Below are 144,179 nucleotides of genomic sequence, written 5' to 3'. Positions count from 1 at the left end.
TCATCTGACATAACCCCTTCTCATTTTCAACTAAATAATAAAAACAAGTGTCTTTTACTAATTAAATAAAAATATATTGTAAAATGATGTTACAACCCCTTTAAAAATTAAAATAATATCAACCACCAAATATCCAAATATCTATTATTATATTATTTATAATAATTATGCCATATTTATTTTTTTTTATTAAAAACTAATATCCGGTCGGAGCTCCTCGGTTGTTTACGACAGCCCTAAATTAGCTGCTGGTGGTCTTCATAATGGTTTTGGCAATTCAAAAGTCTTTTTTTTATAACAACCTATACTTTTTCTATTGAATTAAAGTCTGGAGAGTTTGTTGGCAATGGTGAAACGCTAATATTACTATCTTTGAATGCTGTTCTGAACAATCAGAAAAGAGAATACGGTTCCATTCATTAGGACCCCTTTCTAATGGTTTGAGCTGACACGATCACATCCTGGGTCCTAAGAAGCTCTTGTCTTAGCTCCGAAGCTGTTATTTCGGTGTGTCTCCGAGCTGCAAAAGCAAAAAATGGACTTGTACCGGGGTAATTATCCTACTGCGGCCTGGATGTCATTATACTCATTGTAATGTCCCCACAATCTACTTATAACACTCACAGATGTGTCCATTTGGTGAGCCATTTGACGTTGTGATGATTCACCCAGTATCATCTCAATTGCTCTTAATTTTTGTTTGTCACTTAGATTATAAAATGTTCTTTAATTTAATTTAATTCGATGTTTCCTAAATATTTTGACTGTGTATATTTTAAATAAAGCTTTTATTGAAAAAATAGCGAGAACTTATTCAATATTCAAATTATAACAAACAAACAACAAAAAAAATGTGCAAAATTATTTAATTGATCGACGCAGAAAAAGGCAACAATAGAAAGTAATAAAAAAGTACAAATTAAATTTTTTGAACGACAATAACGAATCCAGCTTTATTTCATTTTTTTTTTTTGTAAAAATAACTTTATTGTTTATGATAAACAGTTTTTGTTTTATAGTTAAAATTCTGCAAATATAAGTTTTTCAAAGCACATCAAAAATTTTAGCACCCATATACATATATAGTAAATGTTATTACAATCATAAATTGATGCAAAAATATTCTTTGTTTGCTGTCGTAAAAATACGTTTCACATGGAGAATATTTTATATGCATGTTAAATTGCATTTTTTTGCAAAGAATACAACGTTTTATGTACACATATTGTTCCAAATAATAAACTATTGTTATTAAAATATCCAAACTGTGTGTATTCGGGTGTTTTGTTACATAATTGATTAATTTAGCTTTTAATTGAATTTTTAATTACATGTTAAAGCAAATATAAAATTGTTCGTTAATTATTTAACAAAACATTTTATAAATTAGCGGTATTTAGCATTAATGAAAACATAAATAAATAAATAAATAAATAAATAAATGGAATTGTTTGGATTTCCAGGGATTGTCTATTAAAGGTAATAATTATATAAAAACACGTGTTGGTATTAAAAACAATTTATTATTTACCGTAATTACAAGTTGTTAAACATAACAATATTTGAACGATATTATAAATATTATTAATATAGGCTGTAAGATTAGGTGACAACGCTTTTTGTGTTGACATCATAGGTCGAACATCGTTGTTTAAAACTAAAGTCAAAGTAAACTAATTCATATTATTATTTATTATATTTTTTGAATGATATTTGATATGTCATTAATATTATAAAATTTCACCTTTATTGAATTTACTTATTACTTTTCCTGTCGTACACCACGTAAATTGGACCAGAGCTTCAGGATGGACTTTCGGACTTTTCAGGATTTCGATTTTGGTTGATGGACAAACGTAACAGTAGATTGAATACTTTTGTCCACAACTGCGAAAGATGCTGAAAGCTTTGGTCGAATTTACGTGGAATCCGTACGTATAAAACTGTGCGCCTGTATTAAATAAGAAACAGAAAATAGTTACTATAAAGTGTTTATTAATATAGTTATAAATCGCATTTATTCAGATAGTTTAAACGTAATTTTAAATTGTTTATTTCTACAACATTTATAGAATTATAATAATAATTCAAACAGTTAGTTAAATTTGCAATAAGATATACTTAAGAATAGAAGAATGAAGATGAGACATTGAAGAGTTAGTTGTTAACTTAAATCTATCCAAGCCTATCACACTTGTCAAATATACCTAAATGTATGTCATTAGAAAAACAACACTATCTAAGTTTAACCATAAATTTGTACTCATCAATGTTTCTGGTGAAATAACTATAGAGAAAACAGCATGCAATATATAGATAATAGGATTCTTTTATCGTTGTTATTTAACAGTTTTTATAATCTAGGATATTCGACTTTATAGTAACTTGCCTTATGAATATTTGATAAGATGCTCTGAAGGAACGTTCTTTTTATTGATCCAATTGTAATATTCCACAAACATTTTCCTCGAATATCAATTTTCCGTATTTGAAAGTATAATTTACCTGAAATTGTCCATAAATTTTTCACTTAACCCCCTTGTAAAAATTTCAATTCACTTTCGCAAACATGTCAAAGGAAAGAATTGTGTCATATTGAGAACTGGATCTGAAAAAATCGTCACTTCTTTAACGTTTCAAGTATGATTGTAATACAACCCGATGCCAGCATATAAAGCTATGTATGTATAATATGTATGTATGTAAGTATAACAATAAAAAACAATATGTTCCAAGTGCACCTGCATATTAGATATGCACTTACTGGAAGTACATAGAACATAAAATATTACTTACTGAACGACCTACATGATGTAATGCAAATCTAAAATACACTTGCCAAATCAAAACTTGCATGTCATGTGATATTATTTCTATTAAAATGAAATTCGTACACTTTTTTACATTCGAAACAGCCTTTCGTTATTTTACATTTACATCAAATCAACAGTATTTTGTATTAACAAAAACTAATATCACCTCTTTGTTAACTTGATGTATGCGCAAAACAAGTTCGGTGGAGCCAATCTAAATTCTATTTTCTAAAATAGCGTTCGAATTTGAAAGGTTCCTAAAGCATTTAATATAAATACTGTAGCTGATGTATTAAAATAATATTAAGGCATTTAATATCACCGCAATATCTGCGCTATAATCGAAGGAGATGCTTTAAATTCATCACCTCCAATTGCCCCACTAGCAAATTATTTTTAACTTCGCTCCTTTCATTTTAATAGAGACAAACAATTGCAAAATAAAATATCGTAAGTATAATAATGAAATTTATTGATTCAGCCAATACAGATCATATTGACCGATTCAAAAGACAAGAAGTTAACATAGATAGAATATAGAATAGGAGAAAAATTAACTTATCATAATAAGCTATCGATAAATTAAAACCAACTGCTTGTTCCCCCTCCTAATTTTGAACCTATGCCTCCAAGACTTTTACCAAGCATATTGCCAACTCTACCGGCTACCATGGTGCCAACATTCGACACGAAATTTCCATCTTCGCCGCCCAAACTTTCCATTATTTTTGATTTGTTCCGGCTCTCCGACTCTTCTTCTAAACCATCCATACTAAACAACAACAACAAAACCATTCTCACCCACTCAAGAAATATGGAACTATTCTAAATACTCCATCCTTAATATCTCAGAAAGAGCTGTAAAGAATTCTGCCACAAATTCTTCAAATTATCTTAGCACAGAAGTTGATATGGTGTCAAAGTTAATAAATAATCAATTCAATGTTTTTATGGGGTATTCTAAAGTCAAAGGTTCAGGTCCCTAAATACAGAAAAGCAATTATGGAGAGTCCTTCGTCATACTAATTTCTGTACACATAAAAACGGTGGTTATTTTGAACAGTTGACTAAAGTGCTTTTTCCTTCTTCATTCCAGAAACATGTTGGAACAGTGTTCAAATGCTCTATATGCTGTATGTGGTGCCATCTACGTCATACATCAAATTTGTTAACAATCAGAATTTTTCAACCCCAAAAACCCTGTACACCAAGTATTATAATGTTAACACAATCCTATCAAGAAATACTGAAGAAACTTAAAAGAATAAATTATTAACTTTGACTCCCAATATCTTCGTAATTGTCAACTTTTGTATTAAGGAAAGATATTTATCTTTACCTCAAAAATTGGACGTGGAATTCTGTACAGATCTTTCAGGAACACCCTGTATGCCAATATATAAAATACTAATAATATGTTACCCTTCATTTTGTCCGACAGTAAGCGCACATGTGGCTTCTTCAGTTTGCATTCTTTGAGCTATCGTCTGATAAGCTTTTGAGTTCAGTTTGTCTTCCATAACACCTTGGAGTTCAAAATCGGAATATATTTTCTGAAAGTCATTATTTTTTAATTAACCAATCAAACACCAGTTGTACAGATCGTACCTTTACTATATGAGCAAGGCACGTACATTGGTGTGGATGCAAAGTATGATCCAGCCGTTCTGATAACCAGTTGCAAAGCATATTGATTTGACTGGTGTACCATTGTTCAAAAAAATTCAAAATCCATAATTCATCTGTCACCTTCCCCCTAATCTGGTCCATGCAGTTACGTGTGAAATTCACATAACCTTGACCCATATCCTTGCCAGAACCAGAGACGTTCTGCAAAAGGTACTGTTTTGTAAGGAGCACCTTCCGGACAAGTTATAAACTTACCGTAAAGCTTAGAATCGAACCTATTAAGCTTCCCTCATCATACCTTGACAGTTTTGATAGAGTGGCTTCTAAAACTGACATCAGTTTATTGATCATACCTTGATTCATGCTCGCTAACGTCTTATCGATTTGATCGTCGATTTTCGTATGATACTGATGCTAAAAAGAACCAAAGAAATTCGCACCTCCATCACAACTCCTATTCCCAACAACTCACCAAATCTATACCATCAACAGCGCACAATTTAAACGACTGATTCTTGGCATCCAAAATAACATTGACCATGGCGCACATTTCAGAGGGCAAAATATAATCGGTTGATATAAATGTGACAGTCTTTTTAAGCCACTGCTGGAAGGCAGTTTCGGTTCTTTGGATGCAAGACTCCATCATGTCGCAAGCCATCAGTTTCAAACGCTGCTCCAAGTGCTGTCGGAATTCCGCGTCCGGCCAATGCAGATCCCGGATGAACGACTGCAACGCATCCAGTTTCCAGAACAAGTCCTCGGATGTCGCACAGCCATTCCTAAAAATTTATCAAAGACAAGTTTCTTCTGCTTCTCCACCTCAGCAGGAGGGATAGTATGAAGAAGGTCTTACCCTTTGATCTCCCATCTTTCCTTCTCGAAACCTTTATGAATCGACTGAGCAATTGACGACTCCATTAGGTCTACATATCGAACAACCAATGGGGCAAATGTATCTCTGAGATGACGATGGAACCTGCCATTCTTCAAATTGTCTACAACAAACACCCGGTTAATTGTCTTCAATAGATTAAATTATGTGGAATACCATCAGCTCTCAAATAATCATTGAGGATCTGAAACAGTGGGAATGACTCCCAACTGTTAGGTGGTTGCTCCGCAAGCACTCTGTCCATGTCGACGCCAAACAATGACCAAAAGATCTCGGCATGTTCCACCAGTAGATCACTGAACCAAGCGAAGGCCTGTACATACAAAATCAATGTCAGTTTTCTCATAATACTTGATTATTTAAATTAATTGTGATTGGTTAGTTAATTTCTTAACACCATAAGCATGCATATCAGGCGCTGACTGAAATATGCAACATCAAAAAACCGGGAAGGTACAGATAAAGGCCAATCATCACACTGCATACCGACTGCATTTGGAAGCAATAGCAAAATTTCATCAGAGTTTCAATGTTTTCAAGAGGAAGGGCTTTCAATAAGTCAAGGGAAAGGTTATTTTTTTTATCTGTTGGGTTTACTTATTGAAGGCATGAATTTTGTTTGAGGTGTACAGTAGCAGACTGTGACTCAGTCGGCACCTGGTTACTAAATTTACCAACGGTTTTCCTTAGACTCTAGTATTAATTAATTTTCCAAACCGTTGGTATTTGGTTTATGGAATTTTCCGTAAGACAGATGTGTGAGAAGTTTTCATGTGTCGTACGCAAAATTTAAACGTATTGCAACAAACAGAAGTTTTTTAAATTTGGATCTTTAATGATGAAGTGGTCTCTCATCACCACTAAAATTCTAACAGAAGAGAAGTCTCTTCGTTCATTTTTTAATTTTTTAACTATCGGCTGATTCAATCGAGGATTTAGATTAAGCCACCTGTTTGTCATCAACACCCAAAAAATTCTAATAAAAAAATAAAACAAAAGAAGAGTAAAAGTAGAGATAATAGATGTACGTGCCGTAGGATTAGTGGCATCAGGAGTGTAAGTGGCATGCTGAGGCATGCAATAGCGAGACACAGAGTTTTGGTGCTTGGCGTCACGGACCGGAGTGCCTGGAGCGGGACTACTACTATTAGTTCCCGCTGAGGCTGCTTGAGTAGACGGTTGCCGCTCTGCCTTGCGCAGTTGCTACATGTACATACAGAATTACGATTACACATAACATTTAATACAATACATTTTACACAGTCGCAGATATGAACACTTCATAAATGGATGTTTAGGTTCATACAACATATAAATAATACAAGGTCCAAGAGCTAATCCAATTCATTACCAAATGCTCTTCTAGCCATCTACTAATGGAAGTGAAGGGTAAATTTTACAAAGAATTATTATTTGATACTACCATGATTTGATTCTGCTGCGTATAACATCAATCTATGAAGTTAACTTTGAATATATCCATAACACGGAGTTTTCACAAAAGAAACAAAGAGTGAACATTTCTGAATCATCCTATGTCAATGAATTCAACTAATTAGAAGTTACTTATGAATAGAAAATCTACTGGGGAAATGCTTACTTAAACTATAATCCTCGCTTCAACATTACTAGAACGATAAACTTCTTTTGTGAAAATGTGTACTTTCACTCAGATCGTAACAATTTTTCAATATTTTTCTAAATTAATCTGAAATATTGAAATATTGTTAAGGATCAGTTTACAATGATTTAAAGAAAACCATCTTCATCGGATGAATAATGAAAGCTTGAACATACTCAAGACAAAATGATCAAAGTATAACCAAACAGTTAACTGTTGATCATAGTATGGAAGTGAATCTATATTTGTTACACCCTTCATTAAAGCAACGTAACAGATAACTGACAACAAATATGGAAGCACTTTGATGATAACGAAATGGAAGATGCAAACAATTAAATTGAGGAAATTTGAGGATTCAAAATTATCCATTCACACAAAAAATAACATTAAGGTATATTAGTAATAATGAGTAAATTCGGTAACACTTTCAAAATGTCTGATTGTTAGTAAGGTTATTGTTGTCATAGGAGGAAGATGCACAAACCTGATTCAAAGTCCTTTGAATCAGATTTGTTCCTTTCAATATATTGATGTAAGGAAATTAGCGTTCCACATCTAATTGAGGGAGTAGTTTCTACGTTCATTGGTACAGACAGTTGGTTGGTTATGACATCTGTTAGTTTTGATTCAATTCAATATTAGGAATCTACCCACCTCGGCATAATGTTCTTCGTTTTGTTGTAACAAGTCGACGCACAATTCAGCTAGATGAATTAAATCATCTAGTTTCTTGTTGGGTGAAACCATTGTTTCGCCCCTTAGGTCTTCTGCAACAGCGGAAACAGAGACTATTTGATGATGAATAAAACGTGTAGGTGTAGACCCACCTTCAATTTTGGCTTCGGACGACAACCTGGTGTAGTTGACTAGTGCGGCAGTTTCCAAACATTTTTTGATCATTCCACGAACGTCTTCCGGCGGTACTGGGGTGACGATGTCTTTCATTAGGACCCTTTCTAACAACGAAAGGGTCGCTTTTAAAGCACCTTCAGGTCTGCCAAATGGGAAGCAGTACCTACAAGTGTCAGCAAAGCATTTAATAAAACACATTTCAAGACATTGCCGTATTGTTGTCAGTAAGTGTAGGAGTGTAACCTGTGAAACTTGTTGTTGCATGTATTTGCGTATTGTATGTCACATTTAGACACACACACATTAAATTGGTTACCTGAAATTTGTTATTTGGTTTTCTAATAAAACGCGCAATCTTTCCTTGATCTCCTGGAATTTCTCCTTTTCCTCATGCGTCACACTTCCAACTCCATCAGGTCTAAAGTTATTACTGTTGTTATCAATTAATCGGTATTTTTAAGCTCTAGGGTTATTCTACAAACCTGTTTCCGTGTACATGACTAGCACAAAACGCAAAACTATAATGGATCAGCGTTGGGTCTATCATAACGTTTTTCTCTGCTCTATCTAACAGATCGGAGAGGTAACACAAATGTCTATAACATCCTCTTACACCATATCTAGCACAATATTCATCTAATACGAAAACTTGACCAGGGCTAAACCAACCCTGAAAAAAATAGGTTTGAATCGTTCCTTAGGCGATTTATAGTACCACAGTCTTACCAAAGAACAATAAGGATCACTTAAACGATACTCTAAGGTTAGATTCTGAAGAATTTTAAACATCGAAGCATGATCAAACTGACAAGGATCAGCTGAAATGAAATCTTCCATGCCGTGTTTTCTGGCACGATCAGCATCTGAAACTAATTATTAAAACATCCGTTTTGTAACAAAAACTACCGGACTGTTTACCGCCTTGTATTTTGGAAATGGTGGAGTTTTTGTCTTGAAGGGTGACAGGTGGCGTGGGTTTGTGGGATTGGCCAGTGGCTCTGTACATGGCCATAACCCAAAGGTGACATTCATTTTCGTCGTCACTGGCGAATATAATGCTGTCACCTTCTTTGACAGCATTGAAAAAGTACCTGCCACCTTCCAAATCTGAAACAATCAGGTTTAAGTATGGCCGACAAACCCAGGATTATTATTAAGGGAGGCAACTTACGCTTACCCATTCCAACCATCAAGTTTGCTGAAACAAACATGGTTGTCAAATTGTGGCTTATCGTATAATAAGAATTCTGATCTTACCACTAGATGCTTCGATGTAATCTACAGTGTATGCGTCTAGCTGCATCATCTCTGAAGGTTCCGATTTCTTTTCTTTGTAACTACACATTGCAAAGGTATATTGAGACACTTGCACTAAGACGTAGTATCTCTTCTTCCATTTTTTCCACACGTTCTTCCCTAACGCGTACAAATAGCCACAGTGCTTCATGTTTAAAGGCTTATCCATCCGACACGCGATCTTTATCTTTAAATCTTGGTCAGGAAGATTTTTAGGTACGCTCATTTTGTGCCATTCGGGAGCCTAAATAATTTCTTATATATTGACCTGTTAACGTTACACGCACACACACAACAAAATTTGTTTCCTAAAGTCAACACACTAGAAGCACAACTTACATAATCCTAGCTTTTCGTGTGTTTAAGCCCTGATTTTATCTAATGGAAACTAACTAACAGTTATGTAAGAACCAACAACATCAAAAATTTCAAGAAGTATTTCATTTGTAGTTACCTTTGGTGACAGTGGAGTGGGTTTCAAAATAACCTTCCCCAACTCCTTGTCTTCTAAGGCGAGCATGGCTGGATTTTCGGTGTATAGCTTCACTTTGACGACGGGCAGCGAATGAGTGGTGCAGAAGTCCCCCTGAGTGTCCCACATCGGTTTCGACGCCTCCGCCTGATCTGTTTGCAGCTTCTCGCCGTTCTCCACCTCCATGGTACAATACACAATTCTGTTGGGAGCCAAAGATTTTAAACCTCTAACTTCCATAACAATAACCTGCAAAGTTTTGATTATGTAATATGATTTGAGGAGAACTCCAATGTTTTGTGAACAAAAGCGGTAGAGGATAACATGATCGGTCCCTTCCGGAAGATGCGAAAGGTGGAACATTGAAGACGTGCTTAACCACAACCATTAAGAGGATAGTTTATCCATTAGCGATTAAGGGAGATGCGATTAATTGATGAACTATCCTCATCAACATTCACAATAGATGTAAACAAGAGGATGAAGAAGAATTGTGCTGTGAATGTTTCATGAAGGTGCTAAAAACAATGTATAGAACAGAAGGCGTATTTCAGAAGCATTTGTCGAAAATCACATCCAGTACAGTGCAAGTAGTCAACCTTGAGCAAAATATTGATAATTAAGAAACAATGTTATAATGAAGGTAAGGTAAGGACAATAATGAGAAGAAAAATTAATTACATTGATTGAAGCAAAAAGATGTTATGGTTGAAGAAATATCTCGTGTATCCATTTGCAGTGGAAAAGACCACAATGAAAACCTTACGATGTTTTGGCTTGGATGTATACAAAATGGGGATTATTGGAAGAATTATTTGATCAAGCCTGTGAAGGTGGTTTAAAATGATGTGAAGAATTCCTTCCAAAAACGTGCGGTGCTGAAGCTAACGTAGTGAGAAGACATCGATGAAGTAAACAACATAGATATCATCCAAGCTTGATTCAGTGACAATGGACAGTAGATAAAACAGGTAGGCAGCCATTTCGATGTTTATCTGGAAATTAATTACCTCTAATTGAAAAGTTAAAACTACATCAAGTTTTGTTAGTTGTGTATCGCTATCGGCAGAATCTCCTTCAAGTTTTGCTAAAGATCCTTGCGATCTAAAAGAAGTAACATAATTCATCAATATGTGCTTCACATTATACGAATTATTATGGTTATGCAACCTGTGATTATAGCGTTTTAGTTTTTGTAAGCCATATTTAGAATCCATTGATCCTTTAGATACGGGCAGAGATTCTAGGTTGGCCATCAATAAGTTTATTGATGATTTCAGTTCTTCTATGTACAGAGACTCCATTTCTTTTAAAACGAATTTCGGCATTAATTTTCGATTCTGGAAACATCGATTAATTAGATTATGTTTAGTTAATTGGTTTATGTCATAATCGTATTAACCTTTTCCATTTCTGCTACTTTTTGCATTCGCCCATCTAATTCCCTTCTAATGGCTGCTGCTTGTTCATCGGCAGAGTCAAGCTGAAACTTTCATTTTACAAAATATTCTCTAGCTTCAGAAGAAGTTATTACCAGTAGCGCATTGAAAAGTAGTTGATGTTCGAATTTTTTAACACCTAATATTTGTTGAAACATGTCGTAAAGCTGTTCTTTGGTTAAAATTAGTTCGGAATTTAAGTTTTGTTGCATTCTAGAAGGCCTCTTGCTATCTTCGTCTCCCGCAACTAGAAGAAATTTCATACTAAGGTTGGCAATTTATAATTTTCTAGTGTCTACCTTTCAAAATACAGTCGAATTTCGCCATCCATGATGTGAAGACAGTTTCCTTGCTAATTCCTTCTATCTCCGGCAAAGACCTGTAAATATACTTTCAAATATATATCCAGAACCTAATAGTCACTTTACGACTGGAATTATGGAAATTTGAATAAGGAATAAAAATACATTGCCGGGAATCAAATTGGACCCGATGTCGTAAAATTATTGCCCACGGAACTGTCCCCGTTAAACATAAACCGCTGACGAGGTTCCATAATTTTTATTGCGTTTAAAACTTTTACTGCAAGCTCGAGTTTGCAAAAGTTAATTGGCTAATAAAATAACCACGCACCTGTCATTGCGGATATACGGATATAAAGTAGCATCGCTTACCTAACCCGTTTCTCGATGTTGTTTCGAAAGACCTCCCTGAAGTCGAACTGCGAACACGCCCCGGACTGCACCATCTTGATGACCCGCTCCGATTTCAGGAACACGTCGTAGTAATTCTGCACGGCGTTCTGGAAGGCTTCGTCGGCCATTATTTGTGTTTCACCCTTCAGAAAACTCTGTAATTTACTCTAATAGTAGAACAGTGGAGACGGAAGTGCTTATTGGAGTTGAACTACCTGAAACCGTGTGGTGATCGTCTCCAGCTGGTGCTTGGTGATTTTCGTTTGTCTTCGAGTCATGTCGGTCGGCTGTTTGGCGTTGAACGGATACGCGATGCATCTCGATATAAAAACGTAGAGCTGTATTCGTCGTTTCCTCTCCTCCTCCTCACGTTCCTGTTTCTCTTGTAGATCTACTTCGGTTTTCTCGGACGCTACCGATGGGGATGGGCTCGTGGGTCTTGGTAAGGAATTTGTTCTTGATCCTATACTGTGAGTCAGCGTTTCGGCTGACACGGCACTTGATGGTGATAAAGAACGCTGTGGATTTGCATTGTTTGGTACCTCCAAATTTCCACTGCCTAGTTCGGAACCGCTGTGAGGGTGGCTGTGGTACGGGGACGTTTCAGCCTGGAAATTGCATTTACTCCAATAACGTTCGATGTTATCGTATTAAGCCGTGAAATTAAATTTGGGCATTATCAAGATAACGTATCACTAAAATGTGTTCAATAAAATGTACCCAGATAAACATATGGCATGTTCATTTGTTGCATTGTACCTTTGATTGGAATTATATAATGGAACCGTCAATCACGTGGTAGATAAGTTGTATCATGTATTTTAAAATAAAAGACTATAACTTTGTTGATTGGAGTGCTTATTGATTTTATATTTACCACAAACAAGAACAGTTTGAAGCAAAGTTTAAATTTAGAAACCACTCTAACTTTTTCATTGTTACTTCATGTTTGCTACTGGAAATTAGTGTTCTCAAATGCTTTTTCTACACCAATTTTATATGTCTTTGTTAAAATAAACTAATGGTAACAACGTATTAAAAAAAGCTTTCTAAAATATCAAGTACCAAGTATATAAAAACCAAGTTTTTAATCAAAGTAACTTAATTTTAATTCAAGATGTATCAAATAAAAGTAATCGAAGTAGATAGACAACATTTGCAAATATTTCCCAGATTATCGATTGTGATCTTTGACCTTTGATTTTTGAACTTTATGTAACATAAGGGTAGCTCCATGACGAATAAATTTTTAATTTCTGCAAATAATCTTCGAAACTGCCATTCGAAACGAAATTATTGAGCTCATGTTAGCTGACATAGAAATAGATGTTCTCAATTTTATTATTGTATCAGTGCCCCTTATTTATATTTATAGTGAATCAATAAAACGCGAAAGCACATAATAAATAGAGCTGATTACTGCAGCTGTCAGTTTTATGACACGGTCATTGTCAACCACTTAAGATGGAGTAGTTAATTATGAGTAACATGGATTTTTAGTGTGAATTAAGTAGCCATAAACGAAGCAATGGCATTAAACGCTCTCACAACAGTAATTTGCATTTAACTGCATTCCTAGTTTATTGCATCTTTTGACCTTTTAACACGAGCTCATGATGAAGTTGCACTGTCAGTCATAAACATTTTAATATTCTGTCAGCAATTAATAATTTTAATACTGAAATTTATTAACATCAGTACTAGCTATTACATTGGTACAAGTTAGCTCACCGGCATTTGATGAGATGGGTGATGATGTGCATGATGATGGCCCGATGGGTGATGTCCTGCATGATGTCCAGTTCCATGCTCTTCATCACTGTCTTCTTCAGATGATGATGGATCTATCATCTTATCTCAACCAACCAATCTCGCCCAGTCGATCTAAAATAAAGTTTTAGGTGTTGTGTAAATATCAATTTTTGACTTGTACGTGCATAGGTGGCTAAATTAAAAACACATGTTGACCTAGTTTCTATCCCTGAAGTACAATTAATGTCTACATATAGCATTAGTGGTATTGTACGTGTGTGTGTGTGTGATTGTATTACTGCTATGACAATAACTGCTGTTTGTTTTATCGTTGCAGCAGATGCTGAGATGTTTATTGGTACCATTCGAATAACACACAAAGCGAATACGTGTAATATTTTGATACAGGGTGTCGATTGTGTACGTGTACAAGTGTGTTGGCAGGCACTAATGCAGAACGTTCGTACTGCAAAAGCAGGAAGGCGTTTTATTTGTTTCACTGACCTTACTCGTCGCTCTTAGCTACAGAGAATGTTTCCGATGCTATCCCATTCTGCGTGCACGAACCCAAACTCAATACTTATACGTCCACGTGAATATTTACAGTTTAACTTCGCCGTTTTGCCAATTTAAAAACAACTAACGTCTATGGTTTCTAGTATGAATGTGATGGCAATGTGGGGCATTAGGTTCATCAGAAAAGGTTTAGTATTGATTTCTGGCCTGCGTTGCAGAATAAGCATGTCCTAAACAGGGACGGACTGGTCCGTGGTACGCGCAACTCCGTTGCACGAAGCGCGTCGTGCAATCAACATCAAAAATCATGCGGGAACGTTTTGTCTTTCAAATGTTTTTAAGGTTTTTCACCAAAAAATTACGTATATTTTCATTTCTGTAGTGTTCATTTTGATGTTATAACTGCATTTGTTGTATGTTCACTTTAAAAATACATTGTTAAAAATGGTGAATGTGACATTATATATTAATTTTTAAATTTATCTTTTAAGAATCATGATAAAATCGTTTTTTTTTTTGTATTGTCTTTAAATATATGTTAAACACTAAGTATATACGTCATTTAATTTTAATAATTAAAAAAAGTTTAATAATACATAGAAATATTGACAATTTTTCTTTTAAAATTATGATAAAAATGCTTTTTTTGTATTTCTGTTTAAAAAATATAACAATATTTATTTATTCTAATAATTAAAAAAGTATAATTATCGATAATTTTTAATTTTAATTAAGACTTTTTTTGTATTTTTGTAAAATATAATAAAAAACTGGATACCTACAATATTTTTCACTTACCTATAATTTCACATAAAAAATCTTTTACAATTTATTTTAATTAAAAATATGTTTGCAAAGAAATTTAGAATTTTTATATATTCTTTAAATTATTTTTAAATTTGGTGGTATGAAAACAAAGGAAAATATTAATAATTTATATATTTTTTCATTTAAAAATTATAATTTTCGTTTAAAATAACATTATTAAAAGTAGCTACATATTATTTTTTTTATGTTTTTATATAAGAAATATTTACATCTAATAATTTAAAAAAGAACTATGATAATATGATAAAAATATTGGTAGAGGATATTCTTTTAATTTTGAATCTATTTTAAAATATTAAGATAAAATTCAAATTTCATTCATTCATATTTATATTAACCTTTTTCGTTTATATAAGAAATATCCCATTTTTTAAATTTGTATGTATATAATTAATATAATAAAAATTATAAAAAAATAGACAAATACTGTCACAATTAATATAAAAAAAAACAATGATGTTTTAGTTTTTTCTATTATGATTTGATTATTATATTTTAAATTAATTTTTAAATGATTACTTAATTTAAATTCAATTTTAATTTGAATTTTCTTATTTACTTTAGTAATATTTAAGATTAAAAAAATATGATGATAACTTTTCTTTAAAAAATTCTGATAAAAAGGGTTTTTTATATATGCATCTAAAAAACATGAAGAAAAAGTACACACTAATAATTTTCATTTATTTTTATTTTATTTCATATATATATATATATATATATATATATATATATATATATATATTTATTAATTTTAATTACTTCGTATTCTTTAAAATTAAATGAAAATGTTGAAAATATTTACAATTTTTTTAATTTATCATAAAAAAGTATTTTTTTATTATATTTTTATCTCAAAAATATAGCAAAATATAAATTATTCTCTTCCATTTTTATTCTATTTCACAATTTGCAATTATTTAATTTTATTTATATATTTAATTAAAAATACATTTTTGAAACATTAAATAACACAACTACTGACAACTTTAAAAATGTATTTATTATAGACAGTTCTTTAAATTTTGATTAATTTATTTTGGTTTGACTTTTATACAATTTCTAATTGTTATTCAGTGTTAATTAGATTTTTTTTATTTATGAAAATTGCTAAATTTCTTTAGTAATTATTTTTTGATTTTATTTTAGTTATATATTTTTTTGAATAAATAATCATAAATAAATTTTTGGTCACAGTGATCTTTTATATTTTTTATTTCAAATAATTACAAAAAATTATGATAATGTAATAAAAACTTGGACAATCCAACTATGTAATTTTTTTTCAATTCTAAATTTACTTCATATAAAAAATATGAAAATTTTATTTTTGTATATTTAATTGATTAAAGGCTTTTTTAATAATATGTTCTTTTTTCAATTACCAATATTTCTTAATAATATTTTTATTTTTAACAATTTGTTTGTAAAAAATAAATAACTTTATTTTGATTTGTATTTTTTTTTATTTCAAATAATTTAAAAAATTGATAATATCATAAAAAATTGATTTTGATTATTTTTTTTAATTTATTTGTTTTTAAGTTCAGTTTCATTATTTACTTTTGGATTATCTGAAATTAAAAAAATGTGAAATAAGAAATAAAAAATGGTATCTTTTTATTGTAATTTATTTTTTTTTTAAATAAAAGTATTCTAAAAAAGGCAGAGAAACTTTTAATAATAAATATAAATTAATAATAAATTAATAATCAAATTTTATAAATATAATGTTGATTATTTTTTTAAAAATTATATGCCTATATTATTTTAATTTGAGATTATTAATAATAATTTTTAATTTAATATTTACGTAAAAATATTTATATTTTGGTACAAAAATACAAAAAATAGAATAAAAATAAGTATTGTTTTTTTTTAAATATTAATTTTAATTTCACGTTCAAAAGTTTTCTTATTTATAGAATTGGGAGAAAATAATAATAATATGTTTTTATATGTTTATATTATTTTAATTATTTTGCGTTGATTAAATTTTATTAAAATATGTAATTTATTATATTATTGCCTTAGAGGTGGTAATTATTGTTATTTTGTTTTGTTACTCTCAATGTTTATAAAGAATAAAATAAAAAAATTGGGTTCGAATAAAAGTTAAATACATTAACCAATTTTTCAACACCTTTCCTGATTGTTTAGGAGAAATTAAAGAGATTTGGATCGCTTTTTGCCCCGTTCAATGGAAAATTAGTAAATCGCTTTTAAATTGGTGCGTGGGCGCGAAAAGCGCGAAAAAAGTGCGAACAGTCCTGGCCTGTCGTTCGGACGACGACGGCGTAGGGAAAATCCGGCTATGCGCAACACCGTAAGTGCGCAGTGCCGCACGAGGCTCATTTCAACAATTTCGGGGAATGAAAAGCGTCAATACGTAAATGTTAGCAGGAGCTTTCGCTAGCGTGCCACCGATTACACACGCTTTTCCCCCTCTCGCTGGATCACGCTCGGCTTCTTCCTAGCACTCTCCCCGTCGCACGAACCATTTCGAACCATCACGTTCCGCAACATTCGAATCCCATTGTTGACGGTATCAGCCCGCGTACTGTTCGTTTGTTACAACTTATTCCTGACTTTAACCCAAACTCTAATTAAGCTTTTATAAAGTTAATGCTCTAACTGAAATCAGATTTGAACGAGAACAATGGAAATATAAAGGTCCAGCTATGGATTTATTAAAGTAGATACATTTGCAGGATTGTTCTGATGTTTTCGCTAAAATGTTTTCTTCCTTTTTGATGGCTTAAAAGCTTCCCTGAAAACATATTATATTTGCTAGACTAATAGTAAAACGTTTTTAAACTTTAGACAAGTTTCCTAATAATTTAATACATTTACATCACTACTATTAAAATTCTCTTTATATTAATGTTCATAAGAACTTTGTCAGTAAAGTTTTGCCCAGTTCATTTCATATTGTTGATCTTTGATGAAGTAAAGATTTAAAACGTACAGTAACAGTCTGCGCAGCACAAAATTGTAAAACACTACTGCTTATGCGCAGGTACATGAATAATCTCTTCTTAATACTCTGCTAGAAAGTAGAATACAAAACATTATTTGATTTTCAATGTTGATCCTCGAAGAGATTTTTTGTAGAATTAAGTTGAATAGAGGACAAATTAATGGCTTAAAAATCAATACTTTTACTGTCTGAAGAAGATCATGGATGGTGTGTGAGGATTTCAGGAAGATGGGGCTTTAAACAAACATCAAGACAAAAAAAGTAAGACACATATGATGTGAGTACTGTAGAAGAATTGAATTGATTAGAACCTGGACTTTCATTTGAGGAAATTGATAATGAGATGAACTGAAGTTTCAGAAGCTTTTAAAGCTAGGGCAGTGTTTACTGAAGAAGGAAAGCTTACTAAATGATGAGTGTACCTAAGAAGAATTAAGTTTAATAGAGAATTAATAGATTAACTAGGATATTCATTTGTGAAAATTGGCTATCAGGTGAACCGGAGTCTAAGTACTTTCTGGCAATGTTGGAGACCGTGGTATAAAGAAGGTCATTAACATCGTAGGAGAGGTTCAGGCAGATGAAGCTAGAAGCAAACGTCAAGACAAGAGCTTTAGTTTATAGAATAAGGAAGTCTTCTTACCATAGGACTTGTAGAGATCTGTACATCCAACAACTGTAGTTATAGTTTGTCAATTTTAATTTTAATTTTCATTACAGGTGATTTGATTACTTAGTGATACATCCCAGAATTGGTGGAACCTCATTTGATGCCTCACGATTAAACAAGTGTGGAAGAAGACTTCCAAATTCACTCCTTCCTGTACAGATTTAGGAGGTTTTTCAGCCTCAGTAGGGGTGGTATGGAATGAAATAAATTTGTCTATTTTAATTTTTATTACAGGTAATTTGAATGCTTAGTGATACTATCCAGAATTGGTGGAACCTCATATTAAGACTCATACTGCTGAAGTAACTTTGGAATATACCCAATATTCTGATAAGGTCAGCAAGATCTCCTGTCTTATCACTATCGAACAAGTGTGGTATATCATGGGAAGAAGACTTCGAAATTCAGTCCTCCCTGTACAGATTTAGGAAGCCTCTCAGCTTCAAGTAGAGGTGGTATGGAATGAAATACCTCAGGATTAAATTGATGCCCTAATTAGTTCAATACCAAGGCAAGTTAATGAGTGTCTGGATCATCCTCCTGTCCAACTCACTAATAGTTAAAAAGTGATACTGATCAATATATTCAATATATTTGATTGAAATTTTAATCACATACTGTTTTCCATTATTTCAAATTGTACCCTAAAAATCAATGAAATCTGGACACTGGTTTTATTTATGTTTTTTTATTTTCTACGTATTCGAGAATTGTTAAAATTAGTTTGGCTATTAAAAACGTATTACTTTAATTTTAGTGTCACTGTTTTATTGTACTTTTATATTTTATTATCTAAGTAATTTTATCAAAGTTGACCTTTACACTGTCAATTAAAATGTATTTATAGTTATAATCAATTAAATTTAGTTTACTATAACAATCCCTTATTTATTTATATAATTAGCAAACAGGAAACAAATTTACCTGTACAAATAATAGCGTAAAATTTAATTAATGCTAAACAATCATGTTTTTAACTGTTTGCCTACTAGTTTAAATAAAAAATGTACATTCCCGTAATTACACGATTTGAAGTATTGAAGCTGTACGCCAAAAAATTTATTCCAAATACAGAAGCTCGTATTATCCGTTGTTTTTTACACGAAACACTTAATGGGGGTAGTTCTTTATTCCATCTCGGTTACGTTCTTTGTTGATTTTCCTCCGGCTTTACGAGCTTCGGGGAAAGCTGCATAGATGGCGCCTGAGTCTACACAATTACCAATAAACTAAATATTTTCATTGAATATTCATAACCGGGCTATTCCGTGCTGGAATATTTTTTTTTAACAAAACGTAAGTAATTATATGTTACGGGTAAATTTACCTGTAATAATTGTGGAATATGTCACACGTGAAAATGATGTTTCCAGGTGAACAAAGACATTTTCAGCAATTAACCAAAAACATGATATGAAATAATAATCAAGTTTTCCGTTTGTAAACAAATAAAAACGCACATGAAACATTTATGAAAAAGCGTATTTGAAATGTTTAATCACTTTTAGGGAAGAAATTGTAATTTGATCGGTTGAAAATTCCGCGATTTCCTCTCAATTCTGACGTATTATTTTTCGAATATCGGCTTGATTAAAACTAGTGCTCTTGTTTACGCTTCAATAAAAACGAAAATTGATTTGGGATTATTTTCTAAACAGCATCCATCGGCAATTCGGACTCGTAATTTTAACTGAATCAATTATTTTAATATTTATAAATGTCGCGGAATACATAAATAAAACGATCATGTGAAATATTGTAATTTTATTCATAATGCAGGTTTAATTTTGTGCGAAATCGGCGAGTTGTGTTTTGTGTCATGACTTTCGATCGTATACTTTTTTTGTTCTTGTCTAACATTGCGTCAAAATTAACTTTCGTAATTATTAAATGTTAATATAATTTGCAAAATTGTTTAGCTGGAATTTTGCTTTTTTAACACACACTTAGATCTTATCGTATTATTTTGTAATGGTTGACCTTTCCGGCATATTTATAACTTGTATTAAACTTAATTTACTACACATTTTTGCGATAAGCGGAAATATTTCATATAATAACAAAATTCAATTCATTTTTACATTCAAGATTTGCGAATGACTAACTAGGTTTATCTAATAATGCGTAATAACCTAAGTATTTATTTAGTTCTTTAAATAAAATAGATTTGAATGAAATTCCTGGTATTGATGTGACTTCCTGAAAACGTATCTTTGTGTTTAGCCAAATAGTAGGAGTGGGAGTATAAGCAACAATCAGCTTTACGTTTCCTTTGAAAGTTATTTTTATTATAAATACTAGTTCCTTAAATAAAACAGATTTGAATGAAATGTCTGGTATTGATGTAACTTTCTGAAAATCTATCTTTATGTCTACTTAGTAGGGGAATAAGTAACAATCAGCTTTACGTTTCCTTTGAAAGTTGTTTTTATTAGTTTCAAACGATTTCAGTTAAAGTCAGACTTAAAGTAACTAAGTTTTTATCTAATAATGCGTAATTATTATTAATATTTATTTAGTTCTTTAAATTAGATTTAAATGAAATTCCTGTTATTGACGTGATTTCCTGAAAATTTATCTGTAAATTTGCCCACATAGTAGGAGTTTAAGTAACAATCAGTTTTACGTTTATCTTAAACATTGTTTTTATTAATATTAAATGATTTTAGTTACAGACAGACTTATTATTTATTCAGTTCTTTAAATTAGATTTAAATGAAATTTCTGATATTGATGTGATTTCCTTAAAATCTATCTTTATGTTAGTCTACATAACAGGAGAATAAGTGACAATCAACTTTATGTTTCCTTTGAACACTGTTTTTATTAACTTTAAATAATGTTTTTACTTATCTATAATGCGTAATTATTATTAATATTTAATTAGTTCTTTAAATAAAATATATTTAAATGAAAATATCTGGTATTGATGTGACTTCCTGAAAATTTATTTCTGAATTTGTCCACATAGAAGGTGTTTCAGTAAAAATTAATATCAGGTCTCCTTTAAAAATTATTTTTCTTAATTTTAATTAATGTTTTTAATTTATTTAGTGCGTATTAACTATTAATGTTGATTTAGTTCTTTAATTAAAACAGATTTGAAAGAAATTCTTGGTATTGATGTGAGTTCCTGAAAGTCTATATATTTTTTTACCCACATCGTACGAGTATAAGTAACAATCAGCTGAAGTTACCTTTAAAAATTGTTTTTATTATTATTAGATAATGTTTTTACTTAAAGGGAGACTTAACTAATTAAATTTACGTAATAATATGTAAAAACAATCAGTATTTATTTAAATTTTTAATAAAACTGATTTGAATAAAATTCCTGAAATTGATGTGACTTCCTGAATATTTACTTTAATATTTACCCACATAGCAGGAGTATAAGCAACAATCAGCTTTGGAAGCTTTAAATAATAATGTTTAGCAACTATTAGTGCTACCAAACAGTTTGGTTGGCAATGACGTGACTGAAAATTTATTTTTTTATTTTCCTACATATTAGGCCTATAATCAACAATCACTTTTTTTGAAACTTATTAATATGAAATGTTTTTAACTAATGGCATAGTTAAATTAGGTTTATCTGGGGATGCATAATAACTGTTAGTATTTATTTAGTTCTTTAAATAAAACAGATCTGAATGAAATTCCTGGTAGTGATGTGACTTCCTGAAACTCTATCAGTATATTTGCCTACACACTAGGAGTACAAATAAAATCAGCGTTACGTTTCCTTTGAAAATCGTTTTTATTAATTTTAAATAATGTATTTAATTAAAGGCAGACTGAAAACCTAATAAACCCGTTTTCAACCCGATTTATTGGTGTTTTCCCTGTCCCTCTGTGTGTGTGTGTGTGTGTGTGTGAGTATGTGTGATCTGCATAAATGACGAAGGTAAAACGTGACGTTTATGTATAACACTTAACGAACGTAAATAAGAATGTTTGTGCGGAATTTAAAAAATATATTTGAATTCGTTCATACTATTTAATTAATCCAGAAAATTGCCCTTTTGATGTTACGTTGCAGGTCTTCTTTAAGGTTTTAGCGTAAATGCAGTTTGTGTGAATTTACTGCAGGGAAATGGGATTTATTTGTCCCGAGTACGAACGTGTACGCTTCAGAATTGGAACTGGAAATTTGTACTATGGCGTAAATTCAATAAACAATGTATGTCAACTATTACAGAGATCTAAGGAGCGAATCCAATAATAAAGGCTAAAAATATTCATATATGTATCTCATATTTTGTGTGAACGTAAATTCGCCTTTGTGCCGTAAAGTGTTTTATTATTTCGTTTTTAGGTTAAAAGGCTCGACCTTTACTTGTGTCTTATTTACAAATTTTCGAAAATTTTTCTATTGTCAATTGTCAATTGTCTTAATTTTATTCGTAAATATTTAATCTATTTATGTTTTACATTTTAAGGTTGACACCGCACGTTTTTTAGATATTTTTTAATGTTTTTGAAATTTTTTATATAAAAAAATGTTTTTAAAATGTAAAATAATAATGTATGATAATAAAAAAATAAAAATTAGTAACGATAATACTGTTTAAATATTTTAATTATTAAGAATTCATTTCTCTTACAATATTCATAAATTTTAATTTTTTAAATATTGAATTTAAATTATAAAAATTTAATTATTATTATAAAGAATACAGTTATAGTTATAATATTATATATATATATATATATATATATATATATATATAAATTTATAATTAATAAATTTGTTAATTATTCAATATTAAAGTTAAATTAGAAAAAAAAAAAATAAAATAATTATCTATTTAAATATTTTAATTATTATTGTAAGAATAGTGTATTTCAATAAAAATTTGTCTTAAAATTATACAAAAATTAAAATTAATTGTGTCAATTTATTTAAATATTTAAATTTTTATTATAAAATATACTTTATATTTAAATATTATCATATAATATTTTTATTATACTTTTTTCTATAAATTTATTTTTTATTATTATTCAATATTAAAATTAAATCAAAATTGCCTCAATTTTATTTAAAATTTTCATATAATTAAGATAAAATTAACATATAAATTGCTGACTTATTCTGTTACAATAAGCATTTGAAAACAAAATTCATATAAACAAAAATATTTTCCGAAATAACTGTTATCAAAAAATCTAATCTAATCTCTATTTTATTTAAATATTTTAATTATTAATTTAAAAACTCATTTACATTTGAAAATTCTTGCATAATATTGTTATTTTAATATTTCAGTATTAAAATCAATTAAAATTTTAAAAAAGAATTTTAGGTAAATATTTTACATTATTCTTTTTGTCTATTCTAGTCTATTTTTTAATATTCAAATTAAAAAAAAAAATAAATAAATTAATTGTCTCTATTTTACATAAAAAAGACATTTTAAAATATATAACTAGTATTTAAAATTATTACGTAATATTTTTCAGTTTTTTTATAAATTTATAATTATTATATTAAGTTTATAAATAAAATAAATTTTTATAATCCACATACACATCTATTATAATAATAAAATGTTTCTTTTACATTTTTTACTTTAATATTTTTTAAATTTTTCTCATTAAATAAAAAAAAATTAATTAAATTAAATTTTTAAATAAAAGTAATGTTAATGTTAATTTTTATACTAAATTAAAATTAAAATTTCCAACAATTAATTAAGGTAAAATTGGAACAATAAAATAGAGGTACATATGTTGTGAAGTTGTTGCTGACTTATACCTGTGTCAATGAACATTCGAAAACAAGATTAATGCATTCAAAATAATATCCAAAACACCTATTGTCAATTTTATTAATAGTAAGTAAAAACCCATAATTTGAAATCACATTTAACCTTCGACCCATAGAGTCCTTATCATTTTTGGCCCCGTATAACCTCTGTGACTATGAACGTTAATCGTCAGTTAACATCTATTCAACAGAGGCTGCAGTAACACATATCTAGATTTAAGTTCCATCCGGTACCACGTTTAAAGTAGTGCCGAAGTGTCCGTTTGCCAACATGAAAAATGTTATAAGACGATATACAATATGTGTGTGTGTTTTTGTGATTGTGAATATCGGATATACCGTTCAAAGTAAGTACGAATGTGAACTGACGTTCAGACCGTTGTTCGGAACTTTTAAAGTTTATTCATTTCTCTGTCAGAAAATGTAAAAAAAACATTAAAACGAGTATTTGAGGATGTTTAATTGAAATAAAATATCATAGATTTTGCGCTTTGGTGTTTGACAATATCAGTATTTGATAATCGATTGATTGGCTCAACATATGTACACTCTGGTTTATTATCTTTCACATTCAAGTTCAATGTACAAATAAACATAAACTTCACTTTCATATATTAATTACATATAATTATTATTTACACAATGAAATGTAGGTACATAAAATTTAAATTATTAATTTGCATAATTAATTTAAATACGGGAGAATTTACAAATTATATTTATGTTTATTAAATATTTTAGACAAAACATATTGAACTTTTAATTCGGGTACGTTTTAATATTAAGTTCACTAATAATAATTAAGCCAAACCTTTATGTTAATTTAAAGCTAAAAACAAATATTTTAATTAATTTTAAACTTAACAATTTTCATTTCATTCAATGCTAAATTAGCATAATTATTTCAGTTTTGATATTCATTAAAATTGTAATTGAACATCCCCGAATATCTCTAAGTTTAATTAGAGTTAAAATTGTTACGAATAAAAAAGCATTTAAGATATTTGTTGTTGACTATAAATGCTTGTTGATGGGATAAAATTATGAAACTATTTCATTTATAAGTACATTGTGTGTATTACAGAACAATTTAAATGCAATTAGAGTAAACAATAAGATTTATAATAAGTATATTGAATTATCGTTTGTGGTTGGAACAAAAGGGTTTTAAATGAAGTTGATGAGATAAAAATAAGTGGGAACGACAAACATTTAATTGTTTAATAAGCCCAATACAATTATGGATCCTGTTTTGACAGTGGCGTAGTAAACATTGATTACGCATAATTCAAATTTCCATTCAACAGAACATTATCAGCGTGATAAATTACTTAATTTTCAATATGCGCAATAATAAATTTTTTAATACTAAATTAGATAAGGACCAAAGTTATTTTTGGGCAATAAATCGTAGAGCTTAAGTGTGTGTAACAAATGTTTGAGGGATGAGATAGGTGTAGTAATAAATTAGAGAGAGTGGAAGTTATTGAGGACGATAAAATACTGCTTTACAATCTCTTCTAGGTAAATAAATAAGATTTTCGTATTAAACGTGAACAGAAATGTATGGATGTATAATATTTTTTTGTCATGAATAATTAGCAAACTAAAAATTGCTTTTACGGCTTGTAAAATCTTTAATGCTATAGTGAATTATGTACATGTTACGTAAACAATACCTCTTGCGTTTAAATACCTCATCTACATGCATATTCCAGCCAGTCTCTATTCAATATGCATAAATTTGAAAAAAATTAAGTGCTCGAAACAAACGACGCTTTGCCATTTTTAATACAATTAAGCTTTTGCCAGGCGAAAGAATGTATTCCAACATTCAAAGCGTTTGTTGATTGCCTCTATTTTGTGCTTTTTTTTTTTTGCTATAGCCAATTGGGTAAAATTGCAATAAGAATAGAAGGGATGAAAATGTGTTGGATGCAAACACAGCCGGCCAATCAATAATGAGATAACAACGCGAAACTTGCTTACGTAGTATTTGTTCAACCAAAACAATAAACGTCATTTTATTGAACTGCGATGCCTAATCCATGTCAATGGATGAAATGATATTTGTCCCTGTAATGAGTTGTTCAGCTTCTGCAGCTGTTAATTAGCTGGTTTCGATTCTTACCTTATTTTTTTCGTTGTTGTTTTGTTGTCATCTGGAAAAACTGGATGTTCACAACACCGAGTAGCTTATAGGTTTTACGATTTATCCAATTTGTCGGTCTGATGCGTGAATTAATAAAAATCGAGGCGGTTTCTAATTAATTAACCGCGCCAATGTTCGTAAATATAACGCATTAACTTATAAATTTTATAACACATAAATTAATAAACTGCATTTTAATATGGCTTATTAAAAGTCACGATCAGAAATTACATAAATTAAATTTATCAATATTCAAGCTAATTATGTTATCATTATATTTATAAAAGAATTAATTAATCTTTTGATAATTTATAAAAACAATTTGCATATCAATAAACATAATTACGTATTATAATGTTTGAATTTTTTTTAAGTCCATGAAAGTAAAATATTCAATTCATTTAAAAAATAAAATGCACCATTGCCATTCATAAAAAGAATATTTATGGAACAATATCATCAAACACAATAAAATATATAGCAATATGTTATATTGCATATTTATACTTTTTCATAAATGAAAAATATTTTAATTAACAAAACACAGACACGTTACTACTAATGTTGTTTATTTGAAAACAGTTTTTTAAATATAATATTAAATTAACAATTATTTACTCGTGAATCAGATTTTATGTGTCGATTTGATAAAATATTTATTTAAATTAATCGCTTTTATATTTTGGATTAAATTTAAAAAGTTGTTTATATACAGTTATTGGTGTTACAATAATAATTACTTGATTATAATGTAGGAAGTATCACATACATAAAAATACATAGTTTTTAATATGAGCACATAAATTACAATAATCTCATTACGAAATGTAGTTTACGATACTGTTAATGGAAAGTTACTCTTAAAAGATTCAATAATAGTAACGATAATATAAATGGATCATATTCCATTAATTATTATTTACATATACGAGGAAATTTATGTGATGAAATATTTATTTAAATTGGAGGTTAAATTTGTTTTTATCATACACTTAATTTAATGCTATAATGATAATTGTAATGCAATTAAATGTGTACATTACTTATTATTTTTATATAACATTCTATTTATTACTTTTTTATAAAATCTATTTTTACATTTTTTAATTAAAAAAAAAAATGAATCTCAATATTATTTGAATTCTTAAATTTTTGTTATTTTACTTTATTTTTATTATAAAAAATATTAAAATTATATTACAAAAATATTTAAATTCATTTTTATAAATATGGACACATAAATTACAATAATTTAATTATGTAGTATATATTGTTGTTAATGGAAAGCTACCTTCTTAAAAAATAAATAAAGTAAGTAAGTAGTAATATAAATAATAATTTAATTTACACTTGAGATCAATTATGTGTCATTAGTTTTTTAATAAATATAGTTTATGTTTTCTTTTTTAAATATGTAATAATAACATAAATGCGATTAATAATCATTTACACATATAATGATGTATTATATGATTGATTCAGTTTGATGAATTAATTATTTAAATTCAATAATTTATAATCTTTGGTTAAATTTAAAGTAAATTTTAGTAAATGTAACGTAAAATGTTGATTATAAAGTTATAACAAAAATTATTTAATTGAAATGGATAAAATTTATAGTTTCAATATACCAAATTAAGTTACGTTCATACAAAATTACGTGTTATTTTTATTAATGGTTTTATTAATAAATATAATTTACAGAGTTGTTAATTGAAAACTGACTTTTTAAACTATGTAATAATAATATTATAAATAACAATAATAATCATTTATACGTAAGAGAACATTTATGTACCAATTATTTAAATAGAATTCTTTATATTCAACTTTAAAGTATTCTTTTTATTAATGTTAACATACAGAGTTATAATAACTATTATTTAATTGTAATGTAGGACTTGTGTGTCACGTAGCAAAAATTCATAGTTTCAAATGTGCACACATAAATTATAATTAAACATTCTGTAAAATGAGATTATGTGTTATTTTTTGCAACAAATTCATTTATATAATGTACCTTATGAAATTACTAATAGAAAATATATTTTTTAAAATACATAATAATATAAATGTATCATATTGAATTAATATAATTAATAATAATTTACGATTAAGAGATAATTTATGTCAGCATGATGAAATATTTATTTTAATTGAACACTATATTCTTGGTTAAATTTAAATTATTTTTATATAAAATTAATGTAAAATGTGTTAGATATTAAGCTGTAATAACAATTATTTAATTGAAATATAGCACTTGTGTCATATAAACAAAATTTATAGTTTCAGATATGCACACATAAATTACAGTTAAATGTTCCTGTAATATGACATTAGGCAATATTTTTTGTAATTGTTTTATTAATACATGTATTTTATGCCGTTATTAAGGAAACTATTTTCTTTTAAATATGCAATAAAAATAATATTAGAAATGCATCAAATCCGTGTTAACGTAAAACATAATTTATGAGTTAGTTTTATATTCTCAGTTAAATTTAAAATAGTTTTTTAAATATTAATAATAAAATTGTTAAATAAAGTTATAATTTTAATGTGTGTCATATAGATACAATATAAAATTTCAAATATGCGCACATAAATTAAAATAAAATGTTCTTGTAATGTTATATTGTGTGCTTTTGCAATTGCTTTATTAATATATGTAGCTTATGGGTTTATAATTTAATCCATTTTATTATACATGAAGCATTAATAGAACTCAGTCTATTTTAAATATGAAATATAATAATAGAAATGTATAAAACACGATTCATAATCAGATCAGATAATTTATGTGTCACTTTGATAAAATATTTATTTAAACTGAACGTTTTATTTTTATATAATTTAAAGTATTTATTAATAAAATTAATAAAAACTCTTAGATAAAGTTATAATAACAATTCTTTAATTTGTGTGCGTTGCTGTGTTAATTTTTAGAATAGTTTTATTAATGAATGAAGTTTATAGAGTTATTAATAGTATGTTAAGTATATTATTAGGTTAATATTTGTTTACACGTAACATATAATTTATGTGCCAATTTAACGAAATATTTATAATCTATTTTTTGGTTACATTTATTATTTTATTATAAAATTAAAAAAAGGTGTCAACAACAATTACTTGTGTATCACACAGAGAAAATTTATAGTTTCAGATATGTACACATAAATTACGATATAATGTTCTTGTGGTATCACATTGCGTGTTATTTTCTGAAATAGCTTTATTTATAAATATAGCTTATGGAATTAATAACAGTCTCTTTTTAAATATGTTATTAAAATAAATAAATCACATCAGATTAAAATTTATTTACACATTATGTGTCAGTTTTATGAAATATTTATTTAAATTCAATATATTATATTATTTACTTAATTTTACTATTTTTATAGTGATGATTATAAATCTATAACAACATAATATAATAATTTAATTGAAATGCAAGATTTGTGTATCATACTCGTATAGATAAAATTTATAGTTTCAGATACGTGCACATAAATTGTAATAAAATGTTCGTGTAATGTAATGTTATAATTGCAGCTTATGGAATTATTAAATCCGTTTTTATGTCATTAAAATAAATAAACTACATTATATTAAAATATTCATAAAAGATAAATTATGTGTCAATTTTATTAAATATTTATCTAAATTCAATATATTATATTATTTGACTAATTCTACTATGTTTAAAGTGTTGATTATAAATCTATAATAATATAATATAATAATTTAATTATAATAGAATGTTCATATTATGTCACATTGCATGCATTTTTTACAATAGTTTCGTTTATAAATATAGTTTATTTAGTTTTTAATGGTATTTTTAAATATGTAAAATTAATATAATAATATTAATATAAATGTATAATATCAGATTAATAATTATTTATACGTAGGAGATAACTTATGTGTCAATTTCTCAAGATTTATTTAAACTCAATGTTTTATATTCTTTTTTAAATATATAATAATAATAATAATAATAATAATAATAATAATAATAATAATAATAATATTGTGTGTAATTGAGACACAATTTATAGTTTCAGATATGCGCACATAAATTACAATAAAATGTTCTTGTAGTGTCACTTTGCGTGCTGCAATATTTTTTTTATAAATTGAGTTATTTGGTCTTTTTTTGAATATGTAATAGTAAAAATATTAATACAAATCTATGATACATTAATAATTATTTACACTAATATAGATAATTTATTTCATAAAATATTTATTTAAATTCAATATTTTATTGGCAATATTTTTATAAAATGTAGATAAAGACTTGACTATAAAGTTATAATAACAATTATTTAATTGAAAGGCATGATTTGTGTGTCAGTTGGATAAAATGTATAATTTCAGGTACGCACACAGTTATTATTAAAATGTTCTTATAGTATGACGTTTCGTGTAATTTTTACCAATTCTGTCATTTATTTTTATTTTTTAATATCCGATTAGTAATTATGTTTCCGTAACATATAATTTATGTGGAATTCTGATAAAAGATTTATTTAAATTGAAACCTTTTATATCCTTGATTTCAATGAAAAAGTTGTTGTAATTGAATTTAGAGTTTTAAATAGTGTATGTGTACATTGAATAGTTTGCTTTTACGTAAATTTCCACCAATGCAATTATGTTGAGTTTTGAAATTATCAAACAAAATAACTAAATTATATTTGGTATCCAATATTATATTAAATGCAGTTTTCCAGGAATGGAATTAAATATTAAAATTCACATTTACATACGCAGCTAAAGTATAACGAATCCCTCATTAATTTAAAACGCACTATATAACGAATATAATTATCAATAATCAATTAATGAGAGTTGAAAACAGTATAATAAAAGTCATATCAGTCGTTTGTTTGGCACGTGATTCGTTGCTTTCTCACATTCGGCCTAACAATTTTAGCTCGACCGAGCGGAAAATTATCAAAATTCCTTGCCCTTAATTCATCGATTGGGGCGGTGCTTTTAAGAAGCGGTTATTTGTAAACCGTTTAATTATTAAACACCTATCGCATTTGATCGTGTCTCTCTGTCCCGCCACCTTTAACAACTCGAGGCGTTCGTCGCCTTTCGCCATATTTTAATGCTCTCTTAAATATTTTGCGCCTCATTTTATTTTATTTTTTATTCCGCGACACTTCCAACCGACCGACTGTTGGTCGCAAGTTTCACGCCGAATTTAACTTAATTCCCACTTTTCAGTTTTAACTTTGCTAATGTTTAATTTGCTTTTAAATATCTTCAACTGCTCCGAATTTTATCTTAACACTCAATCCACTTTTAAGTCAAAGGAGATTAAAAATATTTACGGCTGAAAGCTTTACAATGTTTTTTCTGTATTTATCCTCACCTTGTTTTTCATTAAAAATATTTTTGTTTTACGAATCGGTAATTTCCTTTGTGCCCTTAAAAAAGTATTAAGGAAGCCGCTTAGGATTTATTAAAAATCCATATTTAATAAAGTAAAATTTAAGAGAGAGAACTTTATTCGTCTGTGCAACGCGTATGTAGATTTTTAAAGTGCCCTCGTTAAGTTAAAGCACATGTCAAAAAATTTCGTACATATTTCGTTACACATCAGCCGCAATTATTCTGGCAAATTAATTCGTGTTGCACCGACAAAAGCGCCTCCATCATCCTTTGCAATTTATATTTTTTTTTTATCAATTAAAGAGTGTAATTGTTTGAAAACCTCACGAGCTCAATTGACTTTTTTATTTAAAAGCCGTGTCACTGCGAATCAACATTATCTACATAAACTTGTTAAACGCATAATCGCATAACTTTATTCCTGTTGACATTATTTCGAATAAAAAGTATTGTTAATTGACGGTGGCTCAATAAAAATTAAATGCTTGGTAAATTATTACTTTTTTTTTTAACATAAATAAACCAAAGCGTTCCCTCCATGTTTTTATATTACAGATAACAATATTAACAAATTGAGTTTTATAAATCAATATTCGTAGTAAGGGATGATAAGGGCATTATCTCATACACTGCTTCTTACATTTTGAAGCTATTATGTAGCACGACCTTCTTTTTAAGTTCCCCCTTCGTGTTACCCCTGTTAAAATGAGCTTGTCGTGTACTATTCAAAAGTATCCTATCACACATTGTCATTTTAAATAACAATTTAAAGACGCTGAAGTGTGCAATACTAATTTCTTTGACAAAAGAAACAAAATTAATAGTGATTACTATATTTTTTGGTTTGTAGCTTCAGCTTTGGACAAAACTTTATTATATTAATTAAAAATATTATTAAAATTTTGAAAATAACTAAGATTGTTACAATTTTTCAAAATTCATTCATTTTAAATTAAGGTTTAACCTTATTTTTAAATTTAGAAAAAAATCCCTTATTTAAACATCATAAAAATTAAATTATCTGTGAGAAAATAAAATTTTATGATTTTCTTTTACTCAAAATATTTCAGAAAGTAAATAAAATATATATATTTTTTTTCAAAATTATTGGACGCTTAAAAATTTTCAAAAACGAATGTTTTTAAAATTAATTAGATTATCTCTAAAAATTTGAAAATCTGTAAGAAAATTGTAATAATTAAAAAATACAATTTATGAAATACACAAAATTTAATATTATTTTTAAATTTAGAAAATTTCATTAATTTAAAGATCCAGAAGTGTTCAATACAACGTCCTTGGACAAAAGAAATAAAATTAACAGTGATTAAAATCTTTTTTTGATATCTAGCTTCAGTTCCTGCTGAACTCCTGCCATCTGGATAATCCTGACTTTTATATTATTTTGACGTTTCCAGAAAAACTGATTGTATGTATACGAATATGTTTTTTCGGCACATGTGTTCTACAAGTGTATACCGGAGGCATAATAATAATGCTCTGTGGAGTTCGCGTCCTTCGAGGGTCGCTTCTCCTCCGAACATAATAACTATAATATATTTTCTGACATGTGAAATGTATTACTTTATCATGTTGACATGAATTTACAATTTTTCTATTCCTAAAATATTTGACTTGCTCTATATTGACCTTTATTGTCTGAAACCGAACCTCTTTTGCAGATCCCCTAAAAGATCCACGAATATGTGGCCGGCCCACGTGTAACGGTAAGTTTAATTAAGTCGTTTCAGAAGTTCGAAAGCTCTTTTCAATGAAATTAATTAACTATTATTAGCCAACTGAATACCTTAAAGTTCGGATCCTAGCGCACTCTCAATCGACGTAAAAATTGATTTTTTCACTAAAAGAATACTAGAAATTTTACATGAGTTACACTTTTCACTGTGTAAGCTTCGAAAGCTAAAATAATTTACCAAGTTAAAATTTGGATTCAGTAAGGCTAAAAAAATAAAATTTAATTTGAAGAACTTTTAACAATTTAACTGGAATAGCTTTTATCTGTAGAAAATATTTGAGACTAATATTTAATTAATTCAAGGTAAAAATCAAAAAAATTTGGAGAAGGTTGAGGAATTTTGTTTTTAATTCATTAAAAATATTAATAAAAATTTGAAATTTATTTAGGAAATCTTACAATTTTTTGAAAAATTTCTTTTAAAATATTTTTACATTACATTCACATTTAGAAAATTCACGAATTCTAATTCAAAAATTACAAAAAATCAAAATTTTCCAAAAGTTTTGAAAACTTGACATTTCTAAAAATTTTTTAAAATTACTTAAAAATATCGCATATCACAAATTTTACGATAGAAATAATTGAGATTTATTCCAAAGAGAAAATATGAATTTTTTTCCATTTTTTTTTTCAAAAATATTGAAAAATTATAAAAATTTTGCTGAAAAAATACTGAAAATTTAAATATTCAAAAATCTTTGAAAATTTATTTGGAATATTTCATAATATTTAAAATTTTACAAATTTTTAAAAAATTGTGAATTTAAATCATCCAAATGAAAAATTTTTCAAAAATATTGAAACATTTCTATAAGTTTTTTAATATAAATCAAAAATATTAAATATTTTAATTTCTGTAAATCATTCAAAATTTTCAAATTAAAAAAAAATATATTAAAAACATTATATTAATTTTAATTTCGAAAAATTCACTAATTCATGAAAATTTCAAAATATTAAAAATTAATGTTATTAAATTAATTAAAAATTTCAAATATTTTTTTATCTTTGAAACTTTTTTTCAAAATATTTCACAAATTATTAAATATTTTAGATTATTTTTAAATTTCGAAAATTTCATTTCAGTTCTAAGTAAAAATCACGAAAATTAAATAAAACATAACTTTTTGATTTTTTTTAAATACACAAATTTTTAAATAGAAATAATTAAGATTTATTATTACTTTTAAATCTCGAAATTCTGAAAATTTTCAAAATTATAAATTTTTAAATTTGACATTACCAAAAAAAAAATTAGTTATTCAAAAATCTTTTTTTTTAATATTCTGAAAATAAATCGTATAAAAACTATTTAAGTAATTTAAAGAGAAAATTTAAAAAATGAAAAATAAATTCAAATATTCAAAAATTCTACAATTTTTTTTTGTTTTCAAATATTTCACAAATTTTTAAATAGAAATAATTAAGATTTATCATTACTTTTAAATTTCGAAATTCTGAAAATTTTCAAAATTATAAAATTTTAAATTTTACATTATCAAAGAAAAATGTTTAAAAATAATCAAAATAATAATCACTTAAAAATTCTGTAAGAAAAATGGGATATTCAGAAATCTTTTTTTTTTTTAATATTCTGAAAATAAGTCGTATAAAAACTATTTCAGTAATTTAAATAACAAATTTGTTGTCACAAATGCGTTTTGATTTGTGTAATTAAATATTATTTCATTTGCAACTATATTTCATATAAAAAAGCATAGTTACAAAGTTCAATTTAGTTTAAAAATAAGTTCTTCAGAAGAAATTATTGTAAATATTGATTTGTTAGTAGCATTAGTAATTATCAAAGGAAAGGATTATGTAATTAGAGAAGTTGGCAAATGATGGTTAGAGTAACAACAATAATGATGGTAATACTGTTTATTTGTAGATAATGAAAAGTTCAAATACGGTCCAGGAAGCCAGCAAGATTATAAGTACAGGGTGGAAGCGAGATCGCTGTTCAACGGAACAAGCAAGAATGAATCTACTTTGTACGTGGAGGGGATGGTAAAGTTGGCTTTCCTAACACCTTGTGACGGGATTCTGACCCTGTCGGATATTAAATTAAGTGAATACATCCCCCGAGATGACTACGAAAGTTCAGACCATGCTAATAGTGAACAGTTCTCTAAAGAGATTACCGAAAATTCTTTGAGATTCGCCTTTAATGATGGGATTATTTCTGAATTATGTCCATCTGATGATGAAAAGAGCTGGGTTTTAAATTTTAAACGGGGGATTTTATCTATGCTACATAACAGCATGAGACGATTCGATCTCGATCATTGGGTCGACGAGGACGATATTAGGGGAAAGTGCCCCACCAACTACACCGTTATTGGAGCTAAAGAAACTAGCCTGGTTATAGAAAAAAGGAAAGATTTAAACTCCTGTCAGACACGTGGTAAATTACATTCAGCTGTACAATCTGTTCCCTATAGCTCTCAGCCGGTTAGTAATTTATTACCGTTCCTACATAATATATATTTTTCTTAACTGCCCTTTTATCTTCTAATTAAATAACAAATATTCTTACTTTTCATTCATTTTCCTTCTAAATTACTTTTACTATTATACTTCTTGTTGTTGATTCTTCCTTCGTTCCTTCATCTTATTAAAATCTTACGATATCTGACTAATTTAAATTAAGTCAATAGTATAAAGCTGTTGTTCGATCAATCGGTTCCTAAGCTCAAATTACCTACCATTCGAAATAAAACGCTTTCTTGATTTTAACGTAATAATTGGCACGATTATGTCGTAAGAGCTCCATTACAAACAAGAGCTCTCCAAAGTTAATTCTTTTTTTTTTTTTTTTAATTTTAATGCATGTATTATTTACCTATAAAGGTATAAAGTAGGTTGTAGCAGCAATTATACTAATGGATTTGTAAATGAGGATGAAAACGAGTGCTAAATAATTAATTATAAACAAAATGGATTCACAGATGCAGCATTTTATTTCCATTTGATAATGAAATGATGAACAAATAAAAGCTTTTCCTACGGTGCTCAAACTGAAATATGTTTTGGCTGATTTTTAAGAAGGCCTTCGGAAGTTTTCGATAAAACTGACCCCATTCATCACTCACCTTGTATGTAGATCTAAGTGATATTAAAAGCCGTTCATGTAAAGATCGTGTGCGGTGTGTCAGGAAGTGTTTAAAACTTTACGCCGCCATCGGGCAACAACAACGAATGTCTTGGAATTTTTCTGCGTTTCCGATTAAAACGAAGTTTCAGGAAGTGGAGGGCCGCACATTAGACAAAAATCAATTTTTCAAGTTTGCGATTCAGCCAATCCATTCAATAGCCCGGAGCACATAGCATCCGCGGATCGATACACTTTGTTTTACATTGTTTACGTCTGAAAATGTTGGCCAAGAGGCACGAAAAAATAAAATAAAATAAAGCAAAAAAAAAAAAAAAAGATGCGGCCTCCTCTGACGTGAATATCAATGCGCCGGATTTCCATACTTTTTGCTTCTGGTTCAGATCTGGAGTGAAAAATTATTGCTCGTCCAAATGATGTACAGCGGTTTGCATAGCTTTTGTGTTTTCGGTTTCCGGTTTCGGAAGTTTATCGGGGATTATTTCGTACACGCAAGACACGCAAATTTTGATTTATGGGGATTTTAAGTTTTAAGCGGTCGCGTAAAATTTATGTTCTATAAAATTTTACTAAATATTCAATATTTAACTTAATAAATTTAATATTACAAGTATTTTATTGATTGATTTTAATGTCTCATTTCATCTACAAAATTATAAATTAATATTAATTTATCTCACATAACAAAATAATTTATTACAAAATTTTTAAATATAAATCGATACTATAAAATTTATGTTTTTAATATTAAATTTAATGTGTAATTTATACATAATATAAAATTAAACTTGAATTCCTAAAATCAAATACCATGATGAAAAATATAGAATCTATCTATCAATTATTACATTTACTAAATAAAAATATTTGGATATTTTAATTAAAATGAAATTATCGTTTATAAATTAATGGTGCCCAAATTAATTTAGAAATGTTTGTCTTAAATATGTACATTTATATGTTTTTTATATTCATTATTTTAAAATATAGTCATATCTAAATTTAAATAATCTAAAACTTTAAATTTGTAAAATATTTATAAATTGTTTAATAACAATATTCTTAGTAGTGTTTAATAACAATATTATTAGTAGTCTACATTTAAGTGTTAAATTACGCATTTTCCTTAAAATTTAAATATCCAGTCAAATTTTTAAGTTTATAATAATTTATTAAATTTACCAATTTTTTTATTTTATTTGTAAAAATTCAGAAAATTTTATAAATTTACTAATAATTTATTAATTTTTGTTTGTTTTATTTAAAAAAAAAAATACAGTTTTAAAATTATTTATATTTTATTAATAATAAAATTTTATTTTACAATTAATAAAATATATATTTACCTCAAAATTTAAATAAATTAAAACTGGTATATTAATAAATATTTACAAAATATCTAAAAACAAATTTTTAAATTTAATTAATCAATTAGTTTACATTTTACTTATAATTAAATATATAATTACTTCAAAATTTAAATAAATTTAGATTCTAAAATTGTTACAATTTAAAAACAAATTTTTAAGTTCAATTTATCAATTTTTGAAATTTAAGGTCAGGTTAATTTTAAAAATTTTTATTTTTACATTTAAATAACCAATTAAATATTAAATTTAAACTGATTTAAATTAAAAATAATTGTTATAATTGATTTAAAATAAAAAAACAATTAAATATTAAATATAAATTGATTTAAATTAAAAATAATGTTTCATTTGGTTTAAAATACCAATTAAATTAACTAAAAATTTAAATAAATAAAGTTGTAATATACAAGTATTTCAGAATAAATTAAAAATTCAATTTACAAATCTTAAAAATGTTAATATGTTAATAATAACTTTTTAAAATTTGAATAAAATTAATTTTAAAATTGGAGAACGTTTATAAATTATTTAACAACTTTTAAAATTTAATTTACAAACTTTAACTATTTGAAAAGTTTTATCACGTTTAACATTATGAAGCTTATACACACGTAAATTTATTTCAATGTTAATAAATAAATTTAATCAATATTTATGTACATTAAATTCTTCACACAACATAAAATAATGACAAGTAAGTTAATATAAACAAAATAAAAATGTGATATAAATTAAACTCATTTATATAGGCTAATAAAGTTGGTTGGGAATATAAAACTTATTGTTAGTCATAAATTATTGCAGTTACTAAATACAAATTTTAAATATTCTAGTGAAATAATACACATGGACGGTTTAAAACTGAATTATATATTACATGTAAATATAATATTTTAAATGACGTAAAACACTCACATTACTAAATTTTTAAAATCAACGATTACGTTCACATGTCTATCTATTATAATTTATTAAAAAAATATTGGATTTATGGGTCTATTAATAAAAAAAATTAAGAAGTTTATTTACTGTCGAATTAATAAATAATGTTGTTGTGTAAAAATTCGAACAGAGGCAATTGTTCCTAGTATCTATATTTCTTAAAGCACGGAACAATTCTTCGGAATATACGATAACTTTTAATAATACATGAGCTTTGTGATTTATGAAAACAAACTTGCATAGGATATTTTATTGTTCCCCGTTTATATATACGATGTTATTGTCTGGTTGGTGAGCATTTTTCGGACACAATAATGTACAGGGTGTCCCAAATTGGCCCTTACGAGCGATTCCGGAGGAAAAATAACTTATGGGTCCAGAGACGTTTTGGCACATTTCGAAAAAGTTTTCTGACTTTAATGACTTGCTGACAAATGGCAAAAAACTTTCAATAGGCACTAAAATTTTGAGAGTTTAAAGATTTATGTCCTCTTTGTTTTGTAGACACCAATATTAAATATATTGAAAATAACTAGAAAATTGTTGTTTAAAAACATAACTAAAATAAATTATCTTAGATACAATTTAATTTAATCAGAAATTAATAATTTTTGGAAAACTAAATTTTTAACGATATTTTTAAGATGATAATTTGTTTAAAAATTATTAATTATGACAAAATTTTGCGAGAGTGAATATAAATATAAAATTTTGTTTTTAAAATCATAAATTAAATTAATTAATAGTTCGACATTTGCTTCATAGACAATAATAAAGGCAAATCTATTATGGTTTCCATACCACAAATTGACTCGAATTTGTTGGGAAACATATTTAAGTAAATCTGTTAAAAATAGATATTTCAAGAGCAGTCAATAATGTCAAAGTGTAGTTTGCATCAACAAGTTTAAAGAAAAAAGTTGAGTTCGGAACATGTAAGTTAGATTTTCCCTAACCAGTCCGGAATTACTGGTAACAGCTCAAAACAACCAATTTGGGACATAGTTTACATGATATAAGATATTGGTTATTTGATTAGATGAAGGAAGTTAGGTTTTAAGGCAGTTAAGGAAAGTTCGTATCGATTTTAATTATCGGTAACAACGTGTTATGCATTTTTAGGGGAAACTTGAGTATAATATACTGAAGTCAAACAGCGAATGCTCGTTGATAATTGACCACAATATCTACAGCAGCATCGTGTGCAGGGAAAACCACATTCTTCGTCCGTTGTCAAACAATCATTCCGGCGCGACCACAACAATCGTACAAAATTTAACATTAATCAGCGAACAAGCTGAAGATGTCGATTACGAACTGCCTGACATAACTAGACGAACCACTTTGCATTATGATCATTTGTTAACTGATAAGGCGCGATCGAATGCGAAACTGAAAGAGTCCAGGGACTTAATAAAGAAGCTGTGTCAACAGGATCCGGATGATATTCAATTCCAGATGTCTGATCTTTTTAGTAAATTTATTCGTACATCAAGAGTTCTATCTTTTCCCGCTCTAAAATCGCTCTATGGACACACCAACCGTATATGTAAAGCAGCACGGTAAGTAAACTCTTTAAGTGTTTTATTAAAATTTTAACATTGTCACCTTCGGCACTTCGTCTACTTCACTTTGCTCTACATTAATCAAATTTATTTTCGGATTATGACTGAGAGTGCATCTCACGTAATTATCCACCCTCCTACTTTTTATTATTATTAATTTTTTCGCCTGCCCCTTTTTAATACTTTAATACCTTAACGAAACACAAACTTTCCTAAATAATTTAACATTTCAGTTTCTTTAATACGCAAATTCGCTCCTAAATCAAATTGCAGTTGTTTTTAAGGAAAACTGTCACCGTTTTGGCGTCTCCTCTTTCTCTTTCTCAACCGTATATTCCGGGATTACCCATACACGCCGTTTTATTAAGTGAAAAGCGTTTAAAACATTTTTATTTTATTCGAGAACTGGGTGCACGAGGTGTAGTCACTTCTCCCTCGTTATTGGTTTCGAAACAGGGAAAATTAAATGGCACCAAACTTACACCACACCAATCTTATTAAATTACTAAAAAAATATTTTGGTGGCCGTTAATGTGGTTGTCGGCGTAATTAAAATGAAACACTCTAAAACAAATTGTGGAGTCAAGTTTGAAAGAACAGACTTTTCACATTATATTAATGATGGAGCCGCATTAAATTTTTAAAATGGGGGCTTTTAAATAAATTGAAGTGTAAATAATTAACAATTCACGTTTAATAACCTAATAACGTGATGTGGTTGAATCCGCATTATATTGTAGTAGGCGTTCGTAGTTTCCAGTGATTGCAAATACGCCCCGTCCCGGCCGGTTGATGGATATTTAAGGGACGTAATAATTTCAAGTACGCTACTTTTTATAATTAAAATTTTAATAAAAACTGCAACTGAATGCAGAAGTTGTTTATACAAAGACGCCAGGTTGGTTCAAATTAAAAGTGCTTTTTCAAATTTATTCGGCTTTAAGATGAAACCAACTTAATTATCTCACTCGTATTGGAGAATTTATTTTTTAACGTTTGATGGAGAATGTGCAATTAAATATTGCATTGCATTTACTGCATTCGTTTATTGATAAATGAAAACGGACACGTACGGTAATTAATTCGTTTATATAAAAATTTATTTTTCAACCTTTTATTTTATCTGTGAGACTAAATTTGAATGAAAATAAACATTTAAAAGTTTCAAATGAATTAATATGGTATAGATCCAAAATAAAATTATTTTTTATAAATTTTATTCATATACATCCATTTATTAATAAAGATAGAGTTGCCTCCATTTTATTTTGTTGTGATTTGCAGAGAGGAAGTAAAATCCAAATGATTAATTGAGTTTTGGAATGAACTGGTTAATACATTTTCAAAGCGCTGGCTTTTTTTTTAATTTCGCCTTAAACCCATCAGATTAACTACATACAAAATATCACTGTCAATGGATATCCACTTATGACTTTAGTTACAGGAAGTTGCCAAAAGTAAATTTACAAAAATTGAAATATGATTACAATACATGATCATTGTCTTAAATTATGATTTTAAATATAGAAAGTTGCAGGAAATAGTTTTTGAAAATACTAGATTGTTAGATTATTTTATCTTTTTGAATCAATTTGTCAATTAATTTTCTTGCAAATTATCGTTGTTCATTTGTTAGTTTAATTATAGAAAGTTGCAGGAAGTAAATTCCTAAAATTTAAATATTAATTATATTTCTGGACTGATTTGTTTATTTATTATTCAATTTGTTATTTTACGAAATACATTAAAAAAATCCAAAATACTAATTTATTTATTTTTTTTAATTAATTTTTTAATTAATTTTCTAGCAGCAACATTATTTTCTTAATTTTGTATTAACCACGTAATATTTATAATTATGTACACAAAAACATTGTTATTAGATGTTCATTTGTCATTTTAAATATAGAAAGTTGCAGGGAGAAAATTTGGAATATTTTTTAGAATTGATGCTCATTTTTTAATTTCACATTAATCACATTAAGATTTTTAACTACTTACAAAATATAACTGTCACTGAATGTTCATTTATGATTTTAAATACAGAAAGTTGCAGAAAATTCATTCCCAAAATCTGAAAGATTACTTTATTTATCTTTTTAATTAATAAATTAATTAATTTTTAGCAGCACTATTAGTTTTCTTAATTTTCCATTAACGATATAATATTTCTAATTACTTACAAAATAACATTGTTATCGAATGTTCATTTGTGAGTTCAAATACAGAAAGTTACAAGAAGTAAATTCCTAAAATTTAAATATTAATTGTGTTTCTGGATTAATTAGTTCATTCATTATTCATCTACTCACAAAATGTAACTATCACTGTATAATAATTTGTGATTTTAGAAACAGTAACTTGCAGAAAATACATTCAATCTGAAATTTATTGTATTTATTTTTTAATTAGTTGGTTAATTAATTTTATAGCAGCAACATTATTTTCTTAGTTTTATTAATTAACCATATAATATTTATAACTACTTACAAAATATCATTGCAGGAAGTAAATTTGGAATATTTGAAATATCAATTATCTTTCTGAATTAATTGATTTATTGATTTTCTGCCACAGGATGTTCATTTATGACTTTAAATACAGGAAGTTGCAGGAAATTTATTCTCATAATCTGAAACATTATTTTATTTATTAACATTTTGAATTAATCAGTTAATTAATCTTAGCAACACTATTATTTTTCTTAATTTCTAACTACTTATAGAATATCATTGTCATTGAATGTTATTTGTAAGTTTAAATACAGAAAGTTGCAGGAAGTAAATTTACAAAATCTGAAAGATTAATTATGTTTTTAAATTAATTTATTTATTTTCAATTTTTTTCCAATTTGGCATTAACTGCGTAAATATTTTAACTATATACAAAACACCACTGTCACTGAAGTTTATTTATCATTTTAAATACAGAGAACTACAGGAAATATAATTTTAAAATTTTGAATTAATTGGCTAATTAATTTGGTAGCAATGACGCTTTTCTAATTTCGCATATACCACGTAATATTTGCGAAATGTCACTATCACTGGTTGTTCATGTGTGACTTTAAATACACAAAGTTGCAAGAACTACATTATTTACAAGGTGAAAATATAGTAAATTTTCAATAGTTGTTTTACTCGACAGAAACCCAATTTAATAAAGTGGTTTCCTGTGTTTAAATTATAATACAATTGTAAAGTACTGTAGTTGGGTTTAAAACATCTTTTTACATCGGTGTATTATGATTGTTTTCCCTGGACATTATCAGAGCTAATAAACCGAACAACACTAAATAGAGACAATAAGACGTTGCCGAGAAAATCGATGTTGGCGAAGCATCATGAAAAATGGATAGCCGAACATAAATAATATTTTAAGGCGAGCTTCCACCGTTTACCAATCGAAATTATAAGAAAGAATTCGACTATTACTGGAACAATACCTCTTACATTTCGATCAACGAAATTACATTTAAAGGGGGCATAAAAATAAAAGAGAATTTATCCCACCCTCAACTTTACTTCACTTTTCTTGTCCTGATGCCATAAAAATATGTCTTTAATTTTGAAGACGGATGCAAATAAAACGTCGTGTTTCGTGTGTGTTTTTTTTAGGAAAATATTCCTGGACGGGCTGCCGTATATTGGGACGTCGTCATCGGTTCGATTAATGAAAGAAATAATTTCGAATGGCGAAGTTCCCGAGAGCACGGTGAATGAATGGGTTATATCAATAGCGTTCACATCTAGGCCGGATGATGACACGATGGAAGTTTCTGCTAGACTTTTAGAAGAACAAACATTTAGTCCAAATATTGCACTTAGCGTGGCCTCTCTCTCCCACACCTATTGTCGACTTTATCCAGATTGTCGGAATAATCAGGCGGTCTCGACTATCGTCCAATATTTAGAGAGCAAGATCCGCCACTTTTATCACGACTATCACGATTCGAAGCGGGATGTTAAGGAAAATGTGAGTATGTTGTTTCATTTCAAATATTGCCTGGATATAACTTTACAAACTGTTCTGGCTGTACGGGGTTAAGTATGCATATGCTTCCCTAATTCCTTATCATGGTCTCGATTTTACCAGATACAATAACTAATAACAATTTTAATTAACCTTAATTCCTCCGCGTTCATTTATTGCAGCTAATTGTTGCCTTAAAATCACTCTCAAACATTGGAATCATGTCGGAGGACTTCGAAGACGAAATCTTCCAAATAATAGAAAACCAAAACATAAATCCGGAAGTGCGACTAGCTGCCATAGAGACATTCCGAAGACTGCCATGCGAAGACTACAGAACCTACTTTCAAACTCTGTACTCCGACAGAGATGAGAACGTGGAGGTTCGAATCAGTTCCTATTTACAGTTCATGAAGTGTCCGAATTACTTAACAATACGCACCCTCCGCAACAGCTTGTTAAACGAAGACGTGAATCAAGGTACAAAGTTGCTGACGGTTCTCTTTGTGTTATTTACCATATTATTGGTTATTTGTAGTGGGTTCTTTCGTCTGGACGCACCTGAACAATCTGTTGAAGAGTGCCATTCCGTCCAGGGTTGAAATACAAAGTATTTTGTCCGAGAATGACCTGAGCAAGAAATTTGACACGGACGCCCGCAAGTTTTCTCACAACCGAGAAGGGTCTATATTTTTTGAAAATTGGAGGGCTGGAGCCAGCTACGACAACGACATCATCTTCTCACCTGACTCTTACGTACCTAGGTCGGCCAGGTTGAACCTAACCGTCGATGTGTTTGGCGAATCCATTAACTTTTTTGAGGTAACAACAAGGACAAGGACAAGAAAATGAAAAACTTTTTTAATGTATTTAATCTGTTTAGATGAACGCCCGTGCTGAAGGCTTCGAACAATTTGTGGAGTCGCTGTTTGGGCCGAAAGGTACGTTCCGAAACTTCACCGATAATATTCCAATTTTGTCGAGATTTATTCGGGACACCAACAGCGACAAAGCTTTGATGAGCAAACTGAACACAGTTCCGAACCCGAGGAAGGACCACTCCGAAAACCCACAGGTAATCTTGGATCTTAAAAGTTTAATTAAAAAACCCCAGTTTAAATTTGATAATTTAATCATAATTGCTTCTCTCAACAGGTGTCGTTGGGCTTTAAAATATTTGGCAATGAATTAAACTACACCACCCTAAACGGCCTGGGCGAAATTAAAGATGCGCTGGGGAAACTTAATCCAGTCAATTACATTAAAGATATCCTCTCGGGGAAGGTGAGTATTAAAAATATTTTGGGTTGCGCAAGCGGTGCATACACATCGGGGATTATACTCAACCGAACGCTCTTCGGCCATTTTGCTGAAAATAAGGGAAAAAAGTCGTTCACCTTCCACAATAAATAGATATTGTGCACACATGCGAAATCCTTTTTTTTTTCTTGTTTAGACTTGTATGTGTGTAGCGTGGCGTCAAGCCTAGCAATATGTATGAATATGAATAGGAAAAACAAGTTGACACAAAGCGTATGGCTTCGCCCCGCGGCAAGGTTGAACGGCAACTGATCCGTTTGTAAAAAGAAGCCGCGACTCGCAAATATATTTCCGCTCAATGTTCTTACGGAGGGGTGCATTTCCGGTTTTTCTTTTTGCAGGAAATTTCATTTAATAAGGCGGTTATGTTCCTCGACAGCAGTTATGTAGTTGCGTCCGGTGCAGGCTTGCCAATCGAGCTGAATGCAATCGGAACGGCATCGGTGGACATTAAATTGCACGGATCCATCAGAGGGAACTTTATGAAAAATCCTGAACTTGACGTGACTGTTAATGTGAAGCCCAGCGTTTCTTTGGATATATCTGGCGAGATGTCAGTTAATGCTTTCTACGCAGCAACTGGAATTAAGCTGAAAACAAATGTGTATACAGCAAGCGCTGTCGAGACATACGTGAAAATTAGAGGATCACAATTAGTCAGCATTAAATGTACTCTCCCTCGGCAAAACACTGAAATAATTGGTGCAAGGTAGGAACTCCCGCTTATATAGACATGAAATGGAGCCGGTGAGCCAGTTCACCCTGTTTGTTTATCTAACGTCCATCATTATTTACCATTATTGTTATTATTATCGTCACTATTATTAATACTGGATATTAAACTCTGCCATGCCATTACTTATTCACAATCTTAACAATAGAACAAAATTGGAAATTTTAAATGGTGGATAATTTATAAGATTAATTTTCATAAAAGCTTACACAATTATCATTAATAGAAACTATTAATTATATTTTTATAACTTTTAATTAATTAGGTAGGTAAATTCAAAAAATTACATTACAGTTACATTTTTAGCATTTAACTACTTTTATTCAATCAATTATCATTATAATAATTAATAATTTTATGCCAATATTTTACAAGAAAATTCATTAGATGAGAAAGAAATAACTTGAATGAAGAATAACAAAAATGAATAATAGTCACATATCTGGTGTATGTGGAGGATGAGGTGAGACTTAATCACTTAACTCTTTGAGTAAGTTTTTCATGAATATTTGCATTGGTCATTTGACTTCTTAATCGGCTATGAATAATGATCAAAATTTTGCACGGGTTAAGGCTCTTTCACCAGGTTTTCTAACTTTAATTCATTGTCTAGACAGATGAAAATTCTTGAAATCAATCTATTTTTCGTCGCATGTAACAATACGATTTGCGTTGCGTGCAAGAAGAGGATTGACAATTGTCAAATGCCTAATTTACTTATATTCACTTAATAGAATCAATTTGTCCAATTTTCTTATGAATTTCATTGTATGAAGCCTTTTTCTTTTTAAGCACATGTCCACATTTGTTGCAGAAGAATTTTGTATGACATATTGCTTAATTTCTTGGTGGATACAGGATTCAATATATCCTTGATGTTGTTCATCATCAATGTTTTCATTCATCACTTTCCAATCGACCAAATCAAAGTAGTACTTCAACATTTACGACTTCTTGAGAAATGAAATGTCTCTTCTTCTGCTTTTTGAAAATATTTACGAATTATAACACTTCAATACAGTATTTTTTAACCCTAAAAAGGAAATAAAATAAACTGGGTGCTAAAATTTTCAAAAATATCTTTTTCGTAATATTTATGATTCCACTCTTAATGTGTCTTTTCTTATGCTTTTTTAACTCATAAAGTTAAAATTCACGAATTATAACACTTCAATACAGTATTTTTAACCCTAAAGGGTTTTTTTTACAAGAAAACTGTAAATCTAGGGAAAAAATCAAGAAAGTAAATTTGCTTAGAAGTGAATAAGAATTATAAAAATAATTTTTGTTACGTGAAAAAGCAATAGCATACCATGTTTTCATCTAAAAATATTTAATACAAACCCTGCACGAACACCACTGGAAGAAAGAAAATAAATTTTACATCTGGAAAGGCTTCTTGATACATAATAGCTGAGTACCAAATTTTATTAACATATCTATAGTCGTATCATATTATAAAAAAATAATTTTTTGAAAGCTTGACCACCCAATATCTCAAAATTTTTAAATGTTTAGAATATATACATTCATATGAAGTTTAAAATAAATGTCAGTAATATTTGATCTCACTTTTGAAACACCTTGTATAAAGTTAAGAAATTATTTAAATATATTATAAAACAAAAACATAAAATACATAAAAAAGGGAAGGAAACCAGCAACATAGTTGCACTTTTCGTCTGCATTAATAAAAAACAACAAAAAGCTACCGAAACTATAAAAAATCGAAATTAGTTTCCAGTTGATCTCGAAGATATAAAGTTCCTAAACAAAAGGCAGGATAAAGTTAAATCAATCATACTCAATTCCGTCAAATTCTTTTTTCATTTGCTCTTGCGAATAAAACTCTAAATTATGGCCATTATTTTCCAAGAAGAATTTAAAATTTGTCAGCTATATTGTATGGTTTTTTTTTATCAATAAAGTTTTAATAACTTCTATTCGGTAGTTTGGAAAGATTCCAGTTATATAAATAAATAAAAGTTTATGAGAGAAGTTCAACCTGAATTTTATTTGCTGCTCGATTACGGTTAAAGTGTAAATAAATTAATTGATACAACAAAAACGTAATATCGAATAGTTCGGTGATAAAATGCTCGCGTAATTGTTATGGAAAACGTATAAATACAACGCGAAAGGGAATAGAAATTTCTCTCATAATATTTAAAATACGGAAATAAAGTTTTTGGACGTCATCCCCCAGGAGAAATTATAACGATACAAACTTGAGATTTGATGAAAATATTCCGTATGTATAAAGGAAACTTACAGGAAGCCTAAACTTAACTGATTAAAGTATCAGGAAATTTACTACATGAAATTGAAATCTAAAAACTAATTTTCCGATCGTGATAAGGTGCATTTAAATGAAGATTTTTATTGAGGGGGAGCAAATGGAGGACTAATCAAAACAGCAAATGATAGGGTTAAACAAACAGCCACAACGAATAATTGTTTTATTGGAAACGCAAATGTTTCGATACGTACCCCGGTATTAACAAAGTTTCAAATTACCTTTCCTAATTGTAAACAACATTGCTTTATCCGTTTTTATTTTCTGCCATCAGTATTTATGTTTCAAAGATATCGTTTCCTTTATAAAGTGCTTTAATGAGAGACTTTCATGCGTAATTTAAATACACCGTACAAAGACAATGAGTTATTTAAAGCTGCACTTAAAATCATTAAAACTTCGTAATGCTTTTATTACTTACTTATTATTTACATACTTCTCGTGTCCTCCGACGGTCTAATTAAATTACTCGATATAGGAAACCTCAAGTTTATTTTTGCCGTCTGTTTAAAATGCCGACGAAATTTAAACACCGCCCCAGTTCAAACATGTTTGATTAAAAAGTTTGCTTATTTAATTTAATAACTGTAAAAACTTGAACTTGGAACTTTGATGCATTAAAATCTTCGCAATCGAATTTTATTTTTAATTTATAGTTTTATGGGGCGAGTTCTTTTTAATATTTATTTTCAGGTCGGTGTCATTTTTTTGACACTTGTGATTGTCCCGGACTGTTGAAAGACTAGATTTCTAGATTCTTAAATTAAAACTTTTCGACTCTTAGGATGTTCCTGAAAGTTTTCACTCTTTACTTCCTTTTTTCCTTTTTCAATCTAATTAATTCTTATCACTTAGTCCTTTGTTTACTTAAGCAACGTTGTCTTTGTTTGGCAATGACATTTTTTGTGTGTGTAAATAAGTTTTCGTTCAAATGTTGGGATTATTGAAAAAAGTCAGTAAATTATATAAACTTTTTGTTAAATATTTTAGTCATAACTCCTTTATTAGGGAACACAAAAACATCGATGATTTGGTCTTTTGATCAATACGTCACAATTATGGATTTGTGTTTGAGATTTCTTTCATGTTGTTCCTCCATAAAATGTTGATATTCCCCTTACTTTTAATGTAGTATGTCTTCCTCTACTTCTTCGAAGTCAGTGAAAACTACTGATGTCCATGCTTCCATCCAATGAACATGAGACCTTACACATGGTCGTGGGTCAAATACAAGCATGGCAGTGGACTTCGTCAACGAAAACTTGTATTTACCAAACGCCACAGTACCGTAACTGGAGTGATGCGAGCTGCTGTGGCTTTTCTAATTGACCAGCCGGTTGCGAAGAGGACGCTGGCTCCCAATCGCAAATATCGCCCTTCAATTGCGGTAGTTTTCCATGGTCCACCACTTCTTGGTCCCTTTGAAGTAGAGCCAGTTTGATAAAATCGAACACACGAGCGAGAAATAACACTTTGTGCAACACTGAATCCACCTGTGATTTCGAACTGATTGACTCCAGATTCCAACATTCTAAATGCTCTCATTTTCATTATTATTATTATAAATTAAATTGCACATTGTTTAAAAACGTATAAAGTCACAAATTTCTACATTTTTAAATTACCTACTTAAATTGGTAGACGTAAAACTCCTAGTAATTCTCCTCTCTGTTTGGATTACTATTTTAGCTCAGTTTACTTAATTAACTTTGCCGTTTACTTAAACAGTGCCATTTGTTGTTTGTAAATATGTTTGATTTTTCAGATACTTGACTCGAGTAACTCGAGATTGTTGAAACTCTTCTACATTTCTATTGTAGCAGTGTATATATTTAAATTATATATCAAAACTCTTAGACTTCTATTATTTAAACTGGCCAATTATTTAACCTTCAGTTTACTTAAGTAACATTAATTGATTTTATGTGATACAAATACGTTTTAATACTAGTGCTTCATACAAATTAATATAATTAAAATACATTACATAAATTTAATTATTCTAAAGAATAAATAGGTAATGGATGTGTAAATATCGAATGGTGTTAATTAATAATAGATAGGTAAAACATATTAATTAAAATGAAACAATGTTTACGATTATACATTTACGAGCCTATAAACAATATTATAATATAATTAATAATAGTTTCTGTCACTTTATAGATTAAAATTTGTGTGTGTGTAGTAAAAACATAAGTAAAATATTGAACTCAACGAACAGGGAGAACATGAAGGGGAAATTGCCCTCGTTCAGGCTTATTTCCATTCAAACATTTTAATTTAAATTTTAATACGGCATGCAGAGATTGTTATTGAATTTGTATGGTTTTCAGATCGGAATTATTAATAAAACAAAACGACATGGAGCAATCACAAAGTGGCCTGTCCAGGAACCGTGTATCCCAATCAATATGTTATTGGCCAGTTGTAGACAAGGCACTGGGTCTTAAGCCTTGTGGAGACTATCATTTTACGAACGTGACAAGAATGAGCAACGCGCCTTATTTTCTTTTAGCTGGCCCAGCTGGCTTCAGATGGTATCTCAACAAATCTGATCCAACCGCTAAAATTTACTTGTTCGAGTATAAAAAAACACAAGCCAACAACGGCACTGTTTACTCGATGGTTATGGACACGCCCGGCTCCTCGTTAAAAAGGCTGGTGTCTGCGAATTTGATTCTGGCCAAACGGAACATCACCATGCTGATTAAATCATCGGACGGCGCCTTAATGGCCAGGGCCAAATATAAGAACACCGAAGACGAAACGTTGCTCGAGCTCACGCTCGATATTAACAATCAGAAGCATTTTGATGCTAGTTTTTCAATCAACAGGGAGCCGAGCCCCAATGGGTTTAAGTACTTGCCCAGGGTTTATTTGGGGGTCAACAATGAACGGGTCGTAGACTTACAAGGTAAGTTCGAAGATCACCTGACTCCCTCGGTTCGAGTCAATGTTGCTGTTGGTAAATTGGGTAGATAATATTGTTACCAGTAATTTTTGGTTTTTCTGGTTGCTACACGTTTTCCTTTTGTTCTAAAGGATGTGACCTTTTTAGTCCCTTATAATTTAATAAAAAAATCAATTGAATGCTAGGGTCCCCCGATTTTTCATGTTCTTGAGTCCTTTGAAATTTATCAGGCTTTCTGAATTTTTAAGTCCAAAAGTTTTATTTTGTTTTTTATATTATTTAATATTAAAATCTTTCATATTTACTTAATTCTTCTGTCTTTCATATGGTAATTTTGGTAACCTTCTGTAATACTTTACTCTAATACTATTCAAAGAATTTACATCATTTTTAATTTTCGTTCCAGACAAAAAAAAAAAAAAACAAAATTTATATCATATTCTCCTTCATACTCCCTGACTTCATTAAATTGTAATAGGCTATTTGAGAAAAGTTTAGGTACATGAGTATAAAAAAGGTTTATAATAAATATTAGAGTTAATTAATTTAAAACATAAATCAATCAGTGGATATTATACAATATTGTTAGTGGAAATTTGTTTTTTTCTAATAGAAGCATTAAATTTTATAAATTTTACAAGCTACAAATACGCTTTTAATATTTTCGTTTCTTAATTCTTTCGTCCCAGACATTTTTCTTTTGTTCTAAAGTCTTTTAAAATTTAATAGTCAGTTACATGTTAGAAACTCCTGATATTTTATGTTCTTGAGTTCATTGGAACTTTTGAGGCCTTTTAAATTTATAAAAATCTAAAAGTTTTGTTGTCATTTTTGTATTATTTAATATAAAGTAATATTCATATTTTTTTTAATAAATCTATACATTTTTTAATTAAATGTAATGTTTTTTAAAAGTATACTGATTATTATACATTTTACAAAAAGTCTAATCAAATATTTATATTACTTTTCAACAATATTTCCATCATATTCTCCTGTTCCTAGATTTTTTCTTTTATATTAAACAATGTAGTCCTTTTAATTTTTTATGATTTTATAAGTTTGTTGAAAATTTTCAGGCCTTCTATATTTATAAAAATTCAAAAGTTATGTAAATATTTATTTTATACAATTCATTCTTCCTTAATAAATTAACACATGTTTTAGTTAAATGAGATGTTTTATATACAGATTCGTGTGCCTTTTATGTAAAAATCTTGACTGTTATTTTTTATCTTATAAACCGTTTACATTGCTTACAATTTTCATTCTAGACATAAAAATAAACTAATAAAATTTTATTCTTTCTTATATTTTTTGAATTATTTAAATCATAGGCTATTTGAAAAATGTTTTGGCAAATCTTGGAGTAACAAGACAAATTTAAAGATAGACAATTATTGGATGTGATACAATTTGTTGCTGACAATTTCTGGTTCTTCTGATATTTGAAAATTCTAAATATTCTAAATCTTCTAAGATTCTAGAATGTTGTTTTTACTGACTTTCTTCTCAGAAGCTTTTATTATTTATAATAGTTTTTTTTTCTGATCATTTATTACATGATTTTTACAGATTTTTTGATTTATTTTTTATATTATTATACTTAATTGTATAATCAATTTAATTATCGTTATTTAATAAATTTATGAATTCTTTTATTAAATGAAATGTTTCTTAAAATTAACAGATTCTTATTTTGTTTACATACAAATCTCGGCACCCTCCTGTGTTATTTTTAATGTTATTTAGACATTTTCCATCGCTTTCAATTTACATTCTAGACAAGAACATAAAGACAAAAACATAAACATAGCAAATTTGTGTCACATTCTCCCCTACGTTCTTTGACTTCATTAAATCATAATAGCCTGTTTGAAAAAAGTTGAGACACAGAAACATCAAAAAGGTTAGTAGCAAATCTTGAAGATATAAAGTAACTTTACAGATAAGGTGAATTAATTATTAGACACCATACAATTTGTACCGAAAATTTTTGGTTCTTCTGATATTTGAAAATTTCTCACATCTTTTTCATCTTTTATTGACTTTCTTCTCAGATGTTTTTATTATCTATTTTTTTATTCTCCTGTTCATTTATATTTTTGATTTGCTGAAATTTTTTTAGTTACTTTTTATATTATTATAAATAATATATATATATATATATATATATATATATATATATATATATATATATATATATATATATATATATATATATTCAGAAGAAACAATGTAATTTTTAACATTTAACATCTTGCTCCTCAGATATTACCTAAAAAGATAAAGTTTTCTTTATTCTTTTAATCTATATTTTATATTATATAATATAAAGAATTATAATTTACTTAATAAATATCTTAATATATATCTTTCAATTAAATGATATTTCTTAAAATTATATAGATTCCTCAGATTTTTTGTACAAAAACCTCGGCAATTTTTTGTGTAATTTTTTATACAATTCAGACCTTTGACAAGGCCCTCAATTTTCCTTCCGTACAAAAAAAAAAAAAAAAAAAAAAAAAATGAAATGAGAAAATTTTTATCGTATCCTCGTTCACATCGCTTGACCTCATTAAATCATAATAGCCAATTCGGAAAAAGTTCAGGTGTATGAACATAAAAAAGGTTTGTAGTAAAATAAAACAATTTCTTGACAGTTTCTTAGAAGGTTCTCTTTTTTGACGATAAACATGTCGGAAATATGTTACCACTTTTCCATATATCAATATATTGTCGCGTTCCAACGGGCCTAGCTATGTCATTGGAATACGTAAGGATTCTGAATATTGATACATGAAATATGCTCGTATTTCTCTGAATTTCTGACAAATATGACTGAATGATTTAAAATAATTCAAATTGTTGATTTTATGTGTAAAGGACTGTATTATTTCTGTCTGTTGAGTGAACACCGCGTTCCGCCGGGGATGGCGGCACTAAAAAACTGATTTACATAAACAAATTTTTAATTAAATCATATTCTAAAAAGTCACGGGGTTATATTGACCACGCTATTATTTGTGAAAAAAAACAACCTAATCTATAAATGAATTTCGCAATTTCGTGCGGTCAATTCATTTAAACCAGTTATAAAATTTTAATGAAAAGCCAAACAATATTGGACTCGATGTATTGTGATTGCAATAACATTTGACAATGTTTTTCTATTGGGAAATCTGCATTGTTAATGTCTCATAAAAATCGGTAATACCATTTTGGATTTATGTTTCAGGCCACGTGACTTTAACGAGTAAAAATGGCATAGCTCAATACTATGTTAATTTGAAGTTCCAAACTAAACGGCTAAGATCGAAACTAATTGGTTACATTACGAGGAAAGAGTCCTCGTTAGCCATACAAATGCATCTGGATTATAAATTTCAGAACTCCAAGGAGCATCGGCTTGTTTTGTATTATTATCTGGCCAACAACTCCAAGAATAATATGGTCGTGTTAAGGGGTAGTTGCAACTTAAACAGCACCGCATATCCGGAGTTCAACTTCGACACAAACGTCACATTCTTCGTAAGTAGGAAAAAATCGAACATGCAAAGGACGTCCTGACACGCGGACTTTTACGGTTTCAGAGGACGGACGCCAGGATGGACCTGAACGTGACCTTGAACCAGAACCCACTAACCATAGGACACCCGGACGCCGATAGGCAAACTTTAACATTTTTATTCACGCTCTCCCACAAATTCCTGGACAATAGGAACATGATAAGCTCGCAAGTTGCCGTGGCCAGACCCTCGAACAACCTAAACATCAACGGCATGCTGAATTATGAACACATCAGGGACGATATTAACTGTAAACTGTCTGTTACATCGAACGGAAAAGAAGTCGGGTTTAATGTGTTCTGGTCGCACCCGCGCACAACATTGGAAAAGATCAAGCTGCACACGAACGTAACGATCCCCTCGTTCCGGCCGATGATTCTGATATTGGAAATCGAGGAGAAACAAGCGAAGAATTATATGTTCGACATCAAAGGCACGTGGTTTAGCGGCGACACAGTCACCGTTAATGGCATATACCAAGACAGGAGCACAATTGAGGAAGATCACCATTTGAAGCTGACCATTAAGTCGCCGCAAATTAACGAGCTGGACGTTCACTTGAATTACTTCAAAAACACCACGTTGTGGCTGTTCGACCTCAAGGGCAACAAAAGCGAGTACATTCTGTACTTGGAGAGGAACACGGCACGGGAATCGATAACCAACGCGATCGTAAAGTACAAGAAGAAACTGTACACGTTGAACAGCTCGGTGGAGAACCGGAACGATTACCGAAAGGCGGAGGTGTCTTTGAAAATTGACCAGTGGGTATTTTAATGTTTTGACAGGACCATGTCGAATAATAAAGTTTCGTGCAATAATGGAGAGGAAATTCATAATTATGAATTACCCCCTATATTAAACGCTTAATCTGAAAGATATACATGGCAGATCCATCCGTTTAACAATGTGCTTTTGTTTTATTTTCAGATTACGAGATATTCACTTTTTGCTTTCCGTCTATAACCGCCAGACTTACAAAGCGTTTGAATTTGATTTGAAATGGGACGCAAACAGAGATCCGACGCAAAAACTGTTATTTACATCTAATTTTTCACAAATCGCCAAATTTAATCAGAACGCCAACTTTTATATCAGCTATCCTGGACGAACGGTCGTTGGAAAATACGAGTTCCTGCTTGAAAGTGAGTAACACACTAATAATTCTAATTGGAAAATATTCCAATCGGTTGAAGTTCTTTAAAATATTTTAATATTAACAGACGTTTTTCATTAGAAGTATATTAATTTAATCGAAACGTTTCAAGGTAAACTAAAAAGTTCTTGCCTAAATAAATTGTGTAAATAATAAAATGAACATAATATAAATAGAACTTATAATCTCTTTTAAATGGTATAACTGGACACCATTTAAAAGAGATTATAAGTTCTTTTTATATTATTAAAAAATTAATTATGCAACAAACTAAAATACTTTTATTGATTAATATCAACTGAATTTTCCATCAATCAATTACTAGTATAAATAAATAATTATTAGTTACATCAGTAACATTAAAAGTTTAAAAATATTTATAATTTTTTATTTTTATTATTTAAAAATTAATTTTATACATTTATATTTATGTAAAATAAAATTATATTTACATACATAAATTAATTTGTAAATACTAAACATGCTGGAATTATGAATATGTTGTTTATTCGATTTTGTATTATAATTTAAATTTCTTTTCATTTCATTTTATATCACAAATTAAAATTAATAAGATACATAAATTTTAAAATTTTGAAAATATGCGGTTTCTTAATTTATTAATTTACTTTCAACAAATTGCTGTTTAAAAGATTAAAATCGATTAAAAATGGAAAAAAGTTATATAGTATAAAAGATATTTTGAATTTTTTACATGTTAAAATTAATTTATATACATAATTTATATAGAAAAGAATTATATAATTTTTAAATTCTAAAAATATTTAATATATATAATAAAACATATTTAAAATAACATCTTTGTAAATTTTTTGCTGCAATTTTGAACATTACAACATTTTAGAGTATTTTATCAAAATTCATTTTTCAAATAAAATTTTTGGACATAATATTATAATATATTCATTTATATACATCATTTACATTCAAATTTTCTATTACATTTTGAGATATTAATTAAAATTCTTAAAAATGAAATGTCTTTTTGAATTTTTTGGTGTAAATATATTATTATAATATTTATTAATAGACGTACAAAATATGATAAATTAATTTTTAAAAATGAAAAATAAATAGTAAAATACTTTTTATTATTATTAATTATTATGATTGATTGTTTTTTTTATAAAATACATTCACAATATAATATACAAATAATTTTTTTTTTTTAAATTACCAAATTTCGAATGAAAAGATTATATATAATTATTAAAATCGAAAAAAAAAGTAAAATGGTAAAAAAAAATTAAAATAAGACTTTTTTAATTTTTTTACATTTTACATTCTTTTTAAAGATGCACAATATAACATTAAAGTAACTTTGTAAATTATCAAATTTCATTAAACTCTTTAATAACCAATAAGATAATAATAGTACATCCCGTTTTTTTATAAATATATTCTACACAATATAATATAAAAATAATTTTGTTAATTATCATATATTTTAAATTAAACGATTAAACTTTTTAAAATGGAAAAGAATAAGGCCAAATGTCAATGTAATTACCTATTAAATATATAGGGACAAAAAATATGGAAAGTGTCATAAAATATATTTGAAACAAGAATAACCTTTACTTAATATTACAGGAAACAAAATTGACACGTTGGCGAGTATATCGTGGGACGACGACAGGACTTTAGGGTTGGATTTCTTAGCGACGGTGGAGACCAAGAACCGTCTGGCTTTGGATCTGAACATGCAAATCAATACGCCATTCGAATCGTGGCGGGTGATGAAGATAACTGGCAGGTACATGAGTATTCCGTTACAAATTAAAGATAAATTGCAACAACAAATCAGGTGTAAACGTCCCACCTTGGGACATTGTACGTTGGGGGAGTATCAGATTTAGGTCGCGATGCTGTGTATGGAAGTCAACTCGAAACGGGGAAATATTTCATAGTGGGTAATTTGAGACAATCACCGAACTATCCACGCAACAAACCATAAGCTTATTTGGCACGGTATTTCGGATAGTAATTGGTTGTTGGGGGCGACTGGATGACGGAATGTGTAATATATCGTCAACTTGTAATTAGATCGATGGTGTTTGTTTTTCAGGTTCGACCACTTGAAGGATATGTACGCGTTGCGGGGTGGAGTGACGTGGGACCACAGGCAAAGGATCCTGCTGGACTTTTACGGTGATAGATTAATCACCACCAAAGACGCGAATTACGATTATAAATTTAACCTGAACAGCACTCTCCACAATATACCGAGCATTGCTGCTAAGGTCATACATTACCAAAATTCTTCATCATTTAACTCCAATTTGCATTTTATGGTAACTAAATTAGACTACTTTTTTGACGTATCGCTCATGTATGCAAATTGAAATTATTTTACTCTGCTGTTTACATAATGTTCCTTATATTTAATTGTAGTTATTAAAATCATGTTAATTTTAAAGAACACAGTGGCGCACCGAGTCACCACATTCAACATCAATAAGTCTTCCAGTTAATTGTAGCTGTAGCAAATGCATAATCATAACTGCTTTATTAGATTAGAAATTCGTACGTAATATAGATATAATTGTGTTCTGTATGGTACAATACGGAAATTCTGATCACTGACGCTCGTATACGTAATAATCTTATGCATTCCAAAGTTCAATACAATTTAACTTGATTATTAGCGACATGATACCTTTTTCTTAAAGACTGTAAGTGCCACCACAGACTTACTTGAGGCTTCAAACATATTTCAGGCATTCGTCTTAATCCAGAAATATTTCTACCACATCTTCCTTATCTCATTATTCCTTTTCTGACATCAAGCCTGTTTTATTTTTCTTACTCCCGCATTCATTCCATTTTTATTCGTACTTATTGAATTTTACGAATTTCCAAGGATTATAAAGGTAATAAAGGATTTAAATACTAACTTTTTCCTATTTAAATTTTCATCTTTCTCTATGTCGTTTCATTACTCCATCGTTAATAAATCTCCAGTTTTATTCAATCTGAAGATTCCTCATTTTAAGTATTTATTCCTCCTTTTGTTAATTCTCCGAGTTCTTAGTTCCTATTTAAAATTACGCCTCCTTTAAAGTGTACAAAAGTGTTACCTACGATACATAATTGTGCTTAATTTCTTGCTGGAAACTAATTATTAAATTAACTTCAAACCGTTACTTATAATTATGCTGTTGTTGGAAAAAAAGATAACTAAATTCTTTATTTTAATGAAATCTAATTTAGTGCAATGAAACAACTGACAGATTTATTTGAAATTTAAGGTTGAGGTTTTTCTATATATAAGTGTTTATGGATAATTTATTGATTTAAGCAGTTTATGTAGAATTATTTACGGGAATTAGTTTCACAGGGTGCCCTAAAATGTTTTACATTAAAACAGGACTAAAGATCATCACCCTCACGTCAATCAATCAAAAGTCAATAGCATCAGCTACATTAAGGCTCAGGACAAATTACTTCGAGATACGTTAATATTTGATCAAAAATTTATGAAATGCAACTTGTGTTGTTCATTTTCCTGCAAACAAATTAAGTTTTTTATACGTGTTGATATTATATAAGTTTTTCAATATAGAAAGAAACATCTCCAAATACAAACTAGTCAGAATACATATATCGAAATGAACAATAATAATAAATTTTATAGAATTTAGTCTATATTAAATAAATATATTCAAATATAGATTTCATTAAATTCTATTTCTAAAAATATTATATTATGATAAAATCAATGTTTAAACAAAACAACAAGAAATCGCAATGAATTAATGATGAAAGTTTATGTTACTTTTGTTAACACTGAAATAATTTTACTATCACAAACGTTTACAATTGAATTTTGTGGTCTAAATAACTGGAGATTCAACACTGGTAGAAACTAAAATTCTTAAAACAATGAACAAAACAAAAACTCCACTCAAGCATTCAGAAATTTTATTGAAAATCTCTTTGGAATAATTCTGAAAGTATGCTATTTTTCATTAATATTGAAACAATTTTACCACATAGTCTGTAAAAACATTTAAAATTGAATTGTGCCTTCAAATAAAAATAAGTAAATTATAACCCATATTTCAATTTAGACCGTTTTAAATTTATCATCTTATAACATTTTGGAAATAAGATAATATAATCTACATTTGAATATCTTTATAATGGCAAAAGGTTTCTCACATTCGTTTGGAATATTGAATTCCAAAATTATTCTGATATATATCCGGAGATGTTTCTTTTTACGGATATTGAAAAGCTTAACAAAAGACCTGTATAATACCAATACGTATAAAAAATTGAATTTACTTGAGGGAACACCACAGTTTACATTTACTGTATCCATTCATTTTTCATCAATTATGCGCACAAATATGAATGTATCTCAAAATAATTGGTCCTGAACGTTAAAGTAGCTGAAGTCATTCACTTTTGATTGATTGACGTGGGTGGTGGTGATCTTTAGTCCCATTTTAACATAAAACAGCTCAGGACACCCTGTGAAATTAATTCCTATAAATAATTCTACAAAACAATAAAAATTAACAACGACATGTAGACAAACCTTAATTGATTGACTGGAGATCCAATGGAAGTTCTAAACAAAAACACTACAACTGATATTTTTAGTAAAAAATATTCCTAAAATAACTCTAAATAAAATATATATTTGACATTTGAACAATTTTACCATTTGACCTGTAAAAACGTTTAAAATTGAATTTTACTAAAATCTATATTTGAATATTTTTATAATGGCAAAAGGTTTCTCACATCCGTTTGTTAATATAAAATTCCGAAATTATTCCGATGTATATCTGGAGATGTTTCTTTTAACGTGTATTGAAAAGCTTAACAAAAAAACTTTATAATGGCAACACGTATAAAAAACCCGAATTTGCTTGAAGTAAAATGAACACCACAAGTTACGTTTGCTGTTTCCATTCATTTTTGATCAATTATGTGTACAAATATGAATGTATCTCAAAATAATGTGTCCTGAACGTTGGCTGAAGTTATTGACTTTTGATTGACTGACGTGAGTGGTGGTGATCTTTAAATCTGTTTCAACGTAAAACAGCTTAGGGCACCCTGTGAAACTAATTCCCGTAAATAATTTTACATTAACTTATTAAATCAATTTATAACTATATAACTATATATATTATAACATATTGGTCCAATGAACTAACATTTAATATGCACAATAATCGATTAAGCACGTATGTTACAATTCACATACCCCATTATTCCTAATAATAATGCAAGAAGCGCCACTGGTGTGATATGTTATTTCCCTTTTGCGATAGAATTTTCATAAACATCCTTTTCATGCTCCGGCTGTTTCGTTTTGGGATGTTGAATTACATAGTCGGATATCTTTATATGTATGTGTAACAACCCATTTGAATAATTAAAGTTAACATGGTTTTTAATTATATTAAATTTATTTGTCTAGCTATTTTAATAGTCAACTGGATTAATTAAGTTTTGTTTTTAGTACAATCCGGAGAACAAAATCGACGTCGACAGCAAATGGAAAATTATTAAAGAAGGTACCCACACAAATCTAACCGGATATGTGTTTTTAAAAACACCCTTCAAGGGACTGAATCGGGGTGTTTTGATCAGCAAAATTTTCCTAAACGGCCAGAAATACATAAGGGGCGTTGCGGAGTTGGATTTGGACAATAAACGGATTTTTGGTAATTTAGAGGGTGAGTAATTCCGATTCGACAATACAAAAGCCATATTTGTCTGCAACGAAATTCATTATGACTAACAAAAATAAAAATAATTAACATTCAACATAAAACGAAGAGGTATCTTTGTTAAATAAAATTGGCAGTATAGATTCTATTATTCGTCGAAACACGGCACGTAATAATGGAGCTGAACAAAACAAAATTATTTCAAATTGATTAAAATTTTTAATATATGTGCAGCAGTATAAATTATATTCTAAACCTTTATGAATAATTTCAGTCTCGCACAATAGTGTGGAGAGAATATGGTGGTGTGTTTGCCTCACAGATTGAAATGTTTCTGTATATAATCCCAAACCCTTTTAATTTACGTTTGAATAGAACTTAAATTAAAATTATAAAACATCCCTAGACATTTACATGCCGTGTATTAAGGTGATTCTTGTTTTATTACGCTCCCGGCGCAGGTTTTTACTTTTGCGGCTCAGAGTTTCGCCCCCATCGATTCTTTATAATTTAATATAAAATAACATCGTGGAAAATCGCAAAATGTGCATTTCCGTTTTATTTTAATTATTTAAACCGATACGGGGATAAGATTTTCAGGAATGGGTTTTTTAATTAATTTAATGTACATATTATTTATGGCACGCAACACTTTAAATTCGCTTTAAACTTTAATGGACATATAGATTTCGATTTTCTCTCGTGATGGAGTAAATTATAAAATTAATGAACTTCGTCGGTGCTTTTTAAAAAACGCCGCCATTAAATTTAAGATCTGGTTATTAATTAAATTTTATATGCTGTGTGATGTTGAAATTTTTAATTCCTTCACGAAATACTTCAATACAATTTACATTAATTTCCATAACGTCGCAAATTACATTTTTTTTACATATTTTTCGTTAAATAATTGCTATAGAAATTAAAATTAAATAGAACAATCTTTTTAGATAATTTTCAAAGCTACATTTTTATTAGAAGTTTACTGAAAAATACGCTTACCAAAAGGAACTAAATTAAAATTAGAATAAACCAAAAGACAGCTTATTGAGTTTTATCAAAATATGAACGTTTAAAAAAAATTAAAATTTTCTCATATATTTAATATTTATAATATTATAATTTTATTTTTCATTATAACTGTAAACATTAATTAAATTAATTATTTTAGGTAACTGTCTAACTATACTTTTATTTTAATTTTATTTAAGAAATCACTGAATAAAATAAGAATAAAAAAAAGATTGACTATTTATACAGAAGACAGGTAGATTAAAAACTATATCAAGGTTCTCCATGAAGTTTAAAAAATACAGAAGAATATATTTCTTCAATATTTCAAAACTAAGAAACTGATACAAAATAATCTACTTTGACATATTTGTATTTATTATTTTTATGTAAAAATAATTATTTTACTATACTTTTATTCGAAATTTAATAAAAATAAAATTAACAAAATGAATTGAATTAAAAATGGAGTAAACTCAAAAATAGATGGATTACTTCTTATAGAAAATGAACAAGGTTAAACATTTTTTAGAGGTTGCTCACGAATTTTAGAAAAACGTAAAAAATACAGAAAAATATTTTATTGTATGTTACATATCAATCGACAAATTTAAAAGTAAGAAACTGACAAAAAATACGTTTTTCTTTGAAATATTAAGAGGTTTATTTATTAAATTAAAAATAGTGTAAACTCAAAAACAGATTGATTATTTCTCATAGAAGATGCACAAGATTAAACATTTTTAGGGGTTACTCACGAATTTTATAAAAACTTAAAAAAATACAGAAAAATGTTATGTTATGTTACATATCAATCGACAAGTTCAAAAGTAAGGAACAGACTAAACATTAATCTCTTCTTTGAAATATTAAGTTTATTAGTTTTTTAATATAAAAATAATTATTTTAATAAAAAAAAATGAAAATTATACTTTTATAAAAAATTTAATAAGGAATCAAAAGAAATTGAATTAAAAATAGAGCAAACGGAAAAAGAGATTGATTATTAAAAACGTATGTTTTGAGAATGGGAAAAAAATTGTTGGGTTTTCTGCGCCATCAATTAAATAAATGTAATTTTATAAATTTTTATCACATGAACATATCGAACAATGTGCCCAACATTATCGACACAGGAAACTACTTTAATTTAAACGTACGTAAAAATAAAAAAAACAAAAATTTCTGCACATTTTACAAACGTAGATTTTAAAAAAAATTATTAAAATTGTGTTCTCAAAAATCGGAAATCCGCCGCTTTTAACCTGAAACCGTAACTAAACAATCCTGTTTGAATAATCCATAAAATCCATTTTTTTTTGTGTGCGATAAAAAAAAAATACCTGCTCAATATTTTTGGCACAGGAATCCGTTTTAATTTGGCCGTTTTTATACGGACTAAACGATTTTTCTGTGGCAAAACCTTCATTAAAACGGAAAATAAATAAGGGCGGGTCTGTAATTTACGAAATCGAAATATGGTCAAATAGCACCGCTATTATTAGCTGAATTTTGAATGTCAAAGGTATTTGTATGCCTAAAACGTTGCAAATACTGATTTATTGCGTGCAGTTATTTCAAATATCCTCGTCGTTTTCAGGCCAATTCAAAAAATTAACCAACAGCATGCTCATCATCAACGTGACTTCGGACGAGGAGGTCTACCAGGGGAGGTTCATCTTGTCCGAAGAAAGAAGGCATGTGGCGGCTCAACTGATATACCCCAACGGCAGTTTGGGAACCGAAATATTATTTTCGATGCAAACTTTCAGCGATTTTGATATCAAGTTCATTCTGGACACTCCCATCAGTTTTCTCACGCACGTTGTTGCTGTTGCCAGATTAAAACCGGGGGATGTAAGTACAATATTTTGTGGCGTTTTCGTTTGGGAGGAACGTAACATGCAAGGCAAGTTTTTTACTAATGAAATTACTCACAATTGGAGCACGTGTTTGCTGGTCTCCTCTAATGAAGTGGATATTAGTAAAATCAATAGAGTTAATGAAGCCATTATTTACGATGTGGATCAGGATATCAAGCCAGGTATTGATGGTAATTAATGAAGGTCAATAAATCTTCGAGTAAATGAAGATGTTGCGTTTACATGCATGTAATCTTACAACAGTAAATGCCGGACTGCATTACTGTATGACGACTGCTATAAATTTTACGGTCGTGCCGAACAAGCTGTTAAAAGTAAAAACACACAGCCCGACCAATAAAACTTATTATGCGAAATTTATTAGACGATTTAACGATTCATAAATTGGAAAGTTAAAGCTTCGTGGATGTGAGTCAGTCGGTGTTGGCCCTGTATTAATGCTGACCTTGCATGTGCATTCTCTTTTGTAAATTATAATGAAATAAATGTGATTTTAGGCAGATTTTCGTCTCGGCTGGAACTTTCTATTGGTAGGATTCTCAGGAGTTTGGCATTATGCTAATGTAACTGACTTCGAATACGCATATAAGATTTACACTCCTATAGAAGATTTCGAAGAAAACGGTGTAGTTGGTAAACTTATATTCAAAGAAGGTTTAGACTTTGAAGTTTCTATTAAGTTATCTAAGTACAAGGTTTGTATACTGTACAGATTGTGAATTTCATTCAATCCATTCAACACAACATTATTATCATTATTATCGTTATTATTACTGGTAGCATTACAATTTATTAGATGTACAGAAAAATTACATACATAGGTGTATTCCAATTTTAATGGCCGGCCAAAAATTTGAATATAAATTGATGAACAATCCTCGTATCTCATATTTGATTATAACCCCCAGGCAAATATTCCCAATTCAACACTTTTTTCCCTGCGTTTTTTTTTTTTTTTTTCAAGTTATACAAATATTCAAATCAAACAAACGCCAGTATTTTTTTTAACTGTATTCAAATCAGTATAGTTTTTTATCATTAATGCTTTATTATGCAATAATACAAATGGCTTTTGAATATTATAGCGTACTGGTTGAAAAAATTGACATGGATATAATTAACGATTCACACAAAACATATAAATCCAGTAGTATCGATAATGTATATGCCGCAGGTTACATTCGATTAGATTTATACAGTTTCAACGATAGCCAAATTAATGTTGTAAAACTATTCGCAAAAAATATAATATTTAAAGTGCCCTCAATATTTCATGGAGATCTGTAAAAACAATATTTATATAAATGTCAAAATCATTCGACTTATATTAATTTATTTATATATTTATGCTACGGAACATTACTAGGACTTATTCAAACTATAATAATTCAATAATTTGATGTGACAAACTGACACATTTATCTACAAAATTAAAATATTCAAACTAATTTAATAATTTAATATGATAAAATGACAATTTTTCCCTATTTATTTTATATTTTCAATATACAGGGTGATTTGGAATGGATGCAGAAAAGGTTTTATTTTATTATTTCATACTTTGAATTTGTACTTTAAGATTTATTATTAATAATATATAATAAATATATAAATTTTTGATTTATGCTTCAGAATATTACTCGAATATATTTAAACTACTTTAATAATTAATATGATGAAATGAAAAATTTTACCCATTTATTTTATATTTTCAATATATAAAATGATTTGGATTTGATGCAGAATAAGTTTTATGAGTGATATTTAATTATTTTCATACTCTTTATAATTTAATTATTTAAAAATATTAAAACACTATGTTTTATATATGTAGTAAGTACATATTTTAAAAAATATTTTTATACTCATTTATTAATAATATATAATTATTAAAGTTGAAAATCACTCTATATATTTATTTTTTTTTTTAATATTTTCATATATATTTATAAAAAAAAATTATATATTTCCAATAATTTTCATTGTCATATTTTTTGAACTCGTCTATAGATTGTTTACTTTAAATTAATTAGAAAATTTAATATACTAAAATAGCACATTTCATCTAGTTATTTTATATTTTATGTATATTTCATTATTTTTACACACTGTATCTATCATACTCTCACAATTTAGAAAATTGGCAAAGTACATTTAATTATTTTTTTATATTATCATTAGGGTTGAATATTCAAAATTTAACAGAGACTTTATATTATTTTTTTTAATATAAACGACAGAGTAAAACATGTTTGAATGAATCACCATATATTTATTTTTTTTTATTTTTAATGATATAATGACGCATTAATGTTGGAAATCATCTTATTAATATAAATATTTACTATTTTTTATATTCTATGTAAATAATAATATCAAAATAATATTTTTAATTATTCTTAAGATATAATGTGCAATTAACGTTGAGAATCACCCTGTGTATGTTATTTATTTTCCTGTATATCTTCAATATTTAAAAAAATATATACAAATATTTTTATATATATATATATATATATATATAAAAATTTTGTATATGAATATTTTATTTTTAATGCGAGCTATTGTTTTACATAAAAATACATTAGTTATTGATACGACATCAATAAAAATGTGTCAGTTTGAACCTTATTTAAATATATTCATTCGTTTAAAATTTAAATGATTGTGAAGATGAATCGATGTATTTTTAAAGATTTAGTATGTTATATCTGGCGAACGCAATCGAGGGGAATATCAAAGAGAAGGAATCTTAAAAATGTCAATAAATCGTAAAACTATTAAAATACGTCATCGAAATTTGAATAAGAGGGATGGCAAAAGTTAAGCCATTTGTTATTTATAATATTTCATTTGAATGGATAAATCTGGTATCTTCTCTGGCTTAGACAATAAAATCCTGCTTGAAAATTGGATTTGTAGTATAAACCTAACATGCTGAACTGAATGATGTAAATTTTTTAAAGCCTCAGAAACAATCCGAGTCTCGATCCGTTTTCCATTCAACGAACTAATGTTTGAACAATTTCTTTTTGTTCTTGTACATCTTGTCGTGCATGTAATTCGAAATAGTTTAAATACAATAAATAGTGCACGCATCCCTTTCTTGTAATAGAACACGTACTTGTTACTCCTGATTATGTTATTATACTATCCCAAGGTAGTGCGGGTGTTTGTTTTTAATCCACTAAGTTCCTAGATAGTTTACGCCCTTTGCATCTAATAAGTACATATCAAGGGTGATAATATATCTGCAGTTCGGGACTAGAAGTAGAGATATAATGTACTGATTCCGCTATTCACGTAGGCTAATGAAGTATATAGTTGGTTAGATCTCTTTGACAAATTGTTCAGCAACTGAATGCTATAAATCAAAGAGATACGAAATTCTATCCCGGATATGTGAGCTAGATTATCTGATAAATACCGAAAACTTTATTCAATCATTCCACCTTCCTTGCCTTAAGAAATATCAACATCTTGTATAACTATCTCGCCTCCGAATCAATCGATTTCTAAATCACTTTTACTTAACAATCATCGCCGTTGTTCCGATTTCTAAGCCAGAAATGCTTTTGACACGCATAGTTTATCCAACAGCGACAAGTAATAATTGGGGGTGGAATTTTCAATAACCAAACTATTATTCTGATCTATAATTCAGCTATTTCCCAATAATAAGCCAAGTTTGACAATTACGTGACTTCCAAATTATTATTACACTAATTAGAATATACAAAATTTTAAGAGAAATCCTGTATAAACATGATAACATCGTTTTTGTTGACTTTTCCGAGTTGATTTTATAAAACCAACACACACATCACGTCTTCGTGTAAGTTAATCGGAACTCATTGGTTTGGTAATGTTTAAGTTGTAACTTTGGTTAATGATTCAGACCTTTAAAACTTCCAGGGGATTAAAATTAGACTGATCTAAAGACATTAGGAGAACCTTTCAAGATAAATTGGAATACATTTATAATTACAACTCATAAAGCTTTTTCACGATTTCGAGATTCGTAAATTCCGACTGGTCGTTTCGTTTGAATGATGATGAAATGTTTAATCAAAATCAGATTTTTCAGACGGTTTTTCCTTTCATAAATTAAACATTATTTCAGAAAATTTCGCTTTTGTTTCGTTCAGCACAAACATATACGTTTAATAAGGTATAATTAGATAAATATAAAATGTAAAAAACTTGATTTAATTTACAATAACATACTTTTTTATGGACTTTTCTGTGTTTATTTGGAAAAGTCTTTGATGTTAGATCGTCAAAAAACATGTTCCCTGTTTTAATTAATATTCAAGTTTTTTATATAAATCTCATGACGTTAAATCTAAAGCCTATAATTGTTTTTGACCATTTCTTGTTATCCCTGCCGTTTTGTTCATATTTTAGTGTAACTTTTATACTGGTTGTTTATACAGGTACTTTTCTATGTGATTAAGCTATTTAGGTCAAAAACATCTCCCTAAAGTTTCGAGATAATATGCTTTTTTATTTCAAAAAGAAGCCATGATTTAATTTATCCTTAAATTGTAAGAAAGTTCTCCAAAACTATATAAAAAAATTACCTTTAACTAAGATACATCGATGAATTTCAAGATATATATTATTGCCGTCTATTAAACGTCTTTCAGGGAGTCCTTGTTTAAGCTACCAAATGTGATATTTGACGAACTTATAATTGAAGTATCTTAATCACAATTTTTACGTGAGTATGTAAACATAAAAATAAATTAAATAATTGTTTTTTTATTTAAACTAAATATTTTAATATTTTTTTTAATTTTAAGTAAAATATTTTAATGTTTTTTATATAATTTCGTAATATTTCGTCTGAAAAACATAAGGAAAACATTATTTTGCATAAATATACGAGTCTTAACTATTGCTAATTTGATGAAAAATAGTAATTATGATATAATTTTTTAATTAAATTTTTGTTTGATTTTTAAAATTATAAGTTAACTAAATTATCAGTTAATTCATATTTTAGAGGCAAATTTAATTATGTTTTACATTTGAAATAAAAAATTGTACATATCTCAAAATTTTAAGAAAATTTATTTTCTTAAAAATAAATAAGTATATAGAAAAGTTATCCATCAAAAGTCAGATTTCGTAAATATATCAAAAACTGTGAGATTATCAATATGAGGTTTAAAAAATTTTGAGATTTGGCCAGTCTGCGCAGCATGAAATCATAAAATTATCGACTCTTGCGCATCATTTAGTACAAAACTGATTTTGGCTACAAATCAGTGTTTTTTCCGTCGTTTGCAAATAATACATTTTGTGTATTTAATTTAAACTAGTAATTGCATAAAATATCCTAGCTTGTAATTTAACTAATTATAATTAAATTTATTTCATAATAAAATATTCCACCTCTTGTAATTAGCCTAGTAGTGGAAGTTTTAATTTTTATTGCGTTCTCGTTTAAAATTCCGAGATTATTTAAAGAAACTAATTTAAAGTTAAAGTTAAAAATCTTCACGAAGCCATCCCGTTCCAAACTGACTGGCCAAACTTTTATATATCATTAATATTCAATTTATTTTAAATTGAAAAACCACTTGTGTGTGTAGTTTTATATATTTTTTTTTTCATAATTGTCCATCAAGTGGAGTTACAGTTGATCCTTGGGTCGGAAGTAAATCTTAATTTTGCAATTTAATAACGTCACATTTGCATAAAAATGCTGCGTCGTGTATTAAATAATTTTAATAGGAATAGGAAGGTAAATATAAAAGCCGGCTTACGGATGTAAAATTGTTCACACTCCCGTATTTTGTAATATTTTATGTATTCACGTTTTAAAAATTGCAAGCCCAGGTGTCGTAAAAGAAACATTACGTTAATTGAGAAAACCTATCGGTATGGTGGCGGCGGCGGTTTCTTTGTATTGAAAGGTAGAACCGGGAATTGATGTATGGATATAAGAAGGGAAAAATACGTCTATCTTTCTTTTATAGTTTTCTTTAAAAGTGAAATAAACGAAAGTCTTGTTCTTATCCCCTTTTGCTGAGTCGACCTTAAAGGCATTTTACGGGATATCCTGCCTGCCATTATACCGAAACATCCCACGAGATTATTTTTACTTTACGTTTAGCATCTATTAGTTTCGTTCGCAATATTGTGCGGATTTACTTTTATACTGTTATGAATGTATTAAACTTTCAAATTTATGGCGCACCGTTCAGGATTAAAGTTCTTGAGAAAATATTAAGCACATTTTAACGATTATTAGGGGGAACTTAGAAGAGAAAAAAACTAAGAAGACCATAAATGAATTGAAGTGGTGCGTGTTCAGAGGACTTAACGAAACAAAAGCTCGATCGTTAGCTTTCTTTATTATTTTTAGCCAGCTACACTTTCAGATTATGTTTTTTCTCCTTTCCACAAGCTGAATTAGCTATAATTACTCCACAGTATAAAGCAATAACTGACACCAGGAATACATTATACTCAACCATACAAGATAAATGATTAAAAGTGTTGTGTTGTGTGTCGAAATATCGATAATACAGTTCACGGGCACAATCTAATTAATTACTGTTTCCAGTTGGGACTGAAACTGGTGGGCAAACCGAAGCCGAAGCTGCTGGAAGACATGAACATCAAAAAACAAGAAATTTACGGACTGCCAGACAATGAAACGATCAATTGGGAGGGCCTAATTGAAATAGACGTCATTACATATCCAACTATGACCGGCAAGTTGGAAATTGATCAAAACGGCCACGATTACACACTACAAGCCAAACTAATTCTACCTGCAGGAGCAGCCAGATTAATCGACGTCTTTACATTTTATGTGAGTTAATCGATACTTATTGGGTTTGTAATGCTTCACTACCAACTTTGCTTAACTTCCTGCTCTTCAAATTGAACAGCTCTTTAGACGATAGAAAAACTATCAAACATAAATCGAGATACATTTATTATTTAATTAATTATTTACTATTAACCGATACTCAATACATTTCGTTAATTATTAACGTGTCTGAAAGTAAAGACTTTAGAAAAGCTTTTACGATAAATTAAAGTACATGCATTTATAATTGCAATTCATGACTTCGTTTCACTCTATTGATTTTATTTTAATTTTTTATATGAAAATTTAATTTATTTTTTTATTAATCACTCAAATTAAAAAAGTTATTAGTATAAATTAATATAATAAAAAAATATTACAATTATTCTTATAAAATAAAAAAATGAGTAATTTCATGTATTTAATAATTATTTATAGAAATATGCACATTTTAAAAATTTTAAATTTTAACATTGTTTTTTATATTTTTCGCTTTAATAAAATAAATTTTTCTCTTTATCGTCCTACACGAAATTAATATTATTAAACTTGCTGATTTTAATTTAAGATTAATGAATTGATTTCAGTGTATTGATGGAATTTTAATGAAAAATTAATTTATTTTTAAATTAATTTTATTTTATGTCAAAAGATGGTATTATTTTTCTAATCATTCCAAGGGCCTTACATATCTTTAGATATTTATTATTTTGTAGTTTCGAAGTACAAAAGTTAAAGAACATTTTTTCATAAGTAGTTTCATAATTCTAAATTTATAAATGTTGAATGAGTTTAAAACTAATTTTTTCAAATTCAAAATGATTTAAAAAAATATAGAAATCGTTTACACTTTTTTACAAACTATTCTACAGTTTTAAGATTATTATCTTATAAAAGAAATTAGAAACTTCATTTTCTAAAATTTATGTTATATTTTTTATAATACTAAATAAAAATATCTTTATTTATAATTACAATTCAATGTTATTGTTAAATTATTTACATTTAAAATATCTGTTTAAAATATTAATTTTAAATTCTGTTTTAAGATTTATACTTAAATACTTTTTTAATAAATCGTTTTGTAATTCTAAATTTATAAATGTCGAATGAGTTAATAATTAAAATTTTAAAGAAATTTCGTCTATTGAAAATTTTTAGAAAATTTTAAGTATTTACTAATTATTTATAGAATTTTATTAATTTATTATTTTTGTTTTGTTGCGACACAAAGTTTCACAAATTAAAGGGATTCAATCTAACACAATTTAAAATATTTTAAATATTTTTAAATAAATAAATTATCATAAAATATGCATTTTTCTACAGTTTTGAGATTCTCATTGTTTTGTTTATAAATTGAAAGAAATTAGTGTCTTTTCTTAAATTTATATTATTTAAGTTTACTAAATTTAATATATTTATTATTTGTTGAATTTTATAATGTTTTATTTATATCCAACAAATAAAGTACTTATAGACATAAATTGAAATTACTAAATTTTAAGTTTTTATTTCTCTACAGTTTTGACAGAAATTTGAATATAAATTTGTCATTTTTATACCACCTTAAGTATATATGATTTATTTTCTGTTGTGGTTCAAATTATTACAAATTAAATATTAAACTTATTGATTTAATTTAAATCTAGACTAATTTTTGACCTGAAATTACAAAATAAACAAAAATACCTTTATAAATATTTTATCAATATTGTAATTTATAAAAATAAAAGTATTTTAATTTATATATCCATAAAAATATTAAATTGATCTTTTTAAACCCATAATATCAGCAAATTGAAAATATTTACTAATTTTTTAGTAACTTTATAATGATGCAATTATTTCCGGTTAATGATTTCAATCGTTAAAAGTTCCTGGTTTTAAAACTAGACTGATCTAAAGACGTTAGAAAACATTTCAAGATAAATTGCTATACATTTATAATTACAATTCATAAAGCTTTTTCACAGCTTCAAGAAGAGTCGTTTCATTTTAATTTAGATGAAGTGCTTAATCAAAATGAGATTTTTCATAAATTTTTATTTCCGGAAGTAGTTTGATTTGTCAAAGTTATTACTTGTATTCATCTTTGATGGGAATTAATAAAGCCAATCTAATTTATTTAAGAGCTTCTCAAGTAACTCAATTTTATTTGTTGGAGCTTGAATTTAATTATTAACAACAACTTAATGGTTAATTGTTTTTCATTACAGGATATTATGCGACTGCATAACAAGTTACAAATAGAAACTCCGTACGAGACATTCCGTACAATTTCCTCGGACTTGGAACTTCACATTGTACCAAACTACATCTACTTACTGGACGCCAACTTCAATTACCAAAACAAAAGCAAATTAATCGAGGTAAGAAATCCGTATAGGTACAGTGACGTTTAATGCCGTTATTAATTTTATTGCGTTCATATTTCAGACGGCCGTTTTTGCCAAATACAAGTCAGACAACAAGGAGCAACAGGACAGCAAATACAACGCGACATTGAGCGTCGTGACGCCGTTCGAAGCTTTGCCGAAGCTGCGCGTCTCCGCCAACTACGAGACCGAATTGAACTTTTACAGGGGCCGAATTTCGGCGACCACCAACAAGAACGCTTTCGATTTGAATGTGTCCTACGAGGTAAATATTTATGTTTACAGCTACGTTGTTCAATTCAATTAATTTGGTTCTGTTCCGTGAGGGAGTTTATAATACTCTATTAATAATTGATTCGATACGTTGAAAGGAAAATATATTTTTTCCATTAGTATAATTGAGCGAATGGTTCTGTTTATTGCGGACGTCCCGTTACCTACATCAACTGCCACTTTATTGGCCACCTTTTATACGATTCATAAAAAGTACATTAATTAACTGGATGCAATAATGAAAATATTTCAGCTATTCCTGGCGACATAATTGTTATTTTCCGGTTGTTCCGGCCGTTTAAAACTAAAGTTTACAGCTGCCTAACAGAATTGCACCACTTATTTTAAAGTATTCAGTGTTGTGGACTGCTCTTAAGCAGGACTGTATTTCATGTTAAATCACAATTTCATTTTACAAAGTTTATTCAATTTTATTTGCAAATGTTCAGGTAAAGGCCTTTTAAACTGACAAATGAAACCAAATAATAGTATTTAAATTTCATTAAATATATTTATAATAAATAAAAAAGATTTGTAAACATTTTAAATGTATTTTTTAAATAAATCCATTTTGAAAATTAGTACAGAAATGTTAAAAGATTTTAAAATAATGGATCAACTATTTCATTCAAAAATTAATTCATATTTTATTTGAAATAATACTTTTATTAAAACAAGTGAAGTGTATTTTTTTAGTTTAAAATAAAAATATAATGTGACATTGAAAAAATTAATATCTCATAAAAAAATAAACAAAAATAAAATTTTAAACTATGATTGGAAGTAACTAATTAAAATATTAAGTACTAATAAACAATAATATGAAAAGTAAAAAAAAAATCAAATTTATTCAATATAATATAAAATGTATATAAAGTAACTTATTATGTTACAATTTAATAAATGTTAATAATTTTCAAGATTAATAAGCAACACTTAAATCAATTTTATTCAATAAAATAATTAAAAAATATATAAAAAATTATTTCAACAAATTAATTGATTTAAATTAAAACAAATAATTATTTAAATTAAGATTTAAATTTCATACATATTTAATATATTATAAATAATATTTTATTTGAAACACAAATGTAAATAATGTTTTAATAAGTAAAGATGAATGATTAAGTTAAAAATAAAACAAAATGTTCAGAGAATAAAGAAATAATTTAAATTAACAAAAAATTCTATGCTGTTCAGCGATAATTAAAGCAACGCTGATACTCATTAAACAATTAAAATGAAAACCAGTTTAAGTAATTAGACCTAAGTCACAAAAAATTAAAAGAGGTACTTTATCATTAAATAATTAGTATTTATTTAGTATATATGAATTAAGGATATTTATTAATGTTTGTTAATATTAATTAAATAATAATTTCGGTAAAATAATTGAAATCACAAATAAACAAATAAAAATTTAATTAGATAAATCCATATCAAATATAATTTATTTTGTTTATTTATGTACAGCACATCAAATAAATATAATAGTTGTTTTAATTAATGTTTAAATATTTAATTTTATTTTAAATTTCATTTTGATACACACATGTGATGATTAACCAAAATTAAATTAAAAAATAACTAAGTTATTTAGGTTCAATAATTAGTAAAATTTAAAACATTTAATTTTAATTCAAAATATAAAAATAAAATGTTTGTGGTACGTTTAAGTTTAGTGGCGATTAATAATATTTGTCATTATTAATTAAAATAAAGCTTAATAAATTTCAGAATTAATAAAAAATTTAATTCATATAAACAAGATGTAAAAGAAATATAAATTAACATAAAATACATAGGTTACAATATATTAAAATTGTTAATAATTAATTAAAATTACTAAGTATTAAAAATCATTAAATCAATAAATTAAAATGTTTACTGATAATTGTAAAAATGATTCAATTAAGAATGTTTATTAATTGTTATTAGTTGGAAACAATAATTTTTAGTAAAATATAAATTTATAATATAAATTTATGAATAAATAATAGTTAAAAATTAATTAAAATATTTTTACTAAAATAATAATGATATAAATTAAAATAAAACACATTTTTAAATTTCCAAATCAATAAAAGTTTAGAAAGTCAAAATAATAATTAATATAATTTATTAAATCACAAAATTCCAAAAATAATAGAAATATTTAATTAAAATAAACATATATGTGACAATTTTTGTTAAAATCATAAAATAAATATAAGGATTAAATATCGAATAAATTTATTATAAATTATTATATTAATTTAATAAAATTTTAAAATTAAATGTATTTTTAACTAAAATAATTTAAAAAATTTTAAATTAGAACAAAAACTAATATAATTATAACGTTATGAACATGTTTAGTGATGAAGGAAACAATCGGTGCATATGGAATTTAAATTAACAAAAATTTCGATGCTGATTGGCAACAATTAAAACAACGATGATACTCATTAAACAATTAAAACGGAAACAATTTTGAGCAATTAGACCTGAACGAAATAACAACAAAACACAAAAAGGGGGAAACTTCATCATTAAACAATTAGCATTTATTTAATAGAGTGTGCGTAAAAATTGGGAATCGATAAATTGAATTAAAAAAAAAAAAAATAGAAGAAAAAAGAGGAGAGAGATTTGGATAACGCATAAGGCATAAGGCATAAGGCATAAGGCCGGCTCTGTATCCGTGATCTGCAATATTTTATTAGATTGGACCATAGCTAGTTATCATTCTAGACGCCCGAACGACTGTTATATGTCCCATAGGGTCACTTGGACCGCAGTTCTACTTAGATTCTGCATTCAGTAAGCCCTCGAAGCCTCCGTTTTCCACTTTCGACTGGAACAATTCATTCTCGAAATCCAAAGCAGAAATCGGACACGGATCGCACAACATTTTTACGTTGCTTTACTTTAACATTATCTATGAAACTTGTAAAGTTCTTATTTATTTTCGGGCGCGATACGGCGCTTTCGCCGTTACGGACCGCCGCTCCGGGTACCAACAATCGAAAAATAAAAACCGACCGGTTAATTTCGACAAATTGTCCACTAACAGATATATTTTTTTTATGTTGTACAACATTTTAACGATGATCGGTATTTTCCTGTGATGCGGCATAAATTAATTTTTACATTTTTCGAATTTGTGCAGTCGATTTAATGAAGAGTTCGTTTGAAATTTTGACAATAAAATAAAAATAAAATGATCGTAGTAATTGTAAATTAATGGTATTTGCTAATATTTATTAGTATTAATTAAAACATTAGATTTTTAAATTAATTAATTTTTTTAAAAAATAAACAAATTTATTGATATTACAAATAAATAAATAACAGTTGATTCATTATACAAATTATATAAAATGAATATATATTGGTGGCCGGAAAAAGAGTACACAATACTATTTAATGTTAATTAGTAAATGGACACCACTAATTAAATGCATTCAAATTATTTTATGTTAGTCAAAAACTATACACAATATTCTTTCTACAGTTATTCACATGTACCTAATTCAAAATTCTAATTAAATTTTGAACCAAATAATTTGACTGTTCGCAGAAATAACATACATTTAAAATATACAGTACTGGATATAATTATAACAATTATTTAAAATATATATACTACTAGTAATATTTATTTTGTTGTTGTTGTGTCCACTATGCAACTGGTTAATCAAATTATTGTTGGCAAATGGCTATATATTACATCTCTCAAGATACCTCAACACATAAATCGGTTCATATTACTAATAATTTTCAGTAATGGTACTATACAATGCCAAAAAAGGGAACCCCAAACCCTAATGCTTCCTCCACGGTGTTTCCAATTTTTTGTAGTGAGTCTAGGCACTGTACTTTCATTTGCGAACGACAAACGTATTGTTTACCATCTAATACATCCTATTTAAGTTGGATTGATCACTCCAAAATACTCTTCGACAAAACTTGGGGGATGATTAATATATTTTTGTGCAAACTTTAGTCTTGTTCAAATATTGTTTTTTGATATTAATGGTTTCTTTATTGAAGTACATCCTTGGTAGTTTTGTTCATTCAGTGAACTTTGGATTGCTCTATTAGACTCACTGATATTGTATTTCCTAATTAATTCATTTTTTATTTATTTAGAGGACAAGAAAGGATTTTGTTGTCTGTTTATAAAAGTTTATTTTTTGTTAGGACATTTTTCATTTATTTTCAATTGCTTCATATTTGTCAATAACATTCTAAATCATATTTCAAGTTTCATCTTAAGCTTTTGGCAACGTCAACAACTGTTGACTTTGATTTTTCATGTTAATTACTATTTTCCTCTTCTCTGGAGTGCAATGTTCAATCCTATTGAGGGTATATTGTTAATCTGTTGTAAATTGGACTCATATGTGCTTTTAAGATGTGTGACAAATCCCAAAAAAAAAAAAAAAAAATACAGAATTTTGAATATTTTTTTTATGTACTTTCTAGGCAAATTTTAAATTAAACCATTTTAAAAAAATATCTTACAATATGTTTATTTTAATTATACTCATTTGAAATAAATAATATTTTATATGATCTGAATCAAAATTATTTTAAGAATCTCTTCTTTAAAAAACTTAAATTTTAAATGGAAACGATTAATACATAGAATAATGTAATAAATTAGTATATACTACGTCTAAAATAAATTATTAGTAAAATTTTATTTAGTCACAGTACGTTTTCCTGTCTCCAAATGGTCAAAAAAAAAAAAAAAAATTAAAACAAAAATCAATGGAATAATTTCCCCAAATTGGCCACAAACAAATAAAATATATTTTTTAAATTGTAGAAAAACATTCTAACGATGATCGGCATTTCCCCGTGATTCGGCATAAATTAATTTTTACATTTTCCGAATCTGTCCAGTTGATTAATGAATAGTTCGTTTGAAATTGCGGCAATTAATTAAAACCTGTTGTTCGTGGTAACACTACGCGTTTTTCTGCATCAAGTTATAAATGGCGGTCGCGATTGTGAATTCATTTCGTCTGGGCACGTGCACGTGTATGTATTAACGATGACGATTGAAAATTGAGTGGCGAAAGGTGTGAAAAACATTATTTACCCGTTGCGGGGGTATTTCGTTTCGATATTGTATAACACTTTGATCCGGCCCGGTTTTATTATTTTATTAAACAGAACGAGTAAAAAATCTACTTAGGAACAAAAGGACGTAATGCCCTGAGGAAAGAATATATTTGGTCGGTTTGTTTTTTCGTAAAATTTATGACGCCCGAGCCTGTACGATATGCAAGGGTATTTTAATATTCCCATTCACCTTTTCTTTGCGAGATTATATTTATCCCCGTAGCCAGACTGTATTTTTATTTTTACAAACGACATACGGTTTTATTTCCTATTTGTTAAGCTTAAAATGAAATGTACTCGCTATTGGTCAATGTGATTTATTTCTATTTGTTTTATTTTACAGATTAAGGGACAAGTAAACGAATTCAACGGGGATATTACCGTTCAAACACCCTCCATCTCTGTGCCTCCCTATTATGTTACAGTTGTCACTCATTTCACGGACAAAGGCAACACCCTCATGTCCAAAATTAATTGTCCTGATCAAAACCTAGATGTAAGTATAAGTTTTATATATTTTTTCACATCATATTTTATTGTTTTAAACAATCCAAAATACTCTATAAACAAAGAAATATGAATTTTTTAGCTTTTAAACATATATTTTTTAATCTCTAGTTTAAAACAAATGTAATTAGAAATATAATTTCAACTTTTATTCAATAAAATAGTCACCATTACAACGTTTTATAAGCAAATTCAACTATTGTTTTAACATTTCCTTCAGGCTTAATCTGCCATTTACTATTTGGAGTATATAACGGATTCAATATAATTTCTCATTTAAAATTTTGAAACTTTTATTGAATTTCTAACGAGACATGTGGTCTTTCGTTGCCATAGAGAAGCATACAGTGTTTCCTAATGACTAACTATATAATGAATAAATTCTTACTATGACAGAAAAATGCTGGATTTTTGGAACTGAAGAAACAATCAACCTCAGTTTTGATCTCAATTTCAGAATTAATCTTTTAATACGTAAATAAACTGAACAATGACAACATATGTAATAATCACATGGAGAAACATCTGGACTTCTGAATTCTGAAGTTTGTGACTTCTATTGAGTTTCTAATTTGACATGGACTTGCGTCATCATGAAGAAGTAGAAAGCCTCTTCTATTGAGTAGAGAAACTCAATTTCTAGTTTTTCATAAATATGATCAACTTATGAGTAGTAGACAGTTGCTTTCATCGTTTGATGATGACTTTTTAAGTTCTATTCCATTAGACTTACTAGCTTCAACCAATTATCTATTGCATATTGTTGTGAGAACTGTTGTAATCAATAAAAGGGTCATTTGTGTTGCGTGCAGAGAGAGAATTGGCAATTGTCAAACACCTAACTTTGTTATCCTCACTTAATTTATGTGCAATCCAATTGTACGACTTTTTGCTGAAATTCAATGCATAAAACTTCTTTCTAATGGTTGATTTATCACGGTTAATGACTGCCCTATTTCCAAGTTGTACGAAAATTTTACTCAGAATGTTGTAATAATTTCTTTAATGATCTGAGTTTCAGGATAATCTTGTGGTCGTTCATCTTCAACGCATTTATTGCCTGTTTTAAATCGACTCTACCATTTCTGTTGCGTTCAGCTGATTTTTAATCTTATAAAGCACCAAGTACAGCACTTGAATATACCATTTTAACCCAGTAAATATTTTAAATATAAAGAAGAAAACAAAGAAATATGAATTTTACTACAATTATATGTTAAGTTTGTAGATATTCTATAAATTTCTTAATCTTATAATTATTACATTCAAAATGTTTTTAATTAAATTTATTTTATTTATTATTATTTGGAAAAACCATTAAAATATGTAGATATATTTTTTTATTAAAATGAAACTTTGTACCAATTTTTAATTGCGAAAGAATCGCTTGAAAATTACCTTTTATTAATGAATATAAATCTTGAAATTTAATTTGATAAAATGAAAAAGCGAACTCTGGATATTTCGTAAGATAATTAAAAAATATCAGCTATAATTAATTATTTGATCCAATTATTTGCATCTTAAAAATGTACCCTAAATTTCTAAAGTTATTTAATCCTCAAAAGAATATTAACATAAATCAAGTTTTTTACGAATAAAAATCTGGTGTTTATATTTAATTCATAAAAACATATTTCTTGCGTAAAAATTCAAATATCACTAAAGAGCCTAGAGTAAATTTAGTCTGGTGATTTATTTATACATGCTACTATTTATCTTTTGCCCGTGGCAAAAAATATGAAACTGGACGAGATTAAAACTGATAAATAATGCTGATGACAGCATCCCGAAACTAGACGTTCACATACGTTTAGTTAGATTATTTCGTGTATGACGTGGGATTCACAAAAAAAAAAACGGATTAGCTAATGTCAGCCTGAAAGTGGAACATGGCTTTGATATCATAAGAACAAGTTGAGTAGTTTAGAAGATTACTGTACCCAATTTAACGGGAAGTTGCGGAAAACTAGTGATATTCTGGGATTCACACCGACAATTTCAGATTATAATCTCTTTATTAAGTTTCGTTTAAAAGAAACACAATTAATTGAATCAATAAGATAAGATTACTGTTTATTAGAATTATATTCTGGGACCTTCAACTTATTTAAAATTAATTAAAAATTGTTTGAATTGGAAATCTAAGTTGGATGGAAGAGTTAATAATTAATAAAACAAATCCAACTCCAGGCATAAACTTCGTGAAATTTGTAATATATCTAAGTGGAAAGTTTCCCTGAAAAATCTAATTCCAATAAAATTCTTTATTTCTAATAAATGAAAACTTTATCGTAGAATTTAGTCAAAGTTAAAATGAATATATTATAACCCTTAATTCATTTTAAACACGCTCACTTTTGAGTGTGACACTTTTTATTAATTTATTTAAAAAACGGTATATATTAGCGCCCTGGAAAATGACGTTAAAATATTACAAAGGAACATGTTAAACCCATTGACAAACCGAGTCAACAGTTCCAACATTCCTTGGGGTGGGAAATAACTATGTACTAAGCTTTTGGTGACTTAATTGAACTATAGACAAATTTCTAAACATGACAGGAACTTAACTTGAAAACGTTTCTCTCCTCGTTTCACTTGCCGAGGCCCGTCTACTATTTGGAGGTATTCCAAATTTAATTTCACCTCTTAATATTCTATATACTATTAAGGGAATTTAACGCCTCAATACACGAAAATCTCACACTCTATTGGCTTGATTACGAATACGTTCGATACGCCGACAATTTTTAAAACATCGAAAATCTTATTTCAACACATTTTTATCCGATATGGATTTCGAAACTTTTCCATAACCGCAACGAAGTTTTAAACTTTTTACATGAAATTTACATATTGATACAATCTCCTTTTGTCATACTTAAAATGCGTTAACAAACGAACAATTTTAAAACATTTAACCTCCTTACTAAATGTGCTCAATGACATAGGAAATAGAACACATAAATCCGGAGGTAAAATATTAACAAAATTTCATGTGCATAACACAGCACAGCAGACATTAGTTGTGTTTAGAGGATTCTTTTATTCATTTCGTATGTTAAGTACGAAGGCGTGCAAATTGTAGTCATCTAGAGTTTGATAGTGTGTGGAAATTGCTAATCGGATGAACCGGAGTCGAAGCTCCGTTGTTGGAGAGCGTGGTCTGAGGAAGGTTGTGAACGATATGCCAGAGGTTCAGGAAGTCGTCGAGAGACAAATGATTGTCAACTTCAATTCTACGAGACTGCTTTGCGACTACTCGAGCAATTGCCAACCAACGATTGAGAGAAGAAGGAAGGCTTTTTACCGTGCACAGTGTGTACTGTGAAATCCAGTTTTTTGGACTCTTCGTCCCCAATTTACGCTTCCTCTTACTCTGCAACACATTGGTCAGAAGTCGTCTACAGTGATTAGTCAAGATTTTGTTAGGCAGTGTTTTTAATTTTTTTAGACTGCCTAGCAAAACATTCAGGAAATTGTGGAATTGGAATTGTTGTCTTACCTTAGGACCCTTCAAAATCCAATTTTTCAACAGTATAACGCCCGACCTAATATTATGGGGATTACTTTGAAGTGTTTCCAATATTTCTATGTGAATTAGTTGCCATGGTCAACAAACTCTCCGGATTTATCACCGATTGAACACGTGTGAGATATCACATACAGGTGACTTCGAAATTCAGGTCTCCATTCACAGATTGACGAAGTTTCAGCTTAAAGTACAGATGAGGCATAGAATGAGGTACCTCAATATGACCTCAGTGAAATCTAACCTTTGGATTTATGTGTTTTAAATTATTTTTACTTAAACCAAATCTTTGTCTAGTATCTAGTAGAATATCCATCATTTTCAGTAACTTGTGAACATCTCTTTTTGATTGATTTCAATAACCCCAAACCGTAACGGCTCCTCCACCATAATTCATAATAGATCTAGTGTACTTGGGATTCACCCTTCTCTCCTATGAAATGCCATCAGATTTGAATAATTGGAACAGACTTTCATCGGAAAACAAAATTGTTTTCTATTGCCCAAATGCCCAGTTAACATATTCTCTTGCAAAAACTAGTCTGGCTGCTGTATTTTGTGCTGAATTGAAGGAGTTGTTTTCTGATTTTCTACCGTAGAGACCAGCTTCTTTTAATCTTGGTTTTCTGGTATTCATCGACACACTGACTTCGATTATTTCTTGATTTATGCGGGACGAAAAAATAATTTCGTTTTCTAATTCATCCAAATTGTATGTGTATAAAGAGAGTTGTTTTCTTGTTAGGGCATTTTCTTATTGTATTTTGTTTGTTAAGAACATTGTAATTCATTTTTCGGAAATATCTTAAGCTTTTAGTGACGTCAGCAATATTTTTAGACCTCGATTAATTAATTTTCCCTTTTCTCTGGAGTGCAATGTTTCTTTCTTCCCACTGAAAGTGAAAGCTGTTCAATAAAATAATATAAATCCAACTAAGAATAAATTTTTACTATTAATATATTTGAATGTGATATGATTTCTTTTGCTAACCAAATCAGATTTATATGATTATTTAAAGAGATATCGAAAAAGTGTATATTTTATACACTGACTGGAAAAATTATGAATTAAATCCTTTTAGGAAATATGTTACAGACTGTTTAATTTTAAATTTACTGATATATCTCTGACCACAACTGCTGAATAAATATAATATCTTGATAGTTTCCGGAAAAGTGATTTTGGATTGTTTATGGCATGTAACGAATGGCGTGGATTTGTTAAATGTAGTGTTTAACATTCATTGTAATTGATGGACAATTATTTCAGATTTATGTGAAGTCCTGGTGGGAGATAATATCGAAGAATGTGTTCGGCTGGTCGGTGGAGATCGAGTCGTCACTCTCCGGCCTGGAAAAAATGGATGCCAACCTCCACGTTGACATAGGACGTAAGAAGAGCCACGTACTGGCGGGATTGAGTTTGAATCCGTTCGTCGTTGACATTTCCTCCCACATAATCGAAAACACTCTTAATTTCAATTCGACGCTGGAGATCAACAAAAAAAGGTGCGTTCACTGGATTTATTTTGTGTTCAGAGAAATAACGTGTAACGTTTCAGGATTCCCATTGTGGCTAATTGTCAGTTGACACCGCGGGACGAAGACACGTCGATTATAAACGGAGATTTACAATTAAAAGACAAAACGTTCAAAATAAATGGCATCGTCCACTTTCAATCCCAAATTCCTGTTAATGTATCGATTCAATTTGACCCGTTGGATAAAACAGACAGTACGCGAGATTCTGACAAGTTGACTGAATTTAATTTATTTGCAACAGGGAACAACACATTCAATTGGGAATTTCAGCTAAAGGTAATAAACCAAAATGCGTCTAAGGCATTGTTACATGTGCACGGCGCTTTATTAATTATTCATTAAGTTAACTAATCGCATTACGAATATTTACAAAGGCGAATCAATATGCTGACGTAGATTTTCTAATTAACGAAATAAATGTGTTTCCGATAGTTATTAAACACGATTATTTGTAGTTAATTATAAAACAAGTTTAATTATTTTTTTTGTCTATGTATTTGTGTGATTTAGATAATGAGCGATCAATAATATATTTTTAGTCTGTAAGCTAAAATGTTTCATCACCTTTTACAACGGTTAAAACAAATTTTAGTTAGTAATCATCATTATTAAATGGTTGCTGACTAAAGAGATTCATATTAGAAATTAAGATCAAAGAATAAAAACTAAATGTAAAAATTTACTTTGTTACCTTTATTAACCAAATACAAATATTTACGTCGGCAAAAAATGCTGGGAATTTCATTCATTAAATTTAAAAGGGTTTTTCTACTTTAATCTCCATCCGTTTTGATGCCAGTTATGAATTGATTTAAGGACATTAGTCTTCATAACTATTATATATTCCATTTTTCTAAATATCAGCTTCAATAATATTAAAACATTGTTCTCTTTTTTTAATGTTTAATAAGTGCAAAAAATGATTTCATGTCTTAGACATGCTGGATTTTTCTTTATTTTAAATGTATTTATATTTAATTTATATTTTCATGTTTTTTTTATGAATTGATTTAAGTTTTTATATATTATTGATAATTTTAGTTCAATATTTCAGTCATTTAAAATCTTGTGAATTGACTTAATATCAATTCTAACAAATTTTTAGTAATTTTTGGGGTAATTTTTTAATTTTAAATGTTTATCAATTTTTAAATAAATTCTTTGAACATATCACATCATTTAGAAGTTAACGAATTGATTTAGTTTTTTAAGGTTTTAATACATCTTTAATAATTTTCTTTTAAAATTCTTTTTTTGTTTAATTTTAAATGTTTTTTCATTTTTTATTTATATTGATCTTCTTTAAAGATTGTAAAAAAGTCTTGAAGGAATTGATTTAACGATATCATTTTTAATATGTTGTTAATAATTTTGCTTTTAATACTTTCGGTTGTTTTAATTTAAAACTGTTTTGAATTTCCTGTTAAAAAATAGAAATATCCTCCAATTCCAGTTGGACTGCAAAAATATGATTAACTGGTAAAGTTAATATTGTCAGGCAAATAAACTGTGTAATTTGGTATTATTAAAGTTTTGGCCTAAATTTTAGTAGTCAATCATTTAAATCGTTGCCGGTTGGAAATATCGACATTGTTCATCGAGATTGAAATCTAATTGCAAAATTTACTTTGTTACCTTTATTAACCAAATACAAATATTTATGGCCTCAATAAATACTGGCAATTTCTATTTACCAACAGTCATTTTACCGATACTAAATCATTTTCCTGATTTTCTTATGTTCTTCATCCTATTAAGTTGCCACCTGTTTTTGTGGAAGGAAATCTTTAATTGGAAGCTATTTAGTTTCGTCTAGACGGAAAATAGTTCTTAGAAACTTTGCAAATAATTGGATTCTTATTTGTTACTGTTTATATTCGATGATACTAAACGGAAGCATTAAATCTGCAGCTACGTAACACTTTTATAGTCAGGCAACTTCTTTTTGTTTTTTTATTGTAGCAAATTTTTACCTTTAAATTATCACATTATTCTGTAGATAAAAGATCATTTAACACAGTGATGTGTACAAAAGCCGGTTTATACTTTTATGGTTTTAATTAATAGCAAAAGCAACTTTTAAATTAATATTTCGATTCATTAATCCGGATAATCTTTTTGATCTCCGTTGCGGAGAAGTGAACAATGATAGATCCACAACATAAATTATAAAATCCTGCGATCATTTAGAAAATGGGCATATCCGGTTTTGATGTGTGACCGCTGAAAGGACGAAATTAAACGATACATTCAATAATTTAATCGTTGTCGGTTAGGAAGATCGACATTGTGCATATGAAAGCATGTGTCAATCGCTTAATAATGTTCATCCCGATTGAAATCCAATTGGAAAATTCAGTGTGTCAAGATTAATAAGTAAATATAGGAAAACAGGACATGCAAAGGATATTACAAAATCGTACTGAATACAAATCCTGATAATTCAATAAATCTAATGCTTTGTGTGTAATCTATGGATTTCTCTACCCGGTCTAATTTGAATTGTATTATATGGTACAGTTTTATTCAGGGCTTTGCTGATTTACAAATAAACCGGTGACAAAAATTAAAGGATTTTACAGTTTAATGGAACTCTCCATTCCATTTTAAAACATCCAGATATAAATATTATTTCGTTATTTTCAAAATGAATTAAACACAATACATTCAATTATTTTTGCATCAATCAAAAAAAGTTAAATAGAGAAAATCTTTAAATCCGTGATTTTAAATATTTATAACCGTAGAATTACCGAATGTTATTTTTATTTAATTTACAATACAATTAATTGATCAATTATAGGAATTCTACTAAATCACATGAATATCATATTTCGAAATTGAATTTAATTATTTATTTGCCAACATATTTCATGGTTATCTATAAAAGTTACATTTATATTGGACAAAATGCTACAAAATATTTTCGTGTTATTAATAGCGTTAATATAATAATACATTTTATAAATGCGCCCAAAAACTAATTGAGGGAAACCTTTTTTTTTTATTCAGATGAAAATCCCCAAAAAGCGTGAGATCACCATGTATTCGAAGGCGTACGGGACGGAGAACAATAAACGCCTAGAAGTTAATGTAACAACTCCCATCCCGAATCTGGAGAACCCGAGATTCGGATTGTCACTTATGTAAGTCAATGTTTTTATCTAAGGCCCTCGGACATAATTATGTGGGTCGCTCCTGTATAAACATGTCGAATTTTCAGAACTAACGGCTTGAAAAAGACGGTTAATGGCTTCTTCGAATTAGAGAAATCAAAGGGGGACATGCATATTAATGTTATTTGGGTGTTTTTGGAGAACATGATGATCAAAGCGGCCGGACACTTCGAAAATAAACAAATTAAAACCGACTCCTACATAGAGGCTTTCTACAATAATCCGAGGAAGGAGTACAAGTACTTAGAAATTGGCACCGATGTTAATATTGATCAATTGTGGGAGTAAGTATCCGTTTTAGTTTATAAATATTTAAACAGGGGGTTGTTTGTATTATTTTTCCGCTCTCGATAAACTCTATTTGTTTTGTTTGTTTAAGGGGTGGATCAAATATAACATTAACCTTACCTACCGGCAAAAGTATGGCACTCGAGGCTCACGTCAAACTGCCAAACAATAAGAAGGACATTCATAGCATATCCGGTAACTTGAGCTATGGAAGAAAATTAAAAACTATTTATTATCAGGCGAGATATAGTACGTCCGAGACCCAAAAGAGATATGGATCATCAGGACAAGTATGTAAAATTTAACAAATTACTTAATAATTATATATTTAATAATTAATTCCTCGTCTTTTGAAGTAGATAATTTAAGTAAAAATATTTTCAATATGTTTTATTTTTATTATTAATATTAGTAGTCTTAATTTTTCTGTTGCTTGTCACCGTAAATTGCCTCAAAAAAGAATTTTTTCCTGCCATTTTGCCACCTTTTATTTTGTAAAAAAAGCAAGAACATATTCAAGGTCTTAGTATTAGTTTTTTACTGGTTTAAAAGTTCTGTTGTTGGTACAATTTTGATTAATTTATGGATGAGATTACATCTATATATTTTGATAATATATGTGTGACAATAAAATACAAATAATCCATTTCAAAGGACGCCCCGCATAGAATACAAATAAACAGCCAAAATATTTAATGTTCTTGGTTTAATCAGGTAAATGTGGCAAACGATGAAGACATGAAGGGCGACATTGAAATAGAGTGGAACGGCAAAACGTTCAAAAACTTCGCTAATTTAAAACGACCGAAAGACGTTGTGGATTTAATTTACAAATTAAAAACACCAAAATACCCCGATCAACATCTCTTTGTTGCCCTTATCAATTTCAAGAAGCTAACTGATCGCTATAATATAAGGTAAGTGCTTTTGGTGTTTTACGTTTCCAGATATGATTAAATTTATTATTCCAGTGGAGAAGCGTATTATCCTGAAAAAACATCGGTCGCTTACGGAACGGTAAATTACAAAGAATTAGGGAATATGAACGGTATGTTTAATATAACAGTGCCGTACAAACGTATTAACTTCACGGGTGCCTATTTTAATACTTTAACTAACGAGTAAGTATTTTTCTTAAGGTTTTCAATCCTAAATATTAATTATAATTATTGGTATTGGAAGAAATTTGTACATAATACTGTAGAAAGTTTAATTTAATTGCCTTAATTGATAACAAATTTACTTAAAAAGTTCCATAACTGTTTTAATTTTATACAGAACTGTACAGGAAGTTTTAATTTATATTATTTTATACAGAACAAACTGTTTCAATGTTATGCAAAATAACATACAGAAATTTGAAATTTTCTTGTTTTAACTCTATACAAAACTACTACTTAAGAAGTTTTATAACTGTTAATTTTATAGAGAACGGATTAGGAAGTTTAAAACTATCTCAATTTTATTGTGTACTATAAAAGTATTTAAATCTTAATTCTAAACAAAATGGCTCATGAAAATTTAAAATTGGCTTAAATTTTATATAGAACTGCTTAATATTTAAGTTTAAAACCTATTAATTTTTATAGAATGTCTTAAGCAAATTGAAAATTGTATTATTTTAATACAGAATTATTAAAAATAGTTAAAAATTGTCTCAAGTTTATACAAAATGGATTTAAAAGATTTTAAATTTTAGATTTTAAGAAGTTTGAAATTTTACAGAGAATGATTAAAAATGTTTAAAACTATTCAAAATTTATCCTGAACAATTAAAGATCTTTAAAACTATATATAATTTTTTATAAAATAATTTATCAAATCTGAAAATTATTTGAATTTTATAGTGAATTGTTTAATTCTTAATTATATATAAAATTTCTTTAATAACTACCAAGTTTAGAAAGAAGTGCTAAGGCGATTTAAAATTGTTTTGATTTTACACAAAACTATTAAAGACATTTAACATTTTACTCAAAATAGATTTAAAATAATTTAAATTTTACGTAAAATATAAAATATAAAAATATCATTAATTTTGTTCACAATGTTCATTTTATAATTCTATACAAAATTGCTTAAGAAGTTTTGAAGCTATTAATTTCATAGACCTTTTATACATTACTACTAAAGATAATTAAAAATTGTCTCAATTTAATACAAAATCAATAAAAATAAATTAATTGTATATAGAATTGTTTAAGAAAACTAAAACTAAAAGCTTTCTAAAGTTTAAAACTATGTGAATTTTATACTAAATTATTTTTCTGTCAATTTAATGTAAAATAGACTAAAATTTAAAATTTACACAGTTGTTTAAGAAGTTTTAATTTTATAAAAAAATCGTTTTTTATAAAACCTTAAAATTAATGAACTTAAATTAATAAGATATTTTTATACATTCTAATTACTTAGAAAGTTTTATAAACCTCTCTTATACATTGTTTAAATTGATTTAAAACTCTGTTAATTTTACACAGACTGGAACTTTTTAATTGTTTAAAATGTTTAAAAATTTACAGTTTTATAGCACAAAATGTTTTCCAATTTGCTCCTGTAGCTTCACGTTTCGATTGCCGTATTTGCGTAATAAAAATCTCAATATCAATGGATATAAATTCATTAACTTTGATTTTTGTCATGCGCCTTCAGCGTACAAAAAATCACAGCGATATAAAATTTAATCAGCTGAAAAACTGTCAGTTTTTGGGACACTATAATTTTTCATTTTTCAATGTAGCGTAATTATTAAACAAAAAAAAAAAAAAAAAAAAGCAAAAACAGAAAAATTACGTTTACAACCTAATCATATATTTCACCATATCGGTTAATTGTATGCAAATATGTCACAGTATTTGTTTTGTTTTTCCCCCGTAAATGTCCATGTGTCGCCCATTTAATTGGATGCCAGCATAAAATTGGAAAAGTTGCACGCATGATAAATGCATTTTGATTTCAGTAATGCGTATAATCGATATGTAAAAGTATTTTGGAATAATGAGTCAGCAACTTTGGACGGCATCTGTAACATCATGAGAGGACGGGAGGCATCGGAAAGTATTACCGAAGGGAAACTGAATGTAACTTTGCCTTTGGCCACAACGCACAGGGTCGACGTGGATTTCAAATACGACGTAAGGGAAATTTCCTCCTCCTACTTACAATTATCGCGAATGCTTTTACCTTTTCTTCATTTGGCATTTTATTTTTGTGTTGCTTGTATTTCGTTCTGACCCCTTTTTGTGAACTATCATACAATAATTAAAAAAGTTCAAGCCCTGCACAGCGATAATTGTAGAACGTTGCGTAGGAAGGTGTAAAGGGGCAATAAATAAATAAATAAATAAATATGTTGGCGTTTGTTTCAGAAAAAGGAAAAATTAAGAGTCGGCGTGGCGAACATAAATTACAACAAAGAGAAAGTGTTGCTGGCGAAATATAAGTGTCTTGTGGAGAGACGTGAAAATTTTAATAAGAAAACAATCCACGTAGAATTAGAAAACGACATGGTCCCAGTTGGAGCTGACTACGTTCACGGAACGGAATATAGCGCGGGAAGAGAGGCAGGAGTGGCAAGAAAGGCAACGAGGGATCGCTTCAATGCTCCTACTGTGGTGGATGTAGGTGCATCAAATAAATCAGCGGATCCCATAAATTCCATTGTAATCTATAGTCTGACCTGCGCCACCATTCTTCCAATTCCTTACTCATTCCTTGTGTGCCGGTCTCGCAACCCCGCAACTCCGCCAACTTTATCCACTTCTCAAAAATTAAAATGTTCACCCCCTAATTCACTTTTAATTGTCGCACTAATTTATATCGACTACACCGCCTACAATTTATACGTGGCTCACATTACAAACCGACTTTAATTTAAACAAACATTCTCTGTAATTTATATAATTACATAAACTTTTAATATCAATATTAAATGATATTAATTATATATGGTATTGAAACATTGGTACCTATTTTGATTCATGTACCTACAAACAGATTCCAGAGGTTTTGCTGAATAACGACAAATAAAATTAATAGGAATGGGGTCGTATATTAGTAATTAACGAGGAATTTATTTTTAAACAACTAGTTTATTGATATGCAATAAATTTAATTTGAATTATTATTCTATGTATGATAAAATACACACAACATGGCTCATTTGAGATGAAAACATTCCTTAACATTTTTCTATATTTCAGATCAGACCATATAATAAAATGTTAAAAGTGTCTGATAATAAATTTCTTTATGTCATTACGTGATATTATCAGACATTTTTAACATTTTATTACGTGTTCATAAACACTAAATTAGTAAAAAGAAATCATTCTGAGCCAGGATTATAAATCATATTCTTCTGATATATATTTCTGATCAAAATATGTAATAAAATGTTAAGTGTCTGATAATAAATTTCTTTAAGTCGTTTCTTGATATTATCAGATATTTTTGACATTTTATTACATGCTCGGGAACAATAAATTCGTAGAAAGAAATAATTCTGAGCCGGGATTATAAATCACATTCTTCTATTATATATATATATATATATATATATATATATATATATATATATATTTCTGATCAGAATATGTAACAAAATGTTAAAAATGTCCTATAATAAATTTCATTATCAGACATTTTTGACATTTTATTACATGTTCAGAAATAATAAATTCGTAATAAAATGTTAAATGTATCTGATAATAAATTTCTTTAAGCCATTACCTGATATTATCAAACATTTTTGATATTTTATTATATTGTCTGTCGTTATAAATAGACAATAAGAAGAAAGTGGTGGAGTTTTAAGATATTATTCTTCAAAATTAAGTTATAATTGAAAAAGTTATAGATAAGTTTCCATCTTTAATAAGCCACACCGAATATTCTGGTATTTTTCAAATAAGTTTAAACGTCGCTGTGGATTTAAGGTCCAATTTTGGCGTAGAAAGTCAAACAAACAGTTGTAATAAAAATGTGTGTTCGTAGGATAATGTACACCTCGAATAGTCTAAACATGTTTAATCTTTGAACTTTAATTAGATTAAACTCGAACTCTGGTGTATTAAGGTATAAACATAATTACTGTGCAAATAATGAGAGACAACATGCATTTTCTTAAACCCCGTCGCGACCTTGATCTTAATCTCATTAATATTTCGGAAGGATTCCCCCCTCCTTAAAACTTATATTATACAGCACAGAAGTTTTTTCTTTGAAAAGACAATATTTATATTCGTTATGAATGAACAAATTATACAGAGGAATGTTTCGGAAAACAAATAAACCCTAAAATGAATTTCCATGTTCGCAATTACAATATCCTATAAACAAATGCCGAAACGGCGTTTGTTTATTTCGCGTTTGAATTCTATGGGCCTGAAAATCAACAGAGAAAATTCGGAAAGTATTCTCGTTCAGTCAACCTGTCTATTTTCATTAAAATACCTCGGCGTTTTTCGTGGGGAAAAATTTTAGCTTCTTTATTTTTTGTCCAGTTTAAGGTGAATTTGATTGTTGTCAGTTTGATAGTTGGCCTTTGGAGGGAGAACTTTGATGAAGTTAGGGTAATTTATGAAGAAGTTAAAGTGGAATCCGAGTAAAGTGGTATAAATTAATAATTAAGATACAAACAAGATTAGTGTGTAAGTTGTAGTTGATCATAGGCAGGCTCCTTAACCCCATCAATCCCCCCCTGTAGGATTAAGCTTAAAATGATTGAGTATAATTGACAGAATGATAAATGATTGTTGAAACTGATGAATGATTAATTTTGTAGGACAGCAAATATTTGCATTTGTACCATTTGAAGAACGCATCGAAATTTAATGTGACCGGAGCATTGGACGTATCGACAAGTCCCACCGGTCAAAAGTACATTGGCTCGGCGACTCATTTAAACCGTACGGTTAAATTATGGATGGATTACGATGTATTAAGCAAACAATACAAACAGCATTCGCGTCTTGAATTAAGTCCCACTATTTGGATAGAGTACGATTTAGACCTTCGTAACGGAACTGTGGTAATAAAATGTGGTGCCGGGGTAATCTTTTATTCAAATGCACTATTAAATCGAAATATCTTTTTTAGGATGAAACGTTCGACGCTCAACAAATACAGATCAACGTCTCCTATCCTCGTAGAAATTTCACGGCGCAGAGCTTTTATAACATAAGTGATTCGATTGTATCTACTGACGTATCTCTTGTGTGGGACAAAGACAACAAAAGAGTACAGGCAGGGTTGGACTGGATGAGACTCTCGCCCTACAGGGACCAAATTGAGCTCTTATTAAAACATCCTTCTTTCCAAAGGGTATGTACAATAATATCCACTAACCAAATTAACATTCCTCTTAATAGTCTCCTCCTCATCTTCCTCATTCTCTTCTTACTCCTACCCATGCTCTCACGTAATTATGAATAAATAACATGAGGTAAAACTTGGAAAACTTTACGGTTAATGTTGGAAATCATCAATCATTTAAATTATCAAAATTTTTCTAACAATCTGGAGTTTGTCTCCCCTCGTGTCTAATCAGACCCTTTGTAAGTGAACGAGGGCCCGAAATCACATTAAAAAGATTTCTTAAAAGTTGCGATACTGCATCACTTTAAAATTCTCCCAAAAAAAAAAAAAAAAAAGTTTTCAATTACAGTCAATTATGTTTATGCATTAAATTGTTGCAATTTTTCGAATGGAGTTAATTAGAGAGAGAAAAAGTTTAATTAACTGCGGCCGTTCTTGATGCGAGAGAGAATTTAATAAAAGTGAGCATATGCAACCGTGGTTGAATTCCCGTTTCAATTGAGGTGTATTGTACAAAGTTGCATATCGCCTACAGTAAATTATTTTGTTGTTAACGTTGAAATTTTAGCGTCAATTAAACGGAACGTTTTTTGTTTTTCAGGACGTGTCATTTTTCAGCGAGTACGGCTACAACGACACATCAATAGATGTTGCTTTAACTGTGAACTACTCGGAAAACCCTGACCAAACAGTTACGATGAAAGGAACTTTGAGCGATCATTCAAATAGTTTTACATCCAATTATACGTATCTATTAGAGGCTGAACATAATGCAACTTCGTTGTCTCTAAGAAGCTTTGGCGATTTGTATTGGAACAACGATGGATATGGCACCGAACACATAACACACTATAAAAGGTCTTATTTACCTTTGAGCACAGCTGAAACTTTCGCCAGAGTTAACTTAACTGAAAACACTATCGAGCTAAAGGTTTGTATATCGATAGAATGAAATTAAACTGGATCAAATAATACTTCAGTACAACCCCCTCATTCAACTTAGATTCATTGTATGTTGTCCCACTTGTCCTACACAACTTTTCAAACTGTTTAATTAAAAACCAATCCAGATTTGACCATATATTTTTTAACCCTCCCTCGCTCTGCACTTTTAAACTAACAACTTCACCTCCCCCACCAATGGTGTAAAACACACACACATTCATACAAGTTCTCGTACATTTTATTTGCAATTGGGCCATAAAAAAATATTAATAAAACGCGAATTGTATTTAATAAAAAGTTAAACTCCTTTGAATCAGTTTTTCGGAGCGAATTTCGCCGCTCCTTCCTCCAAAATGGCGGAATAAAGTTTTGTAACAACAGAACCGAGTCTCTCGTGATTTCATTCGAATATTTATTTAAATTCGCTTCTTTACCTCATACTCTTTGCCATTATTTAAACTAGTTAAACTAGATACAAGTATTTTCTCCATGCATCCGTTTATACATATTTGTTTCTATAAGATGAACAGTCGAAAATAGGAATGTATTTTTCACGTGAAATAAAAGTTTAAAATTGTTTCAGAACCAGAACATCGTAGCTGGATTGTCTTATTTATGGGGTAGATATGGCGGAAACTTTCCTGTTTATACTGCGAACATATCTGCCACACACGGGATTAACGACACTTCCGGAGAGTTTCACCTCAATTTAAGAAAAAAGTTACTTTATCTAGATCTTAATATGACTAAAGGTGGGTATATATGATTAAACTGTTCCGTTCTAAAATTTACACCTCCCGAAAGTGGAAGTTATGCCGCGAATCAATAACTGGATGGGGCTAACAAATGTGATATTTTGCGAATGACGATTAGGACAAATAACCTTTAAAATTGACGAAAAACTTCAATCGATATTAGAATCAGTATTAAGAAATGTCACGGTTAAAAGTACAAATAGACATGGCATTTTTTTTTTTTTTTTTTTTCTTAAGTTGAACACGCAGCGAAGGAAACATAAACAAAGACTCTGATAAAGCCAATAAAGAGTTCGAGTATAAGAAACCATAAAAATAATAAAAGCCATGTACAAAAATATTTAATAAATCGTGTTCTTTGAATGTCAACATGTTGTATTCAATATAGTGATAAAATAACGAGGGGAATTAAGATAAATATAGGGTTTTATAAGGTCATCTTTTAAAATGTACATCAATGGATGCTCCCTTACAGCGATTCAGTAAACTAAATAAGATTTTCGTGCGATTAGACACGTCGTTTTTAGTTTTTATTAAAGTTTCAATGGCTAAATGATACGAAAGGGAGCTCAAGAAATTGCTTTTCACCTCAATATCTGTTTATACAGTGTGGCCCATTTAAAATGGAAATATTTCGCTAACTTTTTTATTTATAACTCAGATTCAATGAATAATAGTTCAAAACATAGACAATAAAAAACTTTATGTATAAAATAAACATATTTTCTTATATCTTATATACCATCAAGATGTAATATTATATAAAGTAAAAAATTGGTACACACTAAATTGTGTTCTAATGGATTTATTTCTTGTGACAAACTAAACTATGGAATAAAATGTTAACATATCATAAAATTGCAAATTTTCTGATATTTTTGACATTTTATTAAATGACTTATTTGACCAGAGTATCCAGTTTGATCGACACTACATTTAATGATTAACTCTCATTTTTGAAAATTTATTTTTAAATATTTATTAAATCGATTACAGATTTATTTCTTCTGAATAAAATTTCATCATCTGATATTTTAAGATATTTTTGACATTTTATTATATGACTTATTTTACCAGAATACCCAATTTGAAAGATATTGAACTACCAATTTTTAAAATATTCTTCGTTAAAATCGGTTACAGATTTATCCCTTCTGATCAATTAAATTATTGAATAAAATGTCAACATATTATAAAATATCAGAGAATTATGCCATTATCTGATATTTTTATATATTTTTGACATTTTGTAATATGTTAATTTGTAATTCAATGGCAAATTTTATATTGTTCATTTTTAAAATATTATCCATTAAAATTAATTTATAAATAAAAGAACTCATCTCATCTTAAATGAGTTACAATGCAAAAATAAGTTTTGGTAATTTTAGAAGTGTCGTACTTTTATTATTATATATCACGTTAAGCCACACTTAACTAATTATAAATACACTTGTATAAAGCACTGTCAGTTACAATAAATCATAACAATTTAGAATTATAATAATTAATTAGTTAAAAATGAAATGTAATTAAAGTTATTATAATATTTTCGCATGATTAATACCTCAATTAATTTTTTCATTAGAAAAAACAAATTAGATTTAAGGAGTGTTATCTGCGTGGATTAATCCAGTAAATTTTTTTGTCCGTCCTGTATATTTATATCTGTCAGCGAGGCAGTCATAAAACAAGATCCATCAAAAATAATAAGGGCCTCCGTGACGTTCCCCCATTGGATTTATTCGGCGAGGGGATATAAAAAATAATTTTAATTAGTGATATTTATGTGGCCACCAGTGCAATTGAATGAGATAGGGCATAACTTCCTATTAGGCAGCTGTTATAATTTGTCGTCAAATATTATTTCAATCAATAGCCGAAAAGTTTCTTCGAGCAGTTTGCGAACGCAAACAGAAAGGGAGTGCGTATTTTTTTTTTCTGCATGGAATTAGAAAGGGGGAGAATGCGCTTCCGTTCGTCGAATACTTGTGAAATTATTTTTACCACAATCATTTTGCTTGCATTGTGTCCGATTAAAACTCATTACGTCAGTGGGCCCCGGGCGGCGTTAAAATAGAAAATGCATTTAATAAAATTTCAATAATTTAATTGAATAAATCAAGTTCAAGGATAGAGAAGTGAGTAACTAAGATTAACGTCGCCATATTGAATTGCAGTTTCCCCCTTCTCTAATTCGACGATTTTTTGTGATTAAAATGAGTTAAATTAATAAGGGGGAGTGTAGACGGGATTGTAACCGGGGTGATTTTTTCTTTCCGCAGACGGTACACAAAGCCTTCATGTACATGGTTTAATTCCGGACGCCAGAAGCGCAGCATTTGACATTTGGCGTGATTACGAGGACATTAGGGTGTCAGATATATCTTATTACCTACGACTGAATCATTCCAGATTAATCACGTCCAGTTTGTTATGGAGAAGGGATGTTGTCTCCGACGTTCAGGTATTATCGCTTCATCAGATTGATTACTTCACAACCCGAAGGGCAAAAATTATCCTAATTCTGACTTGAAGTGCTACGAGACTTTGCACCTTATTTACAGGGTGTTTCAAAAATAAATACTACAGATTTATTTAATCCTTATTTAAAAAAATATTTTTTTATCTGTTTCGTAATTTTTTCAATTTTTATTTTTAAATTTTTATTAATATTTTATTCAGACTTTTTATTAATTTTTATGAATATTGTAGTTTTTAGCGAAAATCATCTGAATATTACCTTCCTATTCCTTAAAATCAAATTTATGAATCAAATTTTGAACATATGTCATACAAAAACTTCATTAAATAGGAAAATACAATTCCTCTATTCGAAACAACACACACACACACATACACACATATGTATATATATATATATATATATATATATATATTATGAAATCTACAGAAAGTCAAATAACTGAAAATTACCTTTCTTTTAAATATAAATTTGTCACATTTTGACCTTCTGTTATAAAGAAAATTAGACAAGATTGAAAAATACATTTTCTTCATTCGATTCAATTATTTTTAGTAATTTCAAATTTATTACTAATTTAATGAATAATTGTAAATTTTACAAGAAATTAAATGAAAATTAACTTGCTGTTAAAAATAAATTTAATTATTAGATTTTGATCACAGAAAAACTAAACGAGATAAAATAATGCAATATTCTCCAATCGATTCAACAGCATTTTGTTTAGGTTTTAGAGAAAATCTACCAAAACTGCCTTTCTTTTAAATATAAATTTAAGTGTCACATTTTGACCAACTGTTACATAAGAACTGTACCAGATTGAAAAATACATTTTCTCCATTAGATTCAATATAATTCTATTTCTATCATAGTTTGAACATTTGCTACAAAAAAAAAAAAAAAAAATTAGAAAATATAGAACAATGTATTTTTATCCATTTGGATCATCATTTTTTTGTCTAATAATTCCCAAAGTTATAATAATTTGTACGAATAATAGTAGTTTTTAGAAAAAAATTAAAAAACTGACTTTCACTTAAAATTGAATATAAGTATCAAATTTTGAATTAGGAAAATGCATTTTTTCCATTCGATTCAACATTATTTTATTTAATATTTTCTATATTTTTACTGATTTTTATGAATAAATGTAGATTTTATTGAATATCAACTGATAACTGTCTTTCTTTTAAATATATAAATTTAAGTGTCACATTTTGACCATCTGTTACAAAAGAACTAGACCAAATTGAAAAGTACATTTTCTTCATTAGATCATCATTATTTTGTTTAATAATTTCCAAGTTTTTATTAATTTTTACGAGAAATAAAAGTTTTTAGAAAAAATCAACTGAAAACTTACGTCCATTTAAAATTGAATTTATGTATTTTGAACATATTTTATAGAAAAACTAGAAGAGATAGGAAAATGCATTTTCTCTATTTTCTAGATTTTTACTGATTTTTATGAATAATCATAGATTTTACAGAAAATTGTCCTCTTAAATATGAATTTTTGTTCTGTTTAGTAAATTCTTTAAAAAATAAATTTAGGTATCATATATAGAAAAATTAAATGAGATGAAATAATAATAATTTTCTCTATTCGATTCAACATCAAAATGTTACAAAAAATAAAAAAATGAGTTGGTTTTTACAATTCTTTTTTTAATTTTTATTATGTTTACAAATAATTTTAGGTTTTACTCTTTTTTTTCTTAATAATTTTTAATTGAAAACGAAAAATAAATGTAGATTTCCTCGTTGGATTTGTCATGATTTTTACTCGTTATCCGAAAATCTACAAACATTTTACAAATATGGGCGCACCCCGTATAACATGACACAGTGTCATTGTCTATTTTTTTCTATTATATTAATTGAATGTTTTGTTTTGCGGTTCAGCACTGTTTTGACATTGTCACTTAAAATCTATCTATCTACTACTATCACACGCAATTTGGTAAAAATATTTATATCAATTACATTCTGTTGGCTGAATGAAATTCAAAACCGTGACGTGAAATAATTACGCTGATAAAACTAAAAACACCTCACAGCAATATAAATCATCCGTCAACTCACTTTGTGGTATTGGACAAAAATCGTTTTTTATTAAAAACTTGCCCGACACAAATAATATAATTTCCACACGACCGACGCGCATAAATGTTCAATGCGCAAATTACAGTCAAAACTGTTTGTTGACGCAAAGCAAACATTAAAGAAAACTACGTGTTTGATTTTAAATGTGGAACTGATGGTGCAAATTTACAAAACATGCGCCCGGCCCGTTTTTCGGCGATTTGACACCGCTCCCGATGTCCATTCAAACCGCCGCCCGTCGTTCTATTATTTAAAAGAATCGGCTAATTGAAACGCGAACAAAAATTGACTTTTGCATATTAAATTCATATTTATTTTAACTCGCAGTCAGCGGGTCGCAGGTCGCAGGTCGCAGGTCGCAGGTCACAGGTCGGCCATAACAATATTACGAAACCGTAACCACCTGATGGACATGCCTCACCTCATTATCCACCCTAATCGAAAATCGATTATAATTTTATTTACACTTTTCGATTTCGTTATTTGTTGGCCGTTGTTACTGGAACGTCAATTATCAATTACTCCTAGTTTTGGTTAATTTATTAAATTACTAACAACAAAAATTGAGGTAATCTAATCAAAATATTGCCTTCGAGATTAATTCAATTGGTCGGATGTGAAGGCAATTTGATAAAACAGTGGTAAATGTTGAAATCAGTTTCTTTTATCGTTGAAACAAGAATCAAATGTCACACAATTTTGCGTGTGAAGATAGCCGGGGATATAACTTTCAGTTTCCGTAGATAAAACGATCGGGTCTAATGGAGGAAATTAAGTCACAGTTTATTGTTGATAAAAATACACACGAACGATTTTCACATTGGATTTTCCAAGTTGGCCCGACTATTAATAATCGTAAAATAATTTTAGGTAATTTTATATGTCAATTCTGGTAATTAGCATTGATATACTGGTTCGATTAATGCTTTGTAAATGCAGCGTATAATTAATTTAATCAATAAGCGATTTACTGTTAAAATACTTGTAAGTCCTCCCCCGATAAAATTCCTGTATATAATTAAATTTGTTATCAAACGGCTTTCGTCTTTGTCCTTTAATTGAGCAATTTATATTTTTACATTATCCACCGTTTCCAAATTTATCTCGTTGCATTAAAAAGATAATGAATTAATAAATGTTTAGGTCCTATGATTCTCTTTAATTTACATAAGCAATTTTTAAGATAGGAATATTTAAGGTATTTAAGGAATTTAATGAGGAAAATATCTTCTGGTTAATTTAACCGAAGATCTCATAAACTGCGTGTTGTACTAATGATAACTTCCCCTCGGTTACTTTAACAGGGTTTAATCCGTTCTAGTCTGAAGGGTAAGGGGAAATTCATATGAGTGTTTCACGCCAGATTTCAAATTAAATATTTCATCAAATTTATAAAAAAGCCATTTTCCACCATTCCACGGTCTTTAGTCAGATTTATATGTAAAATGCACCGAAAAAGGAATAAATGGAATTTATGTTTAACTTTGTTTTTCACCAGTCATATTGATCAACGGCCTTTGTGTTTTGTATTAGACTTTTATGAAGTATTCTTTTCACCGCCGACATAAAGATTCGACATTTATTTAACTTATCATTATTTCAATACAAATGGATGTTAAATTGAAAAATTTCGGTTTATCATCATAATTTTACTTTATTTCAATTTATTTTTCTACTAATTGAAGATTATAGTGCAAGTCAATTGAAAATTGATTTTTTTAATTAATTATTTTTTTTTTTTTTATTTTGTAATATTAATTTTTACAAACTTTTAGTATAGTTTACCATTATTATTATTATGTATCCACAGAGAGTTTCATCAAACTTTTTCAAATTTTATTTTGAATTAACTGATATATTTAACTGAGAAAATTGTAAATTAAATATCAAATCATAACAGAAAAAAAATCGATTTTCTTAATTTTGTTTAATTTATTTCTAAAATTGTAGATTTTATAACATAGAATATGAATATACTTAAGTGTCAAATTCTGACAATTTGTTATCAAGAGACCAGAAAAATAATAATATCTCGATTCTATTCGTCTCTATTTATTTAGTTTAGTTATTTCAAAATTTTTATTAATTTTTATCAAAATTTGTAGATTTTATTCTAAATTAAGTGAAAATTATCCTCTACACTAAAAAACAGATAAGAAAAAAAAACATTACATTTGAATTTCTACATTCACCTATATTTTGTTTCATATATTTTACAAATTTTTAAACAATTTTATCCAAAATTATACATTTTATAATGAATTAATTTTCCACTTAAAAATACAAGCACCAAATTTTTTGCCATTAAATAAACAGACAAAAGAAAAATAAGGTTTTCTATATTCTCCTCCCTTATATTTTTTTAATAAATAAATATTTACAAATTTTTAAAAAAAGTTCTACATTTTTGTGTGAATTGACTGAACATTGCTCTCCTCTTAAAAACAAACTTCGGAATAATGCTAAATGAAAATTAAACGTAGAATAATAAATTAAAAAAATCAAAAAGCCATTATAGTCAAAACAATTATAACGCAATTAAGAAATGTTGAAATATTTTGCGAAGCACCTCGTAGCACAGTAGCGCAGCAGACGGAGAAATGGTTAAAATTAATTAAACCCTTTAATTTCAGAGTGTTATTAGAAACGGCGTGGGATCATTCTACAATGATTCATTGAAAGCAATTAACGAAACTCAACAATACGTGATTGCCGAAAGTATGGAAGCTATGCATGACATTTGGAACGACGCTAAGCCTCTTGTAGATGAGTTCCTTAATGATCTAAGGTAACTATTATTGCCGTTAAATCATCGATTCTGCGGATCAACCATGTCGACAGATGCTGTAAATATTTTGACGGGTGAACGCTCACAAAATTTATTGGCTACCGGAAAAAGCAATTTAATTCAACAAAATAATCATTCTATTCTATAATCAATAGTTTTTTTTCCAATGTCTAACAAGTAAATTCATGCATCAAGAAAGAAATTCTGGGTTTTCGGAACTGAAGAGAAGGTCAACCTCACTTTTGACCTCACGTTCAGGATTAATCCATTTAATAGGTAACACATGGATAAATATTTGGATTATATGGTGGATGAGGTACAACTTTTCATTTAAATTTTGAAACTTTTATTGAGTCATCATGAAAAAGTATAAAGGCTTTTCTACTAAGTAAATAAACTCATATTTGAGAGGTAGTTTTTCATGAATTTGATCAACTTTTGAGTAGTAGACAGTTGCTTTCATCGTTTGACCTCTTGATGACACATTTTAAGTTCCATTCCATTAGGTTAACCAACTTGAACCAATTATCTATTGCACTGCATTGTTGTGAGAATTGTCGTAATCAATAAAAGGGTCATTTGTGTTGCGTGCAGAGGGAGAATTGGCAATTGTCAAACACCTAACTTTGTTATCCTCACTTAATTTATGTGGAATCCATTTGTACGACTTTTTGATGAAATTCAATGCATAAAGCTTCTTTCTAATGGTTGATTTATCACGGTAAATGACTGCCCTATTTCCAAGTTGTACGAAAATTTTACTCAGGATGTTGTGTACTTTCTTTAATGACCTGAGTTTCAGGACTATCTTGTGGTCGTTCATCTTCAATGTATTTAATACCTCTTTTAATAGACTCAATTTTTTTTTGTAATTAGCTGATTTTTGAACTCTGAAAGTACGAATTACAGTACTTTAATGAACCATTTTAATTCAATAAAATATTTTAAATATAATGAAGAAAAAATAAACAGCATGGAAACAATTTAAAATAGAAGTGTCATTTACTACTTCCAATATCTAATATTTGTTATATAACTAGATGTTAGTTAATGAAAATAATGAGGTAGTTTTTGAAGCTTCTTTGAGTCTCTATTACGACACCTTTTATATTTATTAAGGAAGGTCCTCTTTAAAAAAGCACGTTGACATACATATATACTTTTAATTGATTTTTGAACACAAATTTACATCAATGAATTCATCAATCAAGTCAAAAAATAGTACAGTTTAATACATTTTAAAATATAATAAAAAAAAATCATGAATGAAAAACGTAAATTGCTTTTTCCAGTACGAGTTTTATTATAATATAATATTCATTCATTGAAATGATGTATAAAAAGACACATTTAGTGTGTCGCTACAATAAACGGGATGTAAATCGGGGCGTGTAAACGTATAAATATGAAAGTCGTGGGTCGTCGTTTTTAATAAGAGCCATACAAGTGTATTTTGGTATTGATAAAGTCGTCATTGGTGTTAAATCGGCATGAAAAAAGGGGCCGGTTTTGGAACTATGGCTTTGGGCTAGGTTTAATGAAAAAAGTCGAACGTGTCGCAAAACAGGGTGTCGTTATCCTAAAGTCCCCGAAATGATTTATCGATTTACGGCGATGTTTATTTTAAAATAAAATCCGTCCCTGAAACTGGGAACGTTGCAGGGAGGCTGTTTAGTTTGTTATGAATTATTGTTTGCGTTATTTAACGTTTCGATTCGTTTAGGCATTTGAGCGTGATTGAGGAGGACATCGAGGTGTTCAGGCGGTTCTTGAACGTGTCCTACGAAGCGAACGCGTTTTACATGAAAGACATTGCCGGAATAATTAACACGCTTTTTGACGAATCATCGCTGAAAGCCCATTTATCATCTCTGCCGAAAATCGTCCAGGAAATATGGCAAGTAATGGGATCATCCGCTGAAAAAATTAATAAAGCCATAAGGTGGGCTATGGAAATGGTAATTTCAGTTTAACGTTAGCCCTAAGGAAAGCTAATGATCTCAATTTCAGCTTAACAGTTATTACAAGAATACCCACGAATTTATACACAAGCTTATGTATGGGGATCCGATTAAGCATTTAACTGATCTTTTGAAGGAAATCGTCGAGAAATACGATGAGTACATCAAGAGTGTGCACGTGGCGGTGCTCCAGTACATGGAAAAGCTGTGGATTCAAACTTATTCGTTAATTGTCGATAACTGGCACAAAACGCTCGCTGCACTCGAGCCTACGTTCATTAAATTTTTGCATTATTTAGAGACAATTGTGTGGAACACGAGCAAGGAATTTTTGGGTAAGTACCATTATTAATGTGTCATTAATAAATCCATGTTTAAACTACCACCGCACCAAAACCAGAACAAATATTGTACCAACAAAAAATTACTAATGCTTATTAAGAGTAAATATGGTAATTAAGCTCCAGGGAAATTTCCACTATACACACATTATATTATATAATAAACCCCATACAATGTCATAATTGTTCTGTATTAATCAATAACAGGAGTTTGATTAGAATATGCAAAGCTTATTTTGCAATTTACTACTCAAAATTTGCCTGTGTCATTTAAAATTCATGCTGTTTACTAAATTTAAATGATATTAATTTACATGTTTTATAACAGTTTTATTATCAATTAAGCCACAATGTAATTTTACTATTTTTTGGTGAAACAAAATTTTACATTATTAAACGTAATTAATGTAATTGTTAATATAAACACTTTGGAAAAGTTTTGTGTTATACATATTTAAGTTAATATTTTATAAACAATTACTAGATTAAATATTAAACATGTATAATTAATATGTAATATAATATTTTATTTAAATTTGATGTTAAATATTTACGTTGGTTTTAATAAACAATTTCATTTAAATCAGTCATTTGCAAATATCCAAAGTACATTATTTCATGTTAAAAATTTAAACGAGGGATTAAACTACAAGTACATTTTATACAAAACCTAAAAACATTCTACAACAAATTATTTACAGCTTAAATTTTTATAATTTTTAAAATAATTATATTCCAAACATGAAAAATACATTTCTATTTTACTTATTTTTTAATAAAATTATTATTAGTTAAATAATAATTAATAATTAAGTTAAACAGAACTTGTAAAACTGTACAGTTTTTTATATATTACATTAAAAATCAACAGCTTATTTGAAGCATTAAAATTTTCTAAAAAAATATATTTTAATGAAAAAAGAATATCTTTAATAGTAATAAAATTTGCTTTGAATATATTTTAATATATGTGTATATAGAAAAAAAATATTTCTAAAAGATTAATTTAATTGTATTTTATATAATAAAATTCTGATGTATGAAAATTCAAAAATGTTGAGTCTACAGTGAAGCAAAAAATTTAAATATTAAAAATATTTATTTACCAATAAGGATTAAATGAAATGAATTATTTTAATGGAAATAAAGGAATTATAAGAAAATCAAAATAAGTTTTCATTATATATCCTTATAAAATTTTAATTCTCAGAACAAAATATTAAAATTAATTTACGAAAAATTCTAATTCAAATCAATATAAATATTTATTAGTTTTCAGAAATAAATAATTAAATTTGTACAGAATATGAAACAAGAAAAATAAATAATAAATATATAAATTTATAAATCAATTAAATAAAATTTAAATTTAAATTAAATTTAAGTTATGCTCTGTTTTACAATAATGTTATAATTTCAAAATTCAAAAATCAAAAATTTAACTTTATCAATTTAAAAACAGCGATAATAAAATAGTTTACATTGTAAAAATTAATAAATGATACATCTAATAAAAGTATAAATTATTTATTTACATATAAGGATTTCATTGAAAGATTTATATCAATAATAAATAAGAATTTTATGAAAAAATGAAATGTTCATTTTAATCCTTGATAAAAAAATATTCTATTGATTCTTAAGAAATAAATAAAATTATTAATTAATAAAATCATTTTTTAATAAAATTAAAAAATGCTGAGTTAATATAGAAACAAAAGTTTTAAACATTCAAAATAAGAATTTTATGAAGAAAAAAAGTGCTCATTTTAATTCTTGATAAAGTCAACTAAATATTTTATTATTTTTTTGAAATAAATAATATTAAATTACGAAAAAAATTGCTTGTCAAGTATGTTTATATGGGCTTAATTAGAAAAATTAAATAAATAATTATTAAAATTTAACTTTGTCATTTATAATTTATTATTATACATTGATCTTATAAAAAACAGTAAAAATTAATAATATTTATGTGATGGAGAAACTTAATTTATATATTATGATTAATAAGACAAAGTATCAAAAATAAAAAAATTAATTAATTGAATATTATTTAAATTTAAAATTAAACAAAACTTGTGAAATTCTCTATAGTATTTAATAATTAAAAAAAATGTCAAAATGTTTTTGTGTAAAATAAATTTCCGGTTTATTTGAAGTATTTAAATTGTCTAATTGTGAGAGCTGTTAATTAGCTCGGTTAATTTTTGCATGTGTAAACTAGTATTTTATTCAGTCATTTTAATTAGTGCTGGTCAAATGAGTTTTGAGTATTTATGTTTTTAATTATAAAGTATTAATGCCTGTTTCAGATTTCCTCTACATCCGTAAAAACGAAATAATAGTGAACCCTTACTTCGCCAAGTTCTCTAATTTTACACACGACCTTGATAAATTTTACAAGGATATTACCGGAAACAACACAATTTCGAGTGTTTATAAATACAGCAAGATCGCCTGGAACTTTCTGAAAGAAAAATATTTAAACAACGTGCCATTCGCCAAAGAAGTGGAATCAATAATTAACGAAATAATCTCGGAAATCTCCGAACTACAAAATATACCGACAATAAAGTACTTCATGAACAAATGCAATGAATCATACGAATTCATTAAATTCTACTATGAATACTTTATAGTCGAAACAAACTTCCAGTACGTTTTAACCACTGTTTATGCCAAGCTCACAGATAAAACACCGACGGCTTTAGAAACTGACAACAGGTACGTACGTAGCATAGTATCAATGTATTAAATTTTATTCGCACAACTTTCATTACACGATGCTCCTAATTTTGCCAAAGGTATTTAATTAGTTGAAACAAACGTCACCCACCATCACCCAACATATTTTAGTAATCGATACATTTGAATAGACGAGCAAAGGGAAACAAGTAAAAATGGTAGTGCATAATAAAATGTAACCAATATTGTAGGTTTAAAGATATCCAGTCCGTATTCGAAAGTGTTCGATTCTATTGTTAGATATACTTTATGGAAATTTAAACAGCGTTTAAAAATGAAAAACCGTCCTGTTTTCAATATTTTGCACATTTAAATTTCCATAAGGGATCCGGCATACGGTTCAAGTACACGAAAGCTCAATATTTACAGAAAGAATAATGAATATTTAATTAATTATTGTAAATTTCAGGCTGCGAGCAGCTAAAACTAAGTTTATATTTGACCCAAACGAAGGTATAATGCTGTTAGAACAAAAATTACCCATGTCTTGGCATGCTTTTAATGAAACTCCACGTTATCAGGTAGGTAATTCTACTAATAAGGGTTCCGTACGTATTTCGCCATTTTTTTTTTTCCTTCGACTGGATTCATCAGATTAAAAATTAAACGTTTCTTTCGCAGGAAATACCGGAAATAAAGGCCATTTACGGATTAAAGGACTATTTCGCCACATCGCAAATATCATTTTGGAATTTGTATAATAAATTCCAGCAACTCTCCAACCCCGCTGATTGGCTTCCTCCGTTTAAAGGTAAATAGAGTAACTAGTTTTGCCAAGACACACTATGTTATGTCACTTTCCTGTCAAGTGCCTTTGTCTCTGAGGCACGAAATAACTGGCTTTACAATTTTATAGCTTGTTCGTTATTAAAGAATAATAATAAGAAAGGATTCAATCTCCAAGGAAATCAAATTTATAATTAAAACCTCTGGCTCAGACACGATGATAAATTTAAATTGGTAGATAAATTGTTTTGGAAATATCCACGTAAATGTTTGAAATGTCGTAATTTTGTTCCCAGGTTTTTCAAACTAAAGGGGATGTATGAAATTCGATATGGCCTATTTATACACCCTATATTTTTTAAACGTCACTCAATACAGACACAATGTAAATGTTTGTAAACGTTTAAGTCTGTTTTTATACAACCATTATATTTATTTTATTCACTCAATAACGCGGGCAATTATTTAAATTAGTCCCAGATTATAATTAATGTTTTGGATTCCTTTAATTTACAGAAGGTGAAATTAATTCGTTTGTATTTTTTACCTTGTATTCACAACCTGAAGGTCGAGTTAAATTTTGTGTAACTTGAAAAGACAGCGACCATTCCAGAAGATTTAATTTTTATGACGGAAATCGTAGTAACACTTTCGATTTAAACGGTCAATTCGTGATTAAAATATTTGAAAAACAATCGATGTTTCAGAAAAGTACAAAAGCTCTTTTACACTGATTTAACTCAAATCCGAAAGGTGAGAAATAAAAGAAATATTGGTTTAATTAATGTGTAACGTTACCGTTGTTGTATCAGAAAACAGAAAACATTTTGCAATTAATAAGTTAACTAAAAAATTAAAACATTTTGGAAGAAAAGTATATTTTAATAAAAAATTAAATAAAAAGTTAAATTAAGCAAAAAAAAAAAAATGTTTTATATGGAGTAAAGTTCTGTAAAATTAATTTATATTTTATAGGTTAGGTTAGAAAAAGAATAAGATATTGTTTAATTTAAATAGTACATATATAAAATTATTATTAATTAATTCAACAAAATATATGAAAGTTAATTTGTATTTTATAGTTAATTTTAAAATAATCAAATAAAAACGTACAAAAATTAATATTTATCTAGATTTTGATCAAATATGAATAGTGAAAATTACAAAATATTTATTATATTAAATTTTTTCATTTTTTAAGTTTAATAGTAATGTTTTAATAGTAACTGGTGGTACTGGAAACTAAAATATTTCAAAATAAAAGATTAAATACGAATATTTTAATAAATAAATATTTAAGAATACAAAATATTTCTTATAAAACAAAAATGTGTATACAGGAATTTAATTAAAATTAATTAATTAAAATATGTTTTTGCTGAAAAGAAAGTTTTAAATATTTAAAATATTTATTATCAGAAAATAATTAAATTAAAAGATCAAGTTTAATCAAGGAGAAAACAAAAAATTTATTATAACAAAGTACTCATTTTATTTTTTTAATACAAAATAAATTATTAAAATTAATTCTCTGAAAAAAATTGTATATATAGTCAAAATTTGAGCAACATTTGTTTTGAAATTTTATTAATGTATTAAGAAAAATGACAAAATTAAGGATTAATATATAATTCAAATAGTAAAGATTTAAATTGTATAAAATTTATGAAACTGTAAAAATGTCCACATAAATAAATTAAGGGTTTGTTTGAAGCATTCAAATTGTTCAATTGATTAAAATGTGATTAAAAATTTTTTTTTTTTATGTTAAAAACTATTATATTAAATATATTACAGCTTCTCATTTCAATAATTAAATTTTTTTCACATATTAATGTTTAAAGCAATTACTAAAAAATAAAAGATTTAAATATATAAAATATTAATTTACAATAAGGATTAAATTAAAAGACTTATTTTAATGAGGAAAAAAGAGAAATTTCTGATAAAAGTAACTTCTTATGTTAGAATTTTATTCTCTGAAATAAAATATGTATAGGGAAACATTGTTTCAGAAAATTTATATTTGTCTGACTTATTAATAAAGAATAGCAAAAATAAAACAGAAATTTAAATAACAAATAATATAAATAAAGCATGTGAAGATAAAATATTATATTTTAAAAAAATGTAGAATTGGTTACATATTTAGTAAATAAATTATCCATTTATTTAAATTGATTAAACGTAGGCGATCAATTAGTGATTAAAATGTTCTGACGTTCCAGAAAAATACAAAAACGCAAATACCAGAGATGAAAAACAAAAGAAATATTTGTTTAATGAAGTAAAATATTTAATTTTACAGCAAAAAATTAAATGTTTAAAGTGCAAAGTTCTCTAAGTTTATATTTTATAGGTTAAGTAATAGTAGTAGGTAAGTAATCTTATGGAAACGAACAAAAGCCAATATTTGTGTTGATTTTACTCAAATACTGGTAGTGAAAAATAAAATAAATATTTTTACGTTACAGCTATTTTTTCCATAACTTTTTAATACTAATTGATAAACTAAACTAAAATGTTTTAAAACTCAAATTTAAATGCGAATATTTTAATAAAAAAATTAAAATTTAAAAATACAAATATTTATTATAAAATAAAAATTTATATGCAGGTATTAAATTAAAATATACATTTTTACTCGAATTCTATATTCAATAATATTTTGTATTGTTAATATCAATCCAAAATTGACAATTTTTATTTAACAAATCGCGGCAATATGTTGGACTACAATTAACAATTCGTATGGTAAAATGTTTAAAAAACAATGTGACATTTTAGAAAAGAACATGTGTTGATACGTTTGTATTGATTTTGCTCAAATACGAATGGTGAAAGAGAAATATTTGTCACAATGTTACAGTTTTACTCACTGTTTTTCATAAAAAATGTTTTAATACCATCGATACACGAAGTAACAAATTTAAATATTTTAAAACAAGTACAAGTATGAGTGGTTGTGACACATATATAATAAAGTATCAGTTTATAGGAAAGACATTTTTTAAAAGTCAGTAGTAAACAATAATGGATTAAATAAATACATATATAAATTAATATTAATAATTAATAATTATGAATTGTCAACGTAATATCCAAAGAATACAAAGAACATTATTATCAAAGTGAGTAAATAAACAAAAAAACACAAAACAGTATTAATATTAAACTGATTAAAGCTTGAATATTAATTAAAATGTGAAAAAACAAAGGCCAAACAAAAGTGCAAGAATCAAACAGACAACAAGCAGACAGCACATGGTTTTTCATTGCACTAATCAATATTTGTACGTGTAAATTAATAATAGAACTAGGTCCACGTAATCGCGGCTTAACATGTCAAAAGCAGCCGCAATTTCCACGAAATTAGAAAATAAACTCGTGCACGTACAAAGTCCGGCAAATTAAACAAAAATTTCCACATTAAATATCACAATTAGATCAATTAGCTGATAACTGAACCGTCGGAATTAGTTAATATACTATCTGGCGACAAACTATCACTCTGTAATACAGACAGAACTGATTTACGGTCTTGTAGCTCGAGGCGGCGGAAAGAGCATTCTCGTTACAACGGGCTCGGACCGAAATTGCCTTACTCCACTGAACACTTTTAAAAATAAGTCCAAGTTGAAAAAAATAAAAGAGGAGAACCCGACCCCGGCTGCACCCACACATTTTATTTACGAAATTAATCCCCCCTATCTGATGTTCTTGCGACGTGTATATTCATTTTTTTTTTTTTTTCTATTTTAACGTTTCCAGGACAGGCGATGCTTATTGGAAGCAAATATTACGTTACGTTTGACAGGAAATATTACGATTTCCAGGGTGGCTGCACCTATCTTCTAGCGACAGATTTCCGAGATCGGAATTTCACTTTGCTCGCCTCTTACGATGTCACCGGTCAATCCAATGAACTCGTACTTATCGTTAATAACACTGTTGTCCACATTGATGTCTTCAAGAACGTAAGTAGCCAACTTTTTTATTTACAGCTAATTGAGTTAACTAACACAAAATTTAGGTAAATTAAGTAAAAAAATAACTGTTTGAAATATGCTATTTTGAAAAAAATATTTTAAATTGGAATATATATTTTCGTTTATTTTTTATTTAGTAACAATATATAATGTTTGCATTTTAAAAATAATTTCAAATAAATTTTCTAAAACTTAAAGCATGTATCAAAATCTGACGTTTCAATAATGGCTTTTTTATATCGGTTTTGTTAATATACATGGTACAAAATATGAACTGCAACATTTAAAAATTTTTGTAATACAATATTAATGTTAAATGGAAAACAATTCAACAACAAAACTAATAAAAAAAATATATATATTTAAACAAAAAAATTGTGAACAAAATTTTAATGGATTGAAAAAAGTTTTATTTTATATGAAATAACAATTTATGTTTATAGTTTAAAAATAATTTTAAATTAATTTTGTAAAATTCATCATATATGAAAATATTTTTAAAATATTTGTTGGTTTGACGAAAGTACCAAAATTTAATTTTTTATTCATCACAAGAGATATAAAATTAACAACTAACAAAAATTTTAAACTATTTTATATACATATAATTACATAAATTTTATTATTTTTATAAAAAAAAAATAAATTAAACAAAATGATTAAAGCAAAAATTTATTATATATTTTTTTTATATTTATGAATCAGTTTTGTATAAATTAAGTCTTCTTTCAAAATATTTTAAAAATATTCTGACGCTTGAGAAATGCACAAAATATTGATATTTTTATATATTTTGTTCAAATACAAGAAAGAATGTTTTATATTTTTATATATTTTTTATATATTTATATATCAAATACATGGGATAAAATATGAGAAATATTAAATAATAAATAAATAATTTTACAACTTTTATAACATATTTTCAACAATTAAATACATTTTTACATATAAATTAACTATATTTTAATAGGAAAATTTGTGAAACTATAAACTATTTTCAAATAAAAGTATAAATTCAAATATAATATAGAATATGGAAATTTAATTAAATTTAATTCTTTTATATGGAGTTATTTTAAATTAGAAACATTTTAATAGGGAAATATATAAACTATTTTAAAATAAATGTATAAATCCAAATATTTTAATGAGGACAAAATTAAATTAAATATAATAAAGTTATGATTTTAGAGAATTGAATTGTGTAAAAATTTTCAAAATATTTTAATATTAACTAAATGTTGAATTTTTTGTATTGATTTTGTTCAAATATGAGGTATAAAATTTGAGTAATATTTGTTAAATAATTTTATAGAGTTTTATACATAAAACATTGACATTAAATTAAAAAATATTTTAATAGGAAAATTTATAAAACTATTTTAAAATAAAAGTAATAATTTAAATATTTTAATAAATAACATATAGTTATTTATGATTCCAATATTTTAGAGAAATTGTTTTATTATTTTATGTACGGTTATTTATGGTGTTAATAATCTAAAAATAATTTCAAATCAATTTTGTGAAACTCAAAGCTTGTATCATAAAAATTAATTAAATTAAATAAATATTTGAGTTTAAATATTTAATTTAAGAGAAAATTTTAAATGAATTTTCTAAAAATTTTAATATTAAATAAATGTTTAATTTTTTGTATTGATTTTGTTCACAAAACATATATGATATATGAGTAATATTGTTAAATAATTCTACAGTTTTCAACAACAAACTATCTAAAGTAAAAGTTTCACTATAGAAATTAAATTGAAATTTAGTCTTATTTTATATAGAATTATTTATATTAGTAGTTTAAAATCAATTTTGTAAAACTATGCTGAAAGTTCCATTTATGTTAATTTTCATATTATTTGAACTGAAATAACCAATCTGTGTTGTTACCTGACATGAAAGGACAAAAATTCATTACTATATTTAATTCAATCAAATATGAAGGATGAAAAATTAGAGAAATATTTTTTTATCAATGTTAGTTTTTCATTTCAAAAATTAAAGTTAAACAAATACGAATATACAAAAACATAAACAAGGTAAATATTTTAAAATATTTTAAAATTAAATATTAAATGGCTTCAATGAAGAAAAAATTAAATTAAACCATAAAAACCATAAAAGTGTTTTATAAATATTTGATTTTAAAGCAAAAAATTATGTGGGAAGCAAATTAAAAGTTGCATTATTCTCGAGGTTTATTTTATTCCGTTGATATTATTCTACAAATATCAATTTTTATTAAACAAGTTGTACTCAAATTCACATGCTAGAAAGTTTAAAAAATAACATGTGATTTTAGAATTACCTTTCATAAAGCCGTTGTCTAGGTCGATGTCAACATTCATGTTTTTGAATAAATATTAATAAAAATGCAGGAGAATTTGTTCATGTTTTTAACGCAGATAATATTGTTTCAAATATGTTGGAAAATATTTTCCGTATATACATTCACATTTTCTTTTAAAATTTCTATTGAAGCGTTATTTTATTCAGAGGTAAATATTTTTCTTTCTCAAACACTTCAATAACATTTTTGAAAAGTGTGCCCACACAAATTATTATGTGCCGGTTTATTTGAAAGTTCGTTAGTATTTCATTTCTTGATTGACGTAACATTTATGCACCTGAAATTTCACTGAATTACTAACTAACCGTAATTTAATCTAGAATAATTTTATAATTAATAAAGTTTACTTATGCAAATTAAACAAAATATTTCGCCGTGCAAATACAGAAAATACGAAGGAGCACTCGCGGACAGGATAAAGATAAAAACATGCGGCAATGCCAGTTAATTACAACGTCCTGTGAATTTGCCAGTGGATTCGGAATGTGCAATTTTTTATGCCCATCCAACTGGATACATTTTAAATCGATAAATCGTCCAATACAATGAGTTTGAGTGATTAATAAACTGGCAAATTTACTAGTTTGTAATTGATAAATACTGGTTTTTACGAAGTTACTGAATTAAAATCCTTTTTCCCCATTACACAAAAATCTACTTACTATACATGGAAATTTAATCCAATTTTAATCCTGGAAAGGAGAGTACTAGTATAGTAGTATTTCAGCGAAAAATCGATGGTTTTCATAAACGGTAGTTTTTCTTGTGAATTTTATGTGACGGGAGTTCGTTCAATAAGCAATTAAAACAACACAAAACGGTGGAATGCTTTACAGTAAAGCGAAATTTGAATAAAGGTGTTTTAATCTGGAGATTAGTTTTGCCTTCATTACTGAGAAAACGGTAATCTTCATTGTAATTACAAAGTGTGTAAAACAAAATTGTTATTATTTAAATTAAGTTTGTTGTTTGGGAGTTTTTGTAACTGTTGAACAATTATGATCAGTTACGTTGTGAAATCTGTGGCTAATAAACCGGTAAATTTACTAGTTTACAATTATGCTGGAATCGATAAATAATCCAGCGTTTTAACAATTTTCTGGATGAACGATAAATTATTAGCCGGTTAATGTTGCAAAAAGCAGATAATCATGGGGAGATTGAAAGAATTGCAGAATCGCATTTGATTCAATAACGCACATTCCCTTTAAAATGGAACGTCACACACAATAGAATGGAGAGAATACTGTGAAAATGTTATATAATCACCACAAACGCCCCCAATTATAACGGATTACGATAATCATCAAAATATAGGTAAATTGATTTCAGTTTTGGTATTTATGCGATGAAATGTATAGATGTTAATCGGTGTCGTCGATAAATAACGTGCGAAAACCGGTGTAGGATTTATCGTGCAGGTTTCTTACACGTATTGAAACTGTTAAGTCATTCGTACAAGTTGAATATTGCGAGCTGCAGGAGCACAAAACAATTGAAATATAGATGGTATGAAATGTTTCCTTTATATTACTGAATCTGCAAGTTCTGTTCTGTTCTGTTCTGTTCTGTTCAGCAGCGGCCCGAGGCAAACAAGTGAAACAGAAGGGGGAAAATAGAGTGGAATTGAATTAGTTCATACTACATGAAATCATCTAGCCGTACAAGAAATAATTGAAGAGCACTCATCTCGTATACCTTTTGTCCATTTTGTCTTCGAACATTTTACGTCGAATCGAATGTCACAGTCTAACCAATGTAAATATCAACGGGGTACAAAAGATATTACAATTTTTATAAATAAATATATATTTAATAAAAAAATATATTAATCACTAATTTAATAGTTTTTACGAAATCATAGTACAGCAACATAATTCTATTATTATCAACGTTCTACAAGTGAGTTCATGCCACGAGATCAACCTCAGTTCCGACTTGAGAATTAGTTCAGAATTAAACCGTTTATTAAATAAATAATAGTCAAATAGTCAAATATTTGAACTATTTGGTGATCGAGGTAAACTTCCATTTAATATTTAGAAGGTCCCTTTGAATTTCTAACAAGACGGTGGTCTCGTGTTATCATGAAGAAGCAGAGTGTCTCCTCTGTGGACTAATGAAGCTCACCTTAGAGTAAGTTTATCACTTGGACCCTTGGTAGGAAGTTATTATGTAAAATTCCCAGCTACTATAGTCATCAAAATCTTTCTGGGGTTAAGACTTTTTGTAAATACCGTTCCATCAAGTTTACCAACTTGAAACCCATTGTCCAGACTAGCGAGAATTGTCGTAATCAACCGATCAATAAAAGGCTCATTTGAGTTGACTGGAACGAGAGAACTGGCAATTGTTAAACGCCTAATTTTGTTATCCTCACTTAATTTATGTGGAATCCATTTATCTAACCTTTTGATGAGACTCATGGCATGAAGCCTCTTTCTAATGGCTGATTCATCACAGTTTAATGACGGACGTATTTCCAAATATGTTGTATCAGGATTTTCAACGAGATTTTGATTAATTTCTTCGTCGCTACAGGTTTCAGGACGATCTGGATGTTGTTCATCTTCACTCTATTCTTCGTCACTTTTAAACCAAAGTTACTTACAGCATTATAAATATAAAATTAAAAAATTCACTTTAAACTATTATGAAACATAATCTTATAACTATAGTTTTTAGCTTTTTAAATTAGTTTAGTTTTATAAAAGGGTATTTATTTAAATTTAAGTATGTAATTAGATAAAATTAATTATATTATATTATATTATCAACATATCGAAAATATTATTTTCTATTTAAATTTTACTATTAAAATAAAAAAAAATCCTTTAATATGAGATTTTCCATTGCATTTATCAAATTATTGATACATATTTACAAAAGAGTAAATAAAAAATAAACACCTAAATTATTTTATTTTTGTTTTTGAAGAGACAGTTAATAATTCCATTTTTATTCGAATTATTGATGTTTATACGGAAAATGCAATTTATTTTTTTTACAAATATTTTAATACACAAAACATACATTTAAATTTGTATTTGATGATTTCAAAAAAAAGCATATTTCAAAAATTTAAATAATTTAACAATTTAAAATTTAACGCTACAATTTTTTTTGTGTTAATAAATTTATTAAACTGTTGATAAAAATATCTTTTACATTTCTAGTATATACAAGCTTATTATAATTAAATAATATGTTAAAAATAATCAAAAACATAATTAGAGTAAACATTTTATTTAAATATTTTTTATTCATGTCAATTTTTGATAATTTTAAATTACATAAAATGTATGAAACCGCTTATAATAAAGAAAAATTTGAAAATAATTAATAACCTAATTTATTTAGATTTTTCTCGTAATTAGGAAATCCATTTTTAATTAAATATTTTATTTATTCATTTTATGATAATCTGGATTTAATTAATTAAATTATTTTTCAAATTCAATTTAAAATTCCATTTGATACACAATTTTTTGTGAACTACTGAAAAAATTAAAGTAATTTTTTGCTTATATATTTATTTTATTTTATCTTATTTTAATTTTAAATTTTATTTATTATTTTATTTATTTTATTTAATTTATTTATTTTATTTATTTTATTTATTTTATTTATTTTATTTATTTTATTTAAATTTATTTTTTTTATTTTATTTATTGAATTTATTTTACATTTTTATCTCGTTTTCTGTTGAACTTTTATTAATTTTTTTTAAAGAAATTTACTTATTATTTAGAAATGGTTAAAAAATTTCGGTTTACTTATGAAACACCCTGTATATAAGATATGATTAGTATTAATTATTATTTCTTTTATAGTAATAAAAATATAATTTTAAATCTTTACAAAAGCTATATAAATATTCTTTACATTTTCGTATTAAATTTGTTAATTAAAATGAGGAGTAAAAATATTGAAAATCCTAATTTTAAAATTATCATTTAAAAAATAATTCATCATTAAATAAGAGATATAATAAATTATGTATGTATATGTATGTAAGTTGGCAAATTTTAATAGATTCAACCTGAATAATCGTTTGTTTTCACAAAGCTTTAGAAGTTGGAACACTTAACGCTAAAATACTGTTTATCTTTTCCCGAACTCCAATATAAAGTGATGCGGTAACAAAATAAATATGTGCACAAGTAACATTAATCCAGAATTTTTCGCAAATGTTATTAACGTACCCAATTTTGTTTCAGATCGTGAAAGTAGGCAATTCGGAGTATCTGCCGGTAGAGATCGGAAATACCTACGTATATAGGGATGCTGACATGGTAACTGTCGATAGTCCATTAGGGTTCTTACTAAAATGCAATATGAAATTTCATATTTGCAATTTAGAATTATCGGGTAAGTTTACGCATACAGAGATCGACGGAATTTCTGTTCAGTATCAGTATCTGTTACTGCCGCTTATTAAACAATGTATTTGTTGAATAAAGTGGTCTGTAATTAATACGCCAAATCGAACAATCACTGTTTCAATTAAAATTAATTTTTTATGAATCCATTAATAATTAATTTGCGTGGAATATTTAAATGTAGGTTGTACCAAGTAAAATTGGATTCTGTTAAATAAACGGAAATTAGTCATGCAATAAAACTAACAGGTCTTGCGATTAATTAATTTAGTTAAATCTATTTCAAGTTTACAACGAACATTTAATCATGACGCTTTGTTTAAACGTACATAAAATTGCTGCGGTTTTACTAATATGTGCATAGCACAATTTATCTCACCTTGTACGTTTAGCAAAATAAAATAAAATAAAATAAAAATAAACGAAGTGCATTGAAAATAAAAAGTAATAAGTGGAAATAATTCTTTCACAGGATGGTATTTCGGAAAGACAGGAGGATTAATGGGAACATTAAACAACGAGCCTTCCGACGATTTCCTGCAATCGACTAAAATAAAAGCAAACCAGACTAATATCGAAAGTTTTGCTAATAGTTGGTCCATAAAACACAATTGTCCGACGAAAAAACCAACCAGGAAACGTAAAACGCAAGTGAAGCCCGCGATCAAAAAACTCTGCGACGAATTCTACACGAGTGACATGTCAGATTTGGCGGATTGTTTTTCGAAAGTGCCCAAGGCGCCATTTATGCAGATGTGTTTGAACGGTGCAACGGAAGAGGAAGCCTGCACCTCTGCAGTCGCCTACATTGAATTATGTTTGTATCAGGATACACCGTTGCGAATTCCGGACGTTTGTGTCAAGTAAGTTAACCAACCTATTAACTTCAAATATACATGCACAAACACACTCTCTCTTCAGTGCTGTTCTGTTTTGAACCTAACATATTTGTATCATTTTCACATGGTAACTGATTAAATTCGCTTCCTTTGCCATAATGTTTGTTCTGGTCGATAAAGGAAACCCACAAATTAAGATTTTATTAATTATTGCGTATGGTCTAAATTATTTAGGATTATCTGTGTGTAGGGTGGATTTAACATATTTAAAAAAAAAGTCAAACAACATCTGTTAAAATTAACTTCTTGTGCTTGTTTGGTCGCCTGATGGGGGAAACCCACAGTTTCTAATAAGTAATGGCAAATTATTTTTCCTAAACTATTTAACTATTTTAAATCTGTAATTTCTTAATGTGATTTCTGATTTAATATTTTCATATAATTTTGAAATAATCTTTGTTTAACTTCAGTTTCATTATGTTTGTTCTACAGATTGATGGGGGAAACCCACAAGTTAATTTTTAATGTGTTAATGTGCAAATGGTTGTTTTAATTATATAAAAATAAACTTTAATGAATTTTTTCAATAATTGATAAACATAACATATTTAAATAATATTTACAGAATGACTTGTTAAACTCATTTTTACGAAATGCTTCTTCTATTGCTTCATGAGAAATCCCACAATTTCTAATACGTAATATCAATTTTTTCTAAATTATTTAATGATTATCTGTAATTTCTGAATGTGTAGTGGATTTAATATTTTTATATAATTTCGAAATAATCTCTGTTTTGGGGGAAAACCATAAGTTACAGTAAAGTTGCATTTATTTTTAATTTACTTTAAGAATTGCCTGATGAATTTTTCCCTTACTTGACAAATATATTATAATTAAATAATTTTTACAGAATGGCTATTTAAATTCATTTTTACGAAATGTTTGTTCTGTCACTCGATGGGGGAAACCCACAATTTCTTAATAAGTAATACCAACTGTTTTTTCTAAGTTATTTAATAATTATCTTTAATTTCTGAATATGTGGTGGATTTAATATTTTTATATAATTTTGAAATAATCTCTATTTAAGTTAATTTTTAATATATTTATTCTATGGATTAATGGAAGAAACCCACAAGTTTATTTGTAAAGTGTTATTGTGAATAGTTTTTTTAATTAACTTATTTAAAAATAAAGTTGATTGATTGCAATTTACATTAAGAAGTGCCTAATGCATTTTTTCCTTACTTCATAAATATAACATAATTAAATAATTTTTACAGAATGACTATTTAAATTCATTTTTACATTTATTCTGTCGCTATATATTTATTCTGTGGATTAATGGGAAAAATCGATTTGTGAGATTTGTTGATGAATTGCTTTCTTACTTGATAAATATAACATAATTAAACAAATTTTACAGAATGTCTATTTAAATTCATTTTTAAGAAATGTTTGTTCTGTCACTTGATGGGGGAAACCCACAATTTCTTAAGTTTCTTAAGTAATACCAAATGCTTTTTTCTAAATTAATTAATGATTAATGTAATTTCTGTGTGGTGAATTTAATATTTTTATATAATTTTGAAATAATATTTGTTTAAGTTAACGTCCTGTCTAATATGCATGTTCTGTGGATTTATGGGGAATCCCCCACTATCTATTAAGTCATGGTAAATGTTTTTTTCTGAATTATTTAAAGATTATCTGTAGTTTACGCATGAGTGATCAATTTAATATATTTATATAATTTCCAAATAATTTCTATATAAATTAAGTTCCTTTTTGTATTTGCTTTCGCTTTATGGGGGAATCCCATATAAATACGTTGTTTTTTCTAATTTATTTAAAAATAATTGTGTTTGTTTGTAATTTTCCGTGGGGATTATCAAATGTAGCACGTGCACGTACGGCGAATTTAACATATTTATATAATTTCCAAACAATAACTGTATAAATATATAGGGGAAAGCCACAAGTTAATTGCCGTGTCAAATAGTCTTTCTAAATAATTTAAAAATAGCTTTGCGGCTGTTTGCAGTTTCCCTTAAGGATTATGTAATGTAGTTTGTGCATGTGAATTAGGACAAGAAATTTGTATTAAAACAGTCGGTAACATTGAATTATGGTGGTCTAAAACACACATCTGAGAATACCGGACACTTGTGCTACTTATTATCATTCCTCTATGTTCTTGGTGCCGTGTAATAACATCATCATTTTATATAAATTAGGTCTTGCCTTTGTTTAGTCAGATTATCTCCCTTCAGTCTGCACGGGCTCCGGTTTTTGCTTAACTAAAATAATTGCTTCTCGACAGTGCCATTAAATATATTTATATGTAATAAGAAGTTACGCCGGTATAAGATTTTCTAATGTAAAATGGAACGAAAGTAACCACTTAGAATATACTTCCTTTCAAAGCACTTAAACCGCTGGAGGCCGTACGCCACTATCTTTAAATTTAACAAATTGTATGCCCTAAAACTCAACTATTACGTTTAACCCGCACGGAAATAAATGAATTTTTCTGCTCGTATAATTCAGATGCAAGCTCCTAAACGGCACGGAAATTGAGGAGGGCAAAAGCATCCGACTGTCGCAAAGCCAGCTACCGGAGACGGCGGACGTGGTGTTCATAGTGGAGGCCAAGCCCTGCAACACCAACGTGAGGAGGACGAAAAACATGGACATCGTGCTGGACTCCATAAACAAGGAGCTGATCGGTCGGAACTTCACCGACAACAAATTCGGCGTCGTGGTCTTTGGAGGCAGTGGTGTGTACCGGGAACCTCGCAGCGTGGTCGTTAACGGCAACATCTTTTCGCCGGCCAAGGATGCCGGCAGGCACTTCGACAGGATTCCCATCAGTAGGACGACACGAATTGTTTTATAAAGTTGGTGTTTATAATTTTGTTGTTGTAGGTGGCGGAAACGTGGACGTTTTCGAGGCTGTGATGTTCGCCCAACAATTAGTATTCCGTCCCGGAGCCGCGAAGATTTTCATACTTATGCCGTGCAGCAAATGCGACGAGAACAAAATGGAGGTGGGATTACGTTTTTATCGTGAGATGTGAATAATAACGACACGTTCGCATTTCAGTATGATTATTCGACTGTCCAGTCGCAGTTGTTCGAGAGCTCCATCGCTTTGCATATTTTGATGCACGCCGAATTTTCCCAGCACAGGGACAGGGATAATAAAGTATACGGTGAGTTTGGTCGCTTAAAAATATGTTGTTATTTTCATGGTGTTTACCCTTTCAATTTGGTTAATGAATCATTTGTGTATAGAGTTTGACCAATTAATTAGTAAAGTTGTTTTAATTTAAAGTAGTGTCTAATGTAATTGACAACGAAAACCGCATTTCACGAACAAATCGCAGCGATGAAATGCATCAAAACCGTGCTCACGTATAATTTGCAAATGTTCCCAGGTTTGGACAGCGAAGCGGTCTACACGAAGAAAGATTTGGAGGGTAACCGCAATTTGAAAAAGTACGTGGACCCGCCGAAATCCATTTTGGGGGTTTGCGTGGCTCTGGCAAACGAGATGAAAGGTAAAATTTGTTTTATTAATCGAATTATTGGGTTACAATTGTATCGAATTATTCAAAAGGCAATTTATTAGTGTTGCTCAAAATATAAGCTATGAATCTACCATTGAAATATTTGTGAGTTTCGTTGTCGGGTAAAGTACAGTTTGTTTTATTCAAAGTGTATATGGCTCGCCTTTTGACACGTAGTACACGTTACAGCATTCTAAAAATTGAATGTCAATACTTCATTGTGGAACATCATGTTGATAAATTTAAAACTCTGAACTTTTGTTTTTATTTTCGAGTTTACAATTGCTAAGCGTGACTGCAATTGGACGTTTTCATGTCATTGTCAAGCCATTCACTGTGGAAAAACTTGAACGAACTTATATAAAACTGTAATGATAAATAAAATTGGTTTATTCCTTTTTTTTCCTTAAAGAATAATGGATTTTACAAAGTTTAAGTCAAATGTCGAATAAGTGAAAATGGAAATAAATAAGGTTAATGATTGTTTTAACATTAATGGATTAAATCCATTTACAATAGGTTTAGTTTAGTAAATTGTTTTTTTATATTTTATGTGCCACATCCGTTAATAATAATGGAAAATTGTATTATTCATTTAATATATTTTAATTTAAAATTTTATATAAACAGTATGTATAGTTCAGATAAATTGGTTGGCAACAAGATGTAGGGGGTGAAAAATACATGTAATTTGATGTCTATGTTCAGGCCTTACATTTAAGTGACAGTTTACAATAGTTTATATTTTTTTGAAAAAATCTTTAATAGGACTTTGAAAGACAACGACAAAATTAACATCATAAAATTGGTCAATTTTATAGAGTGGTCATATTAGTCTTTCTAACAGCTGGTATAAAATATAAATGATAGATCACAGAAAGTGTCTTAAATTCACCTTTTCTTAGTAAAGTATAGAGAAAATTTGATTTTTCTGATAATTAAATAGTGGTTTAGAAACTTCCACATTTTTAGCAAAGTCAGTTTTACTAATGCTTAGTCGATTAGTAACATAGTTTCTCATATAACTAAAAATCTCCATTATTCGTTCACCCTGTACAATTTAATAAACCGAAATATTGGAACTTAATTTCCAAAAAATAATTTACAATTTAACTGATGATAAACGTCCATTACAGTAGTTCAGTTATTTATAATAAATGAAGCCAAAAATAAATTTAACAATTTTTCATTCAATTAAAACGTACAGTTTATTTTTTTCCAAATATAACCACACGAATAAATATATTTAAATAGCACACCAAAGTATCAAATATTATATGTATTTCAAAACTCAGAAATAAATTATCTAAACGACAAATTAATGAAGACTATAGGTCTAATCAATATTAAACGAATCACAAACTAAATTTCCATATTATGAAATCATTTTTTGTACATTTGATTACCTTCTTCTCTCAAATGGAATCACATAAATATTTTTTTTGAACAGATATCAATATGTTATGCATTATTAAGCACTAAAATTAAATTGTCCTTTGGCAAAATGAAAAAAAAATATGGTTATAATCTGTTAAAAAGTAATTAACGTTTAATAAAAACTGTAAAACCTAAAAATGAAATAAAAAATCCTGTTAATAATAAATGAAAAATCATTTCATTTCACTATAAAAATCGGAGTCAATTTAAACGAGCCAAGAACACAATTTAATTATTTTTAATTTTCATGCTAAAACAGCAATTAATTTTTTACAATTTGTCAGATTTTGAAATGCTTATACACGCCATACATTTATTGAATAAATGCTTGTTAAAAAATAATAATAGTTTATAAGCAAAAAAGTAATTATTTTATTTTAAAATATTTACCTAAAATCAAAAACTAAATTAAATGTTGTTTATTTAATAAAAATGAAAAAAAATTGTGTTCTATACTTTAGAGCTATTGTTACATGTAGGTTTTATTTAATATAAAAAAAACTGTTGTTGATATATAATCTGCCAAAATATAATAAAATATAGATTTGATTTAATTTTGCGTGTGTTCATCAAAATAAAATAAAAAATAAGTTTAATTCTTCCAATTAAAAATACTGTTTATTATACTAGTTATTTGTTTTAATAAGGTGTTCCATACTTTTCACGACTGTTTGTTTTCAGACATTAAATTTTAGTGAGAGGCTTAATTAAACTTTTAAGAGAATTTTGAAAGACAAAAGAAAATTACATTACAAAAAATGTTCCCAAGATAAATACTAAGAGGTTTTAATACATTCTTAATTAGCAAATTGGACAAGAAAATTGATTGAATCAAAAAACAAATAGAATTATTTCATACTATGAAGTATTTTTTTTTTGTACAAGTTAATTGATTTCTTTCAAATGGCACCAAATATATATTTTTTGTTGTATAAATATCAATGCCTTACTAAGCACCAAATTTAAATTGTCCATCAGTAAAATAAAAAAAAAAAATAGTTATAAATTGTTAAAAAATAATTAACGTTGACGTTATAACGAACCAGATTTGCCAAAAAAGAGGATTTATCATTTATTTATTCTATATTTTGCAGCTTTTGTTACACGTTGATAAATTTTTTTTTAGAATTTATAATAAAATTTAAATCGGTTAAAAAATATTTTGAATGTCTTTAATAATAATTCATAAGTAAAAACTATAAAAAAGTAATTATTTTCTATTAAAATGTTTAATTGGGTCCATTTTAACGAATCAAAATCTAAATAAAATATTTTTCATAAACTAAAAATGAGATTTTTTTTTATAGATTTTATATATTAATTGAATCGAGTAAATTAAATTATTTCATATTATAAAACGTTTTTTAATACATGTTAACTTCTATAAAATGACACATTTTTAGATATCAATTTCTTATAAATTACTAACCAACAAAATTAAATTGTACATCGTCAAAATAAAAAAATACAATAATATTGATCTGTTAAAAATAAATGTTATAACGTACCAAAATCTAAATTAAAAGTTGTATATTCACTAAAATTGAAAAATTATCATGTTTTTCTATATTTTACAGCTTTTGTTACACGTTAATCAACTCTTTTATTATAAACTTGTCTATAGGAAAAATAAAAAATGGGCACATTGATGTTAAAAAAAAATATGATCAGGTTTTATAAAATGCCATTGAATTTAAATCGCTTAAAAGTTAACTAAACGCTTCCTCATCATAATATAAAAAAACAAAATATTCTTTCAATTAAAAAATGTAGTTATAAAGTTATAAGTATTATACTTCTTGTTAAGATGAATAAATTTCAATAAAAAAAATAATCTAATTTATTTTTATCATTACCGGTAATAAAGTTTCAATTGGATTCGGTTTATTCAAAAGTAATTTTTAATAAGATCATTGACTGGTCAGTTCAAACGGGCTCCTGAATGGTATTCAAGCGCACTTGAATAGTTATCAGAGCTTTAAGTTGTGTACGTCTTTATTAATTTTGTAAAGTTCATGAATGTCTGTCTAACAATCAAAGTCTCTATACTTTTAATTAAATTTCATTTTTTTGTTATTACTGCATTTGGCAGTAATCTCGGCGGAATCTGTAAAATAAGCCAAGTTATATAAAGATGAAAACCAATGGGTGAATAATTTAATGCGAATTGTAAATTATTATTTATATATTTAAAATAATATTAATTTTATTTTAAATTAAATAAATAAAATCTTCGGTTTTGTCCATGCTTATCGATTATAATTACACACGAAATGGCCTTTTAATAGAACTAATTTTAATAAATTATATGAATTATAATTACTTAAAATTCTTCTTTCAAATGACACATTTTTAGATATCAATTTGTTATGCATTACCATTGGCAAAATGACAAAAACAATAACATAGTTATGAAAATAGACGTTCATTTTTTTCCACATTTTACAGGTTTTGTTACACGTTAATCTAATATTTTGTATTAGAAACTTCTCTATAGGCAAAAAAAAAAAATGTGATCAAGTTCAGGTTTTATAAAAAAATTAGTTCTTTCAATTAAAAAATATATCTATTATTTATTAAACATCTTGTTAGAATCTACAGTTATCAGATATTTAAATTGTGTATGTCTTTATTAATTTTGAATAGTTCATAGAAATTTGAAGAATCAATTTTTTGTATTTTTCAATAAAGTTCTTATTAAATTGGTATTAATCCTGAGGGTGTCCGTAAAATAAGCCGAATAATATAAAGTTGAAAACCATTGGGTGAATAATTTAATGCGAATTGTCAACGTTCTATATTCATATCAATATTTTCCGCCTGGATAAATTTCGAGCAAATCACAAAACAACCAGTGAAAATTTTTGGGTCCTAGGCGGTGCGGCGTTTTGAGGTGAGAAACCCGTTGTGTATTGCGGCGTCACAGCCTTCCCCCAATAATTTATAATCCTTTTAGTGCAGCGGCGGCATCGGGAACGGTGTATCGGCTTGGCGAAAGGAGTGCTCATTGAATCGTGTTTGTTTTATTTTATTTTATTTTATTTTGTATATGTTTTTGTTTATTTATTTTTTTTTTTTTTTTTGTTCCAGGTGCGATATTCTCGACGAAACCGCTGGTTTCCGGTGAAAAACAAGCGAGAAAATTGTCCGGCGTTTTTGCAAAGCGCGTAGCTCAATCGGCCACGCCGAAAAGCTGTTTGGACTGCGAATGTACCGCGTCCAACTCAGGTGTTTCATACATGGAGTGCAATTCGTGCAGGGGATATATATAGGACACGTGAGTATTTAAAGAGTTTACCGGTCAAACTATTGCCGGAGCTTTCGTTTTTATTGCCCCTCTCCACCGGCCATTTCCCTTTATTTCTTTGCCGTTCCATCTTTTCCGGTTTTCGACCGTTCTGATTGCGACCGCTTATTTTTCCGGATTTCGTATCGGTTTACGTAACACACAATGTATTATTTCGCAATTTGTTATTCATTCATCGAAAGTGTGCGCACGGTCAAATAATATAATAACATTATACAATTAAAGTTTCGGTTTATTTATAAAATAAACATAGCTTCGGGCGCATCACTTTGTATTTTGCACATGGCAATTTCATTAAATTAAAGTTTTATTATACAACACAAACTTCAATTTCGATCAACACGTTGTGGTAAGGTAAGTTTGTTGGATGTGCAAACTTATTTAGGAAAACTTTCGCGAAATGTTACTTACCTACAATTTTCGTTTTAATTCATTCTAATATTAAGTAAAACAATAACACACTTAAGGATCTTAATTAAATTTATTATTATATTAAGCGATGATTAAAACTTTGAAATTTAAATTAAATAAAACTGTAATTGACTGTTTTGAATTTAAAATTAGCATATTTTGTTTTGTCAAGTTTCAAATTGCCAAAACTTAGTTTACGCATCGCTTATTATAAAAAAACAAGTGCTTTAAATCATTTATATTAAATATAATTAAACTACTTTGCCTCTGTTTTGCCAAAAACACAAAATTATATAATTAGTAAGTAAGTTTAAACATGCTGAAAATATTTAAAACTTGTACTCAATAATTAATTTAATTGTAGGTATTCAGACAGAGAATGTTTAAACATACAAATGAATTAACTTCTCAAATTAAGATAAAAAATAGTTTTATTACAAAAAACATCAAATTAATTTATATAATTTTTTAATCAACTATCTATACTAATAAAAACAATTCTAATAAGTTATTTGAATTAGAATTAATTGAAATTAACGTAAATTTTATTTCAACACACATTTATATAAACAATTTATTCCTAAAAATGACTAATTTACAGTTGTGTAAATATAATTAAATAAATATAATAATAAATATAATTCAATAAAATTTTGCTCATATTTTAGAATCATAATTAAAAAAAAAATTATATATATATTTTTTTCTAGTAGAAATATTAATAAATTAATTAAAATGGACACAAATTTTGATTGTAATTATTTACAAGAATACAAATTAATTTATTGAATTTTGCATATTTGCATATAAAATAATTTATGGTATAAATAAAATGTTATATTAATAAACTAATGCTAATAAATTATTTGAGGTAGAGCTGATTAAAATGACGTGCTTATTTTGTTTATATGTGCCTGGTACTGAAGGAATTAACAAAACTAATTTCATAATGTTATTTGAATTAAAATTAATTAACATAATTATTTTACTTATGTTATTAATTTTGAACAACAAAACAACAAAATCCTAATAAATTTATTTACATTTAATTACTGCCAAACACATAATTAAATTACTTTAATAATTATTATTTAAATTTTTTAAGACTTATATAAACTAAAATGATTTCAAATTTCCGGAAACAATTAATTTGAAATTAAAACTTGCAAAACAGTAATAATAATAAAAATAATTCTTGTGAAATTCGTGCCATAATAAAATTATTTACTGCTGTTAATGAATATTCCACTTCATTATGAATGTAAATATGAAAAACGATTGAATTTGCCATAAATTAAGGCATTATTTGCGGTAGAAATTAAAGTGTGTGTCTGTCCTGCAAGTTTAATCACGGGATTGATTTTTTTCCCTTATTCCCCCATCAAATATCCATTCACTTTTCTAACGAAGCGTTTCATTTCTTTTCAGGCATGATGAACCAGGACCGTGCGCCAGGATTTCAAAAAGGATGTAAATAAATAGATTGCGACGTTCTAAACACTTATATTTGAGTTCAGAGTTTATAATGTATGTATTTTAATATTTCATAAATTATAAAGTGATTAAAATTGATTTTATGTTTTTATGTACTTCATGTGGATGGGTTATTTATTTATTATTTACTTGGTCATGCCAGTTAGATTTGTAAGTTGAAAGTTAATTATAAGTAAAGTTTGTTTTGAAACAATAGAGGCCCCGTCAATCCGGGTTAAAACATAATTTGCCAGCAATGTAAATCAAAATATGTACCGGAAATTTTCGAGTAACATATAAATAAACGTGGCAAGGCTAATGTAGTAGGTACAACAAATATAGGGGGTGGCTAGTGTTTGTTGTTCATGTATAAAGTACAGTTGGTTTATGTAATAATGTACGTACGCGTATGAACAGTCAACCGAGTTCAACCCTTTTTACATGTTTCATTACGCTCAACTCTCAAAAGATTTATGCTAAAATATTAATACGATTTTCCAGCTTGTTTTGTAGTTCATCACACACTTTTATCCGTTAACATACGTCTCTATTAAATAATCCTAATTTATTCTATGTATAATTATGTTAAATAAATATTTTTTAATATACTACCATATTTTTTTATTTATCAAATTATGCTACTTCATAATTTTTACCATATTTAAAACAGGCTCGTTATGTTTTTAAATCGTGCATTTGCATTTTAATTAGACTTGTTGTAAATCAACTTTTTTATCAGTATTTTGAACTGTTTTAAAATAAATACACACAAATTAAAACCAAACAAATATATTCTAAGCACTCATTAATAATGTTTATTTTTATAAACATTAAAATAAATTTATTTACTTTTTTACGTTAACCCACGTGTAATTACTTTTATTTACTAAATTCAGAGTAGATTGGGTAGCAGTATAACAAAAACAAATTATATATTATTTTATTTTCAATTATATTTTTTTTAATTTTTTTAGACTTGAAAACAAATTATTTATTAGTAGCTTGATCATATTTTTTATTTATTTACATATTTTATATTTATATAAATTAAAATCAAACAAGTATATTCTAAGGACTAATCTTTACTTAATTTTTTATTACACTAAAAATTAGTGTAATTCTTTAAAGTAAATCATTAATTGCAAATTGTTCACAAATTTTTATCAGTAATTTAGAACAGTTTTTTACTTATTTACATATTTTACATTTACATAAATTAAAACCTTTTATAAAAATTAAAATAATTTTGTTTATATTCAATATATTTTACTTTATTTTTTACTTCATCTAACTTTTAAAAACGTATTAAATTTTTGCTTTTCCAAATTGTTATTTAGTTTCTAGAGTTTCTAGTCTAATATATAAATTTCATTCACAATTTCACATTTTTTTATTAAAATTTTCGAGCAGTATTCATTAATAAAATTAAAATTTATTTATTTATTTTTGTTATATTTATAAAATAAATGAATTAAAATAAAATCGTAGTAGAAATTACGTAAAAATAAAAACTGAACTGAAAAACTATATTAATTTAATAAATTTAATTTAATTTCCATTTAATTTAATTAATTAATTAATTTAAGAAGTATCAAAATGTTATAAAATTTTTACTCAGAGATTATTCATTTTTTTTTGTTTCTTTCTCCCACAAAAATAAATATTTAAATTGAAAATACACAATTTTTTATCATAATTTATAACAAATATATCAGTATTTTGGAAAATAAGTACAATTTTTTCAGTTTTCATTAGTAATGTTTATTTTTATAAAAATTTTATTTTCGATGCATTATATTTATAAAATTTCATTTAAAATTTTGAATTAATCAAAATTCCCGTAAATCTTGTCCAGATTATTCATTTTGCTTGCAAAGCTGTTTAGTCCTACGCATCAATTTATTTTTATTTTCACACAACATTCATTTATTCACAATTTAGTAACTTGAAACAGTTTTAAAATAAACACTAATTGAGACCAAACAAATATATTTTAAGAATTCATTGATTATTTTTATTGTACCTAATTACTTTTACTTAAAAAACTCAACATATAAAAATAAACGCACAACAAAAATTACAATTCAACTTTAAATTAAATCAATTTTTATATGATTATTTATTTTCAGATTGTTTATTTGATTTTCCATGTCCCACTTGTTATATTAAATCAATTTTTAATCAACATATTAGAAACTAAATTAAAAAGAGTAAAACATTAAAATAAATTTATTTATTTAAGCCTACTACATGCAGTTGCTTTTATTTACAAAATTTATCGTAATTGAATGTTAAATCGAATTAAGGACTAATATTTGACGTAAAAGTAGAAGTAAAAATCTTTATTAATTCAGTATTTCTCCAAGTTAGTTTTGAATTTCTCCTAAAGAAGCCAAATTTTCAAATTAATTGTTAATATAATAATAATAGTAATTTATTTTTCATTAGATTTAACTAATATAAATGCTTATCAAAATTGTATTTTACATTTTTAATTTGAGATCATTAACAACAACTAAGTTTCCTTAGTTGTCTCGTCCCACGTATTTTTATTTATTTTCAGGTTACAAAATAAATCAGCAGTTTGAAAGTTATTCACCTTCTCGCTTTGACCAAATTAGTTAAAAGTGCTTTGATGTTAAAAAATAATAGAGTTGAACGTTTAAAATGCATTCTAACTCAATTACATCGTTTTGTACTTGTAGTAGCCGTTTAATGAATACCAAAAGGAAGGAATATAATACGCAGTAAATTTTATATATCTTCCACACAAATTAATTTGCGAAAATACTTAAAACTGAAACCAGCAGTTATTAATTTGTTTCTTTGTTAAGTGCAAAAACGGAGTTGCAATTAAATGTTGGTAAGGAAATACTTTGATAAAGATAACGAAATCGTTGATGGTACAATAATACAATTGTTTGTTGTCAGTTAAACGTAGGTTCCAATGTAGCAATTTAGCTATGTAGCGATGTACTAATGTAAGTACATTATGTATGTACAAGTGTGTATGGTGGATGTGAAGGTGTAAATGTAGCACGATATCCGTAATATCGCACACAGGTACTACATAATTCCTTATTGTTGTGTATTTGGAAGTGAATGAATGGGCTTTGTTAGAGCGCTAAGAGAGCAATCAGTATCGTGGCATAAGTGAAATGAATCTTATTGATATACCTAGCACTAAAACGTTAGTTAATCTGCATGCGTTCCATTCTGTTCCGTTCGGTCGTTCACAGTTGAATTATTTTGGAACACGTTATAGATTTTCCAGACAAATGATTCTGGTCGAATTAACAAAGTGAAAACATTATTCTGGTCATTTTTCAGTAGGCAATAAATTAAGTTTTTAACAATATTTATGCCTCTTCGCCAACACTAGAATATGTCATCTTGAACTGCCTAATATATTAGCAACACGCCACCACGAGCTGCCACACCACCAACTCTAATCCTTTTAGCTACAGCCGCTTTAGCTCATATCGGGCCATTCCACCCTCTTTTATAACACACCTATTGTATTCTCTAGGTAAATGCGACCAAATTTCAAACCATTTGTCTCTTTGTATTCCTTTAACAATTATTTAAGGACGACGCGTCGTGACGCCTCCAAACAACAACTCCAGTTCAGCAGTTGCGACTGAAAAATTATGCCCATTTCATACACAACTACTCGCACAAATTATATTTCCCATTCATGCACATGCGGATTTTATTCCTCATTATTTTCCTTACTTATTGTGCTAAAAACTCAACGATTTTAGAGACGGCAAAAAGTGCGATTATAATAAATTCATAGGCGAGGATGAGCGACAATAAAATAAAAATGCTTGTTGGAGGAGGAGGAGGCAAGATAAATAATTGAAAGGCCGGAAGTGTGTTAAGCTGGAATATCCCGAATACTCTCACCTACTGACAAGCCCGACTAGGAACAAACTCTCTAGCCCTCTCGCTCCCTCTTTCTTTTGCCCTCACTATTTTTTCTCTGAAAAATTACTCGCTCTGACGTTTCATTTCCATTTATTAATTGTTCGCCATAAACAAACCCCAATATTTTCACCACCGGAGCTCCATAATATTTACAGGCAGTAAAAGTATTCATGCACCCATTTTATTAAATTTTCAACGAGTCTGCTCCCACTTACTTATGTACCGGAGGAGTTCCGGACGGATAAATATTTGACGCATGTGTATGCGATACTCGAACACAAACTTTTAATGGTAATGTGTTGGATGTCCTTCACCAATTCTCGATTCCGTGTAATGCATTATTAGAATTGCACTCTCGGCATTTACAGATTTATTTTGGGCCCGCCGTGATTTGTTGCTCTTTATGTTTAGTATTTCAATAGTCTTTTGACGATCCGGTCGGTATGTTTTAACGCGTACTATTAAACCCGAATATACATATATTATAATTACTAAATACAACACGTCCAAACAAAACTTTAACTAAACTCCCGGAACAATTGTCTCCGTGACATAATTTCCACGTGCTCACTTATCGCATATTATGGATAGTTTCACTCTAATTTGATTGAGAACGGGGGGAAATTTCACGTCGCAATAATTTCAAAATACAAACCGGTTGCCCGAGATACAGTTTTGATGACTGGATGCGAAATGGGAAATTTAAACTATTAACGTCGCAACATTAAAAAACTTTTGTAATTGCTTCAAGTATATTGTTTTATGTTTATAACCCTATTATAAGAAAAAAAAAAATTTCAATTCGAAATCTCATTACAAAAAATTTCATAGATTTCCTTAATTTACTAGCAATATTGAAAATGTTTTTCATTTGTTGAGAAATGGTTTATAACTACTCTCATGTAACAGTTACAAGTTTTTCAATATCCACTTATATTTATAATATTTTATTTAATATCTATGAACAATATACGTCTGTATTAAAACTTATAATGTGAATTACATACCGCAAAATAAATTTTAATACATATTGTTCTTGTTTATAACTAAGTTTATGAAATAGATATAAGTATTTTTTTTAATTTTCTATTAACAATATATTAAAACTTTATTATAAATAAAAAATAAATTTTAATAGATTTCCTTAAATTATTATCATCACAATATTGAAAATGTGTTTCATTTGTTGGGAAAAGGTTTATTACTACTCTCATGTAACAAGAACAAGTTTTTCCTTATATTAATAGTGTTTTACATATTTTAACAATATAGGTCTATATTAAAACTTTATCTTAAATAAAATGTGATTAAATACATTGAGATAAATTTTAATAACTTTTCTTAATTCGTTACCACCACAACATTGAGAATGTTTTTCATTTGTTGGGAAAATATTCAATACTACTCTCATGTAAAAGGTACAAGTTAATATTATATGTATTATATATTTTCCATGAACAATATTTGGCTCTATTGACGTAAATAAAATTTGAATTACATATTTCGAGATAAATTTTAATATACTTTCTTAATTTATAACTATCAATCATAATATAGAAAGCGGCTTTTATTTGTTTTTAAAATTTTATTTATTTATAAAATACTACTCTCATGTAACAAGTAAACAATTTTTATTTTTTCCTTACATTAATAATATTTTTTTATTTGCTATATGTCTATATTGGAAATTTATTCTAAATTAAATAGTAGTTTCAAAATAAATTTTAATTTTTTATTATAATTATTATTATGAAACAGGTATAACTTTCTAATACTCTTTTATATTAATACTATTTTTTCTATTTTCCATAAACGTTCCATATGTTTTGGATGAAATTTTATCCAATATAATATAAAAATTACAAGACTTATTGTAATTAATTTTTTTAATATATTTATTACTATTCTCATTAAACAAGTAAGAATTTTTTAATTTTCCCTTATGTTACAATATTTTTTTTATTTTAAATGCACTTGTACAATGCATATTATATCTAAAAATTTTTCTCGTAATGAAAATGTTAATTACATATTTCTAGAAAAATTTTAATAGATTTTCTTAGTTTATTATTTATCTCAATATTGAAAACAATTTTCATTTGTTTATTATTATTCCCACGAAACAAATATTAATTTTTTAAATTTTTCTTAATATTAATAATATATTTTTTATTAACATATGTTTATATTAAAACTTTATTGTAATTTTACATTAAATTGAAATATTTTCTACTATTTATTAGATAATCCTAGTCTTAAAATGAAAAATTTGCAGAATTTCATTCGAAAATTTGATAATTTTTCTCTTATTCTAAAACAAAGGTGCAGAGTGCATATATTTAATATATTTTTGTAATTCACTAAGAACCTAGATTTTTTTTTCTCCTACTTTTATAATATTATGTAATTGTCAATTTAAAATATTCCCGTATTTTTACAGAAAATTCATGGAATTAAAAGCACCAATTTAATACCCTGTGTTTTCATACTGTATAAAACAACTTCAAAGTTTGTAATTTAAAACAACAAAACTTATATTTAAAAGGGTACCACGTTCCATGGGGATTAATTTATGTAAATAAGGAATAATTGCTACTTACTTTATTGACAATACAGCAAAGTAGGTAAGTATAAAGACATTATAATTTCCAGGTAAATCCTTATGAATAAAAAACATAAAAGCGACCATTGGAAAATTAAAAGTATAACATAAAGCGTAGGAAAAAGTAATAAATTTTTCAATTGTTGATTTCAAATAGTACGTGATGATATATATCTTTGTTAGAAGTATAAGATTTTTAAAGGCACACTTGATACTTTTTACAGATTAACAGAGTAAAAGGGAGCGTATAAAGCGGGCCTTAAAATGATATACGATTTACAAAGATTATGAGCTCTAAAACCGAGTGCGGTATCTCGAGAGAGGACAGAGTTCACTGCGATACATTTATTACGGCTGAATTTTGCATTAAATGTTGTAAAATTATGGTTAAAAATTTATGGTCCAATATATAAATACGGTTCGTCCCATGTATCAGGTTAACAATAAAAATATTTGTAATTTGTCGTTAAATTGAAATTAAATGTTGCGGTTGTCATTTATTGTACCTAAACAGCCGTTTGAATGTAATAATGTAAAATTTAGGGGCGAAATTCGCCGGCCCCGTCCTTGCGCAATTTGATTTAAAATTTTACCGTTTTGTTATAAATGTTTTTTTTATTGTGCGCAATAAAATTTGTTTGGAGAAACTGCCAATTCGAATTGTGGCACCGGAGGCGAAATTACGTGCTAATTACGTGCCAGAACTACACGTAAAACTTCGTTCGTAAGCGACATAAAAAAAAATTGTTTATTCCACGAAAATAATAAAGTGTGGATTTTACGGATTTACACGCGCACCGGACTCGAGTGAATATATTATAAGGAGGAGAACGGTTCCCATTCGAACACAAATAAAGGAGGGATTATAATAAAACTCTTAAAAGGAATCAACTCACCGTAAATAACCGGTTTTTGGTCCTTATGAAACGCCACCGCCCCCCAAATTATTTATTTCGCTTATTAGAAGCTCCAAGTTCAAAACATCGACACGGACGGAACGGAACGGGAACGAAACTACCGCCTTCCGCTCATTAACTTCCCGCTTCGGTACGCAACTGATAGTGTTTAATCATTTTTCGATTTCGATATCGTCGCTGCGTCGTGTGTGTGTGTGTGTGTGTGTGTGTGCATTTTAAAACGATCCACCCAATAATTCATTAGATTGTAGCGTTTAATCCGGCGGCCCAGAACCGCCCGTAAATATTCATGGCAATATCAAACCGATTGGTTAATTTTCAAGAACCCACCACGGGCCCCGACACAAAACCGTGCACCGGAAAATATCGTTAATGATTAATTAATTTAAATCCAACGGTGCCGCGCCACGTCCGATGATAAATACGGCTAATTCAAAAGTAAAGTGCCACACTGATAAGGATTGTTTTCGGAAGGATGCGACGAAACTACTGCAGTTGTTCTTTTAAATCTAACGGTGGCCAGGATTCGTATTCGTTAAACGGTTTTGCTACTACGTGCGACGTTCAAATTCCTTATCGCCGGATAATTTAAAACTTGTGTGGCCGAACATGGCTACTCTCGCTTTCGCCGTATTCTTTTCGGCTCGGGGTAAAGCTCCTTGGGTAAACAGTGAATATCATTAAGTATTTTACTCGGAAAATTACTTTTTTAATATAATTTTATACAAAATTCTTTACATGTTTGTATTAATCAATTATACCTAATTTTAATCCTAACAAAAGTATGACTTAAGTCTTCAAAACCATGTTTATTGATTAATAAACAAATAATTATTAAAAAAAAAAGAATGGCTGTTATCAATATTTAGTTCTTTTTGTGTCATCGCAGGTGATTTCAAGGGAATTCTACTATTTGGGAGTGGTAGACATGTGACGCCAACTTTATTGTCTTTTGACTGCATGTTGTGAATTTATGACCATTAATCAATTATTTAATACATTTACATCACACGAGTAAATCATTTAACTTTTTGTCATTATTATTATCTGTAAAATATAAAACTGAACATACATTCTGAAAATTTAAAAAGAATCTGAAACGTCAAAAGTGGCACTGATGGCCTGATGTGTAGAGGTATTTTTGGATATAGTAATGTTAAATATGTATAACAAGCCGAAGACCTTTACTATCATCAATTTTTAACGGAGCGGCACGGACAACCTTTTTTGATCACTCCGTAAGTGTATACATAAGTATAAATTAAATAATGTTCAGAATAAGTTAAATTTAAAAAATATTATGTTGCACAATTATTTTTTTAATACTTATAAATTAATTCAAAAGAAATTACAAAATAATATGTAAAATATTATTATAAAATTATATAAATATAAACATAAATATTTATTATAATAATTACAAACTATTTTAGTTAGATAATTTTAAAATCATAATTTTAAATAAAATATTAGAAATTTTATAAAAATTTTCTAAATATATACTGAACAAAAATTTTAGCATATTTTAAAAAACTATTTCCATATATTTTAATTATATTAATTACTAATTCCTCAAAATTAATCAAAAAATTCACTTCTTTTTTATCAAAAAAGTTATGAATGTACATTAATTGCAATGTTTTGTAAATTATAAAATACTATCTGGTTTAATTAAATATTAGAAATTTAATAATACTTTAACAATTTTCTATAAATTTATAGTATTTAATTTTGTGAATTAAAAATATGAAAATTTAACAAATTAAATTGTGAAACTGTTCTTTATATATTTTATAAATAAAAATAAATTCAATTATAAAAATTTATAAACTTTTAGTAATTCGTTAAATTTAAATTTATAAACAAATTTAACAATTTTATTTATTAAAATTTTGTCAGCTTGACAAACATACAAAAATTTGAAAAATATATATAAATAAATTTATAAAACAATTTTTTATGTATACTTATAAATAAAATAAATTAATTTACCAAAATGTGAATAAAAAATGTGTTTGTTAATTTAGAAAAAAAAAATGTTATTTAAGTTTATTTAATTTTTTACATAACTCTTTTTGGCCCTAAATATCTACATGCTACAGCAAACAATTCATTAATTTTTTTAAAAGAAATATGTAGGTTTTCAATTAAAATACAAATAAATTTTGAAAGGCATTTTAATGACTGGAAATAAAAACAAATATGTTGAATGCAACATAAAGTAAAATAATTATCCATACATTCGTCTTTGTACCATTCTGTCAGACGAATAAAAACAAAATATACTACAAGGAAGAATCTCACAAACGATTATTTGCACTTTGACAATAATTTACACTATTGTGAATGTCTATAATTGTCTATATTTCTAAAATACTATTAAGTATATATTTTTCATATTATACAATTTTAATGCATTATATTTATTGCATAAAGAATAGTGTTTACATTTTTATAATTGTTTAATTCTTTTATCATAATATTATTCATATTAATTCAATAGCTTTTTATGTACGAAATGTAAAATACACATTGATTATAACAATATATACCATTTTCGATTAAATCCATTTCCATATGTTGTCTGTAATAATTTAAAAAATAACTTTAAATTGAATTTCAAAAAAATTAATATACGTGTGTGTAAATATAAAAGTTTCCATTTGCCAAAAATTCTTTCCTTACAGGAGTGTACTTAAAATGACTACATTAAAAAATAAATGTGACGGAGAATATAAAAAATTATACATACTAAATATTCTACAATAAATATGTAGGTTTTAAATAATGTTTCAAACATAAAACTAAATCGTGAAAGGCATTTTAATGACTGGAAAGGTATAAAAAATAAAACAAAAATGTTTGAATGTAACATAAAGTAAAATAATTATCCATACATTCGTCTATGTAATGTTGTATGTCAGACAGAAAAAAAAATACAAAGAAAAATCTCACAAACGAATGTTTACGCAGCACTTTGACAATAATTTACACTTTTACAAATTTCAACCGTTGTTTTTCAATATTGAAAAAATATTTATTGCATATTTTCCATTTCGATATTTAATTGTGACGCATTTAAATATTTTTTTTTATTAACCATATGAAGTGTAATAAAAATTATTAAATGGAAATAATATTGTAAATGAATAAAGCTTTTTCCCGAATAGGCGGACTACAAAACTAAATATATTAATTAAAATTTTAATAACCATAGGGCCGAATAATTTTCAAAAGTTCCACAAAATTCCTGTGGTTCTATATTATTGCGGGACTAGGACAAACAAACACTCACAGCTGATTTTCAATTTGCATGTCACAAAACAATTAAAAGGCATCGTTAGTCCTAAATGAAAACCTTTGAACATTAACCATTGTTTAGAAAGTTCTGACAAACGTCCTCAAGGTTTCATCCCGAACATATGAAACAACACCACACTATTTTATTATGAAGCACCAAAATTTACATCGCTTTAATTTAAAACTACGTATTTTATACCGTATCATTTTTATAATAACACATTTAATCGGAATATTTCGTCAGAACGTCAAAATTGTAGGATATTATGTGAAGGAGCAATTTAAAGCTAATAAACTGCCGAAATGGGGCTTTTGTGAAGCAAGAAAGGTGAAAATGAAGGAATAATTTGTATTTTATTTATTCGAATGACATTAAGTATAAATTCGGCGACCGTGAAACTTGAATATATACAACGGCACAAAGAAAATTGTAAGACAATTTTCATTAAATGTTTTACACCTGACAAATTAAATGCTACCCTAAAAAAACACGGAAATGCTTAAGATTTTTGTGTATTTATAAATTTAATTTCGGAGTTTTACGAAAATCCAGCAGGATTTTGTGTATATAAATAGACTTTTCCTTTGTCTTTTGACGAAAAATAATAATTATGTTGTATATTTAATTTTTAATTAAATAATTTCATACACTGATCCAGGAAATTAACGCATTATTTTTAAAAGTAAATAGCAAATTGTTTTCTGTTAATTTTGAAACGTCCTCAAGAAGTGTATAATCATTTTTACAAGAAGTTTGACCTTTTAGATAAAAATGTTTTATGTCGAATGTACTGCAGAATAGATGAAAAGTTTGGTATATCTCATACATCAATTTCCCAAATGTTACCACTTGGACTTGATACTTGGCGAGTGGTGACCACACCAGGAGACCAGAACAGGGTTGGCATGGTGCTACAACTCCTGACCAATCTTAGTAAAAATGTATCAGTCAGTTGTCAACAGAAAAGGTGCTATTCTACAACAGGACATTGCAAGACCACCCTGTGTAAGACAAACACTGGAAAAATGTGAATTGGGGTGGAAGATACTCCTAAATATTTTTCTATATAATACACTGCCCAAGTGGTGCAAAATTGTCTTGGATCCGTTGAAATTGGTACTATGGCCTGGCCAGCACACAGTCCAGATTTTAACCCCACCGATATATATCTAGGACATGCTTGGGAGATGATTAAGCGACCTTCCAAACCTCCCAAGAACTCGGAGGAAGTGGAGCTTCTTCTTGTCGAAGTTTAGGATAATGTAGATCAAAAAGAAATTGGAAAGCTGATTTTGAACAGAAGATGTAAAGGCTGTGGAACAGACGTGGATACAGTTAATATTAAATAAAATTCATTGAATCCAGTTTTATAAATTTTTCAATTTTAATTTTTCCATAATTTATAATTTTATATTACCTATTTTCAAATAAAAAATATAATTGTTATTGTTATGATGCATTAATTTCTTAAAGCACTGTAAATAAACCAACATTAAATTTTATATAAATTGAAACAATTATGGCAATTTAATGTTAATTAAATCCTGATTAAATTATGAGTTATTAATGGCAGAGTGTCTTTAAAGTATTAAAATATATACAAACAAAAACATGAAAACAATTATTTGAAATATTAAAACATAATAAATAAATCGATTTTGATGTATTAAATTAGGGCACCGGTATTAAATATAGGTATTAAAAAT

General features: G+C 27.7%; 3 protein-coding genes across 8 annotated transcripts; 2 read left to right on the top strand and 1 right to left on the bottom strand.

Annotated features, from left to right (window-relative positions):
• Positions 1-1,503: 1,503 nt before the first annotated feature.
• On the bottom strand, positions 1,504-14,108 carry LOC109601211 (calcium-dependent secretion activator). 5 transcript variants are annotated; one of them, XM_049961997.1, is made up of 25 exons: positions 13,972-14,108; positions 13,447-13,599; positions 11,931-12,323; positions 11,695-11,870; positions 11,320-11,399; positions 11,116-11,267; positions 10,984-11,064; positions 10,592-10,921; positions 9,564-9,830; positions 9,071-9,353; positions 8,985-9,011; positions 8,732-8,920; positions 8,540-8,682; positions 8,296-8,483; positions 8,130-8,243; positions 7,789-7,976; positions 7,616-7,749; positions 6,370-6,540; positions 5,494-5,650; positions 5,299-5,440; positions 4,915-5,224; positions 4,698-4,856; positions 4,422-4,643; positions 4,236-4,366; positions 1,504-3,585 (listed from the first exon to the last, which is right to left on the bottom strand). In XM_049961997.1, the coding sequence occupies exons 2-25, from the start codon at positions 13,564-13,566 to the stop codon at positions 3,396-3,398; spliced, it is 4,347 nt and encodes a 1,448-aa protein (XP_049817954.1). In that variant the 5' UTR covers positions 13,567-13,599; positions 13,972-14,108; the 3' UTR covers positions 1,504-3,395. The 5 variants fall into 5 exon arrangements, with proteins under 5 accessions (XP_049817954.1, XP_019873003.2, XP_019873010.2 ...); XM_020017444.2 differs by having other exon boundaries at positions 7,616-7,728; positions 8,540-8,676; XM_020017451.2 differs by having other exon boundaries at positions 7,616-7,728; positions 8,540-8,676; positions 8,991-9,011.
• Positions 14,109-24,454: 10,346 nt separating this feature from the next.
• Positions 24,455-46,560, top strand: LOC109601299 (apolipophorins). The gene is made up of 10 exons (XM_020017528.2): positions 24,455-24,581; positions 33,487-33,531; positions 35,455-36,017; positions 40,113-40,552; positions 44,173-44,530; positions 44,710-45,007; positions 45,066-45,349; positions 45,411-45,602; positions 45,683-45,811; positions 46,189-46,560. Exons 1-10 carry the CDS (start codon positions 24,506-24,508, stop codon positions 46,558-46,560), a joined length of 2,757 nt encoding a protein of 918 aa, XP_019873087.2. The 5' UTR covers positions 24,455-24,505.
• A 4,712-nt stretch (positions 46,561-51,272) lies between these two features.
• Positions 51,273-132,334, top strand: LOC109600765 (uncharacterized). Of its 2 annotated transcripts, XR_007547094.1 has the most exons (43): positions 51,273-51,793; positions 55,032-55,324; positions 55,387-56,126; positions 56,293-56,507; positions 58,133-58,295; positions 58,608-58,833; positions 62,022-62,238; positions 64,844-65,100; positions 65,624-65,821; positions 71,704-71,955; positions 74,175-74,327; positions 74,395-74,598; positions 80,068-80,220; positions 85,037-85,275; positions 85,329-85,584; positions 88,321-88,454; positions 88,532-88,768; positions 88,864-89,062; positions 89,487-89,689; positions 89,744-89,893; positions 91,732-91,906; positions 92,141-92,392; positions 94,558-94,803; positions 94,872-95,096; positions 95,692-96,021; positions 96,619-96,787; positions 99,076-99,257; positions 104,015-104,169; positions 105,893-106,127; positions 106,180-106,465; positions 108,787-109,198; positions 109,629-109,740; positions 109,841-109,970; positions 113,717-113,922; positions 120,520-120,670; positions 121,154-121,544; positions 124,074-124,396; positions 124,452-124,573; positions 124,630-124,738; positions 124,964-125,086; positions 129,623-129,809; positions 131,679-131,777; positions 131,887-132,334. XR_007547094.1 is itself a non-coding variant. In XM_020016946.2 (42 exons), the coding sequence occupies exons 1-41, from the start codon at positions 51,367-51,369 to the stop codon at positions 129,802-129,804; spliced, it is 9,432 nt and encodes a 3,143-aa protein (XP_019872505.2). In that variant the 5' UTR covers positions 51,273-51,366; the 3' UTR covers positions 129,805-129,809; positions 131,679-132,334. The 2 variants fall into 2 exon arrangements, 1 of the variants encoding a protein (XP_019872505.2); XM_020016946.2 differs by having other exon boundaries at positions 131,679-132,334.
• The last annotated feature ends 11,845 nt before the right edge of the window (positions 132,335-144,179 follow it).

Source organism: Aethina tumida, chromosome 1 (assembly GCF_024364675.1).
Source record: "Aethina tumida isolate Nest 87 chromosome 1, icAetTumi1.1, whole genome shotgun sequence".
Taxonomy (NCBI): Eukaryota; Metazoa; Arthropoda; class Insecta; order Coleoptera; family Nitidulidae; genus Aethina; species Aethina tumida.
Note: the sequence above shows the minus strand (reverse complement) of the source record. Positions and strands in the feature narration are given on the sequence as shown.

Bases quoted from the DNA above. Each gene is read 5' to 3' on its own strand.
- LOC109601211 (XM_049961997.1), bottom strand. From the start codon at position 13,566: ATGATAGATCCATCATCATCTGAAGAAGACAGTGATGAAGAGCATGGA. The intron at 12,324-13,446 runs GTGAGCTAACTT...TGCAATTTCCAG, and splicing joins ACCCATCTCATCAAATGCCG to GCTGAAACGTCCCCGTACCA. The intron at 9,831-10,591 runs GTAATTAATTTC...AAAACTTTGCAG, and splicing joins TTTTAACTTTTCAATTAGAG to GTTATTGTTATGGAAGTTAG.
- LOC109601299 (XM_020017528.2), top strand. From the start codon at position 24,506: ATGAAAAATGTTATAAGACGATATACAATATGTGTGTGTGTTTTTGTG. The intron at 33,532-35,454 runs GTAAGTTTAATT...GTTTATTTGTAG, and splicing joins TGGCCGGCCCACGTGTAACG to ATAATGAAAAGTTCAAATAC. The intron at 45,603-45,682 runs GTAATCTTGGAT...TTCTCTCAACAG, and splicing joins ACCACTCCGAAAACCCACAG to GTGTCGTTGGGCTTTAAAAT.
- LOC109600765 (XM_020016946.2), top strand. From the start codon at position 51,367: ATGAGCAACGCGCCTTATTTTCTTTTAGCTGGCCCAGCTGGCTTCAGA. The intron at 62,239-64,843 runs GTGAGTAATTCC...CGTCGTTTTCAG, and splicing joins GATTTTTGGTAATTTAGAGG to GCCAATTCAAAAAATTAACC. The intron at 71,956-74,174 runs GTGAGTTAATCG...TTTTCATTACAG, and splicing joins TCGACGTCTTTACATTTTAT to GATATTATGCGACTGCATAA.